General features: G+C 43.6%; 1 protein-coding gene and 1 long non-coding RNA gene across 2 annotated transcripts; both read right to left on the minus strand.

Moving 5' to 3' along the window:
• Nucleotides 1-2,131: 2,131 nt before the first annotated feature.
• On the minus strand, nt 2,132-35,857 carry OSTC (oligosaccharyltransferase complex non-catalytic subunit). The gene is made up of 4 exons (XM_085641381.1): nt 35,624-35,857; nt 10,633-10,726; nt 5,348-5,545; nt 2,132-2,386 (listed from the first exon to the last, which is right to left on the minus strand). The coding sequence occupies exons 1-4, from the start codon at nt 35,760-35,762 to the stop codon at nt 2,368-2,370; spliced, it is 450 nt and encodes a 149-aa protein (XP_085497507.1). The 5' UTR covers nt 35,763-35,857; the 3' UTR covers nt 2,132-2,367.
• Nucleotides 35,858-36,173: 316 nt separating this feature from the next.
• On the minus strand, nt 36,174-99,510 carry LOC146862195 (uncharacterized). Its single transcript, XR_014978109.1, has 3 exons — nt 99,377-99,510; nt 48,648-48,709; nt 36,174-36,309 (listed from the first exon to the last, which is right to left on the minus strand). It is a non-coding gene; the product is annotated as an uncharacterized LOC146862195 (long non-coding RNA).
• Nucleotides 99,511-115,309: the final 15,799 nt, after the last annotated feature.

Genomic DNA, 115,309 nt, shown 5'->3' on the forward strand with positions numbered 1-115,309 from the left:
TTGGGGCATTTCTTGTCTCGAGCCCACGAGACTCCATCATTGGGGGCATATTTGTTTAGTCTAGAGGACTCCCACACAGGGCATATTTGTAGTTTAGAGCCTGCGAGGCTCTAGGGGGCATTCCAGTTGTTTCAGAGCCCTGGGAGGCTCCAACGTTGGCCCCAGCATTTCTCCAGTTGCCCAGCACTTAGTGGGCAACTGCTACGTTTAGGTTGTAGCCTCTGTGTTTTGGCTGGCGCAGCTTGCGCAGCCTTACCCTAACATTTGGACACAGGGTGCCCTTGCCCCTTCACGGCCAGTTGGCCTAGGGACTGCCACAGATAGTGGCTAATGTAAGTTTTTGCGCCATTGTTCCTTTCCTGCACCTCTGAATGTGTTATGCGTCATGTGCTTCGCTTTACACCTCTGAATGTATTTTATGCATCCTGTGTTTATGTGCTTAGACCCCTACAGGTAGAGTGATACTTAGGTGGTTGTTTTTCTCCTAGTACAGGTGATGCTAGTGAGGTCCTGATTCCCTGCGCAGTATTTTCCTAAGGTGGTTAGGGTTGCGTAGGTGGTACTTACCTGTTACCAGTAGTTACTGGTTGTGTGCTATATGTTCTATTTTTAGTGCTACAGTGATTGTATGTGCTATGTTCTCAAATATTATTCCTACGTTCTAAGTGCTATTTCTACAAAGTGCTAATTCCTCACAGTGGTCCATGTGGCCCTGTCCCCTGTACATATAATCCCTTGTAAATTCTGCCCGTGCCTGTTGGCACATTGTAAAGTGTGTGTTTTTATCTAATGTGTTTTGGTAATACAAAGGTTATTTTTATAGAATACCTTGTGTGGAGTTTCCTTTGTGGTGGGCCTTGGGTGTTGTTGCTGGGTGCGTGCGCAAACGCTTTACACATCGCCTCAGAGATAAGCCTGACTGCTCGTGCCAAGCTACCAAGGGGGTGAGCAGGGGTTATCTTTGGCGTGTAACTTCCTTGCCCTGACTAGAGTGGTGGTTTCTGCCTGACTTTGGTGCAAGCCTTAGCCAACCAGAAATCCCATTTCTAACAAATTCCATACTAGTATTTCACAGTTTCAAAGAAAGCAAAATTCAGAACAGTCTGACTATACCTAGACGCTATTGGGTTCATAGTGTTGTGCTCATAGGTTCCATCACAAACTCCCTCTTAACACAATCCACCTACTAAATGGCCAACATACACAAATGCAGCAGCAGGATTAAGGCCTAAGAGCTGATGCTACTTAATAGCATCAACTGCATATATAATGAACAGGTACAGAAGGATGGATTGCGATCTCAGGGAGAAGCAGTGATTTCATCTCGCCACCTTTTAAAAATCTGTTTGAGAAAGTCGACAAATGAGATTAAGAATGGATCTTTCATTGAATGGTAATGGGAAATCCAACAATTTCTGGAGGAAAGTCCTAATTCACCAACAGGAGGTCCTCAACTGTTGTTTTCTACTATAGTTCTAGTCTTTCGTCCATAAACCAAAGGATTTTGCATTACCGACCAACTCAAATCAGGTTAAAAAGTAGAAAACATTGAACATGCATTGTATTCATATTCCCTCTCAGGTAAATGTAGAGATTCATTATTTTATCAAAGTTAAGCCTGCAGTGCTGTTAGTGGGAAAAATAAATCCAGGCTGTGTGACAGATTCCTATTATGCATTCACATTTTGTAACAATCTATGTTCCTGGAAAGACAAAGCCACATTTTGGAAAGACGATTCAATGGAGAGCAATAAAAACAAATACTCAATGTTGGCAGTCACTCAAATGTAGACTTAAGGAGAAACTCACAAAGTAATTCTAATGTACTCTTGGTGGTAATGTTGCTCAAGCTTTTATCCTCTTTTCTGAGCTCCTTGCATATATATTGGGCGAAGCAGCTGAGAATCCAGATCCAGACATGGTCACTGGGAAAGTTGAGCTGCTCTCGTCTGGTTTGCTGTGTGTTTCATCGACCACCAATATCACTTGATTGCCTCTTATTTTCAACAGAGACCAAGTTATGTTGCATCTGGCAATATATTCTCTTTGTCCAAGGCAAAAAGAGGTCTAGCATTCACCATCATGAAATCAACCAAAGCAAAGACATTCTTCATGCAATGATGAAGTCATCTCATTAACAAATTCACTTTATTTCACAGAATACAGAGGTTATAACCAGTCAAAATATTAAGTCTGTTTTAGAGTCACTCATGATCCCGATTTGAGTTTCTTTGAGCAGAAGTGGGGAGCAGTACTTATTTAAATCTTTTCACTGTTGAGTTGTTGTATTCTTTTGTCATTATTCTGTTTCCAGACTGTTGTTCACATGCAGCAAATCCCACTCTGTGAGCTCCATTCAAAAACACACTAGCCCATTAGGTAACCCCTGAAATACACAAACATCTGATCAATAAATATTTACAACACAAAAAGAGACTCAGATCAATAAACAGTAAAAAGTGACATATTAAAGGGCAACATTTTTGCACATTACAAAACATACATTTTATTTACTGAGTTTTCTATTGTCACCCATTAGGATCTACAGTTCCATGCCTGTTTTGGTAAAGTTGCCTCGTCCTGCCTTCTTACTTTTTACTGGACAAACATGAATTGCCGTAATCATGCCAGTACACTGTTGTGTTCCATTTGTTTTCTGTTGTGTTTTTTATCAGAGTTATGCCTATGTTCTGCATGGTCGGCAAGCATTGCTCCCTTTAAACAAGGCAGCACTTCTGGTTGACTCTGGCGTCGCACCTTCATGGCCAGAGTAGCACAAGTACTGATCCCAGCCCACCACCCACTGGCACTACTTTGTTGCCTTGGATCATCTGGAAATGAGATAGATCTGCATACCAGGAACAAGACTTCAGATCATAAGGGAAACATCAGTTGAATTGCTCATCTCCATCCAGACTAGAGTTCAGTACAGGAGAACTTATGAAGAGACGAGTTTACCTGCAGTAAGACCCAGACTGTTCATATCAGTAGAATCTGAACAGCTCCCAGTTGGGACTGGTGGATCACAACCAGGAGATCCTTGGAATTCAGAGCTCTAAAGATGTAAGGCAATAGTTACATTTATACATCACACCCAGTTGTGACCTGAACTGATTGGGAGACTCCTCCATTAACTATCAGATTTTCATGGAAACGGCACTGACTTTATAAGGGATACATATTTTGTGAAGTGACAGCTTTTGTTTTTCTTTGGAGACTGGAATTGCGACTGAGGCTTCAGCCCCCAGATACTAGAGGTTGACTCAGGATGAAAGTTAAGCTACGATTCCTGCATCCACATCCCCTGCAGGAACCCGCACACCCTTTGAGGGAGAAAAGCTCTTGCAAAATGCTAGACACCTAAACGCACTGGCAGATAACAAGGCCAGCCCAAATAGAGCCTCAGAATGCTTAGAGCTTGGGACCTATATGGTAACCTCTGAAATAATACCTCAGCCTCAGAAAGGCCTATCTGCTTTTCTTTATTCAGCTTATCGTCACCTGTTCCCTTGGTTTATATAAAAGATGTTTTCTATTTTAAGACAAAGCACTGAAAGGATACCAATATCAATGAATCTGATTTACTGTGCCACACTGTATGAGATCTTCTAACCCCTTCCAGCTCCTAGATTAACTTTGGATTGCTGAACTTGCTATCATGATAGACTGTATTGCCTTAAGTAATTTTTATTTAGGTTAAGTGCAATAGAACTAGTCCTTTGACACCATTGGTAAACTGCCAATACACAGGGTGCAGTAAGGTAACCGCTGACACTCTCTCTAGCAATTCAAAAAAAAGGCCTCACAACTTGTCCACTGGCCAAATATTTCACTAATGATGGACCAAGGGCATACAAAAAGAAAATCATTGATGAGCTTTACAAAACATTGTGAATTTGTATTTGCAATTAGGTTTCCCAAACAAGGTTTCAACTGTTTTGGAAATAAAAATACCTTTCAGAAAGGATTCCGACGGGAAGTTAATCAAAACCTCCAGTACTTCTAACATCTTATTTAGGGGCCAGGAGCATTATCCACTGCAACAAAAACCCACACTCATGTGTTCACAGGAAATCACCGTTGCTGAATTTATGAATGTTTAGCTGTGGTTACTTATTTCAAAAGCATCAAACACCCAGGGAGGAACAATTACCCCTGTAGCACAGGAATCATTTACACCACACAACAAACATCATCCACACAGACTACAACTCTCAAGGACTAGGGGAAATAACATCCATCATGTTTCTTGGGGCATGAGAATGTCCTGCGCTAGATATAGTATTCGTAAGAACTCATGTGCAACTTAGTCTTTTGATTGGAATTAATGTGCACTGTGACTTACTCTGGCCAAACAACAGTCCTGTGATAGCAGTTTAGTGCATAAATGTGTGACAGACACAAAAGTATCTATATGAATATACATGCACAAAATAGAGCGCCACAGAACACAGGAACGTCCGTTGCTAAGACATGGAATGCCATCCTACCAGTTAGATTGGCGCATAATACATTAACTTCAGCTACGGTCCCATACATGACTGCCCGTTTAGTGCCCAAGGCAAGCTGCTTTGGGTGCTAGGCCATAGAAAGCATACTTTGCTCTTATGCAGGTACATTTCTCTGTGTGTGTATTTTTAGCATCTTGCACTGTGTCCACCCTTTCAATTCCGAAAAGCTGGGGTTCAATAAGAGCTTGTCTAGATCAGCCCTCTCCCAATTCTAGGTCTTTAATGTCCTCTAGACTAGGTTTCCTCAGATCATGGCTCTCTGGCGTCAGTGTTTGCCAAAATTCAACAGTTGAAATTTAAGACTTGACAACCGCTTTCTTTCTTCCTCTGGCACATCTCAAGTGGAAGAAAGCCAAAGGTGGCTTGTCACTTTATCGCGATCCATTGAACGTCAAGGTGCTGGGTGAAACTCCCCCCCCCCACTTTAAGACAATGTACAAAATGCACAAATGTCTACCAGTTCGAGGAACAGTCTAATGATATAGAGAAGATCATAACGTGCATCGGTACATGACAGGAATGCTCCTTCATGGCCATACAATACACAACTTGAATCGCCTCTGTGCAATACAGTAGCATCACATTTCAAAGTATTTAGCAACTCATTGCACATCGGGGAAAACTATGTATTAAACTAAATGCTTCTGTTCTCACTAGAGTCTTGTAAGACATTAAAAGACCTAGATGAGATATAGTTTGCAGTACGGAGCATCACGAAATAAAAATATTTTCTCAATTTCAATGGTACATCGCCTTGCACTACATCCTTGCTCTTTCAACACACCACCTTGGAAAATAAAGTTAAATATGGCAGAATCACAGAACAGGCTACTTACGGTAATTTCATGCGCATAAACACGCGTGCCATGAAAAAGCTCAAAAGGACGCTGACAAATCCAATGAAAAGCAGCAAGAACCGGTTGAGCTTAGGGATGTTTGGTGCATTGGACCGGTCCAAAATGATGAAGCCTAAGCCCCCCATGGTAAACAGGAAACTCGATGCCAGTCCTTCCATGATGTACTGCCCATTCACCCTGCGGGAAAAAAGACAAGTTGTTTCAACCAAAAAAAGGTAATCCTGTGGAGAAGGACGTACTGCACAGTGTGTTCAATTAAAATACATTGTGTAGTCTGATAAGAACAGCACTTAGATTTTTTCGGCTTTATGCCTATTATAGAATATGCAACATGAATTCAGAAACAGTAGCATCAATCAGGTTCTTGGCACTAGACTGTCAGAAAAAAAAAAATTGGAACAGTGTTTGAGATTTCCGATTTGTGGTAGCTTTTTTATTTGTATTTATTTAAAACACAGGGTAGTGCCATGCATATCAAGAAGCCATTATTTTCAAGAGTAATTCTGGGGAACCCTGGCTTAACTAGCATAGCCAATAGGCCTGGCTTACATGTGGCAAAGCATGCTAACACTGGCATGCACAGAGGCTATTGTTTAGGTGATAGTAATGTTTTTGGTAGTGGTGATAGCTCATATTCAAGTCCTGACAAATACATTAAAAAGGTAACTGCTTCGAAGAAATAGATGCATGTCATTAATGTATGCAATGTATGCATGAGATACAGAATCTATGAAGGTTGAGCACTTTGCAAGCAAGATCTCCACTGGCACCACACAACCAACAGTTTAAGTGAGACAGTAATCTGGATGGGCCAAAGCATACTCCATGTATATATTAAAGTATAATTAGCAAGACATCTGCACTGTCAAGAAACACCTAAAAAGCAACCGGGAGGTGGAGAGGAGTGGCTTGGACGTGTGGAAGTAATTCTGCCATCAGTGGGGAGCCCACTCTAGTGTGAGAGACTAGCAGATTGCAAAAAATCTTACAATGCAGAATGGGTACAAGCTCCTCGGCCGACGGCTTCGCTGGTTTAGGGGAGAGTGAGTGCTCAGTACTACAGCTGAGTGGTGTCTGTCTCATAATGCCTGCCGCCCAAGTCAATAACCAAGGTGAAAGGAAAGTCACAGGTTATCATTGCCACTACATGAAAACGCAAACTCGCATTTTGTTAAGTTTCTGCTTTTCTAAACTGAACAGTGACCTGAAGAAGGAAGATATTTAAGCACCTTGCTTATTTTTTGCACATAGCTCTTTAAAGGAAAGAAAGAATCTCTGCATGTTACTACTCGTTCAGAGCAACAGCCTTGATTTATATTAAACTGATTCTAATATGTTTTTGCAACAAATTACTAATTACTTTTGGTGTGTTTAATTTCACACTAGAGATTCCACGTTAGTTCTTCATGTCTGCAACTATCTCTTTCATGTGAAGGAGCAAGGCCCCAAGATATACAGTTTGTGGGAAATGGTGATGGTGTGATCACGTATAATAAGGAATACAATACTTCGGTTGTACGTTGAAAAGGGATCAAAGTCACCTCAGAGTTCCATGAAATATATTGGTACTTGCCGTTCAGAACTCCTTTGTGACTTGCAATCTCTCTATGATAGGGCCAGTACCTTATCCAATTTAAAAGGTGCACATGGGCAGAAATATTCAACGGTTTATGAATAGGTGAGATAATCCAACAATGTATAATCTATTTTCCTGCTGGGAGTCTGCCTACAGCTTGTAATTTACATGTATATATCGCTTACCTAATTACACGTCTAAATGTAAGGTTCTTCTGCAGCACATAGATTAAAACAGGCATTAAACGCCTCTTATGCAACTTTCATAGATATTACATTGGCGAGGAGGACAGAGGAACCATACACATTATTCGCTTGAGTCAATGGTGGGTCTATTAACTTGTCCCTTTTTAATAACTAAAATCATCTTGGATTTTCACGAGATGATGAATGTTCTTACCCAGTGTCTTTCTTAATCCCTCTACTGCAATAGAATAACATATGCACAGTAAGGGCACTTTACATTATCTGAACATTTAGAGTGCCAGACAACTTTTTGTATATTTGCTACCCCAGGTGGAATCAGTGTTTAAACAATCACTATCTAGATGGAGAATTTCCAAATATAGGCTTTTCTTATAAGACTGCTAACCACTCTCTGTCAGTAGTAATTATGTCTATTAGAGCACAGAATATGTGGATTCCAGCCTCCCTATGCAACTTACCAACTGTGAAGATATGCCATACTGCCACTTGGAAATAAGTTCACAAATTTCAGAGGCACTTATTGCTAGCACATTAGGCATTTGTAATATAACAGTGTGAAAAGATAAACATACAGCAAGTTTACCAAAAATTGTGCACATGCAGGCCTCATTATATTGAAATAAGCACAAAAACAAAATATTCTTGAAAGCATGCACTAGGCACAGAGCGCGATTCTAACCTTTCAGCAAACGTTTTATTTTTAAATAAATGAAAAATTATTAAAATTTTAAAATCTAAATTATTTCAACATTTAGTTTTTTTATCAACTTAACGGATAGCTTTGGCCAGTGCCCAATGCCATGCAGCTGTTGACTGAGGATATAGATATCCTTATGCACAATTTGAAAACATGCTACAGAAAAATGCCTTGCAAATCAAAATAAGCAGCAGGCATCCACTCCTATTCTCATATAAGTTTTAAACAGGAGGAGGCTTAGAAGTATAGAAAACCTTTATGATGCAGTGCAACCCTTGTGCAATTGTACATGGGTATGGAAGTGGAAAAACCTTACTGTTAAGTCAGTACATCTTTCCATAACAGAACTGCGACAGTGCCGCTTCCCTGAGGTGTTGGGAATTCTATGTATTTTTTATTTATATTCTTATAAAGCTCAGCAGACCAACAGCATCAGCACTCTGTACAGCTACGAAATCAACGAAAAGCTGTTTACAATAAACAATTTAAAATAGCTAACCATAATCAGTTATGACTGCATGTCGAGGAACTAAGTCTGTGAGCCATAAGGTTGCTTGGCTGAAGAAAAAAAACAACTGTTTGCATTTCTGAAAAATATCTAAAATTCAGTTTCCAAAACAGAGGATTATGCAGGCGGAAAAGCGCGCAGGCAATGATTCAGTGGTACATGCTGCACAAGGCCCTTATGGGAATCGAATGCAGTCCAATAAATATGCCGGCTAAAAATGTTGCATTCAGCTCCTTACCTGAAGAATGGGAGCATCTGGCTAGTGATGTGTCAAAAATCTTTCAGTGAAGCAAGAGCACCCCTTAAGATGGACAGGATAACTGGTTTAAAACAGGAGATGATGACTAATACTGTAGAGTGATGGCAGAGCTATGGCTTTATGCCTGCTCGGGGTGCTGGGCTACCAGTGTAGAGAGGTCCCTCACTCTACGGCCTCTCTGGGACATAAAGTATACAGTGTCCTTACCCTGAAGGTCAGCCTGATATATTCACAGTCATTAACAACAGATAGGAAACATGACTTTTCTTCTTTGCGAGCACATTACACACAGCAACAGAGCTCACATATGGTGAGGGGCCAGCGTCAAAGGAGTTGGAACCCAGGCATCAACAATCCAAAATATTTGTATGTAGGCAAATATTGAGAGGTTCATATGCACTATAAGCACAATAATACAAAAGGGACTCAAAACCCAGATGGTACCCCATTCGAGCACTATCTAAAAAGGAGTCCAATAATTTAAAATACCGCAATTAATATTACTTATGGTATGATTTCCAGATTTAGATAATGGCGGGGGGAAATATTGTGAAAATAGACTACACCAAGTGGGGGGGAGGCTTTGCAAAAACCCTGCGAACTGGAGCTAGCCTCAGATTAGAGCAGTTGAAAGGGCTATCCAGGCTTTGGAAAATGAGAAGAACAAACTTTTATTTATGCCTCAAGAGAGGTGGACAAACAAAGATTCTGCTCCACATGATGGGGGAGTGCCCCAGGCCGAGTGAGTTCTTGGACAGGGTAAGTGTCTGCTCAATAATGTAAGGGGATTTACGCAGATAAAGGGATCGAAGCACCAGCTATTAAGAATTTGGGGAGATGATTAACCATTGAGATATGCAGAAAAGTTGTTTAACAGAGGATTAAGGATTGCACACAGAGATGTTTTAAGCTGTGGGGCAAGCCAGATGTCCCGACATTTGGGAAGTGGTGTGCCAACTAATATCGCCACATGTTGCTGACAAATTTAATTATGAAGGAAGGGGATCTCCAAATAGGCATGAAAAGACTTGGGGCCATGGATGAACTACCGGAACTTAACTTATGGTGAGGGAGCGAAGTGACAAGACCCGGATATATATCTAGAGCTGCCTTATGAGGATGAACATTGTGACCAGTGATAAAAATGTAGCCATACTTTCCAAGCTATGTTTGATTAGTTACTACTGGATGAAAAAAACAAGTATTTATCAAAATTATGTTTATTTAAGGTTACTGTTTACAGACAAAGACACTAGGGAGTGAAGCCAAGCAAGGAACACTTAAGAGGAAACACGATTCTAGGTTTGTCCTTCTGGTCATACTTTCCAGAGTAATCCTTCACTTGCCAAGGACAAAGTAATATTATGTACACTGGTTGCAGCCATGCTGAGGTTTCTAGAAAGATAGGTAGTGGCGAATCCAAAATTACAGATTGGTATTATGGTGAAAATGGAAGCTGCTGGCTATGTAGAAAATCCACCATTCTATTACCTGTGCTCTGGACAAACTCGTGCAAACGTGCACTATTGCTGAATCCTATGTTCTCTGAATTTAGGAGAAATGGGTGCCTCAGGCACTTGAACGTCCTTTGTCTGCTACTTGATGATAAACCTATAAGTACACTGACAAAGCACCTGGAGCTCTACTTAATAAGATCATAGCTTCTGATGAAAAAATGTAACCTGAATCGTACTGCTATAGTTATAAATTCAAGTGATTTCCAACAAGGCTCAGGAAGACTGGGCAGGGACGGGGGTGTCTGGAGGAAAGCTGGGGAGAGCAAATTAAAAAGATGATCCCTTTAGGTTATCAGCTCTCGACTCAAATGCTCCAAGTATGACATACATTTCAAAAAGTTTGTTTTGCTTTATGGATGCAATTTAAATATTTGAAACTAAAAGTGGAGGATAATGTGAACAGAGTGGAAGGAACAGACAGATAAATATTACACAATATCAAAATACCTCTAAAAAGAAATTGGTGCAAACGATCATTTCAGCAAAAACATAAAATCATACCTGTATGCTAAAAAGGCAACTGGCCTCTGATGACCGTTTTCATCTGTCATTGATCCTACACTGGGAGGTTCCACAATTACATCATAGATGATGCCTGCAAATACAAGTATTCCAGTTAGACATACTAATACAGAATTTCAGGATGGCAAGTTTACAACTGTATGCCAGACAAGGTTTTTTTACGAATTAATAAGAACATATATGTACATCATACAAGTAATATTTTATAATTAAATTAATTAAACCTCTGTGCTAAGAATTCAAGACATATCAGTGTTGAGTTGATCCAAAACCAAGGACGCTGATGTTTAGCAACAGGTGAATTATCATAAGTGGAGGTGACATAGCAAACAGTGAAGAAGTGTGTTCATGGAAGAACGAGGCAGACATCATTCACTGTCTCTGTTGGGCTAAAAGGAAGGCATAGACATATCATAATGACTGTAATCCTATTTATGACATTTATTTGTGGCTGTTTTTCTTACAACATTTCACTCCATTACCCTGATACAAAAAGTATAGCGATCTAGAAGAAACAAACAGTTTTTAGTTGTATGCAAAAACTGGAACAAAAATTCTGTTACACAGACGAACTTTATTTATGCACATTTCCTAAAAAATAAAATGGCAGAAGAGCAAAAAATACAATGTTCCATAATGCTTTGACAGGATGACTTCTGGCATGTAAACTCCTAGGGCCTCATGTAGGTAGCCAAATACCGGTCGGTAACGGCCGATTTTCGGTAAATATGCCGTTACCGACCGGTATTCAGACAAGTGAGATGTAGGAGTCCAACAACCACTTTTCGGTAAATATGAGGCGGTAAATACCGATTCATATTTACCGAATTCCAAAATACCGAATCAGAGTTACCGAATATATAATTAACGAATCGGTAAATATGAAGTGGTAAATATGAAGTGGTAAAAATGAAAATGACATGTAGGAGCACTCGGTAACTAAGAAATCCAAGAAAATCGGTAAATAAGAGTCGGTAATTAACACGGATTGAAAGCAGGTGGTAACCATCAACAGTGCAGATAAGCAATCCCAAAATGCAACAGCGTGGACAACATGCCCGCTATGTACGTCATTGCAAGGCGCCCACATCCACAGGCAGCAGGACTGAGGGTTTGGCGACGGGAGGAACGCATCTACAGACAGCGCATCACACTATTCCAGCTGACTGATGCAGAGATACATGAGAGGTACAGGCTACACCCCGAAAACATCATGGCCTCAATCAGGGACCTGCACCCACTCCTGGACCAGCCAATAAGAAGGGCGCACGCCATACCCCCACATGTGCAGGTGCTCTGCAGCCCACATCTGTTGGCATCCGGCAGTCATCAGGTGGTGACAGCTGCGGTGGGTGGTGTATCCCAGAGTTGCCTGTCCCGTTCCGTCAGGAATTTCCTGGATGCCATGATGCAGAGAATGCACCACTACATCAGCTTCCACAACACACAGGCTGCACTGCAGTAAACAAAACCAGACATTTCTCACATGGCACAGTTCCCCCATTTCATTGGCTGCATTGATGGTACACACATCCCAATCTGTCCACCAGCTGACACAGAGCACATCTACAGGATCAGGAAGTCCACCCACTCCATCAATGTGCATACCGAATTGAATGATTTTGTGAATGGTCCTGTGGGTGGCACAACCAAAAGGTGGGCGTATGCTATTTACAACGAAGTCTGCAAGTTGTCGCACAGTGAGGCGGCTTCCAGATTGAGAGCTATTGACCAAGCAAACATGGAGAAGGCTTTAGCCGTTATAGATAATAGCTTCAGCACTCTCTCTTCTAGGATTCATACATGAGACAATAGGCACATGCAAGTACACGGCGCATGCAATGTACAAGCCCCGAATTTGGCGTGCGTCCCACGAGGTATCCCAGTGCCTGTGATTACACCTCCTTTCACTCTGCTTGCAAACGGTATTTATTTAATGTTGAATAATGAAGCTTGCTGCGGGATGTGAGTGGGAATCCCGTACATAACTGTCTCGCATAAAGTTGTCTGCTGCAATACTGTTCTTATTCCACCCCCGCATGTGCGGCTGGATGTTTCCATCTGGCCTTCGATTCCAACCTTGAAAGCAGAGTTCAACAAGTTGAGCAGAATAGAGCGCTATTGTCCCACAAAGAGGTGCCTTTGACTTCCTCCCGTGAAACATTTGTCCTTCACGTTGCTAATACGCGCACTGAGGTACAGGCGCCTCTGAATACTGACCTCCCCCTGCATTTCGGCTCTTTGATACAAACTATTTTCAATGCCTCGTCCACGACCGGCCTGGCTCATTTTTTTACACATGTGGGCTCGGGTCTCGTGACCTCTTTCCAACCTATTTTTGGTGTAATTCCGGCATTTGTTCATTCACTGTTCTCGAGCATCTGTGGAGGTGTCCCGCTGCTCCTGGCGCTAGTGGCAGGTGTGCTGCTTTTCCTTTTCATACTCCGGAATGGCTGCTCCTTCTGTGCCACACGAGCACCTGTCCCGTCTGCATCTTCTTCGTGATAGGATGCTTGACTATTATGGTACTCTGCCATTGGCGACTTTGAGCCTGGCTTATGGATTATCCTTCAGGTATTCCTACTTCACCTGCGTACAACCTGTATTACACTGCCTGGATTGTCCCTTTGAATGGCCTCTGGATTTGTGCTTGACCAACATGGTGTCTCCGGTGCCGGATTTCGATCGACTGATGAGGCCCTTAGTGTCTCACGAGTTGTCCTGTTCTGGTGTCCGGATCATGGCGTGTGGTGCGGCGCATGGTATCCTGGGTAATTGGGACATCTCAGCGGCAGCCTACGACTTCTTGTCCATGAGCTATTTGGAGGAACATTCCGGGTGCCCTCTGATTGTGCTAGAGGCTCCGTTGGTTGGAGAACACGTATGTTCCTTTTCTTTACTAAATTGGATGGCTGAGACTTTTAGTGGCCCTGCAAACGATTTTTTGTTGGAAGCCGTGGCCACATATGCTGCCTATACATTCATGGATTAACTGGATTGTCGTCCATTGCGCCTGTGCTACTGGACAGCACCCTGGCGCAACATTTATTTCTTTTATTTCTCTTTTTTCTCTTCCTGATGGTCGGCCTGAGTTTTTTACTATACTTGCATTGTGTTATTTGGAATTTTATGCTGCAATTAATTGGACTTTAGGACTTTGGCGCTGCATTGGTTACGCCTTGTTCTGCTCTGACGATACTGAACTCTGCGTTCTCTCTTTTCTTGCCTATCAAATATTGCTTCGCTCAAGGGGGCGTGTAGTGAGTTCTCCCTGAATACGTACATACATTGTTCAGTTAGCATGACCACGTTGAATGTTATGTAGCCATCTTTTTGTCTTTGCACACGACACTGCGTTTACATGTTCTTTCTTGAATAAACTGCTGACTCGAGACTTCCTTCAGACGAGTGCATTCTGTTGTTCCCATCCCAAGCTCTGCGCAGCGACCTTGGTCTGTACATGCTGTGACACACAGTCTGGAATTTTACACAATGCATGTTTTCCACTCTAGGTTGTTCGACCCACTATTTAGCCATGACACACGCGCAGCTGCAAATACCTGACAGTTGGTGCTTTTCATATCACAGACATCATGTTTATTATTCAGACCGAAGACGAGCCTTCCTGCGAGACGGCTCCTGATGCTCCTGTGATGTGATTTCACTGAGCTGATTTTTGAGGTATGGGGTCCCCTATTCAAGCCTAAGAGACCTTCTATTATGACATAATTATGATATTAGCTACTTAGTTAAGGGAAGGTGGTAGTATCCTCGGTATTTTCCGAATCGCTAAATACCACCTCGGTATTTACCGATTCGGTAAATACCACCTCGGTATTTACCGATTCGGTGAATTCCGATTCGTGATTACCGAATGTTACCGAATCGGTAACTGTTACCGAATTTTTACCTACATATAACTTACCGATTCTAATATACCGATTCGGTACGGCTCGGTATTTAAGAACCGGTAAAATTTATTTACCTACATGAGGCACCTAATGTCAGGAAAAACAAGCATTTGCAATGCATTAGGTCCCGCATTTGCAAGAGCTTAAGCTATTGGCATTGTAAATGAGAATGCCTTTTATTTATCGCTTTTGATAATTAACACATAAATAAAAGGCATTATTATTTGCAATGCCATTAGCTGAAACTCTTGTATATGCGAGACCTATTTCATTTTAAAGAAGGGGCTGGCATTGTTCCGGGCAACTTGGAAAGTGAAAACGCGCATGGCACGCTGAATGTTGCAGGAAAAGCACGTATGCCTGATATGAGGGGTACTGGAAAGTACAAACTGTAAGGAAGGTTCTAGCAGTCACCGAGACTGAATTAAGGGGTGGGGAAGAAAATTGGGGAAAAAACAAGTATACCTAGAGATGTGGAGAAATCAAGAGACAACATTATGATAGTAACATTATTATGAGAGTGTAGCGGGCCAGTATCATTGACAAAATTTGGAAACCCACCTACTATACTTATGGCTCTGCTGTATGTTGTGCGATACAAACAACCTATACAGTTCCATCGCTATCCTCCCCGTACAGAAATGGCCAAGGCAAAAAGAAACCTCACAATTTGCTGCATAATTTAGTCAACCCTGCATCATAGGCCCAGTGGCCCTGGATTAGGGGTGCCGTAGCACTGCTTTCATATCCGACGACGGAACGGGCACCACTCCCCTGTGTCTGGCTTCTGAACTATCTGCTAGGTCATGGAGTCCATTTGCTATAGCGCCCCGAGGCCACCCTTAGTTGGTCAGCAGCGCGTTACAGAAAACTCAAACTAAAGAAAGCGTTATACTGCTCACTATTGGCACCCCTCTTAGAGCACGGAGAGGGGCACCATGGTCCGTCCTGTGTTTTATGGGCCACCAGCATCCACATTACACGGAAGACCTTCATGTCAACACGCACACTGATGTTCGTTAAAAAGGTAGGACCGGCTGCAGGGCCTCGTGACAAGGTCACTTGACAGCTATGAGTGCACAAGACTGAACCTGGTGCATGCTTCAAATATGCATGTAACATTTCTGAAAAAGATGTCGATTTGGACATGGGCACGTGGAGGGTGGGAGGTAACACAAGCGCAGGGGGCACCAACCCTGCAGGGCCCACAAACCCTTCCAAGGGGCACCATTCCACCCAAGCTCACTAAATATTTGTGGGACATGGGACACTTAGGGCCCTCTTTGCATTCTGCAGGGGGCGAGGGGGCATCAGTGGACCATTGTGCTGCTAGTTACGGGGAATTCCTTCTAAGGAGAGTCCCGCCTGTGCCAGGGAAGAGACCTGTCTTCCTCAGGCGCCGCAGCAGGAAGAGCACAGCATGGTTCATGGAACTTCCTTCGTGCATTCCAGGGAATCCGCAACAAATGCAACCGGTGCTTGTCCGTCAAGGGGATGGGGCAGTGACTCCTTCCAGGAAGCATGTGCGGCGGCTCCCAAATGTCTCCTGTGTGAATGTTCCCATGGTGCGCTGCTGGTCAGGACCGCAGATAGCGATTATTGAGAGACGCTCCCAGGTCCGGCTGCATTGTTACTAGACACCCGCAGAGAGACAGAATGCCAGCTTATTCCGTGTGTCCAGCACAGTACTTTCATTTAGCAAAACAATGCATTGTGGGGCTTGTAGTTTTCGTTCGCTACAAACACACGAAATGGACTAACAGAACAGACATTCATTTGAAAAAGTAACAAGCTGTCGCCATTACGCCAACGAAAGCCGCTTGTTTATATTTGCATCGCCCTTTCACTTCAAGTGAAAGCGCGATGCAAAAATAAAAGCGCGTGTCACTGCCAATCTTCATCTGCTCGGGGTGTATCTTAAGCACCAGCTCCCCACAATCAGCTCCAAAAATCACAGCACAAACCGCCGACATCGATCCTTGAACCACAAGGTAAAATGTAAGCATTGTGCTAAATAATTTTATCGTCAGTTCTTGAGTGAGGAAAAGAAAACACGTGAAAAAAAAAACACGAAGGCTAAATGAAGAAAACGCCCCCCTCGTGGGTTTCTAGATGCATTAAAGTCAATTGCCAGAGAAAACATATTTTGGGTCCGACACGCCTGCTTTTGGCACTATGGGTTATATTCGTTTTGAAGGAGCACATGAAAACGCAGCTGCCTCCATTTGGAAAGAGAGCATGCTCTGGCATCTGACATAGCTAAAAATAGCACGTTCTATCTGCACTGTGCCTTACATGAGCAAATCATCCACTTACATTTCAGCTCTAATTCCACGGCTCACAGTGCAATCTGGTTCTACGTTTGGTTAAAATTCTGCTTCGTAGCACAAGATGATTATAAAAGCATTAAGCTGCATTGTCAGAAAAATGCCCACGCGTTTATCATGCTACTCAAGACACAATCGGACCGAAACAACCACTCCCTTTCCAAATCTAGATGCTGCTTTTGGAATATAACACGAAAAGGCACAAATACTTGCAAATAATACGAGTCGCCGGAAGATTACGGCCAAGCAAATAGAGGACAAGCATCGATCTCCTGTCTTTAGGGGGCCATGTGTTTCTAATTAGAAACACATGGCCCCATAAAGATAAGGAAGTGCTTTGCGACAGACACAAAACAGACGCGCCAGTCCGGATGGGCCGGACCAAAAGGCGACAGGGCGACAAACAAAAAAATACCCCATGTCCAATGGCAGGCCACCGTTTAGCATAAAGAGTGACGCAAGCCAATGGGAATGAGGGGCGGGACTTGAGTCCCTTTCTGAAAGTCCTCGTTAACAATAAATCTCGCCGAGGCGAGCAGCGCTTTGCGCTGCAACGCCATGCAAGACCTAAAAATAGGCATTGAAATATTGCGTGGGTCATATGAACACGTTTGCCTGTTAGCCAGCAGAGCTAGAAACTCAAATTACCAAAAAATCTGTATCTTCTAATAAAATGGAATACCTTTTCTGTGTGACATGCTAACAGCCCAATGAAGGCACAGAAATTGTAAAAAAAAAAGGCGCGAGTTCCTAAGATGGGGGGGGGGGGGGGGGTGGGGAAGAAGTGTCCAAAGGCCATCAGGGACTTCACAAAAAGAAGCAGTTTAGAGTGGTTATTTTGGGTGTCAATTAAATGCACCATACTTAAAGACTGCCCGACTTAAAGTTCAGTTTTAAATTATTCTAAGCAGCTTAGCCATGCAGATCAGCGAAGTGGGCCTTAAGAAAAGTTGGACACAAAACATTTCATTTCAAGGAGTAAACCTGACCCAGTATTTTGGCCTTTCCAACATTCGGGTCTGCAATGTTGCTGGTGAGTTTATCTTACTTTTCCGCTTTTTAGAAAAAAACATAGAATAAGTTCCCAAATTACATCCTACAACTAGTTACATTTTTAAGTTTTCATTATGAATTCCTCAAAGCTTTCATCCGCACAGTACTATTAATGCAATTTCATATGATGATTTCATACAAGCAAACCCTAATAGTACTTCTAATGATCAACATATGTCAGTCACAAATGAAATTATGTCCAGGTTTAAACGAAGGACATACCTTGAACATATGCCTCAGAAAGTAGGAAAAAATTTGATCTCCGTTACAGGCACGAATTGCTAGGATCTAGGGATCAAAATAATGCCCCTTTAAAATAAAATGGAGTAAGAAAAAAAGTCCGATCGGTAATCTATTTTCTCAGATTTTCTAATCAGAGCCAAAAAGTTGGAACTATTATTAGCAGTTCTGGCATATATTGTTGTCTGAACCTAGTTAGAAGTAACACTGCCTCTATTAAATGGAGTACGTCTTTTAAGATGGCCGATTACTTAAGGGTTACATTCACCAGAAGCTTATATCTGTTCAGCTACTTAAAAAAAAAAAAATGCTCCATTGACAATGAGTATTTGAAACGTGTTGATGACTGGTCTGGCTATAGATAAATGCAAATCTATTATCAGCCACAAAATGGTAAAACCTTACTGGTCAAGACCCGCGTGAACTGTAATATAACTCATGCTGTGTATGCCCTATTTTGTGGACTGTATTATACAGGCAGTACTATCGAGCAGCTCTTAGAATTGCTGAACATACAGGGTCAATCAGGAGGGTTGTTATAAAAAGGTGCGAGTATTGAATTTTAAAGACTGACACACATTATAAAATATTTTACATTTGTTGGAAAATGTGTACAAAATAAGCTTCCTAAAGGAAGAAATCCTACGAAATTCTGCAACTTGAATCTCGTATTTGTATTACCCTGTGCACCTTGAAGTCATTGGGTCTTGATCTCAATGGAGTATACATTTCCGTCTTTACTAACAGAAAACCATATCTTGATTGTATTCGGTCAAAAAGATGCATCTTACCTCACAAGCCATATCGGTACTCCAGCCTACAGGGCCTCAAAATGTTCAACAGTCCACTCACAGCAACTGTATTGTTTGGCTTCCTTGTGGTTGCTATGGAGGGGTCTGTGGACTAAGGCAGGCATTCAGAAGCAACAGCAGATATCTTGGGGAAAGCTGCTGGGGCACTGCATTGGCTTGCTTGTGGTGACTATTCCAACAAGTACTGGCAAAGCCAATAGGCCTCGCCTATACAGAAGTTACTAGCTTTGCCAATATTTTTTTAGCCAAGTTGTACATCAGCGTGGCTGCAGGTCAGCGTGGCTAAAAGTTAGTGGGATAAAGTAGAGCAGAGTGGAAGAGTGTAGAGTGGGGTAGACTTTACTGATGTAAAGTGTAAGAGTGGATTAGCATAGAGCGGAGCGGTGTAAACAGGAGTGGCATAGAGGGCATTGCGTAGAGTGGAGTGTTGTAGAGCGGAGTTGATTGTCCTGGAGTGGCATAGAGTAGAGTTGTTTGTAGAGTGGAATGGCATATAGTGAAGTAGAGTGCTGTAGAGGTAGAGTGGCACAAAGTGGAGTAGTATAGAGTGGAGTGGCATAGAGTGGAGCAGTGGAGTAATGTGTCGTACAACAGAGGGGAGTAAAGTGGCATGGAGTGGCATAAAGGGAGTTGCATAGAGCATCGTAGAGTGGAGTACTGTTGCACAGTGGCATAGAGTGGAGTACAGCATTGTAGAGTGGAATGGCATAGAGTGGAGTGGTATAGCATGGAGTGGAGTTGAGCGTCGTAGAATGGAATAGAGAGGCCTAGAGTGAAGTGGCGTAATGTAGAGTGGTTCAGAGTAGATTGAAGTAGAGTGCAGTGGCATACAGTGCACTGGTTTCGAGTAAAATTGTACCAAGGAGATTGGCATAGAGTGCAGTCACGTAGAGTGGTGTAGATGCAGTGGTGTAGAGTAGACTGTTTCACAGTAGAGTGAAGTGGTACCGAGTAGAGTGGAGTAGTGCAGGATAGAGTGCTGTAGTGTACAGGAGAGTGACGTAGAATGCAGTGGTGTAGAGTGCAGTAGCATGGAGTGAAGTGGTGCAGAATAGATTAGAGTGGTGTGGAGTGACGCAGAATGTAGTGGCGTAGGGTTGAGCGGTGCAGAGTAGAGTGCAGTGCCGTAGAGCGGTGCAGAGTACAATAGATTGACGTAGAGTGCAGTGACAGAGTGCAGTGGTGTAGAGTGGCATAGTGTGCAGTGGCGTACAGTGCAGTGATGCACAGTAGTGACTGAGTTCATTGGCAGATAGTGTATTCTAGTAAAGAGTAGCAGATTGCAGTAGCGGAGAGTCAAGTGTCGCAGAGAAGAATAGAGTGGCGTAGTGTGCAGTGGCGTAGAGTTGCAGAATAGAGTGCAGTGGTTTAGAGCAGAATGGCATAGAGGGCAGGACAGAGTAGAGTTGCACAGAGTAGCACAGCGTAGAGTACGGTGGCGTACAGTGCAGAGGCATGGAGTAAAGTGGTGTAGAGTAGAGTGGCAGAGTAGAGTGAAGCGCATAGAGTAGTTGGGTAGAGAGCAGTGGTGCAGAGTACAGTACAAAAACTTGGAGTGGAGAAGAGTGGCATAGAGTACAGTGCTGTAGAGTGACGTGGCGTAGAGTGAAGTGGTGCAGAGTTGAGTGGCCTAGGCTGGCGTGGTGTAGACTGCAGTGGTAAAGAGTGCAGTGGTGCATAGCAGAGTGGGGTAAAGTGCACTGGCATAGAGTAGAGTGGTGCAGGGCAGAGGGGTGAAATGTAAGGAGGCGTAGAGTGCAGTGGTGCACAGTAGATTAGAGTGGCGTAGAGTGTAAGAGTAAATTAGGACAAAAAATGAACATCATAAACTAAATGTGCCATAAAGAGCAAAACTTAACATTAAACTGACATGGATTTGAAATGTGCTAACTTGCAGTAGGCAATCATTGTTACTCATGGAGGCCATACTAAGGCCATGAAGCAAGTTTTTTCCTAGCTAGAAGGGAACTCGATAAGGCTGAAAATGTGTACAACATGATTTAGAAGCTTGACTGTAGAATGACATGTTTAGAGATGTTGTCATAACTGCAGAATTATTTGGTTTAACAAAATGAATTACTTATTAAGCTTGAATGTTATGAACTTCCTACTTTCTTATGTTTCATATATAACTTGAATGGAATAACTTGTGCATTTTAAACAATAATGATTGATTCATAGGGGCCGATTATGATGTGGGTCGTAAGGCATCCGACCTTAGGTCGGAGGCTTTACGATAGACATCATCAGTTTCAATTCCGACCGGCTGATACAATACAGCTGGTCGGAACTGAAACCGACCAGTCAATACCGCTGGCTTCCGACGGGCTCAAGGAGCCTGTCGGCCAGCCGGAAACAGCCTTTAATCCATATGGATGGAGGCTAACACTGTCCAGATTCTGATGCACTGTTTCCGGCAGGATTTTAATGCCGGACTTTCCGAAATGGAAAACCTGTCGGGAAGAGAATTTTGAGGCCCCTAGCGGGGCCCTCTTTCAATTGCAGCCTCCAGTTGGGGGCCAAGGGGGCACCTATGGTGCCCCCGTTAATCCCTGCACACCATGGCATGCACCTTTGGGTGCCTGCCACGGGGTGCAGGGATTAATACAATCTCCCGTGTATCTATGGGAGCCTGTGTTACGGCCGTAACACAAGCTCCCACAGAGAAAAGGGAGCATGCGACCGCACCATGTGCGGTCGCATCATAATTAAGCAGTCGGGACTGCCGACCGGGGGACGGTGGGTCCCGTTTCCGCTACGGTGTCAGTCGCGGACATCGTAATAGGTCCATTAGTGTAAAAGATTGCATTACCCAACAGTGATTTTGCCTTTTAATTAATTTGTTTGTTGTTCTGGCAGTGAAACAAATTTGTATGTGGAAGGTCGAATTGTGTTTGAAGCCTATGGGAATTATGCCTGATGTTTCCAGAATCTCATCACGCAAGTATGGCTGTGGCTAACCATACGATAAAGTTTCATCCACATGTATTTCCATGGGAACGGAGTACCTGAACCTGCTTACCAAAGAACTTTGTATGCTGATTGGTTTGTGGAGGAAGAGGTCTGCTACAATGTTTGCCTTACTTTGCTATTTTTAAATTGACAGTTTGCTACTGCCACTGTATGCTGATCCATTTAGATTTATTGAGACTCGGCTGAGTCTTATGAACTACTCTTCATGGGATGTTCTGCTACTCTAATTTGGCCATGAAGTTTTTGTTCCTTTAATTTCACTCTTTTCTATCAAATTGAACACTTCATGGGTTCTTAAAATCTAAAGCTCTGGTTCTTTATTTTTCGAATACTAAACATATTTCCTTTAGGGAACACGCTTAATAAAATGTATCATTAGGATGCTTTGTTCTAACTATTTATTTTTTAAGAGATTTCTGTAAACTTATTTGATTGGTGGACTGGACTAACTAAATAAAGACCAAAGAAACAACTTTACTAATCTCTTAATGAAAAATGACCGACGCCAGGAGAACGCTGTTGCCGCAGGAGGGGACTACCAGTCCCAGACACCTTTGCCAAGTGAGGGCAGAGCCACTGCTGCACGAGCGCTACATAAGCGCCAGGGAGACACCGCAGCGCGGGACGCGCTGACCGACGCCAGGAGAACGCTGTTGCCGCAGGAGGGGACTACCAGTCCCAGACACCTTTGCCAAGTGAGGGCGGAGCCACTGCTGCACGAGCGCTACATAAGCGCCAGGGAGACACCGCAGCGCTGGACGCGCGCGGGCGGCGCCCGGGCCAAGCCCGGGCCAAGGGCGGGCCCGTCCTTGCCCGTCATCGCCTGGAGGAGACTGGACTGGGCCACCCCTCTTTCGTCTTGGTTAATCCTGCGATTACAATCAGGTGAGCAAAAGACATTGACTCAATGCTTCATACCTGTGCAGCTGTTTTCCAAGTTTCAACAGTCTAATAATGGGGAAACGTATTACTCCACCTGTTATGAAATCTGCCACAACAAGCATCGAGAACATGCTGGAAAGAGCTGTTAGTATCGTAAGCAATGAGATCGAACTCACAGAGAGGCGTTTATCCCTTGGTTTAGGGCAATCCTTGCTATCCTCAGGTTTGACTACCGACACTACTGATATTACTGCACGCAATGCTAATGCCCCTGTTTCGGCTTGCGAAGAGGAACGTGATACTATTATATCAGATCCGCCGGAACTAAATCCTGCAACATCTAATGTTCCGCCTCCAGGGGCAAAACGCAAGAGGAAACTTGGGAAGCCTACTTGCGCGAAAAGAAAACAACCAACTCGCCCAACTCTAAACTCGTGGATTCGTTCATCCGCCAATCAAACGTCCGTAGAGGCTCTAGTGCATGCCCCATTGACTACGCACGCCCCGTTGACTAAAATATGTCTACACTCAATTGGAACTCAGACTGACACTGATTTTCTGTTCCCAATTGTCACGGACAGTGAAAACCACTTTAGAGCTATTGATATGAATAATTTGCTTGGATTGATAACTGATTGTATCAAACCCTTACTCAATAATCTCCTATCTGTGGTGAAAGATTGTATTTCTGATGCTCAGTTTATTCCAAACCCACGGTTGATAGCCCAGATTACTGATATTGTTCCCCCAGTTGCCCCTAAGTCGCCTACCCTGATAAATGCTATAGAGCTGGTTCAAAATGAAGCCACCATCAATATCCCTACCAATTGTCAAAATACTGTTGCCCCTTCTATCTCAAATCTGAAAATTAGTGACTGCACGACATGTAACAAAATCCGTTCATGTCTAGACAAGAAGGGAATTATGGAGGTAAAAAGCCCTTCGAAAAACATTACTGGGACTAATTTTGCTAACCAACCAAACAATTTGCAAATCCCCTCTAATGCGTCTATTCCCCCATATAGCGGTGATGGCGTAGCTAATATCCAAGATAATATTGAGCATAATGCAGCCACTGATTCAATTCCTAAGATCCTTACTGAGGGAAATAATGTGCTACTTGATCTACCCCCGCAGGCCTGCCCATACGTCGTGGTTTTAGCTGGTGTTCCCTTTTTAAGGAAGGAACAGAAAGAATCTTGGGAGCAACTACGATGTAAATGCGTTGATTGGCTATCCAAGCACAAGCGATTTAGGCCATCCTTGATTGAAAACATCATCATGGTACGACGTGTGGGCTGGCTTGGAACATCTCCCAAATCTATCAAAGGGGATTGTATAGTCATTAATTTCCGCAGACACTCAGTGGCGAAAGCTATTCTAACACCGCAGAGGGAAGTGGTTAATCATAGCACTAGTATATGGGCACTACCTTTAGGCTATTTTTACAAACCAACATTTGAAACATTCTCTCCTAACCCTCACAATTTCACCTCAACTCATAATAGATTCACATTGTTGTCAAGTCTGGATTGCCAAGATTGACTGTCATCCTCGTTAACAAGTGAAACATTGAGTGATGCACCAGTACCAGGACTGACTGATACATGCATTCAGGTTAATAGACAGGATGCACCGGCCACAACGAAAGTTGACTCGACACTTAAAATTCTGAGCTGGAATGTCGCTGGTCTGGCATCTAAGTTAAATTCATCAGATTGGAGGGAGCTAATAAGTGGCCAGGATATTGTAATGTTTCAAGAGACCTGGGCAACCCAGGAACTGTCTATGGAGGGTTTTGAATGTTTTAACATTTTGTCCCCAATCCCCACATTAGGTAGGCCCGTTGGTGGCCTTTCCACCTGGATAAACATCAAGGCAGGTGGTCGTACCAGGATTGTGCCCACAAACAGCGATGTATTTCAAGCGTCCCATCTCCTGAGGCGGAAAGCCGGGAGACGCTCTTTTTAGATTGTGTATTTTGTGTATTTTAAACTTTACCTGCTGCTATTTGCTTGGTTGCACCTCGAGGGCTCCGTGTAGCGGATCAAGCGCTCACGTGACGCCCTCCTGCCGGCTGGCCACGCCCACCTTCAGGCCACGCCCCCTTCCCGCCCTTCTTGGGCGCCAGTTCTCGAGCGCTCACTGGGTTCACATCTCCTGGGGCGGAAAGCCGGGAGACGCTCTTTTTAGATTGTGTATTTTGTGTATTTTAAACTTTACCTGCTGCTATTTGCTTGGTTGCACCTCGAGGGCTCCGTGTAGCGGATCAAGCGCTCACGTGACGCCCTCCTGCCGGCTGGCCACGCCCACCTTCAGGCCACGCCCCCTTCCCGCCCTTCTTAAGCGCCAGTTCTCGAGCGCTCACTGGGTTCACATCTCCTGAGGCGGAAAGCCGGGAGACGCTCTTTTTAGATTGTGTATTTTGTGTATTTTAAACTTTACCTGCTGCTATTTGCTTGGTTGCACCTCGAGGGCTCCGTGTAGCGGATCAAGCGCTCACGTGACGCCCTCCTGCCGGCTGGCCACGCCCACCTTCAGGCCACGCCCCCTTCCCGCCCTTCTTAAGGGCCAGTTCTCGAGCGCTCACTGGGTTCACATCTCCTGAGGCGGAAAGCCGGGAGACGCTCTTTTTAGATTGTGTATTTTGTGTATTTTAAACTTTACCTGCTGCTATTTGCTTGGTTGCACCTCGAGGGCTCCGTGTAGCGGATCAAGCGCTCACGTGACGCCCTCCTGCCGGCTGGCCACGCCCACCTTCAGGCCACGCCCCCTTCCTGCCCTTCTTGGGCGCCAGTTCTCGAGCGCTCACTGGGTTCACATCTCCTGGGGCGGAAAGCCGGGAGACGCTCTTTTTAGATTGTGTATTTTGTGTATTTTAAACTTTACCTGCTGCTATTTGCTTGGTTGCACCTCGAGGGCTCCGTGTAGCGGATCAAGCGCTCACGTGACGCCCTCCTGCCGGCTGGCCACGCCCACCTTCAGGCCACGCCCCCTTCCCGCCCTTCTTAAGCGCCAGTTCTCGAGCGCTCACTGGGTTCACATCTCCTGAGGCGGAAAGCCGGGAGACGCTCTTTTTAGATTGTGTATTTTGTGTATTTTAAACTTTACCTGCTGCTATTTGCTTGGTTGCACCTCGAGGGCTCCGTGTAGCGGATCAAGCGCTCACGTGACGCCCTCCTGCCGGCTGGCCACGCCCACCTTCAGGCCACGCCCCCTTCCCGCCCTTACGGCCACCTATAACAATGTGCCATTTTAGAACGCGCAGCGGACGAGCGCAGCGGGAGCGCCGACTTCGCGCCGAAGTCGCGCATAAGTCAAGCCCGTCTGCGCCCGTCCGCGGCCGATCGGGGCCAGGGGCACGACACCATGCCAAAATCCTGTCCTATTCGCCCAAGGACCTCATCGCCCTTCAAGGCCCTTGGCCACTCCCGGATTCCGTCCATAGACTCGTCTCTTCACTAGGCCTTGCCCCTACCCTCCCCACACCTCCGCTACCCCCGCTATGCACCCCCCTGTTACCCTGCCCCCCCCTCGCCGATCCCTGTCCCACGACCCCAGCACTGTCTGTCATCCTACTTAATACCAGGTCAGCGGTCAAGCACCACCACGAGTTGTACGCCCTACTCGACACCGAGAAACCGGACTTACTGCTCCTGACCGAAACCTGGTACTGTGACTCCTCCCTCCCCGCCCTCCTGGCTACCCTTCCGCCTTCCTACGTGGCCCTACGTGCCGATCGTTCGGCGGGCAGGGCTGGCGGAGGGGTCGCCTTAATCGCCAGGTCAGATTTGCATTTTCTATCACTTCCTTTTCCCCCTATGCTCCCTGCTGACTTCTTAGTAGTCCGCTCCCTCTTATCCTCCCCTCCCATGACTTGCCTTCTCGTGTACCGCCCTCCTCAGCCCTCACCTTCATTTTTACCTGCTTTTCAAGACCTACTGGCCAATCTGGTGGTCAATTATGCCTCGGTTCTGGTGCTGGGGGATTTTAATTACTGGCCCTCAGACCCACACGAGTGCCCTGCCTCAAAGGAATTTACAGAATCCTTACTATCTTTCAACTTCGTGTCACATATAACTGTCCCCACTCACTCTCACGGGCACACACTCGACCAGGTCTGGTCTCTCAACCTTCCATTGGCCTCGGTGGCTGTCTCTCCATGCCCCTGGTCTGATCATGCCCTCATCTCCTTCTCCATCCTCCACAACCCACTTTCCAAAACCCCGCGTGCCAAAAACACCTGGGCGCGGAACTGGAACAGGCTGGATCTCCCCTCCTTGACCTCCCTGCTCCGCAATTCCATTCCCTCCTTCTCTGGCCTATCATCTGCCTCTCAAGCCAAGGCCATTAACACCTGGCTGGCTGGAGGTTGCGACTTAGTGGCTCCCCTACGTCGCATTTCCATTCGCCGACTCAAGGACTCCAATAGATGGTTTAACGACCACCTAAAAGAACTCAAACTGAGCGCCCGACGGGCGGAGAGGCAGTGGAGGAAAGATTATAGCCTTTCATCTAAAACCCACTTCCTGGCATCACTGGCTAAATATAAATCAGCAATCCTGGCTGCAAAAACCGACTACTTCTCCACGAAAATAACGTCTGCCGACAACAAACCCAGGGTAATCTTTGGCATTGTGAATGACCTGGCATTCTCTGACCGAACTTCGTCCCAAATCCCTCCCTCCCAGCCCCTCTGTGATCAACTCAATCACTACTTCTCGGACAAAATCACAACTATCAAGGCTAATATCCCATTACCCTCGTCTGCTTTTGTTGATCCCTCCCCCCCCACCGTCCAGAACCCTCTCACCCTCATCCCTCCCCTCACTCAGGAATCTTTTCTGGCAATACTTCCCAAAGTAAAGTCGGGGTCTCCGGCGGACGTCTGCCCCGCACGCATCTTACAGCAAATCTACTCTAGCTGCCCTGATCCCCCTATCGCCTTTCTTAACAGCTCCTTGGCTCAGGGTGTTGTGACCCCTGCACTAAAGGCCGCCACCATAGTGCCTCTGCTGAAGAAACCCGGCGCGGACCCTTCCATCTCGGCTAACTTTCGCCCCATCTCCCTGCTGCCCTTCCTGGGCAAGGTGATGGAACGCCATGTCACCGCGGTACTGAGCGCTCACATCGAGGCGAATGGGGGGCTGGCCTCTCGCCAGGCAGGATTCCGCCCCAGGCATTCGACCGAATCGGTCGTAGTCTCAGTCCTAGACAACCTCAGAAAGGGTATGGATGACAACAACCACCAGGCACTGGTCCTCCTTGATCTCTCCGCCGCCTTTGACACGGTGGACCATACCATCTTACTTGCCCGTGTCAAGGCGGCCGGCATCGGGGGGATCAGCTCTGGTCTGGCTCTCCTCCTTTCTGAGGGACCGCACTCAGGCGGTCCGACTAGGCGATTTCACCTCCACCCCTCTCTCTGTCACCTGCGGTGTTCCCCAGGGCTCCTCTCTCTCTCCCTTACTCTTTAATCTCTATATCTTTCCTCTTATCTATGCACTCCAGCAGCTGGAGGTCACTGTTTACAACTACGCGGATGACCTCCAGCTCATCTTTGATCTGTCCCTCTCTCCTCTCTCGGTCTCTAATTTCCAGTCAACTATGACATTCATCAGGGACTGGATGAACCACAACCATCTTAAACTGAACCCTGACAAGACCGAGCTGGTTCTCACTGGTGGTTCATCCAGCCCCTGGAACTCTCTTTTCTGGCCCCCCTCTCTTGGCCCGGCACCATCCCCCTCCACCGTGGTCAAAACACTGGGTGTTAAAATGAATAATCAGCTCACTCTTCACTCACAAATCAGTTCCGTGGTTTCCTCCTGTTTCCTCACTCTCCGAACTATCCGCTCTGTCTCCCGCTTCTTCTCTCCCCAGGCACTTAAGATCATCATAGCCGCCCTGGTAATCTCACGATTGGACTACGCCAACGCCCTCTATCATGGCATTCCAGCGTACAGCCTGCGTAGACTCCAAACCATCCAGAACCAGGCGGCCAGGCTGATATACAGCCTTCCACGCTACCACCACTCCACCCCCCTTCTAAAAAAGCTTCACTGGCTCCCCGTGAAACAACGCTCCCTTTTCAAGATCGGATGCATGGTTTTTCAGGCCCGCCAGGGCACTGCCCCCGCTTTCATCGCCTCACTAATTAAACCCTATGTCCCCGCTAGAAATCTCCGGTCTTCCTCCAAGTCCCTTCTCCAGACCCCCCGCTTCTCACGCAAAAAGTGGGGCGGTTCTAACTTCTCAACTCTGGCCCCTACTTTCTGGAACTCACTTCCAGACAATCTCCGTTCTGCAACTCAGTATCTCTCCTTCCGTAGAGACCTGAAAACTTTCCTTTTCAGCCAGGCTTTCCCCGCCTAATACTTACTCCACCCTTCCATGGTCCTTTTTCCTCAGTTACTGAACCTCCAGCGCCAAGAAACCGCAAGGTGTACGCCGCGCTCTACAAGTGTTTTAAATTAGAAATTAGTCCCTTTATACTCGGGGGGCTTCACTTTATATAATTAATTTTTATAATAACGATTTTAAAAATATTCCCAATATGAACTTTTTAAAGTTGTTTGATTTTATTTCAAAATTGGAAAAAGAATATGGCGCCCTAAATAAAGGTATATGTCTAGGTGGCGACTTTAATGTTAGGCTCCCCAGAGTCATTAATCCTGACATTCGACCCAATACTATTGGCTCGCTATGTAAGAGAGGTGAGCAGCTAATGAACCATCTAAATTCGCAAATTTTTTTAAACATCATGGAAATCGCAGCTACTGACGGATGTATTATCCCCACTTATAGAAGTCGGGGCTCAACCTCCACTATCGATTACATTTTTGTGACTGCTCCCCTCACAAATTACGTGTTAAAGGCAGAAGTAATTCCAACAATATATGGTGACCACAATCCCATTACCACTACCCTAAGTTTCACACGCCGCCCAACGTACAAATGTACGCCGGGAGCAAGTGACTTAATGATATCAACTGATAACCTCCGACTGGTGTGGTGCGGTATTGATAATAATGCACTATTCCAAACCATGATCAAATTGCATCAGAACCTGATCAATGCCTGCCTGAAATATAGAGAAAGTAACACAGAGGTAGTTGATGCCTTTTCTGAACTCTGTCTTGGCATAAAAAAAATACTGTCCAAGCCAACTAAGAATATAAATCCAGATCCGAGGTGGTTTGACGCAGACTGTTCTGCGGCCAACAGAGCACTAAGAAAGGCACTTGTAACTAAACCGAGAGATAGCCTCCTTGTGCCAATATTGAGAAATAATTACAAGAAGGCTATTATACGCAGGAAGGAGGCGATCACTAATGATCACTGGACTAAACTTGTGCGTGCAAATGAACTAAAAAATGGTAAGAACTTCTGGAAAGCAGTTAAAGATATCAAACTCGTCGGAAACATATCCATACCGACTAGCTGTAACATCTCTAGCGAGTCTTGGGAGGCTCATTTTAGTAAAATTTATGCTGCCCCCATTATTTGGGATCCTAGGGAGTTTACATATACTGCAAACATTTCATTTGATTTATCTGAAGTCGAAGAAGCCATTAGCCAAAGTCTGGGAGGCAAAGCCCCCGGCCCAGACGGCCTTCCGATCGACCTCATTAAGAGCCACCCTGAATTTTGGGCACAATTACTTACGAATGTTTTCAACAATTTGACTAATTCATCCATCCCTGAAACTTGGTCCTGTAGCACCATAGTTCCAATTTTTAAGAAGGGCGATCGTTCTAACCCGAGTTGCTACAGGCCAATATCGTTGATTGACAACACCCTTAAAATTTTGGGAAGGGTGTTGTTCAACAAGATCAGGTCTTGGGCCGAGGATTCTAAAGTACTACACCCTTGCCAGCTGGGATTTAGGAGCAAGGTTGGCACTGTGGAACAGTGCCTCAACCTTAATCTAATTATTGGTAAATATACCGTAGCCAAAAAAGTCCCCATGTATCTGGCATTTATGGATCTTACGTCGGCCTTTGATTTTGTAAACAGATCACGATTGTGGCAAATCTTGTTGGATCTTGGGCTGGATGATTCCTTAGTTTCTTTTTTGGCTTATTTGCACAGAGACTTAAAAGCTAGGGTGCGCATTAGTATGAATGGTGAGATCTCAAAAGCTATTGAAGTAGGTAGAGGGGTCAGACAAGGCTGTGTACTGGCCCCCCTCCTATTCATTTTATACATCAATGATTTAACTAAATCTCTGTTGATCTCAACTGAAGACGTCCCATTGATTGGTGGCCATAAAATCCCTGCATTGTTATATGCTGACGACCCAGTTTTAATGGGGCGTACTCCTAAAGCTTTACGCACCCTGGTCCATGACTTTGTTAAGTTTATGGCAACTTTGGATCTGTGCACAAATTTTAAAAAATCCTTTTTAATGTCGTGTGGGTCTAAGAAATACTCCAACTTCACAATAGTCATAAACTCTAACCAGTTACTGAGCACATGCACTTTCCCGTATCTTGGCCTGCTCTTTGCATCAAATGGATTATGGAATGATGATATAGTTTATTGTAAACGAAAATTTATTAACTCTATTAATACCATACTTAGGTTACCGTAGCCAAAGAATATAGAGGTTGTGTCATCCATCATCAAAATGTATAGATTGCAATGCACACCAACTGTAACATATGGGGCGGAGGTTTGGGGGCATACAGCTAGCACGCCTATACAGCGTGAAGAGAATAGATTCTGCCGTAAGATTTTGGGCGCACCTTTCTTTTCCTCAACGTTTGCTGCCCATAGAGAACTTCATTTACCATACGTTGAGGATTTTATTAAGGCTCGCCCCATCTTGTTTTGGCTAAGAATCTGGAAGAACCCAGCTGCACACTTGACAAGGGAAATAATCAATGACTGCCTAAAATGTGATAAAGGGATGGATATACCGTGGTTAGCAGGGGTCTGGAAAAGTTTAAGTGCCTGAACATGGAACATCTCTTCTTAAACCCATTGCAACACAATTCTGTTAACATCAAAAAATTGGAAAAGACTCTGTATACCTTCTATAATGAAGCACGAGTATCAACTGAGTGTTCTAAAACCTCAGTTGCTAGATATATGCAGATAGAAATGTCCCCTGCTATGCCCAGATATCTTGTTAAACCTATTAGTTGCTGGGAAAGAGGTCTATTTTTCAGGCTAAGGACAGACACTATGAAATATCTGTTGTCATTTCCCATTGGGTTCACACATAATTTTAATTCAGTACTGTGCCCCTGTGATAACATTCAAAAGCAGTCAATGTTACATTTCTTGTTCTTTTGTAGTTATTACTCAGCCCCCACTAAAAAATTCCTGATCCCATATTTTAAATCTCGACACATTACCGATTATAAGGTGGCTTACGAGAAGGTGCTAGCTATTACCGATGACGAATTATGTTTAAGAGTTGGATCATTTTTAAAAACAGTGATGCGTATACGTAACTCTATGCACCCTGATTAATTGACCCTTTAAATTGCGTAACAGTTTTATGTCTCTAGTAACTTTTGTATATTATTTTATGCTGTACTTTTATGGATATGTTGTTTTTATCCGAATAAAGTTCATATTGATTGATTGATTGAACACTTTGAAAGAGCAATACAACTCTCATCATTGACTGAACTGTTAATGAAATTAAGTTTGAGATGTCTAACTTGCTCCTTGGCTCCTAATACAACTCACCAACCAAGATCCATCACTGAGGAGAAGAAGGATTTGGCACGACAAAAAGAACTTAACCCCGACTGAGTTAATTTTGGGTACAATCCATGCCATCAAGTGCATTGGCATAGAGTGGTGCAGAGTAGAGTGCAGTGGCATAGAGTGCACTGGAGCAGAGTAAAGGGACATAGAGTTCAGTGGCAGACAGTGCAGTGTTGTAGGGTGCAGTGGTGTAGAGTGGAGTACATTGGAGTTCAGTTGCATAGAGTAGTGCAGAGAAAAGTGATGTACAGTGAAATAGGGTAGAGTAGATTGGCATAGAGTAGTGTGTTACAGAGTACACTGGCGTAGAGTGCAGTGGCATAGAGTAGATTGTTTCGGAGTAGAGTGCAGAGGTGTAGGGTGCAGAGTAGCTTAGAGTGGATTGGTGGAGATTGAAATGGCATATAGTGGAGTGATGCAGATTAGAATGGCGTAGGGTGTAGTGGCATACAGTGCATTGAGGTACAGTGCAGTAGAGTGGCGCAGAAAAGAGTGACAAAGTTCAGTGGCAGCGGGCAGCATTGGCGAGTAGAGTGAAGTGGCAGAGTGGAGCGGTGTAACACTGCAAAGAAGACTGAAAACATCATCAACTCTTCCTCCTCTGCAACGCGACACTTTTACTCTTGAAATCAGACTCCAGAATTGTGATCCAATCATTAATCTAGTTACATCTCGACTGAGGCAGTACCTTCCTCGCCTAAGTCCCACAGTCCAACCTGAATAAACTAAGATATTCTTAATGCTGTGGCCCACCTGGTCAAAGGACTATAGAGTTTCAATAGGATCACCTTGTACTTCAAAGAGCTGTATTCCACCCCAAAACGCCAGCATCACTTTCAGAGTGTATTGCATCAATTTTCAGGAGGTAAGATTAAGCACCACACCATAACTGAAAAGATCAGGGTGTCCAGCTTCATATCACCGGCAGTAGCATTGCCAAGATGCAGACAAGAAAGCTCAAGAAGGATAAGAAAAGATTACAGGTGTTCTGCTGTGCACCGAGTATCTGGTACTACATTCCAATTTAGGTCCAGCTACCTCTGTTCTTCCTCCTCTTCCAAAGAGAAATAAAGAACCAACACCCCGTGCTTCTGTAACTTCTCCTGTTATCTCACATCTACTTAAGATTTGTGCTCCCTCTACGGCTCGCTTTTCTCTTTGCCAATTCACCCCCTGTACACCTGAATTGTTTTCTGTTATCCCTTACTTAATGCAGTACCCTTCTCTCCAGTACCTTATGAATCCCTACTCTGTACCCCTTAAATGCTCACTGCTCCTTTGCATCGATTTGCATTCTATAAATAGCCTAGTTACACATGTGTATTGCAGGACTGTAGAATCAGTGCTTCAGTTCGAACAGTTGTTCTCGATAAAACATACAATGGGTTGCTCGATAGCTCATTGTAAACTGTGTTGCCGTATTTTGTAGTGTGTGCAAAAACAGAGTTTTGAAGCACTCTTCTGGTTGAGTGTGTATTAAGAAAGTGCGGTTTACAGGTTTGCTTGCCGGTTGGATTCAAGATGATGATAGATATTTGTTAAATGTTATTCTGCTAGGAGGATGATAGGGGTGAGATGTGCATTTGGGGCCAGCAAGACAGAATATCCTTTCCTCAATGGTTACGGATAAAGCAACCATGTGGTATGAATGGAATTTAGTATTAGGGATTCTTGCAGGCCAAGATTCATTGTGTCCTCGTGTAACGAAACTGGTGCTCATGTAAAGCACTCGGATTAGTCTCGGGTCTAATTTGCGCTATATAAAACTCTAAAAAAAATAATTAAACAAATTTTGAAAGCGTGCATTTTGCTATGCATAAGGTTACGAGGTAGCCCATATCATTGGGAGAGCAAGTTCTAGTCCAGTATTTTAATCAAAAAAACAATGTTAACTAGAACGTTATTCCATTGACTCAAAAGAGGCGAATTCTGACCATAACGCCAAGAATTCATTGGATTACTGAACAAAATCCTGGGGCTGGGACGTGGAGTGCCTTTTTACATGTAACCATTAGATAGCCTTAGCTATGCAAGCAATCAATCAATCACCCGTATGTTTACTGTACGCGCTCTCTGCGTGCATAGTGTTAATGTTGTCGCTCTATGCCTGTCTTTTTGGTTAACACCCAAACTGAGAGTGCTGGAATGATTACTATCGGTTGTGTCTCCAGTCGAGTGTTCACTGCGGGAGCACACATTAGAGCACATTTGAGTATGAGGCAACATGATATTTGTTGGTAACGGAATGCTGAAACAAAAGTTATTTCTTTTAATACTGATTCACTTGGGCAGCATCTAAGGATTATCTTACAAACCCCCAAAACAAGTCAAGTAATATACAATTGCTTGAATAATATGTAGCATTTAAAGACTCGGTTGCTTTGATGAACACTTAAAGAGTTACAGATTAGCAAATGAGAATCTGAGGCACAAAAAATCTAATATTCAGATCGGCTGTGCAGTGAAAAGGGTGGATTTTCCGGTGAAAAATAACCTTGATTCTGAGATTAGACACAAGGTCCCTAGCATTCCGAGCTACATCATAAGGAATAGGGTATAAGATTACCCCTTGTTGCCAGATATACCTTTGTCGGAAGTGCCCAAATATTCATGTCCTGGGCCTGCATTTCAAAAATTGTGTGTTATGAGAATTGTAGTCATTTGCTCAAATCCAAATGTTAGGATAAATGTACATAATAACAATGATTTGTAAGAGAAAATTAGGGGCTGATACGTGCAGGTGGTGTGATTTGGTAGTTCTGTCCACGTAGCTTCGAGGTTCGAGTCCCAGTTTCGGATTAAACCCTTGGGCTTCCGGACAAATCACGTAATCTACCTATGCCAGTTCGCGCTAAATAAAACATGCAAAAAGTTACCCAATGTATAGAATGTAGCCCTCTGTGCTGTGGCTTACAGTTCGTTCATATATGCCCCGTGAGATTCATGCAAAGAGATAGTCTATGATTCCCCTGTATAGCATTCTCCTGACAAGTCGTAGGTGTTTTACGTCTTGGGTAAACAGAACAGTGTTTCGCGCTGCACTCACCCCCAGTGATGAGGAAGTAGGACACGACCACAAGAGCGTATACTGTCATGGCAGATGGCATATGTAACCAGGACGGCTTTTTGAGCTTGATGTTGGGGCATTCTAGCACCGCAAACGGGATTCTGTAAAGCGACTCCATACCACTCAATTCCAGAGACTCAGAACCGGGAACACGAAAGAAGCGTCGGTGCCACCTACACAGCACACACACCCCTGTCTCTGATAGAGAGAGAAAAGAGACTACATTTCGCTCTGCGAGCAACACGACCCTCTTAAAACTAGAAGATTTCTCCTTCGCGGACATACGTTTATCAATATAAGGAGAAACACATTTGTTTTTCTAAGAGAAAAAAACCGCTAATATTACGTATAACTATTACAAGTTTATTGATTAAAACATCTACCATATTGTCTGCCAGCAAATCAGTATTCAAAATTCTACAACGCAGTCTAGAACGTGTTGAACGTAGTAACAACAAACAGTTTATAAAAACGACCACAACGAGAGATCGTTCTCTGACCTTCAATAGGTGACGTACGAACACTGGTTATTCTAAGATGGCCGGTGCACTCGCTTCATGCTAATGGCCGCCTACGAGCAAATCGGCGTTGTTGACTGCTTCTGTTGGAAGTTGCAGCTACGTGTCCTTCGAGATTCATTGGACATGTTCATCCTTTTCTAACCTCTGTATACCAAAATATAAAAAAACACAAACTGTATAATTATATCAGTTCAGGTGTTTCGAAGAATTGCTTTTTTAGTTCAAATGTGATTTCTGTTTTTTCTAATCGCTTCTCTTTTTTTTCACTCTTTCAGGATCCAAACAACCACTGACCTGACGTGGCACTCCAAATGTCCATGCGTACCTATGAATTTAGAAAAGGGACGTGTTCTCCGGGGAACGTTATACGAGACCCAGTGGAGGCTATCTTTAAAACAAGCATTGGCATAGCCAATAGGTCTCGCTTTTGGGACCTTATAAGTGTTTACCCATGCAACAGATGATGTTGTTGCACCAAGGATATTGTGCTGCATAACTAAATACTTATGAGGTCCCAAAAGCGAGACCTAATGGCTATGCCAATGCTTGTTTTATAAGGTGATAAAATGTGCAATATATACAAACATGGGGTATGCGCATTGCACAGTCACATTTCCTTTTTTACCTCCAAAACTCCTGAAGGAAAAGTCACCCATCCAAGCAGAGGCACCGAATAGCGGAAAGGAAAATCGGAGCAGTTTACTTCATCATGTTATTGGTTGAGGAAGAAAACTGTAGTGAAACGCACATTACTTAAACAAAATCGTACCTTTTGGGCATCTCTTTGTAACTTCAGAGCTCTTCAACCAATATTTACCTTATCAGACAGCTCTAAAATATATATTTTACTGCTGTTAACTCCCGATTTGGTGAAAAATGGTCAAAGAGACCAAAGTTATTGGTGGGATAAAATTGGCATTTCCTTAATGGCAAAGGTGCAAATGCCCTTATGTAATATTTCCCAAACAAAATCGTACATTTTGGGCATCTCTTTGTAATTTCAGAGCTCTTCAACCAATATTTACCTTATCAGACAGCTCTAAAATATATATTTTACTGCTGTTAACTCACGATTTGGTGAAAAATGGTCAAAGAGACCAAAGTTATTGGTGGGATAAAATTGGCATTTCCTTAATGGCAAAGGTGCAAATGCCCTTATGTAATATTTCCCAACCAAATGTAAATGTCCTATTGGGGGCCAGGAGGGCTTCAGTGTAGACTGCCTCCAATGCACAGCCTTTTTGGTGTCCCACCTCACTACAGCTTCCACTGTCGAGTAATTATGAGCCACAATGTGATAGTATCAAGCAGATCACACAAACGAGGAGCCATAATTGTATTAAAAAGTAAACAACAGCTAGTCTAAACGTTCTCTCAGTAGAAGGATAACAAGGACATTAGCTGTGTGTGGGTTTCACCGCAGCCTGTACGTGCAGGAGAGAGTTCTTGAATTTATTCTTTTTTCTTTCTCTTTTATTGTTTCTTTTTCATTTCACGTTGCTGAGATACAGCGTTCAACACGCACAACAGCCGACACGTTTCGTTCCCTTGAGGGACTTCTTCAGGGCTGTTAAATACAAACAGATAAAATATACAAATATAAAAACATGACTTACAACAAATATACAGGACAATTTTTACATAGAAATGGGCTGATTTAATGCCCACATGCACAACAGACGACAGACCAACAGATTAACCAGCAACAATAAAAGCTCCTATTTACAACGTACATACGATACATTAATACTTGGTAAATACCAAAAAAGAGGAGAATTGGTCAAATAGGTCCCAGCCGGCACCGAATACGACAAAAAAGAGGTCCTCATTTTTATCTTCTTCTTCTTCATTACTTACAGTATCGTCACATCTATATACCAAGATATATTGATAAATTACAGTCCATTATCCATTAGTGCAAAAAAAAGAGAAGGAACGAAGTAAGATTAACACTTAGGGGCTTCAAGATGAGAAGGAACAAAAGAAGAGAAGTCAGGAGAGGAGTGGAGAAGGAAACCAGGCAACCAGAAATTATGGAAACATGAAGATGTAAAAAATATATCATGATCAAAGCCAGTATCAAGTCACAAGTACCGTGCCCTCATATCTGGGACGCAACAAAGGAGATGACAGACAGATGTGTTATATCACCCGGAGATCTGATGCAAACAACTTACAATAAAATACCCACCAAGAGATATAGGTGGAATCAGACTCTCTCCATGAAGTATATTTTAGTTCTGGGATTCCCTTGAAGGAAGCTTATCCCCATCTAATAAAAACTCCAACGTAAAGAAAGAAAGTCAGAAGTGGTTTCGTAAATATGGTGTAAGCTGAAGTTAAGCTAAAATTTAGATAGCAGAACCCATATGCTGTACACTTACATTATATTAGGTTGTGGCGCCGTTTGATTAGAAATAGCAATCACTCAATAATGAAAAGAAATTTTAGTCCCACTTTGAGAGTATCCAGATCTGCCACTGTATATGTTATACAGATTAAAAGTAAATCCCTCGCAGAGTATTCTGCAATTATAAAAGAAAAGATATGCTGAATAGAAATGAAGCCAACATAGCCTTTCCATGAGAGCATAACAAGTAATCTTTCTCAAAAGCTCCTGATTGATATAATAGGAGTCTAATTGGGTTGTGCATAATGTAAGAACTGCATTGAGAGATAAAATATCTTTCACTTATGTCACATTAAAACGTGATGGGAAAACAAATGACACCCCCTTAAGTAGGAATAACCTACTGAGCTAATCAGAACCATAGCACCTTCAAAGAGATCTGGTGTTCTTATTTCCCATCACAAGCGACCAGTGCTGAATTGTACCAAAAAAATGGGATGGGAAATAAGAACACCAGATCTCTTTGAAGGTGCTATGTTTCTGATTAGCTGTTTTATTGACATAAGTGAAAGATATTTTATCTCTCACTGCAGTTCTTACATTATGCACAACCCAATTAGACTCCTATTATATCAATCAGGAGCTTTTAAGAAAGATTACTGTTATTCCCTCATGGAAACGCTATGTTGGCTTCATTTCTATTCAGCATATCTTTTCTTTTATAATTGCAGAATACTCTGCAAGGGATTTACTTTTAATCTGTATAACATATACAGTGGCAGATCTGGATACTATCAAAGTGGGACTAAAATTTCTTTTCATTATTGAGTGATTGCTATTTCTAATCAAACGGCGCCACAACCTAATATAATGTAAGTGTACAGCATATGGGGGTCTGCTATCTCAATTTTAGCTTAACTTCAGCTTACGCCATATTTACGAAACCACTTCTGACTTTCTTTCTTTACGTTGTAGTTTTTATTAGATGGGGATAAGCTTCCTTCAAGGGAATCCCAGAACTAAAATATACTTCATGGAGAGAGTCTGATTCCACCTATATCTATTGGTGGGTATTTTATTGTAAGTTGTTTGCATCAGATCTCCGGGTGATATAACACATCTGTCTGTCATCTCCTTTGTTGCGTCCCAGATATGAGGGCACGGTACTTGTGACTTGATACTGGCTTTGATCATGATATATTTTTGACATCTTCATGTTTCCATAATTTCTGGTTGCCTGGTTTTCTTCTCCACTCCACTCCTCTCCTGACTTCTCTTCTTTTGTTCCTTCTCATCTTGAAGCCCCTAAGTGTTAATTTTACTTCGTTCCTTCTCTTTTTATTGCACTCATGGATAATGGACTATAATGTATCAATATATCTTGGTATATAGATGTGACGATACTGTAAGTAATGAAGAATAAGAAGATAAAAATGAGGACCTCTTTTTGGTCGTATTCGGTGCCGGCTGGGACCTATTTGACCAATTCTCCTCTTTTTTGGTATTTACCAAGTATTAATGTATCGTATGTACGTTGTAAATAGGAGCTTTTATTGTTGCTGGTTAATCTGTTGGTCTGTCGTCTGTTGTGCATGTGGGCATTAAATCAGCCCACATATTTCTATGTAAAAATTGTCCTGTATATTTGTTTTAAGTCATGTTTTTATATTTGTATATTTTATCTGTTTGTATTTAACAGCCCTGAAGAAGTCCCTCAAGGGGACGAAACGCGTCGGCTGTTTTGTGTGTTGAACGCTGTATCTCAGCAACGTGAAATGAAAAAGAAACAATAAAAGAGAAAGAAAAAAAGAATAAATTCAAGAACTCTCTCCTGCACGTACAGGCTGCGGAGAAACCCACACACATATAATGTCCTTGTTATCCTTCTACTGAGAGAACGTTTAGACTAGCTGTTGTTTACTTTTTAATACAACTCTCTTTCTTTGATATGGACGTTAAAATGATCTTCCCTGATAAAAGTTATTTTTGAGTGGTGCACCTGCTCTTTGGCTTTTGAATTGTTAAGTTCCTTTTGGAATAAGTACTGTGATGGTGGGTACTATACAGTGTGCACACAGATCCCACTGAATATAAAAGGGACATTACGTAAGGAGTATAAAAACAGGTTAGGTGCTGTTAATTGGAAGGTTCCACTGTCAGGTTTTCCTTTTTTTTACGTGCAGGAGAGAGCTTGCATGAAATAAGCATCTCCAAGAAAGGCACAGGAAATGGCTTTAATAAATCGGAAATCAATGCTATAATTCATGGTTTGCTAAAAGGTCGGCCATCGCTGCTCACCGTGCCTTGTCCAACACAGTCTGGATCCTCGGCAAAGAGGTTGGCGGGATGCACTGGCACAGAGGTAGACCTCAAAATCACGGCAAATTAAGAAACACACCTGCCCCCACGCTGCTGCGAAGGTGCGAGTCAACCACAGCGCCTTGAACCCGGAGCACAGCACTCTGACTGGAACTGGCTGTAAAGCCCACGAACCACAATCACTTACAGAGCTATGAGCAAATGTCAGGAGCTCAATTTTATAAAATAGCCTATTTGTATTTGACATAAATAGCTCAGTTGAGTAAAAAAATAATAAAACACAACAAAAAAAAGCCTTCCCGCCAGTGGTGGGAGGAGGGGCCATCGTACGCTAGAGTTAATAAAAATGCTACCGTCGGCCACAGCTTGCAGTGCATGTTCGCGAGTGGTGCGCGCGCAGCAGTAATCACGCCATATGGCGCCTCTGCTCAAGCGCACGCCCGCGCACATGCACTGCAAGCTGTGGCCGGCGGAAGCATTTTTTGAAGCCCTTACTTATAGTCTCACCAGACCAGCGCAAGCCCTGGGTCAGGCGAGGCGAGACCTAAAAAGGGGGTGGGGGGAGGGAGCAGAATAGTATGGTTGGCTATCATATTTGATTGCATTTTTAAAACTGTAACCAAACTTCATTGCAATGTTTAACTGAGTCTAAGACATATTAAACAGTGCCAATTAAAAGGAATTGGTTTTTTTTCGGGGGGGGGGGTACAAAGTTTGAAGACCACTTCCCTAGAGCCTATGCAAAAGAGTTCAGTGCTACCTCATTCCACCACCTTACTCCCAAGAAGGGGCAAGAGGCTGTTATCACCCCTCATTTAAACTTATTAATTCGAACCAACGAAAGTAAAGCATGAGAGGTGGCAAGTCTTTGCAGCTCTTATCTAGGACTATGCTAGGCCACATGCCTGAATCCGGTCATTTTTAGCTCCGTCTCTCAGATTTGCGAGATCTGTGCATTCACCATACATTACTTTGGGTACCAGTAACACATTCATCTGAGCGCCCTGAAACGACAACATTGCAGCACAGCGGGCAGCTTTAACACACTAAACAAGATGAAAACTGATTTATCCCGAAATACAACCGCAGTGCTTCTATTATGGGTGCATGCTAGTCAGCAAGGGTCTCCTTAAATGTTTGCAAGTCCTACAACAGGACCTTCTAGACAGGACAGGACCTAGATCGAACTCCTGAGGCGGAAGCCGGGAGGTTTTAAACAAAACTATTTTGAACTCGCATTGTTTTGCATATATATTTTATTGGCGTCCCTTCCCCCTGCCACTGATTGTGACTCACCTCGCTAGCAAACCGCTGCCACCGTTGGTGTCCAGAGCCGCATCGCTTTCCCTTGCGGTGCAGGAGGACCCAGGCAGGTTTCACTTGGCAGACATCTTGGGTGGGGGTCTTGGACAGCGCTCTAGTCGCTAGCAGGTCGGGGCCATAAAACCGATGATAGCGCGAGCGCGTAGCACCTAGATCGAACTCCTGAGGCGGAAGCCGGGAGGTTCTAAACAAAACTATTTTGAACTCGCATTGTTTTGCATATATATTTTATTGGCTTCCCTTCCCCCTGCCACTGATTGTGACTCACCTCGCTAGCAAACCGCTGCCACCGCTGGTGTCCGGAGCCGCATCGCTTTCCCTTGCGGTGCAGGAGGACCCAGGCAGGTTTCACTTGGCAGACATCTTGGGCAGGGGTCTTGGACAGCGCTCTAGTCGCTAGCAGGTCGGGGCCATAAAACCGGTGATAGCTCGGGAGCGCAGCGGACAAGCGCAGCGGGCGCGCTAAAGGCAAGCCCGTCTGCGCCCGTCCGCGCCCGTTCGGGATCGGAGGCCATAACCCATGTATCTTTTCATCGACCGATAAGGTATTACAGCTCTGAGTCCCTCCTTAGTATGAAGACTACTGGGGAAGGAGACTGTCTGCACTCATTCCAAGCGCTGTATCTGCCTGCGGTCTGTCCTACGTGCAAACATAAGCTGAATACTATCCAGCGTCATGATAATAAGCAGGACCATAACATGCTACTTTTAAACTGCAGGTCCCTACCTAAACATAGGACGGAAATTGCTCTTATGCTGGAGGAGCGCAGGCCAGACGTAGTTTTCTTAACAGAAACCTGGCTGACTCCAGACTCCGATCCAGATATTGTATCAGCCATGCCCCCGGGCTTCCAAATTATGCGGAAGGACCGGGCTGTAGGGAGAGGAGGTGGCCTGGCAATAATATACAAAGAACAGTTTTCTTGTCGATGTACATCTGAATCAATTCCTGACTGCGAAAGCCTCGCTTTCAGCATTGAATTCTCCCCCAATAACTGTTTCTCAGGCACCCTTATATACCAACCACCGGGCCCCCCAAAGCAGTTTCACAAGACCCTCCCATCGACCCTGGCCGAGGCGGTCACAACTTGTTCTAATTACACATTGCTAGGCGATCTTAATCTCCATTTTGATGTCGCTCATGATCATACCGCCACGGAGTTGGCGGATGACTTGGCGGCTTTACAATTGGAGCAGCTTGTCGATTCAGCCACCCACATCAAGGGCCATCTTTTGGACCCAGTATTCAGCAATTGTATCGAGCTCAAGGTTGGGAAACCTGTTTGTCTTCCGTGGACTGACCATTTACTTGTCCCCCTTACTTGGTCCATTCGCAAGCCACCTCACCTAACCCCTATTGTGAAGAACGCTAGAAACTGGGCTAGACTCCCAGTGGAGTCCTGGTCCAACAGTCTTATTATTTCCCGTCCCCCCTGTAACGTGGATCCCTGCACAGCCAATCAGGACTATGAGGAGTGGATCTTGAAATCTCTTGAGACCACACTCCCCCTCCGCAAAATCATTACGAAGCGTTCACAAAAAACTGCCCTCTGGTTTTCTCAGGAACTCAGGGGAAAAAAACGGCACTGTAGGAAACTAGAAAGATGGTGGCGTCTGGATTACTCCTTGGACGATAAAACCCAATACAGAGAGGCGATTAGAGCCTACAAAGACGAGGTAAAAACTGCCCAATTAACTTATTTTTCTACTCAAATCATGCGGGCAAAATTTAAACCTAAGGAAATCTTTCAGATAGTAAAGAGCCTCACTAAACCCCGCCCCCCCCCTCAACGCATCCATGTAAAACGTTAGCTCACTGTAATGACCTGGCAGTTTTTTTTCATCAAAAAGTCCTCCAAATTTACTCCTCATTTCCTGCCATGGTTCTTCACCCCGCTGCTCATACATGGCCAAGTCCGGTGGAGGCTCCCCTTCAACCCCCGGCAACCTTGGAACACTTTCCCTTGTTAGAACAGGATTCCCTGGAATCCCTAGCTCGGCAAGTAAAATCGGGGTTACCATGTGATCCAGCTCCACCAGAGGCAATGATGTCGGTAATTCAGGTTGTTCTCCCTACTATCAGGAATCTCCTCAATGCCTCTATTACCTCTGGCATAGTTCCACTCCCCTGGAAGCAGGCTATGGTGCGTGCACTGCTGAAGAAACCGAACCTTGATCCTGGCGACTTTAGCAGCTATCGCCCCATCTCCCTGCTTCCCTGGGTGAGCAAAATTCTAGAGAAGCACATCAATATACATCTAATGGACTTTCTCGAGAATAACCAGCTGCTGGATGTCACTCAAACGGGCTTTCGGCCTAGACATGGGACGGAGACTGCCTTACTAGCCGTCACCGAGGAAACCAGAAGGATCTTAGATCGAGGGGGATCAGTGGCAGTGGTCCTCCTCGATCTGAGCGCAGCATTTGACACGGTCAGTCACGATGTGCTGTTGCGCCGCCTTTCTGATGTTGGAATCTCAGGCAGGGCAATACTCTGGCTCAAATCGTTTCTGAGCAATAGGTCTTTTCAGATCTTCGAGGGAAATACGGTCTCCTCCAGCAAACCCCTGAGCTGTGGGGTTCCGCAGGGCTCTTCTTTAAGCCCTGCGTTATTTAACATCTATATGAGACCACTGGCTGAGGTTGTTCGTCCGTTTGGCATTAAGATCATTTCATACGCGGACGACACTCAGCTAGTGGTATCCCTGGCACAGGAGGACGGCCAATCTGCACAAATGGGGCTAACGAAATGTTTGGAGGAAGTAAAAAGCTGGATGACGAGCTCCTCCCTTAAGCTTAACGGGGATAAAACTGAGCTGATGCTCATGGGCCCCGCTGTTCCAACGCATTTTGACTCCCTCTGGCCTCCATGCCTAGGCACCCCCCCTGTACCCAAGGACAACATAAAAAGTCTGGGGGTATGGCTGGATAAAGCCTTAGCCTTTGACACCCAGGCCATCAAACTTTCTGCAACATGCTTTGGCCTCCTCAGGATGTTGAAAAGAGTGCTTCCACTTCTACCTGTGGAGGCCAAGCAGGTTGCTGTCCAAGGCCTGATCCAGTCTCGACTGGACTTTAACAACGTCCTGTATCTCGGTGCCCCCGATTATACACTGCGTAAGCTGCAGATTGTTCAAAACTGCGCGGTTCGCACATTGCTCCAATTGCCACGGAGACTGTCAGCCAAACCTGGGCTGAGTAGCCTGCATTGGCTCCCGGTTCGGCAAAGAATTGCCTTTAAGGCAATGTGCATATCCCATCAAGCCTTCTGGCACAAAGGACCGGCAATTAGCCGGGAACTAATCACACAGTACAACCCCAGGAAACACCTTCGCTCAAGCCACGCCTTTTTAGCAACAGTTCCCAGAATTAAGAGAACGAGAGCTGGTGGCAGGATGTTTTCCTATAAGGCCGCCAAACTGTGGAACCTCCTTCCCCTGCAACTCAGGTCTAACCCTATTCGGCTCTCCTTCCGTAAGCAATTAAAGACCTTTCTCTTTAACGCCCATAACTAACCTCCAGCTGATCGCCTCTGACAAATGACCTCACTCTCTAGGTAGTGCTTGGACGCCTCAGGGCAGCAATTCGCGCTTTATAAGTCTACGTTTCATTTCATTTCATTTCATTCTATGATGCTGCTATGGAGATCCTGCACAAGCCTTGCACCTCCTCCCGTCTAAATGCCAATGCTTCAGCCTTGCTATATTTAAGTGATGCAGTGCATAAATGTTGCAATCCCGGACTTTTATCTGCTTTCCAATGTGTTGCAATGGACTGATGGGAAATGAATAGCGCCAGGTCTATGAAATGGTTAGTTACTCTTCGAGCCGTCTTCCCCTTGAACTATCCTAGCAGCGCTACTTCTATTGTGAGCAGGTCTTTGCGACTCGTCACTTACGGTGATGCATCTATAACCTCACTCCATAGGGTTTCAACAGAAGGGCAATTCCAGAACATGCGAGCCATGTTGGTGCTCGGCATCTAGGAAAGAGACAGTTGGATCCAAACATTTTATGAAAGCATGCTGGTGTGAGATATGCTCTATGGGGGAAGTTATGTTGTATGTATTGCAAGTTAGCGTTAATGTGATGAGTCTACAACCGCTGCCCATGATGCAAAGCATGTGCACTAAAGAATGTTGCTGTGGCTCCGTGTAGGTGGACTTATACCACATGCTTAAAGCTTCTTATTGTGTGAGTCTAGGTGGTGGCTTAATCTCACATAGCTTTTCCCTTTATTTGTCATTAATTCTTAGCTCAAAACTTCTATATTTCAGAAATCTCAATTGACTCTCTTTCTGAGTCATCTTGCACCATTAATGAAGCCATAAACATGCATTTAATCCCACTTTGGTTAACATAAAATGTGCCGGCGTACCCTCAGGAAGTGCCTCTTCACCTTCCCATATCAGAACTGTACAATTCCCTCTCACAAAACTCTTCAATCCTTTAGTAAATGTCAAGTTTTCACAAGATTTGCAAATTAAACAATACACAATTTAATGTTTTGATTCTGTTCTGTAAACATCAAAGTTCTCCTCTACAATCCTATCAGTTGTTATTTATCAAAAACCTGCTAACAAATCTCAATGCGATACTCACACATTCACTGACATATCAGAGTGCAGTACCTTGACGTTAACAACCAATCGCAGCACGAAGGCACACCAACCGTCCAATCTCAGTGTGAAACACTATGACGTATGATCTCACTCCTTGCAGCAGTTCACCCTCCTTTACAATTTCTCTCATACTTACACAAACCAACTACAGAACTTCTCAATAGGTAAAACAAAACATATGTCAAATTGTTTGCTTTTTTTAACCCCTTGAGTGCCCCGCCCTTTCCCCCTCCTGTGCCGGCCCTTTCATTAGCGGGCGGGGTCCATGACGAGATAGTCTCGTCATGGGCACAGCGCAACCGCGCTCCATGACGAGACTATCTCGTCATGGGCACAGAAGGGGTTAAAAGGAAAACAATAACAATTCAACAACTGGAATATTAAGGGTTTTACACCTTCAGACTTTTATCATACACACACACAAAAATGTCATTCACAAGCAAATTCCCCACCAGCGTGAAATCCTCCTGATCAACACAGCTTCCCCTTTTTTGCGCAATTAGGTTCTGATAACATCAATCAATATTGGACAACCACAACAGAGTATTAGTATTTCTATCTCAATTGTGTAGGTGATGGTGCCTCACACCTTATACCACAAAATCTCTGCAAACATAAAATACTGTTCACCGATGGTTTATTCAAGTGCCTTCTACACTTGTCTCAATATGTTTTATTGTTCTAGGATTTTAGACTACGCCGAGTCTGAACTCTTTAATCTCTTCACATAGAAACAATAAACATCTCCATTCATCATACCATTTACTCTCAACTTAATAATACAATGGTAAACATAATTACAATTATAATAGATGTCGTATCACCCTATTAATACTCACACCTCCAAAAGAGCAACCGCCTTCGAAAATCGCACCTTGTCAGCTCCTCAAGTTCCGGTCATTAGATGTCAGGATTTGGGTATTTTATTCTAACTTGTGTAATTATTTATAGCTCCTTGCTCCAAATATTAAACTGTACTCTGCTACCAGAAAACTTATAGCGCGAACTGGGCCATAACTTTTCTTAATCGTTTACATAATACAAGTACGATTGAGTTAAATTACCAATTTACCACATAATACCAGTTTCCATGCTAGGATTTTCTTTCTTCCTGTGATGGATCTTTGAATATTGTATTAAAAATCAAGGAGCAAAATTTAACACGAGAACAAAAGTGACACAACAGCACGTTCAAACATGAAAAAGTCCTCATAAAGAGGGCCAAGTCCCATCACCCACCGAAGTGGCATGGTTCATCATCTGGGACCTCCCATAACCACACCTGGTGTGGTTATAGAGCTACAACTCCTTAGGTTACTGTAACAAGGAGGAGCTCAGGGATGTTTTCATTCCTATAATCGGGAGGATAAATTATCTCAGGGTGAGAAAGACTGCCATAAGTGTGGTGAGTCTAAATGCAGTGTGTGAGTTAGAAAAGTGATTTAAAATCGATTAACATTGGAAAATTATTTTATTATCCAATGGCATCAAGCTAAAAACAGCAGGAATCATAAAGGGAAACGTGTCCACAAATGTTATAGGAACACGTCCTCATGGGTCAACATGTTTCAGCCAACCTGTGTCTACCAAATGACAGTGGCTTTCGTCAGGACCATATGGTAACACTACTGCAAAATGTGAATAAGTGATAAGTGAAGAAAGGAACAATACAAATTACCAAAGTACCTACTTATCTGTAGATATGTGGCACTGTAGGAATGTAACTTAATCACCTGAAAACAGAAACACAATTATAGTACAAGGAAATGAATGATATGTGCTGGAAAATGTCATCTAAGTTTTTTGACATAATACAAATGTGTCATACATAAACATTTGTCATGCGTGCAAACTGCATTATCTTCTTACCCGCAATAAATCGGGGATGCGACCTACACTCCTGGTTACAGCTCAGGGCGTGAGGCAACGCTCTAGAAGACAAAAAAGAACTAACTAATGCCAAAGAAAACAGAAGATTGTTTGTTCATCTGTTTAAGCATAAAGTTGTTTAACCATAAAAACAGTATACAAATACAAATACAGGTGTGTCGAATGACTCCAGATCGCAAAGAACATGCTGCCATTCTTCTGGATAACGAATATTGGAATACACAGATTAACCAGGTCAGTATGCGAGCATGTCAATCCCGTAAATGCCAATAAAATGACAGAAAACAAGCGATAATCACAACGCGCATGTTTATTCAGCCAACAGTGATTGAAAGCCGAATATCTAGCATGTGGTTAAACTAAAAGTCCATTTGATCGTATATCACCACGCAGAGAGCAGGCTTACCTGTCCGTCGTTACCCCGGACCTTCTTCCCGGTTGTACCGAGTAGTAACCGGAACAGTGTGAGCCTGCCCCTCTTAAAGGTTATCTGTGTAACTCAAAGGGCATTGGACAGATCGTCACGTGATAGCGCGATGACACGTACTGAGCGTCAAAAGACGTGTAACACGCAAGGGATGCTGGGGAGTGTAGTCCTGGCGGTCACGTTTCAAGCATTCAATCGGAACTACGTGTTTATTTATGTAAAGATGAATCTTGTCAATAAAGCATTCATACAATGCACCCATATAGTGTATAAAAAAGGTTATTTTGACAGGTCGTGTGTCAAACAAGAAATGCCGAGTAAAGTGATGTTTTGAGAAACGTTACTGGGATTAGGTTGAATCTTCGCGTTTAGGTGAACGCGTCTTTAAGTGGAGGTATTTTAGCGGCGAGCCCACACCCTACATTGAACAACTATTTGGAACACAAGACGGGGGGGGTTTATAGCGCTCTGATTAGCTACCATGCCAGCATACTGGACGTACGTCCTACTATGCACGTCCTGGTTAGCAGTCGTGTATCGAACAAGCCTCACTGAGGATGTGAAGGTATATCTCAGGCTACCAGGTAAAATCAGAATGTTGGATAAGCCATATGGATATTGTGTACATAGAAATCCTGTATGGGACATAATGGCAGGAAACTTCACAGCTCTATAGTTGTTAACTCTGGGAGAAATAAACCAGATGTTAATGTGCAACAATCGTAGCACAGCAGCTAATGAGTACACTGCTTAACGCATCAGTTAAAGTGCCCCAGAGGCCGGATGTATGACGTTACAACGCATGCTATTACAACGCCTACGTTTACAACGCATTTTTTACAACGCAAACACTACTACAATGCAATACTTTACAACAAATGCTTTTACAACGCCAAACTTATTAAAATAATTAAAAGTGCTTTTACAACGAAAACCATTACAACGCATACCATTACAACACAAAATAAATATATTTTTTATTAAAAAGTTCAATAAAATCTGGCACGGGATGCAGGGAAATTAGGGGTTTTAGGGTGGGGAAGTGTATTAAAATGTGGAGCAAAACTGAACGTAAATCTACTGAAATGCATTACAAAATGTATGCGCGAGTATTAAAATTAATACTCGAGTATTAAAATTAATACTCCTATTTCCCCAAAAAATCTGTTTTCACACATTTTAAAGTTTTACACAAATAACGAAAAATTTAACAACAGTTCATATACATTTAAATCATGATTATATCAGAAAAAAACTGATGAAAACAGAAGACACATACACATAGTCGCCATTTTATCCATCTCACTTTGAAAACTTGTCCTACAACACTTTCTATGAAAACAATAGCAAAAGACATGCTCCAAAATGGATGCCAAAACGGAGCAAACAAATGAAAACTATACATCTGTTAATGATTTTTTAAATTATCATTTTACACAGCAAAATAAAATATACTAAAAAACACAACGAACGCTGTTTTTAAAAAAATTAATAGTGACACTGACTAAAACTTATAAATATCAGGAAGACACCATTTTGCAATCAGTTGATTATCAACTACCAGAGAGACCAGACGTAAAAACCTGACCCTCTGACACCTAGACTGTGACCTCGACTGACAGAACACTGCAATCCTTTGGAGAAGCATTGTTACTTTGCAACTACTAGTAAGTCACTAATATATTTTAACACCTTGTTTTTTCTAAAATCATGTTTTATTTCCTTACAAAATATGCTTGAAAAATATTTTTAATAATTTATAAAATGTACTGTTTTAAATTTTTTTTCAACAAAGAAACTTTAAGATATACCAACTTAAAAACATCTACTTGTTTTTCCTAAAACAGAAAGTTGTTTTTCTATCAAAAGCGAGATATCGTTTCCCTATTTTTCCATCACCTCAACGTAATCGACTCACCTTTGCTATTGTGAAGGTAAATGATTTAATTTTTTTTTTAATTCTTTAAATTTAAAAATATATTTTTATCATTAGCAAAAGTGTTGTATGGTATAGAGGTTAATATTATTTTTGAACAATCACGCTGCATCATAAACGAAATTGTGCGATGGTGCAGGAGTAACAATAACTAAAATGACTGCACTTAGGTACAGCAGTAGAGAAAGCGTTTGATGGTAAAGGGGTAACTATTACTATTCTAAGTCCCGGAAGGTGCAGCAGTAGGGAAATTGAGTGATGGTGTAGGGGTATCCATTACTACTCTAAGTTCATAATGTATTGAAAGTGTAGTATGTTTTGGTGTACCAATTATTATTCAATCTCAAGTGTGATGCAGCACCATGGAAAATATGATATGTGATGTAGTTACAGTGAAATAAAATATCAGATTTACAAACAATTTGTCTCTTTTTTTTTTTTTAAAACCAACGTTGTCAAAGTTGTTTTAACTTTTAACTTTTTTTTCATTTTCACAGACAATCGGTTGCAACTTTGTGTATAAAATCAGTAAAACAAATAACTTAAACTTCCAGCCAGCAGTCCAATTCCACAGCAGCAGCCAAACCAAGAAAAGAATCAACTAAAGAAATAGGTATTTTAAATTTTCACTGTTATAAATCCAACAATGTAATAGTCATACCTATTACTATTGTAACTCCAGGAAGGTGTAGAAGTAGGGTAAGTGTTGGATAGTGTAGGGGTACAATTTACTATTCTAACCAGGAAGGTGCAGCAGTAGGGAAAGTGTTGGATGGTGTAGGGGTACAATTTACTATTCTAACTCCAGGAAGGTGCAGCAGTAGGGAAAGTGTTGGATGGTGTAGGGGTATAATTTACTATTCTAACTCCAGGAAGGTGCAGCAGTAGGGAAAGTGTTGGATGGTGTAGGGGTAACAATTTACTATTCTAACTCCAGGAAGGTGCAGCAGTAGGGAAAGTGTTGGATGGTGTAGGGGTAACAATTTACTATTCTAACTCCAGGAAGGTGCAGCAGTAGGGAAAGTGTTGGATGGTGTAGGGGTAACAATTTACTATTCTAACTCCTGGAAGGTGCAGCAGTAGGGAAAGTGTTGGATGGTGTAGGGGTACAATTTACTATTCTAACTCCAGGAAGGTGCAGCAGTATGAAAATTGTTATGTAGTAAAATTTAAATACAATGTCATAATTTATAAAATGTAATCAAAATTTGCATTTGTCACCAACGTTGTGAAAGTGTTTAGTTTTTTCAATTTTTTTTTTCATTTTTCCAGACAATTGTTTGCAACTTTGTTGTAAAAATCTGATCAACACATAACTGAAAACTCCAGCCAGCAGGCCAATACCACAGCAGAAGCCTCACCAAGGAAACAAATCCAAAAAAAACAAGGTATTTTTAAACAACACTGTTATAAAACCATCAATATGTTAGTCAAACCATTTACTTATTATTTTTAATAAGATCCCAAAATGCATAAAAAAAGGGTTGTAGTTGAAATAACTTATTTTTCTAACTACAGGAAGGTGCAGCGGTAGGGAAAGTGTTGGATGGTGTAGGGGTAAAATGTACTATTCTAACTCCAGGAAGGTGCAGCAGTAGGGAAAGTGTTGGATGGTGTAGGGGTAACAATTACTATTCTAACTCCAGGAAGGTGCAGCAGTAGGGAAAGTGTTGGATGGTGTAGGGGTACAATTTACTATTCTAACTCCAGGAAGGTGCAGCAGTAGGGAAAGTGTTGGATGGTGTAGGGGTAACAATTACTATTCTAACTCCAGGATGGTGCAGCACTAGGGAAAGTGTTGGATGGTGTAGGGGTAACAATTACTATTCTAACTCCAGGAAGGTGCAGCAGTAGGGAAAGTGTTGGATGTTGTAGGGGTATAATTTACTATTCTAACTCCAGGAAGGTGCAGCAGTAGGGAAAGTGTTGGATGGTGTAGGGGTAACAATTTCTATTCTAACTCCAGGAAGGTGCAGCAGTAGGGAAAGTGTTGGATGTGTAGGGGTAACAATTTACTATTCTAACTCCTGGAAGGTGCAGCAGTAGGGAAAGTGTTGGATGGTGTAGGGGTAACAATTTACTATTCTAACTCCTGGAAGGTGCAGCAGTAGGGAAAGTGTTGGATGGTGTAGGGGTACAATTTACTATTCTAACTCCAGGAAGGTGCAGCAGTAGGGAAAGTGTTGGATGGTGTAGGGGTAACAATTACTATTCTAACTCCAGGAAGGTGCAGCACTAGGGAAAGTGTTGGATGGTGTAGGGGTAACAATTACTATTCTAACTCCAGGAAGGTGCAGCAGTAGGGAAAGTGTTGGATGTTGTAGGGGTATAATTTACTATTCTAACTCCAGGAAGGTGCAGCACTAGGGAAAGTGTTGGATGGTGTAGGGGTAACAATTTCTATTCTAACTCCAGGAAGGTGCAGCAGTAGGGAAAGTGTTGGATGGTGTAGGGGTACAATTTACTATTCTAACTCCAGGAAGGTGCAGCAGTAGGGAAAGTGTTGGATGGTGTAGGGGTACAATTTACTATTCTAACTCCAGGAAGGTGCAGCAGTAGGGAAAGTGTTGGATGGTGTAGGGTTAACAATTTACTATTCTAACTCCAGGAAGGTGCAGCAGTAGGGAAAGTGTTAGATGGTGTAGGGGTAACATTAGAGGTATTGTATTTACTTTTACATCCTAATTTCTTTTTCTTTTCTTCTCTTTTCAGATAATGTCAAGTTTTGAAGCAGCTAAATACATTAAATCGAGGAAAGGAAAAAATTTATTAAACCATGGAGGATACATATATAGTAAGGAAAGAATAAGTTTTCCTAGAAATCATTGGAGGTGTGTGCAATACTACACTACCCATTGCAGTGGCAGAGCGGTTACTCTTGATAATTTAGTTGTGAAAACAACAGAACATAACCACTCTGCCTCTGCAATGGAGGTAGAAATAAGAGAAACTGTTAATGAAATGAAAGCTATTGCAAGCACCTCCAATGATTCTACAGGATCCATTTTAAGAGAGGTTGCACAGCATGTCCCCAGTCATGTTGCTAGTAACATGCCTATAATTCCTAATTTGAGACGAATTATTCAAAGACAAAAGCAGGCAAGTAACATCCAATTATCTACACCACATACTTTTTCAGATATTAGAATTCCACATGATCTTTCTATTTCTTTTTCTGATGAACCTTTCCTTTTGCATGACAACGAAAACCCTCAGAAACGAATTCTTATTTTTAGTACCCCACGTAACCTTGCAAAGTTAGAAAATAGTGAAATTTGGATGATGGATGGGACGTTTAAAAGTACACCCCATCCTTTCACTCAAATTTACACTATACATGCCAAAATTAACAATAATGTAATTCCCTTAGTATATAGTTTGCTACCTGATAAGACTTCTGCAACATACTCTGAACTTTTATCAGTTATTAAAAGTAAAACATCTCAAAGTCCTAGGAAAATAATAATTGATTTTGAATTGAGCATGATCAATTTGATCAATAAAACGTACACGGATACCCAAATTCAGGGATGTTTTTTCCATTTTTCCCAGGCTTTTTGGCGTAAATTACAAAAACATCCCTAGTTGCAGAATATTCTCGTGATAGCAAACTACAGTTTGAACCAAAAAAATTAACAGCACTTTGTTTTGTTCCTCCCGATAGTGTGGACGAGTACTACACTGCTATTATAGAATCTGTTTATTATACAAGTAATGAAGAGAAATTGGCACCCATCCTAAATTATTTCGAGGACACATGGATTGGGCACCTAAGCAGATCGGGTTGCAGGAGGAAGCCACGATTCCATGTGGAGTGGTGGAACTGCTACACGAGCTGTTTAGAGGGAGAAGCAAAAACAAACAATGCCATTGAGGGATGGCATAACTCCTTCAACCATACAATTGGCAAACCTCATCCAAATTTCTACTCTTTTTTGGAAACTTTGAAGAAGGAGCAAAGTTTTCAAGAAATGAGACTAGCCCAAACACTTGCAGGTAGTCTAAACCCACGAGTAACTGTCAAAACTAAGGAAATGTCAGAGAGACTATTGGCTATATTACAACAATTTACGTTGTGTGTGGCTCTAGACTACCTGGAAAATCTTTCTAACATTCTTTCTTTCTAAAATTAGTTTTGTTCTTACTTTCCTGCTTTGCTTCAAATTTAAATATCCTTTAATTACAATTGGCATACAATTATTTATCAAACATTTTTTCAAATTTAAAAGTCGGGTCTCCTAATAATTGTATTTTTTTTTCAATCTTCATTTTTTTCTAAACAACCAATGTTACCAAATCAACTTTTCCATGATATTCGACCAACTTTTCCAAAACCAAAGGGCAGTAAAAAATTATTGGCAAACTTCATAAGTAACTACGACCCTTAAAATCCTCAAAAAAAACAACTATTCAAAAATTCATAAGTCAATCCATTTTCAAAAATGCACATTGCTGCATAAACACCAAATTAATAACAATCTTTTTTATCAAAAATTAAGAATACGCAATTTTTTTTTTTTTAAATGAAGATATAAATCATTATTATTGGTTCCAAAGTTATGAAATAAACATTGTTAACAGTAACTTAAATTACTTTTACAGTTACTTACATTTTTTAATGAACCAATACATTTTCGCGACCCGACATAGGCATACATTAATGACATAATTGTGGACATGTTTTAAAACATTTTAAACATCAATTAGTTATTCCACAACCTCTCCTTATTCTTTTTTTACTATACATGTTTCTTTTTTAAAGGTTTTATCTATAAATAAAAGTGAAAAAGTTTCCTACCTGGACGCAGATCAGCTTCCTGCTGCTTCCTCCTCCGATGCTCTTCAAAATGGCGCCTTACGTCTACGTTCACGTCATGACGTCATCGCGTGCATCAATGTTAATAATGGACTATTTAATTTACTTTTTCTGTAAATAAATGTTTATAAATATAAATAAATTATGTATATGTTTTGTAATAAATGTACATTATGTTATAAAAAAGTATAAAACATAAAAGTTTTTTCTATGTTTTTTATAATAAAGAAATATTTAATAAACCTTATTTGTTTACTGTTATTTATTTATCAAATTGTTATTTAAACATGTAAAATGTTAATTATAATTTGTAAATTTACTAAATGTGTTCCTTACCTCGACTCTATTTTCTTTTTCCTTTCAAACTTGCTTTTTCTTCTCTTTTCGCTCCTTCTTTTCTTGTTCCGCGGGTTGTATATTCTTAAGCTGCCAAAATAAATGAAGGACAATTTAGCACATAGACTTCAATGCAAAAGCGTGGGAATTTTTTTAAAGTAAGTTCTATATTATTATTTCTTATTTTTTTCGTATTAATATTATGTTTAATTAATTTTTAATAACTCTATGATTATTTTAGATATAATATAAAAAAAAATCTCCATTTTTTATATTTCATATTTAAATACTCCAAAAGTATTTTTTTTTTAAATGACTTGTTATCATTTTTTTATTTTAAATTTTATTTAAAAATAATCAAGTATTAATTATTCATAATACTCAAATTACTCAAGTATTAATCATTTTTATTACTAATCATATATTTTATTATTTCAAAAGAAATTAAAAAAATTATACACAATAATTATTTTTAGAATATAGTATTTAATATTATTAATAAAATATTAATTAATTATTTTTAACATACTCCAAAGTTACTTTTTTTTTCTTTTTATATTTTATTATATAATTTTCATTTTTATTAAGAAAGATAAAAATACTCAAGTATTAAACTCTCATAATACTACTCATTTTTAATTTCTTTTTTAAAATACTCTTTCATATTTTAAAAGTACTCCAGTATTAATCGTTTAAAGTACTACTCATATTTTTAAATGTTTCTTGAATATTAAATAATTAATACTCAATAATTACTCTTTCATATTTTTCTATTATAGTATTTAATATAAATAATAAAATATATTTTTTTTAATAAATACTCAATAATTACTCTTTCATATTTATCTATTATAGTATTTAATATAAATAATAAAATATTAATTAATTATTTTGCAAACATCCTAAATTAAAAAATTTATAAAAAATGCGTTGTAATGGTATATGCGTTGTAAAAGTACTTACCATATAACAGCATGCGTTGTAAATGCATGCGTTGTAAAAGTTTTTGCGTTGTAAAAAATGCGTTGTAATATCATTACGTTGTAAAAGTTGCGTTGTAAAGGTTGTTTCCCCTAGAGGCCCCTTCCTCAGATAGACCGGAAAGAGATTACCAATTCGTGCAGCAGGGGCTCCATGTATATGGGGATGTAGTTCATTGCAGTAATACAGGACGTTGGAGCGGGGGACAGGACAAAAGCCATGAGTCAAAAAGAACCCCCTCTATCAAATGGAAAAACAGAGACCCAACAGTATCACAACGAGGTCCAAGGAATTGCCTCATTGAGCCCCACTATATAGCTTTTGAGTTTAAAAACCCAGCGTTGTTCCTTTCTGAACAAAAATGTGGAAATGTCAGTGACATGGGACGGAATAAAAGGTTGTTCAAGAATCGTCCACTTGATATCATCAGGTCTGTGTTTCAGTTCCAAGAAGTGTCTAGTCAGGCGGGTTGCCTACTTTGGCATCTAATGGTACTTTTATGTTCCATTATCCTCAGTTTGACCTTTCTGGTGGTCATCCCCACGTATCTCATATCACAGGGGCAAGTAATCAGATAAATTACCCTCTCACTGTTGCAGTTAGTATGTTTTACCTGCCTCCAGGGTTTGTTTGTCCCATTGTCAACTTCTGTAGTATGTCGTGTGTTTGTACATACCACACAATTACCACAGGCATGATGCCCTTGAACAGGTGGCAGATTCCATAAGGTGTTAGTCTTGGAGACAACTGTAGTTTTTGGGCGCGTATGTACCAATGTATCTCGCAGGTTAGCACTTCTCTTGAACGAAAATAAAGGAGGACTAAGATGTACCTGTCCCACATTTAGAATGCGCCAATGTTTGTGTATTATTTTCTGTAGTTGGTTAGAGTGAGTGCTGAACGTTTGAACACAGGTCAGTCTGTCCAAAGGGGCCTTAAGTACAGGCGGTTCTAGTAGGGCTTCTCGGTTATTATTGCTAGCCCGCTTGTATGATTGTCTAATCAATTTCAAGGGGTACTGCCTAGCCTTCAAATTCTGGGAGAGGACGTCAGCATGCTCTTTGAACTTGTCTGTACTGGAACAGTTACGCCTCAATCGGAGAAATTGCCCAAATGGTAGGCCTGATCTTAGTGACTTGGGATGGAAACTGTCATATGACAAAAGGGAATTTCTTGCCATAGGTTTAGTGTATAACTCACTCCCTAGTCCATTGGCAGTGGGGAAGATAAGAAGGTCCAAAAATGGCAAGCTAAGCTTGCTCGCTTCCATGGTGAAATTGAGGAAGACATTCTGGTCATTAAGCCACAGATGGAAGGTCTCTAGAGTGGCATAGTCACCTCGCCATATGACGAAAACATCGTCGATATAACGTTTCCATATGACTATGTAGTCACGAAAGGGGTTGCTGGTACACAAAACGCATTGTTGTTCGAACAGGTGTACATACAGATTGGCCAGGCTGGGGGCAAAAACGCTGCCCATAGATGTACCTGATATTTGTAAATAGTACTGGTTTTCAAACTGGAAAAAGTTCTCAGTCATGGCCAGCCTGGCACACTCCATGATGAATCCCACTGGCGAGCTCAACCCAATTGTATTAGCTTCTAGGAGCCCTCTGATGGCTTCGAGTGTCTCTGTCTGGGGGATGCAAGTATACAGAGATTCCACATCGAAACTGACGAGGAAATCCGTATTTGTGTTGTAATCCAAACCTGAGAGCAACTGTAAGACCTCCTTAGTGTCCTGCAAGTATGTTGGCATGGTTTTAACCAAAGGCCTGAGAAATACATCAACAAATGTGGAGAGTGGTTCCAGTAACGAGCCCAACCCAGAGATAATGGGCCTACCGGGGGGAGGACGTTGTACCTTGTGGATTTTGGGCAGTACGTAGAAGTATGGGGTGACCGGGTGTTCAGTCACCAAAAATTCTGCTTCACGTGCTGAAATCCAACCCTCTAGTTTGGCCTCATTGACGAGCTCCAAAATTTCTTTTTTGATGCGGGATGTAGGATCTGACTCAAGGGTTTTGTAAAATCTCTCGTCACTAAGTTGTCTTAAACACTCAGTACTGTAGTCTAGAGCGTCAAGAATCACAATAGCCCCACCCTTATCGGCGGGCTTAATGATGAGCGTGGAATTTTTGGAGAGAGAGGTCAGAGCCTGCTTCTCTAGATTAGGTAAATTATGATACTGTCGGGTAGGTTTAGTCATGAGTTCAGAGATCTCTTTAGTTACGGCTGTCTCGTAAGCAAGAACATGAGGAGGCAAAGACTGTGCAGGTGGATTGAATGTGGATTTGTTCCTAAGACCGCTATCAGTCACACCGTCTTCCAGTGTAGTGTCCTCATGACTTTTATCTCTAAAGAAAAAATGCAGTCTGATTTTCCGAAAAAACTTGGCTATCTCACACTGGAGAGTGAACGGATCCCCCGTATTGGTCGGTACAAAGCCCAGGCCTCTATTAAGGACTTTCTCTTCCATATCAGTTAAAGTGTAAGAGCTCAAATTAACCACTAACTGCTGCTGGGTCCTGCCCCTGTTGGGCCCTTCGCTGAACTGCGGAGATTCCGTGGTGATGTTGGTGCTGGTGGGCTCCAATGGACCCTCGTTTGGTTTGGGGTTTGTTGACCTCTTCTTCGTCCCCTTGAACGTCCCCGGCCCTGGCCTAAAAAAGGCTGGTTGTGGAAAAACTGCGGGGGGGGATTGAAAGGCATCATGTTTGGAAGAAAGGGAGGGTTGGGATATTGCCATGGTGGAGGCTGCCACCATTGTGGTTGTTGGTTACCTCGCCAGTTCCGCCTAGAGTTGTTACCCCTTCCTCTATTCCGTGTTGGCTCGTGAGTGGTAGAGTCAGAATCACTTGACCAACCTTCTGATCCAGAAGAGGAATAGTTGGAGCCATATCGTCTGCCTTTCCTATTGAACTCAGGTGGTACATAGTTCTCTTGTGTGTAGGGATAGACTCTTTCAAAGGAAAATTTGGCTAGATCTTTTGACGCTCAGTACGTGTCATCGCGCTATCACGTGACGATCTGTCCAATGCCCTTTGAGTTACACAGATAACCTTTAAGAGGGGCAGGCTCACACTGTTCCGGTTACTACTCGGTACAACCGGGAAGAAGGTCCGGGGTAACGACGGACAGGTAAGCCTGCTCTCTGCGTGGTGATATACGATCAAATGGACTTTTAGTTTAACCACATGCTAGATATTCGGCTTTCAATCACTGTTGGCTGAATAAACATGCGCGTTGTGATTATCGCTTGTTTTCTGTCATTTTATTGGCATTTACGGGATTGACATGCTCGCATACTGACCTGGTTAATCTGTGTATTCCAATATTCGTTATCCAGAAGAATGGCAGCATGTTCTTTGCGATCTGGAGTCATTCGACACACCTGTATTTGTATACTGTTTTTATGGTTAAACAACTTTATGCTTAAACAGATGAACAAACAATCTTCTGTTTTCTTTGGCATTAGTTAGTTCTTTTTTGTCTTCTAGAGCGTTGCCTCACGCCCTGAGTTGTAACCAGGAGTGTAGGTCGCATCCCCGATTTATTGCGGGTAAGAACATAATGCAGTTTGCACGCATGACAAATGTTTATGTATGACACATTTGTATTATGTCAAAAAACTTAGATGACATTTTCCAGCACATATCATTCATTTCCTTGTACTATAATTGTGTTTCTGTTTTCAGGTGATTAAGTTACATTCCTACGGTGCCACATATCTACAGATAAGTAGGTACTTTGGTAGGTTGTATTGTTCCTTTCTTCACTTATCACTTATTCACATTTTGCAGTAGTGTTACCATATGGTCCTGACGAAAGCCACTGTCATTTGGTAGACACAGGTTGGCTGAAACATGTTGACACATGAGGACGTGTTCCTATAACATTTGTGGACACGTTTCCCTTTATGATTCCTGCTGTTTTTAGCTTGATGCCATTGGATACTGAATAAAATAATTTTCCAATGTTAATCAATTTTAAATCACTTTTCTAACTCACACACTGCATTTAGACTCACCACACTTATGGCAGTCTTTCTCACCCTGAGATAATTTATCCTCCCGATTATAGGAATTAAAACATCCCTGAGCTCCTCCTTGTTACAGTAACCTAAGGAGTTGTAGCTCTATAACCACACCAGGTGTGGTTATGGGAGGTCCCAGATGATGAAGCATGCCACTTCGGTGGGTGATGGGACTTGGCCCTCTTTATGAGGACTTTTTCATGTTTGAACGTGCTGTTGTGTCACTTTTGTTCTTTTGACAGACTGGTTTAGACCCGTGGACTCTATCTGTTGTTTCAGTTCGAGTGATTTGTCTGCGCAGGTCTTTAAAATTCCCTGAGACCCCATAACCAATTGTTTTTCTCTGGCAAAATTTAACACTTCAAATATAAATCGTATCAACAGTTTAAGTTCAGCCAATGATGACAGTTGGGATACGTTTTCAAAACCTTTATTCTCATTAAGAGATTAGTAAAAAAGCATTACGTTTATTTCATCTTTATTTCAGTAAGCCCATAAATCAAACAAATTTATAGAAATCTCAGCAAAAATAATAGTTAGAATAAACAATCAAATATTTCATGAAGTGCGTTTCATAAAGCTTTAAGTCCCTATTCTAAAGCTCAAAATCAGAGTTTTAGATTTGTAGAACCCATGAAGAGCTCAGAATCAAACTGAAAAGAATGAGATCAGAGGAGCATAAAGCTTCAAAGTCAAATTAGAACAGAAGTACTTCCCATAAAGAGTAGTTCATAAGACTGAGCTGAGCTTCAATAAATCCAAATAGATCAGCATACAGTTGTGGTAGCAATCTGACAAAAATCAAATAACAAAGTGAGGCAAAAGGGAAACAGTGGCAGCAAAAGCCACAACCGCCAGGGGTCTGGGTCTAGGATGGAGTGTGTAGGGAAGCATAAAAGTGTCTGTCTCTACCTAGGAACGCACACTAAAATAAAAGTCAGGAGAAAATGTTAAAAAACAAGCTTCTTCCTCCATGGACCAATAGGATGGCAGCACTCTTCGGTAAGCAGGTTCAGCTCCTCCGTTTCCATGAAAATACATGCGGCTGGCAAAACTTTAATTGCAAGGGTAGCTACAGACAGCCTTGCATAGTTAGATTCTGGAAACCTAAGGCTTAGTTCCCATAGATGTTTTAAGATAGGTCGACTTTCTACATCTCAACTTAATTACAAGACCGGAGGCTCATATTATGCCATCTTTTCTTGCTGTTTATTTACTCGCAGCCAATCAAAAAATAGAGCTACATTTCTTAGAATATCTAGTTAAAGAAACTACAGAAAATGACATTATAATAGAAGCACCAATAAGACATCGAGTTCCCCTAATAATTATCTTGACTGAGAGCAACAAACCAAACCCTCTTTTCTTGCTGCTCGCATTCAAGATAAGTACCATTTTTCAATTACAAATTTACTTTATTGTGGTTGTGCGTATTTAAGTATTTACTTTGTTTTAATTTACAATACTTCTTTCTTTTACCTTTCACTTGTACTCGTGCTTCATTAGCGGACGTCTTTCCCTCACGATGCTTGTTCCTTTTTAGTGCGGCTTCGGTTATTTATTTCAAACGCTCCTTACCTGCCACCCGTGATGCTTGTGTCTTTCCCGGCTTTCTCCTTAAGGCGGTAACACTGTGCCCAACTGCTTTCCTCTGGCAGCCACTCCTTCTCACACAGGCGACATCTCTCACACGCCCACTTCTGGCTAACCGCTCCCCTAGCTTTATGACTGTATTAACCCTTTTTTACCCTTCTAATTTCAGTTTGTTGTTGTTTTGAGCAGTTTTAACAGTTTTTCTTGGCATTACCTTTGTTTTATGGTTATTTTAATAACTTTCCTTTATCATGTCTGAGGAAGAGGGTACTCAGGGGTTTAAAAGATACTTCAAAATACTTCATTAAGAATTCTGTGCTGTTGCTGTGTCTATGTTGGCTATATCAAAAAATCTTTAAGAGTTCCTGTCTAAAATGTTTTCTTCCTCTGAGGGCCTTCAAAAAAAGAGTAAGAAAAGTGCATCCACTATTGGTGTCGCTCTAAAGGCGTTTCTCTCCCTGCTTGTCCTCCTACAAAGGTTTCTTTTTCAGGGCTCCCTTCATCCCCCCTTATTTTTACCCATCTCAAAGACACAGATGATGATGATGATGATGGCAATGATGTCATGAATGATAATTTGGATGGATTTTCAGATCTTACAACTTATAAGCCTCCAGAGAAAAGGCAGAAAATGTCTCCTGATAGAGGGTGGTGTCTCTCACCCAGTGTCTGTTGATTTAGTGTACCATTTTGGAGAGCCCATGTCAGACCCCTCCCTCATTCACCACCCCAACTCTACAGAGTGGTTTTCCTCTGAGCATGTGGCTGGCTATGTTTCCTTTTATCTTCACCATGCTCTTGATAAGACATCACGCAACAAATTAAAATCTGAATGTCTCCGCCCTTCCCTCCTAAATAATATAACTCCTATTCCTGTTATTTATCCCAATATACTAATGTTTTTCACTAAGTACAGAAAAGACCCTAAAAAAGGTGAAAAGCTGTTGACAGGGCCTAGTACAGTTGTCAGGATTGCATTTTAGATCTGGTTGGCCCTCTCACCAAGATTTTGGATGGAATGGCACTGAGGTGGATCCAGATACTTAATCCAACTGGGCTCAATGGGCTATATGGATTTTGGGCAACGCTAATGCCCATATTTTGCAGGAAAGGAGAAAAAGCCCTCTACTTAAAATTGATCCCAAACTAAGTAGTCTGGCCACCAAGGAAGAAGATCCACTGGCAAATGGCTTTTTATTTGAAATTTCTTTTTTAAAGAACTTAGAACTTGGACAATATGTCTCCACGTTTGCTACTATGGACAAAGCCCAGCTTCTCTCAAGGAAATTGTCTCTCCTCTGCTTTTTGCCAGGGCCGGCAAAGGCAGGAGCCAATTTGCTGGCCACTACCACACAAGAGGTAAATCCCTTTTCAAAGGCTCCTTCGATCACCAATCCCAAGTGAATGTTTATACTGGGTACAAACCCCAGTTCTATCCCCGTCATTCCATTGGATTCCATTTCAGGGCATACAGGAACAAAGAAGACCAATATTCAGGCAAGACTTTTCACTTCTGGCCTACCTTCCGTAGGAGGCAGATTAGCAATTTAAAAGCATGGTTACCTCTAACCTGAGATCCTTGGCTGATTCCGACTGTGCAAGGTTATCAAATAGAACGTTATCAAGACCCAGTCCAAACCCATCTTCCCCGTCCTCTTCTTTTTTCTTAACAGCAACCTCTTTTAATTCAAGACGAGATCGCTTCTCTTCTAACCAAGGAAGCCATAGAACAGACAGATCTCTTTTTCTAGCTTTTCAAGATTCTTATTATAATCCCTATTCATGGCGGCTCTAATTTTAATAATCTCTCCTCTGATAGTACTCTTCAAAGCCTCCCACTGGTTGAGGTCTGATGTGTCATTCTGTTTGTTATCCATGAGGTAATTCTGTATTGCATTTTCAAAGCGTTGTCTGTGGGACTCTTTTTCTAAAACTTCATTGTTGAGCCTCCAAAGAGATTGTTTTTTGGGCGGCTTTGGGTCAGATATAGATAGGGTGGTACATGAGTGGTCTGAGATCACTCTTGGCTCAATCGAAGTTTCTTCGATTCTGGGAGTGGCATTGCCGGAAATAAGTAGGTAGTCAATGCGTGAGTAGGAGTTATGTGGGGCTGAGTAGAATGTATATTCCCTTCCTGTGGGGTTTTGTAACCTCCAAGTGTCTAATAGATTGAAACGTGTGCAGAGATTAATAAGGGCTTTATGAGAGTTATTGCTGCGAAACGGGCATCGTGAGTCTTTGTCTAAGGCCGGGTCCATGGGTAGATTAAAATCGCCCGCTAGTATATGCATAGCAGTGTCTGGGATAGTGTCAATTTGTTTGTTTAAATCTTCCCAGAATTCCAAGTCGTCCTTGTTAGGGGCATATATATTAGTAATGTAGAATTCCATATTGTCCTTTGCCAATTTTGTCATAACCCATCTCCCTTTAGTATCGGATGAGTGTGCTACCATGTCGATGTTTGATTTTTTTGCTACTAGAGTCAGAACACCATTCTTCTTCCCTATTGCATCAGAGCTAGCAACTTCACTATATAACCTATTTCTAAGTGAATTAAATTGCTTTGAGTGGTCGATCTCAGCACCGTCTTTCTGGTGAAAAAGAAGAACAAAAAGTCCACCTGGTATTAAATCTACAGCTTTTCAACAATTTTGTTGTCTAGCATCATTTTAAGATGGAAACAATTCTCCATCTTCAAGATATCCTTCTTCAAGATGATTGACTGGTCAGATTAGATCCTCAGGATGCTTATTTCGCATTCCGATTCATCCTTCTCACAGAAAGTTTCCTCAGGTCCAATGGGAAACTTCTTTCTTTTATTTCAAGGATCTTCCCTTCAGACTTCCCTAAGCCCCTTGGTGTTTCACCAAGGTTCTTTAACCTGTTGTAGACTTCCTCAGAGCGCAAGGTATCAGACTCATTGTCTACCTCGACGATTTTTTGATAATGGCACAAGACAAGAATGTTCTAATAACTTATTTGCAATTTTGCCAAGACTTGCTTCTTCGCCTCAGCTTTCTTATCAACATTCCCAGATCTGCACTGATTCCATCTCGTCAGCTTGAGTTCCTGAGTTTCCTGATAGATACTTCTCGATATATTCTCTAACTGCCTCTTCAAAAAGTCACCCTCATCAAAAAGGAGATTGGTGACACTTTCTCTCAAGCATTTTTCTCTGACATCATTAGCCTGCTTGGTGGGGCTCCTAGATTTTGCCCTACAAGCAATTTTTCAAGGCCCTCTTCATTCGAACAGCCAGGTCGGGTCATTCCTGAATTAGTGGAGCCAGCTCAAGTCAAGGAAGCAAGTATTTTTGGGGGCATTTGAATAGTCACACAGTGGCTCCATCCTGGCCCAACAGCTTCTGGAATTGATCCATAACCTCAGCTCAAAGGTGTTAATATAGGCTAGGTACAGAGCATGTATTGTATATCAGTTTCCAGCAGTTGAAAATGAGGACCACAGGAGTCAGTACTCTGGAAGAATTCATTGATCTTCCCAGGGGTCAGGTGCAGACCTGTATGAGCTTCAGTCAAGCATTCCACGCTGGCCTCCTCATTTGACTAAATTGTGTTTTCTTGTGCAATCAAACTTTTAACCTATTCCATAGTCCATATTTTTATCTAATGGTTGGAAAAAGTTAGAATCAACCTAAAAGAGGTCAAAAAGTTTGTGGTTTAAAAGAAACTTGCTAGATATTGCTGGATATATTGCTAGATATTGCTATCAGTAGATATTGCATGATTAAGGGATACTGTACCCATGAATAGTACGCTATGTGTTGCAATGAGCCGTATCATAAACCCGGCTGCATTCAGTTATCAGTTCTTAGTTCTGAGTTTTTGGTCCTCAGCTCTTAGTTCCTAAATGCTGAAATTTACTATTCTCAAGCCACGCAATGGTCTCGTGCGACCAACACATCTTGTCTGGCTCACATGGGAGGGAAGTTCTCTTCCCCAGTCAACATGTCTGTTTTCTACCTTGAGGGGTTGGTAGGGTCAAGGTTTTGGATCTTGTGTTCTTTATAATATCATCATTTTTCATTGTTTTCTGCCTTTTCAATGATGCTCACAATTGATTTCCTTGCTCAAGTGCCTTGCCTATTTCTTTAAGTATTGGTCTCCGCAGTGATTCCCGCAACAACACCTCAACGCAAGCAGGTGCGATCAATTTGTATGTGATCCCCTATAGACATGATGCGTGTTGTCATGCAGGTACAAAGTTTTTCTACTCAAAGGTATTGTCTTACAGTAATAACTTCATATATACATCGTACACCTCGTCGGTTGATATGCGCCAAAGATATGTCATGTTTCTCTACCTGCTCATCATGCTTTTTCTCCTAGGTACCAGATCTTGCTATGATGCCTCTATTCACAAGGGTGGAACTGCACTGATATGTATTTTCTATCAAGGTGACATACCTCTACACCCAACTCTCGGGCCTTATGTCTCTAGTCCATTATTTCACACACCCTATCACCACACAGTGAGTAAAGTGTACAGAAGTCGCTGGAGAACTAGGAACGCATCTACAATGTTGATAACACACTTATGATGTTGCAAATCTCCCCAAGGGTCTCAGCACATGATAACCTCAAGATACTCTCACTGAACGTTAAGGGCTTAAACCACCCGGTCAAACGGAGGAAAATTCTTGATTACCTTCAAAATCAAAAAGGTGACGTCTTCCTACTACAGGAGACAAAGATCCACTCAAAGCAATTTAATTCACTTAGAAATAGGTTATATAGTGAAGTTGCTGGCTCTGATGCAATAGGGAAGAAGAATGGTGTCCTGACTCTAGTAGCAAAAAAATCAAACATCGACATGGTAGCACACTCATCCGATACTAAAGGGAGATGGGTTATGACAAAATTGGCAAAGGACAATATGGAATTCTACATTACTAATATATATGCCCCTAACAAGGACGACTTGGAATTCTGGGAAGATTTAAACAAACAAATTGACACTATCCCAGACACTGCTATGCATATACTAGCGGGCGATTTTAATCTACCCATGGACCCGGCCTTAGACAAAGACTCACGATGCCCGTTTCGCAGCAATAACTCTCATAAAGCCCTTATTAATCTCTGCACACGTTTCAATCTATTAGACACTTGGAGGTTACAAAACCCCACAGGAAGGGAATATACATTCTACTCAGCCCCACATAACTCCTACTCACGCATTGACTACCTACTTATTTCCGGCAATGCCACTACCAGAATCGAAGAAACTTCGATTGAGCCAAGAGTGATCTCAGACCACTCATGTACCACCCTATCTATATCTGACCCAAAGCCGCCCAAAAAACAATCTCTTTGGAGGCTCAACAATGAAGTTTTAGAAAAAGAGTCCCACAGACAACGCTTTGAAAATGCAATACAGAATTACCTCATGGATAACAAACAGAATGACACATCAGACCTCAACCAGTGGGAGGCTTTGAAGAGTACTATCAGAGGAGAGATTATTAAAATTAGAGCCGCCATGAATAGGGATTATAATAAGAATCTTGAAAAGCTAGAAAAAGAGATTGCTATACTAGAGGGGAAACACGTAATATCACAGGATGCTTCAGTCATGAAGGAAATAGTGAATAAGAAATATGAGTATAATAAAATTCTCAGTGACAGAGCAGGAATATGGATACGTAAACAAAAAAGCACAAAGCTTTGTGAGTCCAATAAGGCTGGGAAGAGCTTAGCTGCGTACTTAAAGTTTAAAATACAGAAGAACATGATTAAAAACCTAATAGATCATAAAGGTTTAGCTCACTCTGACCCGGATAAAATTACAGAAACTTTTAAGGACTTCTACAGTACTCTGTATAGCAAAAACCAGTAGTTGGACAGCACAAAGTCGCAAGACTATCTAAATGAATGCAAACTTCCTACCCTTTCAGATCAAGAACAGCTAGAAATCAATAGCTCTATTACCGCCTCAGAGGTCGAAAGCTCAATTAAGTCCCTCAAAACTGGGAAGGCTCCGGGGCCTGATGGGTTTAGTGCCAAATTTTACAAATGCTTATCCTCACTACTAACTCTTCCACTTTTATACCTGTTCCATGAATTCAATAGCTCTGGCAAAATTAATGGGACACTAGCAGAAGCCATTATAGCAGTAATCCCAAAAGAAAGGAAGGACCCAACACTCCCCAAAAACTATAGACCGATATCCCTAATTAACTTAATTTATGCAATGATTCTCGCTAAGCGTCTTCAAAAATTCTAACCCAAACATAACCACCGCTCGCAAGTTGTTTTAAAAAAAAAACCAGACTATCTAGTGACAATACCAGAATCCTAGCTCATGTACTGGAGAAAGCGAAAATTAATGACTCACCAACAGTGGCTATCACTTTGTATGCTGAAAAGGCTTTCGACAAAGTAGATAGGGCATACCTGAAAGCAACGCTGTATAAATTTAACGTGGGCGAGAATTTTACACGCTTGGTAATGTCACTCTGTTTTAACCCCTCGGCCAGGATAAGAGCGGGAGGCTCCCTCTCATCCACCTTCAAATTAGAACAAGGAACAAGACAAGGCTGCCCCATTTCTCCCTCCCTATTTCTGCTTGCAATTGAACCCTTCCTATGCCATTTTAGGAATAAAAGCCAGATGTCAGGGATACGTTTCAATGACTACACGGTAAAGATTACTGCGTATGCTGACGACGTACTAGTTGTCTCCGAGAATGCCGAAGCTGCTATCCCTGCTCTCATGTCCTCAATAGAAGACTTTGCTGCAGTATCTGGGTACAAATTAAATAAAGATAAGACTGAAGTTAAACTCCTGAATAAACTTGGTGGTAGAGAAATTATGGGCGACTCGGGTCTCCTGTGGCAACCTAAGTGCTTCAAGTACCTGGGCTTGGACTTCACCGGAGACTTGATCACCACCCTTCAAGCCAATGAGAACGCACTCCACAAGAAAATCTCTTCATTGCTAGATGGGTGGTCTCCTAAATATCTATTGTGGTGGGGTAGGGCTGAGACATTAAAAATGATGGTTACTCCTCTTGTTAACTATCTAGCTAGCATGCTACCAATGGCTTTTTCAAATGACTTCCTGAATAGAATCTATAAACTTTTTAATACGTTCCTTTGGCAAGGCAAGAAACCCAGAATATCAATGACAAAACTCCAATTACCGAAAGAAAAAGGTGGTCTGGGCCTCCCGAACTTTAGGAACTATCAAACAGCATATTTTTGCAAGCAAGGTGCCAACTGGCCTATCAATCAGACTGACTATACCCCAGACATAGAGAGGTCAATCATCAATGATATGCCTCTACCTGCCCTCCTTACCATGGATGTATCCCACCTCCCCCACTCAAAGTACATTCTGCTTAACACTAAAAGCGCCCTTTTATGGCTGGACCACCTCTCCAAACTAAAAATCAATAAGTCCACTATGTCCGCTCTCTGGCACAACCCGAGCCTGAAGATCGATGGTGAGATGCTCCACTGGGAACAATGGTCTCAAAACAGCATAAATCTAGTCAAAAACTTCTTTATAGGGGCCCTCCCATTACCTTTTTCTACCCTCCAAGACCGACACAGACTAAAACCGATGGACTTTTATAACTTCCTAAAACTAAAATCTCTCCTCTCGATGCGCTCTATTAAACCCTTCGACCCGTCGATAGTCTCCAAGATGTCACAACTACTAGAGTCAGGACACACCGTCTCTAAAATATATAAACTTCTTTCTCCCAAGCCTCGTAAATCTCACAGAAAATGTGAAATTAAGTGGGAATCTGAACCCAACTCCAACAACATCCCATATGACTGGGATAAAATACATATCACACCATTTTCAAATAAAATATCTCCGTGGACCCTAAAGTCGAAAATGTAAATGACCAATACCTGCTAGACCTCATGCTCACCTTAGCCTGTAAAATTGTATTGTGTAAGTGGAAAAACATCAACGATGTGTCTTTTAGAATGTGGCAAGAGTGGCTAGCTTTCCTCAGAGGAGCGGACAATACCGCGCTCCATACCTCTCCATGGCGTAAAACCCACAGGAAACACTGGAAGTCCCTTGATGCCTCATCATTCTTATACGATCCACTGTGAAAATCTCCTGTACTGTATTGTAGCTCTTTCCTGTATAATTGCGTTGAATGTAACTACTTGACACGCTTGTGCTATATTCTGTACTGTATACTCCCTTGAACTCCCGTGGAGAACCGTGCTGGTTCACTTACCTCTACGTCTTTGCGAACTCACTGCGAATACCTTGGCTGGGCACTTGAGCAATTTATAGTATCTATTTATTTACTTACTTTGTCTTTGTATTTGTTTTCTCCTGATTGCTTGATTTAATTATTACTATTATTACTGTTCTTATTATTTGTTATTTCTTGTAACTCAATAAAAACGATTTGAAATAAAAAAAAAAAAAAGAAAGAAACTGGATATTTCCAGGGAAGGGTGGGTAGACAGTGCCCACTCTCATGATAATTAATCGCCTTTGGAACAGACACTACTAAATTACAATCTTAGGTCTCTATCTTTATCAAATTGTTTGATCTTGGGCAAATCATACTCTCAGTGCCTGTGTTCTCTGATCTGACAATATGTGCGCAGTAGAAGTGCGCAAAAAGGAAACCTTCAATGTTTACGGAATTTTCTAAAAGTTCTATATGATCCAGAGATGCAGAATGAATGTAGCCAAAATTGGGCCAATGCTGTGCATGCACATGTGTGTGAGAGGATCAAAGTTGAATTGTTTTACTTCAAGGAATAGGTATGTGCAGTAGGAACAAAAGTGACCAATCTATAATAATAAAAGAAAAACAACGCTAAATTATAATGCATTCATGTTATTCACCTGTGATGAGTCGACAACATTATTTGCAGGTTTCTGGAAGTCCCAAGCAGGAGGCCCCATGCTATAAATATGAAGTTTCACATAGATGGGGAGGATTTGGCAGAACATAAAGTAGTTTACCTACTTATAGTGCACAGACATACATACAACAATCCAGCGCACATAGCCGACTCAAAGTGAGTACTAAACGTGCAATTTCTCAGCTTCTTACAAGCTGCCTACCACGTACCCCCAACATACCAACTCGCAAGTGTAAACATTTCCACCAATTTTAAGTGCTAAGACAACTGCCATAAAAATGTTTCCTTAAAAAAATCTCTCTGAAGTGGCATGGAAGCTCGCTTCCTGCTTCTTCCAGCACCTGTCCTACAATAAAACTGGCAACATAAACATAACTTAAGAAAATCAAACGGCCTTCCCTTGAGCCTCTTGATTAATGTGGCCAGGTGGACTGAACCTAGCTATAGGAACTCTGGCATGTATTTTCTCTGTACAGTTTCTACATCTGCATCTAACATTGATGATTCAAAAATAAAAAGACCAGTTTACAAATGTCTGCATTCCAAATCAATCACATGAATGGATGCCCTTGCTCCAATCCCCGACTGATCACAAAAAGTAATGCTGGCTCCTTGTGTGTGCATGTATGAAAGTTCGAGTGTGTGTCTGCTTGTGAAAACGTGTTGTACAGTTGAGAGGTGAAAAGCCAGACCAGGGTGGTGTTCAGGAGTGGCTGGTGACCTATCAAAGTGGTTGGGTGAGCCAAGTGACCCCCATCACATCCAAAAACACATTTTACCTGCCTACAAACGCCCATAGTAAAAGAAAAACACCCTCAAAAGCCCAAATAACAAGCATTGGCATAGCCAATAGGTCTCAACTTTGGGACCTTATAAGTGTATAACCATGCAGCACATTGTCAGCCAGTGTCAGCGCAGGGTGAGCTATGGTGCACTACCACAGGTAGTCATTCGAGGTTCCTGGATAGAAATGTACAGCGCTGGGTGCACTATGTTGTACTACCACATGTCGTTACTATAGGTCCCGAGAGAGCCTGACTTCAGCTCTTGGGGCTGCACTACTACAGACTGAAGGAGAAAATGAAGCCCAGAGTGCTTGCTGCAAGATTGACAGAACCCAGTGTGTTCCAAGGCTGTTCCCACGATTGTCTTACACCTCCGTACACCCCCAGCCATGTAAGTTGTATAACAGCAATTTAAATATTTCACATCAAGGCAAAATCTGTTCTCTTACAAAAGTTATATAGTTGGCCTTGTTATCAATTGAAACTTAAAAACATATTCAATCAAATTTGCGACACTCAGCACTAGTAACTTGATCTACATTACATATAGGTAAGGAGCAATTAGAAAAATATTTTTTGAAAGCCATCCAACATATAACAGACGGTGAGTAAGCAGTGGCCATTCAATAGGTTTAAAATTGTTCATCCCATTTCATAAGTCAATTTTATAGAACAACGCATGTCATAATATTAGAAGCACAGCTTGAAGCGACAGGATACCCGAATTAGTGATAAAGAATGGATGTGACGAGGATTTGCAAATTATAAGATTCCTCTGAAATTACCAATCCTCGTTAATTTGTCAATTTCGAAGAATGGAAGTATCTGTTTCATAGCAAGTTTCAGCTTAAGAGACTATTCTCCAAACCCCTTTGCATATCTCTGCTGAGCATGAAAAACAAGATATTACCTCTTATTTATTTATACGTGAATGCAAGAAACCTTCCACTCATGACTATCCCCTAAACTGATTTTTTTTTATTTGAGAATAATCCTGATGTATCTGTGCAACAAATTATAAACATAGGTTGTCTAAACATCACTATTGGTATGAAAGTAAAAGGCAGGAAATTGAACACCACACACAGGACCTATCTTCAATAATGTCATTGTGGCTCAACATTTGTAGGGGACGCTGTTCGCAAGTTTATTTATTCACAAATATTTGTAACGCGGCAGAGTCTAAAAGTTAAACATTCCTCCAATACCTTGCAGACAATGGCCGGTAGATGAATCTCAAGTACAGTACATGAACATGACCGTGAGCAGGAGCATGCAAACAGCTCTTTTCAAGCACTCGTGCTTGTGCTGGCATCGGTGTGCGCACTCCTGCAAGGCAGATGCCAGCACGAGTGCTTGAAAAGAGCTGACAAATTTCTAAAGGTCATCTCCTAGAGCAGCGCAAGCGCTGCCTAGGCGAGACCTAAAACCAACCCCACCCTCCAAAATAAAACAAACAGTACAGCAGTATACATTATATTAATTAAATTAAAATAAAGAGTCCTTACCACGGGCTCAAATAGTCTGTGGAATGAAGAAACCCCTAACCAATCCAGATGCTGCTCTCATGCTGCATGAGAGCAGTGCCAGGATTGGATGAAGCGGGATGTCCTAACGCTTCCTCAGGCCTTAGAGGCCTGTGCTTGGCCTCCACTCAGCTGTCTTAGAGCTTCAAAGTGCGCATGTCATCAGGGCCGGACTGCGAACCAAAACCGGCCCTGGCAAAGAGCTCGGCTGGCCCCCCTGGGTGCGGCGGAACTGTTTGCCAGGGCCGGCTTCGGCCGATTTTGTTACAGGGGCCGATTTTGCAGCTATGCTGCAAAAAACGGCCCTGTAACAAAAACGGACCCCAGCCTGGCGGCCCACCGGGGAAACGCCCGGTGCCCGCTAGGGCCAGTCCGGCCCAGCATGTCACTCTGGCCGGCGCAAGACCCCCGGCCAAAGTGACATGCACACTTTGAAGTGCGTGGCCACCACTACTCTAGTCCTCCTGCTGCCAATTGGCAGCAGAGGAGAGTCAGGATACACCCTCCTGGCTTAGAGGCCGGCTCGGAGTTGCAGCGCGCCTTGGTTAAAAATAAAATGCCAATGAAACCATTTAATTGTCATTTTATTTTTAACGCAGCGCGGCTTGCAGAGGGGGAGACACTTCCCGCCCTCATAAAGAAACCGTTGCTGGTGGTGTTGCTTTACAAACGCCTGTAATGAGAGTCAGGGAAGAGACAAGGAGGAGTCTAACATGCTATTTACGTGTAGCCTCGGAAACCAGCAGAGGAAATAGCATGGAGGTCCAGTTTAAAGGAAGCGGAAAGGTTAAAGCCCGAAGATGAAAAGCTTCACCAAGGTACAACAAAAGCAAGAAACGACAACAAACGAAAAAGCCAGCAGGATGTAGTAAAAGGCAACCATGACAACAGGAACAGTGAATACAAGACTTCCAAGAAGTAGCTTTCAGAGGTGCATCCCTTCAGAGATACAGAACACAGGCATTTCCTGCTATCTATGCTGCAGATTCTCAAATTGGAGGATGCCACACAATTACTGGCTGCTTTGGTTACCTCCAATTAGAGTCCCAGGAAATGGCAATCATTTTGAAACGCAAATGAAGCAAACGTACTGTTAGAATAAAAGACAGCATAAGGAGAGATTTTGCTGTGGAAGGCACACCTCTTTTTCCCATGACAGAGTGCCCCCCTAGTTTGAGACATCGGCTCTATAGGTTTTGTGTTGTAATATATACCACTGAGACTCTTAAAATACATTTTTAAATCACCCTTTCACAAACAAATGTTGTTTAGGGCGAGCATGCTAGAAGGCGCATGTGTAGGAAATAGGGTTTCTGGTTGCAGTAACTCCCCAACTTTTTACCAGATTTCTGATGCACTTTGACTTGATGCACCCTGGGTCCCTGCCAATCAGGTTTCAAGGGCCTGTGTTAATTCCCAAACTGTACCTTTGTACCCACAATTGACACCTCTCTGGCCATATATAAGTCCCTTGTAAAAGGTTCCATGGGTACCAAGGGCACTGTAACCAGAGAAGGCCTCTAAGGGCTGCATGACATATTGTGCCACCCTTAGAGGTCCTGTACCTACCTACCTATTCATTCATTCATTCTCTCTCTCTCCCTCTCTCTCTCCCCTGCATGTTTTGGTGTAGAGAAATGTGAAGAGTCAACATGGCAACTGCAACCCACCGCCTATGGTATAGGTAAGATACTCCTCTAACTGGGTGCACTATACCACTGGTAAGGGTACAGTTGCATGAGCACATTACCCCTACAGTGTCTGAGTCCATTCTTAGACATTGTAAGTGCAGTAAAGCCATAAAGAGTATATGGGCTGAGATTTTGTCATTACAAACTCCACTCTGAACGTGGACAGTGGTTCTTGTAACGAGTAATGGAAGTTAAATAAATATAGTATGCAATCAAATCTATAGTTCAACTATCCAGCCGGATAGGGAATTAATCCAATTTATTCCAAATTAACAAAGCGCAAATTAAACAAAGTGGGATACAGTCCTGTACCGACAAACGTAAGGGTGAGGTAATATGTGACATTAGGACACAAGAAACAAAGACATTTTAGGCAAACCAAAACAAAACAGCTTGTTGTAATTATAAGGCATGAAATAAGCGTGATAGTGGGCACAAACGTGGCACTAGTATGAGCAGATTTAGTAAGTGTACACGTTGTTTACAAATGTCAACGACGTTTCGATCCCGTTTACGAAAATAGAGGGATCATCATCAGGACTGACAATATTTGCCTAAACAGTTTACATGTAATGGAACAAATTATTGTGACAACAAAGGAAGGAAGGAAGCGAGAAAAACAATAGAGAATTAGGGATTGTTCAACATAACAACAACGCTTAATTCAAGTGGCGCACAGCCATCTTGGCTAAGGCCAAGGGGTCAAAATCAATATGCTACAACTTAAGTACAATCGAAGAACGATATTAGAGAGACTAAGATGAATAACGGTTGAAGGTTGAATTACACGTGAAGGAAGCCAGTTAGCGGTGCCACTAAGGAGCAAGCATTATAAAGAGCTACAAGAATGGTTGCCTGAAAGGTGGTAAGGCAAAGTGATGCAACCGGAATTGCAGTGTGAACAGGAAGCCAGCATAATACAATTGGCCTTGTCTAGTTCCTATGGAATGATTCATAAGGTCAAAAATCAAACAATGAAGGTGAAGGTCAATAGAGGAGGGTGAAGGAAGGAGGAGGGTAGCCTAATTAAGCGCAATAGGTGAATTGACGATGCATACCTTGGGCCCAGATTAAATCGTTAGAGGAGGAGAGGGGTCCGTGGTTGCAAAACCCAGTAAGGAAATGAGGATCGCCGAGTAAGCGCCGGGGCCTGTAAGTTGTACTTCCTAACCTAAGTCAGAGACTTAGGTTAGGAAGTAATTGGACAAGGGACGCGCGTGTAGGAAGAATGCCTACCTTCGATATTACCCTCAAACCAAGGATTGTGTGTTGGTAGGTTCGGCAAAAGAGGTTCTAGCCAATTATTCAGGCAGTACAGGTTCTCACCATTAGTGGTGAACCGGACCTGAAAAATGAGAGGTATTAATGAAATAATTAGCAAAAAGAACCGGGCAACAACGGAAGAGCTACCGCTTACCTCAAGGACGGTGATTGCGTCGGGATACATCCGGTAATTACCGTTGGATGGAGGAGCTCAATGACTCTGGTCCTGAGCCGGTGTGGGGCGAGAGCCTTAAAACCAGGAAGTGTAGGAATCGCGCGGGAACCGCTAGCGTGTGTGCAGAAATTAGACTAGTGTGCGAACCAAGGTGGCCATCTTGGTTGAATTAAGGTGCACCCGTGGTGCTGCAAGGTGTAAGTGAGCTTGGGCTGGAATTCGAATTGGTGAACAATTACTTCCAATTTAAATGAATTAACAAATAATAGTGTGTGTAGAATAATTGCTAATCGTAATTCCCTGGAGGCAGAGGCAATTAGTTGTTAAGAAGAAAAGTAGTAATAGAGAAGAAAGACTCAGTGAGTGGCACAGTGGTCGAACTTCGCACATTAGAACATTTACAGAATTTGGAGAGACAGAGGATGACAATTAGTTAAAAAACAATGCAAGGAATTGTCCAAACAACACATGAGTAGCACATGAGTAAGATCAATGAATTCGAATTGGTGAACAATTACTTCCAATTTAAATGATTTAACACAAATTAGTGTGTGTAGAATAATTGCTAAGCGTAATTCCCTGGAAGCAGAGGCAATTAGTAGTTGAGAAGAAAAGTAGTAATACAGAAGAAAAACTCAGTGAGTGGCACAGTGGTCGAACTTCGCATATTAGAAAATTTACAGAATTTGGAGGGACAGAGGATGACAATTAGTTAAAAAACAATGCAAGGAATTTGTCCAAACAACACATGAGTAGCACATGAGTAAGATCAATGTGAAGTCAATGTGGGGTCAACCATCGTAATTTAAAATCAAGGTAGAACCATGATTTATTTAATACAGAAGGGTGAAAAACCAAAAGGTGAAGCCCGAATTAGCAATTACTGATTGGTGGATGACCTGGAATGGATTGGCACTTAGGGTTAAAATAAAGGCATCGGACAATTTGCATGTGACAAGCTATGGAGTGAAGGATCATAATAGCGATGTCCAATCTTCATTTCGGTTTAATCCATTTCTTATGCTTTGAGTCCGCAAAATCCATTTCAACTCTTCTTTATTTAGCAGGATGCCAATGTCGCCACCTCTTGGGGGTGGTTTAATCTGACTGATTATTGTCCATTTTAGGTCATCTTCGCTGTGTCCAGTGTTAAGAAAGTGTTTAACCAACGGTGCGTGGGTAGGTTGACAATGAATCCTGCTACGATGTTGGTTAATCCTTAGACGAGCTTTTTGTGTAGTTTGTCCGATGTAGATTTTAGGGCATGGGCATTGGATCACATAGATGACATTACAAGAGTTACAGTTGGTAAGGCATTTCTATGTGATTTTGACATTATTAAATACTAAATCTTTCCCCTCGATAGTGTAATCACACACACTACACATACCACATTTGACATGTCCAAGAATGGGGTCAAGGCCCCACAGTTCAGTGAGAGTAGCCGGAGGTTTTGGGATAGGAAGTGCTGCTCTGACTAGATGGTCTTTTATGTTGTGGCTTTTTCAGAATGCGAAAAGGGGACGTTCAATGTTAAGCATGCCTGCATTCAAAACAGACCAATGTTTAAGGACAGACTTACGAACAGTGTTAGACACAGGGGAAAATGTGGTTACGCATACCATGCGGTTGCAGTCAGTCTTAGGTTTGGGAGTAAGGAGGACTTCCCTGGGGCAGTACCAAGCTCTTTTAAGTGCGTTGCGTATGAATCGTTTAGGATATCCACGAATGTGGAGTTTGGAGGATGGGGTACCTGCTTCACGGAAGTAGTCTTCCCTACGGAAACAATTCCTTCTGATACGTAAAAACTGGGAATATGGGAGTGAATCACGCAAGGCTCGGGGTGATTGCTGTTGTATTTGAGCAATGTATTACGTTCAGTTGGTTTCCTATAAAGACTGGTAATCAACTCACCGTTGAGATGGTGGATTGTAAGGTCCAAAAAGGGAATGGATGTTTTACTGTGTGTAAGGGTAAAGGTCAGACCATGACAATTGTTGTTTAGTCAATGAAGAAAATGATTGAGATTGTTTTCGTCGTTATGCCAAATTAAGAAAATATCATCGATGTAGCGCTTCCATAGGGTGATGCCTGTATTGAAAGGGTTGTAGGGTGTGAGAATAGTGGACATTTCTAGGTCATCCATGTATAGTATGGCTAGATTAGGGGCAAAAATGGCCCCCATCGAAGTACCCTTTACTTGTTGATAAAAATCATTATCGAACATGAAAAAATTCCTAGTAAGACAGAGTTCCAACAATTGAAGTATAAATGTTGTTGGGACATTGTGAGGACTGGGTCTTATGTTCAAAGTCTTTTCTATGACTAACATTGCCTCTATCTGGGGTATGTTTGTATAGAGCGATTCCACATCCAGGGTGCATAAAATGTCTGAACTAGTGTCAAATGGGTAGTGCTCTACTAGGTTGATCATGCCCATGCTGTCTCTTACGTAACACTCTGTATTGGGTACAAAGTCCTTAATAAAGTAATTTACATACTGACCTAAGGGTTCAAGGATGGACCCACAGCCAGAGACTATGGTACGTCCGGGTGGTGCTTGTAACAAGTAATGCAAGTTAAATAAATATAGAATGCAATCAAATCTATATTTCAACTATCCAGCCGGATAGGGAATTAATCCAATTTATTCCAAATTAACAAAGCACAAATTAAACAAAGTGGGGTACAGTCCTGTACCGACAAACGTAAGGGTGAGGTAATATGTGACATTAGGACACAAGAAACAAAGACATTTTAGGCAAACCAAAACAAAACAGTTTGTTGTAATTATAAGGCATGAAACAAGCGTGATAGTGGGCACAAACGTGGCACTGGTATGAGCAGATTTAGTAAGTGTACACGTTGTTTACAAAGGTCGACGACGTTTCGATCCCGTTTACGAAAATAGAGGGATCATCATCAGGACTGACAATATTTGCCTAAACAGTTTACATGTAATGGAACAAATTATTGTGACAATAAAGGAAGGAAGGAAGCGAGAAAAACAATGGAGAATCAGGGATTGTTCAACATAACAAAAACGCTTAATTCAAGTGGCGCACAGCGATCTTGGCTAAGGCCAAGGGGTCAAAATCAATATGCTACAACTTAAGTACAATCGAAGATCGATATTAGAGAGACTAAGATGAATAACGGTTGAAGGTTGCATTCCACGTGAAGGAAGCCAGTTAGCGGTGCCACTAAGGAGCAAGCATTATAAAGAGCTACAAGAATGGTTGCCTGAAAGGTGGTAAGGCAACGTGATGCAACCGGAATTGCAGTGTGAACAGGAAGCCAGCATAATACAATTGGCCTTGTCTAGTTCCTATGGAATGATTTATAAGGTCAAAAATCAAACAATGAAGGTGAAGGTCGTGAGAGGAGGGTGAAGGAAGGAGGAGGGTAGCCTAATTAAGCGCAATAGTTGAATTGACGATGCATACCTTGGGCCCAGATTAAATCGTTAGAGGAGGAGAGGGGTCCGTGGTTGCAAAACCCAGTAATGAAATGAGGATCGCCGAGTAAGCGCCGGGGCCTGTAAGGGAGAGGTAACGAGGTTGTCAGGGACTTAGGTTAGGAAGTATTGGACAAGGGACGCGCGTGTAGGAAGAAGGCCTACCTTGGATATTACCCACAAACCAAGGATTGCGTGTTGGTAGGTTCGGCAAAAGAGGTTCAAGCCAATTATTCAGGCAGTACAGGTTCTCACCATTAGTGGTGAACCGGACCTGAAAAATGAGAGGTATTAATGAAATAAGGGGGGGGAGGGTAGCAAAAAGAACCGGGCAACAACGGAAGAGCTACCGCTTACCTCAAGGACGGTGATCGTGTCGGGATACATCCGGTAATTACCGTTGCATGGAGGAGCTCAATGACTCTGGTCCTGAGCCGGTGTAGGGCGAGAGCCATAAAACCAGGAAGTGTAGGAATCGCGCGGGAACCGCTAGCGTGTATGCAGAAATTAGACTAGTGCGCAAACCAAGGTGGCCATCTTGGTTGAGTTAAGGTGCACCCGTGGTGCTACTGGTAAACACCAGCCTGCCACCACAAGACAAGTTTATGGACCCGTGGGGTGGGAACCTTCGCTCCCTGAGCCCAGAAACAAAGCCTTTCCTGAGCTCCCCCAGGTCAGGAAGAGCCATCGGTGGCAGGGGAGCTTCAAAGGCCTTGCCGTCTTTGTAACGCCACCTTCAGCCTCTCCTGCCACCAGGAGCAGGCCCCCTTTTCGGCGGGAAGACAGGCGGGCTAATATTAGAGCAGCCCTGAAGGTGTGCCCACCTCTGCCAACCCCACTCCTCAGGTGGGGGAGGCGAGTTGAAGCCCACTCTTCAGTGCCCACCATCTTGCAGATGGCACTCTCCAATCAGAGTTAGGAATTGTGCCAACTCCCCCACGTGGGGTGAGCACACCAAGGGTGTAGTCACCCTAAGGTCAATAGCCAATGGGCTCGAGACTTCTAAAACACCACCTAAATACAGTATTTAAGGGGCAGCCCTGAACCCAGAAGGCAGATTTCCGCAACCTACGAAGAAGGACGAAAGAAGATGCACAGCAGAGGAGACTGCAGAGAAGAACTGAATTGGCCCCAGCCCTTTCGCCCCGTCTGCAGTTTCCAGAGACCCTGCGCCAAGAGTTGCCTTGTCCTGCAGCCAGGGACCTCCAGAACCCCTGGGAGGACTGACTGCCTTCAACAAAGACAGAATCTCCGGTGAACAGCAGCTCTGTTCAAAAGAATCTCCAAAGAAAGACTCTGACCCTGCTGAAGAGAAAGAAATCCGCCGCCTGGAACCACCACTGCACCCGTCGCCCGTGGCCCACCGGTCCCAGCGAGGTCCCACCGTGCTCCAGAGTCCGAGTCCACTGTGGGTTGACTCCTCCAGGACTCTCCAACACCACCTGCAGCCTCTGCACAGAGACCCCCCAATTAGAGTGGCCCAGTGAGGTGAAATCCGACCTCATCAGGCACTACTGCATCCAGCCGGCCTACGCCATGGAGAAGAGGACCTGAGGTGCACCTATGTCCCCAAGCTCTCCAACTTACCTGCCCAGCTGTTGTTTCCTCCTGGAAGACTTCCTGGACCGAGCCTGCAGCCAAAATCCAAAACCGGCAACTCCCATTGAAAACAACAGGGCACCTGACGCCAAAACTGCACCCTGAATCCGGCCGCCCCTGTGCCGCTGTGGGTCCACTTTGTGTGCTAACTTGGATCCCTCATCGCCTTGAGCTTAACCCTAGGAGCTTTTCTCCCTCAACCTTGTGGCCTGCCCGAGAGCAGCAACCAACCGACGGCCTCCCTAGCCCTATAGGCTATCATTGGGCCTCAACACTCTGCACCCAGCTGCCCAAGTGCTGCTGAGGGTGCTTTTTGAGTGCATCCTTGACCCTGGGAGAACCCTTTTTCTATTCCCAGAAACTCACCCCTCAAGACAGTGTACTTACCTGCAAACCGATAACCTCATTTTCTCTCCATAGGATTACATTGACTGTTTTCCTCTGAAAAACCTTCTTCGTGTTGAGGGTGTTTGTATGAAAACATAGGGAACTGTGTTTTGACAAAAACTGTTTTACTTACCTTTAATCTAGGAAATGTCCCAGTGTGATATCTAGGCATATCACACTAAGTAGAAAAAGTAAGCCAAAAAGTACTCTAAAAAGTCATCTAAAAGTAATTACAACTTTATTTGCATATTTTCCAAACCTGTAAGAAAAGTAATTATTCATCCAGCCTGCTTGTTGAACAATCTGTCTGGGAAAGTACAATTCTATTTACCTGTACTAAGACCTGCCTGGTTCTAAAAATTAACTACAACAAAGAAATATTTTTGATACAATTGGTCTGAGTTCAGTCCTTTGAGTGTGTGATATAATTTGTTGCCTGAGTGTGTACAAGAAATGCTTAACACAACCCTCTGATAAAGCTGTATTGCTTGCCCACACCACCACAAATAGAGAGAAAGAGGTATTACCTACTTTTACCTCTGTACTTTGGGAAACCATTGGAATCTGTGCACACTATGGCTTACTTTGGTATAGTATATACGGCGCCAGCTTTCTACAGCATGTGCTTTCTGTTTGCAAGCCATAATGTGGCTTACCAAGAACCTACAGGGGGCTGGATCCCCATTCATTGCTTACCATTTGGTTAGCTTTCCTGTTACTCTCCTTTGGCCGTGTCCTATTAGAGTCCCAGTTTACCAATCTTGTGCTTGTCCCCTACCATGCACCACTGCCTATTTACCATCTCTTGACTGCCTGGCATCTATGCATCTACTGCTTGCTTTTCAAACACTACTTTTTTGGTTGGAGCATACACAAGGCATGCTCAGTCTGTAAGACATGCTGAGTTCCTTTCCCTGGAGTGTTGGCCTATTACGTGTATCCTTTCTCCAGAGGGTTTTTCGTTTTGTGTTCGTGCACTTGTTTTGTGTTTTGTTGCACAGTACATGTGTTTTCATGGATGAGCACGGCTCTCGATGAATGGACACCACGCTTTATGTTTTACACACGTGCAGAGTACATTTGTTTTAATCGTTGAGCATGGCGCCCGCTTCATCGGCGCCACACTACCCTTGATGTTTCACTGATACTTGCTCTCCTCCCCCTGTAAGCATTTACCTGGCTCAGCGTGGTGCTCGCTTCATGGAAGCCACAATTTGACTTTTTTTGTATCCGACATGTTTGAGTGCGTCATCAACATTTTCATTTTTTATACTGCGAAATTGAGGATACCAACAGCAGATCGATGCACAAACGTTTACAGATACCACGCTTCAGCTTTAAGCACGGGCCCTCGTGGGAAGGCCATGCCTTTTTTTCCATAAATTATGCACGGCATAGCGGCCACAGCTTCGGCGTGAACATTCCACGGGTGGCCACTCCACTTTATTTATACACGCACCGAAAGGCATTCCCTGACAAGGTGGCAGCGGGAATTGCATCTGTTCCAGGAGGAGCGGGCAGCAGCAGGCATTCCGAGCTGCAGCTCACCATGGCGGCCACTAAGATAGACAAGTTCTCGGTGAGTACTGCATGGCACTCGCTTCACAGACCCCACGCTTCATATTTCGGATAGCATTTGACAGCATTTGCATTTTTAACCATGAGCTTCCTTTGTTCAGTTCATCCTGCCCAAAATGGCTTACACAAGCTGCAGGGAAGCACTTTAAATCTATGAACCGTTACACGCCAAGGTACACGAGTTTCCTCAGCGTCTCCTGTTGCATGTGTGCGCCTCTTGCAGCACTGCACGGCTGCTGTAACCAAATTCTTTTCTTTACCTAGTTCGAGTGAAGGGGGCAGGGGGGGAGGCATCACTGCTTACCCTGGCTCCCAGCAGCCTTCATTCCGCATGCGCACTCAGTTCACATCAAACCTTGTACTCCACCGTATGTGATCACCCCTTAGGGCAGTCTGGGATTTGCGACTGCACATCACTCACTCCTTGACCTTTTCCTCAACTTGAAAGGGGGGGGGGGTTGTGTTTACCATCTCCCGATGCCCTCTAAAGTCCTACTGCCGTGCCTCTCCATGCCAACTATTTGGGTACCTCAATGGAGATTATGGCTCCCCCAGTAGGGCACTAAGGCATTTCTCCTTGCTGTTCGCTTGTGGTCCTTATCCTCGCCCCTCTCCTTAGAGCTTAGCAAAAGCATGTGAATTGAAGGATCAATGTTTCGCTTGGTGGTGCCAGTCCACAGAGGCATGTCATGGTAGGGACAGAGTCGGTCGGGAAACCGGGACGTATCTAGTTTTCTCTTCTCCTCTTCCTAACCCCTACCTCTTCTCATGTCAGCACACATGAGCAAGCTTAGCATTCTGAAGGGCTACCTCTGCTTTCAGTCTCTGCACAATTCAGCAAAAAACAAAGGAGAAGAAAGCACAGGAAAAGGGAATAATGCCCATGGGCTGTGCTTTTGTTTTTTCCATGGCCCTCTGTGAGACTTCTGTGTCAGAACTGCTGGCTTCGCACCTCCAGTAATTTCCAATTCAGGGTAGATCAGCAGCTGCACTGAAGGCCAGACCAGTCCTAGAAGTGCACATTACCCTCTCTTCTTGCACCTCCTTGCTCTCTGGTGTAACTAAGCACCCACCAGACTCTGAATGTCCAGGGGTGTTGTGGGAGAGAGAGAGGGTAGAGCAGAGCTTGGGGCAACCGGTTCATGTTCCGATGCTTATATTGTATTGTAGTTTTTGTATATTGCTTACCAACCTGAGGTGGGTCCAGCGCACTTCGGCAGATACTGTCACTTTTTTGATGCGTCACTTAAGTCGGTATTCGGGTTAGAACTTGCCCATTTTATGTAGAGATTGTGGTGCTGTGGTAATAACCCTTACTGGCGCTTGCCCAATCATAAGCAGGGCCGCAGCCACCATTGGTGCAGGGTTTCCAGACTTTAACGCCACGCGAGGGACGTTTAGCCCTAACGTTTGAATGAAGCACATAGGAGATTTGTTCTCCCAACACCTGGCTAGCTCTGCTATATATATGAGCCACTGTGGAGATGCCTTTTTAAGTTGTGTATGCCACAACTCAGCATCATTGTATCTAGAATCCTAATTCCCTTTTAGCCATTGGCGAGGTGCATTCTAATAACACAAGTTGTGCATGCCACAACTTTTTATCTTGTATCTAAAATTCTGTTTTCCGTTGTTTTGTAAACTTTTCTATACCACTCAAACCTGCGAAATCATCTGGCGTTGCAGTATCCTGTCGAAATAGATTCCTTTGGATGCTCAGGTAAAAATTCTTGTACCGATGATGACCATGTAATTATACAAAGGTCAAAACGCCATCGACACATATGTGGTCCTAACTAACAAAGGACGCATTGTCTTGCTTGTTGTTGTTTCAGTTTTGTCCTGAACCTCCCCTGCTATGTACTTCCTTCTGTTTGCCACTTGTCTGGTTCATGTACCAGTGTATGTTTCTGAGCGTATGGTCTTGTATTGTTTTTACTATTTATATATTGAATAAATTTGGTATACTTTTCTAATATCTCTCATACGGGTTCTTCTTCCTCTTCTATTTTTGTCACATAGTTTTGTCTTTTTCTAACAGTTTAATTCGTTGTTAGTGACTGTTTGTAAAGTTGGTAAGCTCATGATTTCTTGAACCGCTGTTAGGACTACATAACACCATTGGTGGAGTGGCACCCTATCCCAGAGCCCTAATAGATCCATTGAACCCTAACACATTTTGTATTTTACTATATCAACAGCACTCAAAGGGACCATTTTTCTTGCATGCACCATGGCCTCAGCATTCTGTTATGCACCCGATCATAAGCTGGACTTTCTTGGCAAGAGGTAACCAGTTCTTAAGTTACGACATTGACCAATATACACATTGGAAGGCCCCCCACAGGAGAAACATGCACTGACCAACAGAAATAGTTGTATTTATGAAGGATTGTGTGATGTTCCCTTCTGTCTATATTGTAAAGCAAAAAAAAATATTCAAACGTATTGTGAAACTTTGGCTAGGCTCCTGAATCTTAATGTAATAAACACATTTGCATAGATGACCAAACCAAGACTCCCAGTAACATTCTGCCATAAAGAACAATTGTATGAAGTGTGAATGCGCTATCAGATACATACTTTAAGGCACTTCTGGTGATGCTCATCATTGGTAGGGATGAGCTGGGCTAATTATGTGATTGATAGTTGTAATGTGCAAGTGCCTGCCAACTGCTCCTATGCCATGCATGACAACTTCCAGACACTCCTGTTTTTTTATATTAATATCATCACTTTTCATACTGGGCTGTTTGTGCCAACGTGTTTCTTTGTGAAAGGAAAAACTACAAATTCCCAAATTCCACAATACGAAAATGCTGTTGCCTGAAAGTCCAGGACTAACAGGAGTTGTCACAAAAAGCATGTGTTCATTTGGTAGCTGTGTGAATAACAGCACAGGAAACTTGAGAGATGGCTCCCAAGGTGATACTTTTTCCTATAACACTACATTTTGTTCCTCACAATCAATGTATCAACTTCTACCAGATTCATCCATTAAATATTCTTCTCAGCTAAATTATTTGTACATTTTGGAGGGTAGGAGTTTCCTTGCCTCGTGCTTATTCCCTTTCGTGAAAAGCAAAAGGAACAAATGATGGACAGAATGCGAAGCAATGCAAACCTTCACCCCCAGTCAAAAAGATCAGGGTTGTACATCAAACTTATTCCATTACGTTAATCACCTATAACTAGTAAAACAGGAAGTGACATCAGAGCAGAACAACACATGCAATGTTAAGCCCATTTAGGGCATGCTCATGTGGTTTTTAAGTGAAAGCCTACCAGACAGCTGTATGGTCTGGTTTGCTAAAGACATTTTGGGGACATTCGGAAAACGTCCCTGGGAATGCATTCCACTCATTGCTTACCATTAGCTTTGTGATTTGTAACGCACATTTGCTTGCTTTCTATTTGCTGCCTTTGTTTTAGGCAGTCCAGCATGTGTTTGTCCCGCCTCTTGCCCAAACCGTATTTATTGTATTCTTCATCATCATCACAAGCTTTATTTCGACGTAAAAGTCATAAAAGCATCATAAAACAAGGGTAACACAGCCATAAGATTAAGTATAGATAAAAAGAAATACAATGATAAATATACACTTAATCATCCTAAAATCAAGATAAAAATAGATAGTAGATCATCGCTTTATAATGCATGGAAAGACTTTCGATTTACTTGGGCTAATTACCAGAATTTAAAAAATAAAGTCCTTGTGCATGATAGTATTTGCGGCAGTGCTATTGTGACTTTGCAGACCTGGCTACTGTCTGTGCAATAAAAACTACACCTTCTTTAGAAGTGCTTTCCATCGTATCAGCCAAGCTTGACCCAAGAACTTTGCTACACAACAAGATTTAAAAAAAGGTCTAGAGTCTGTTTTGAGAATACGTAGTGCAACATGATGGTCCCGTGTTCCAAGCTGCTGGCAAAGCGTACTCAGCCAGTTTTTCCACTGTGTTTTATACGCCGGGCAGACAAACAACAAATGAGCAATGCTTTCCACAGGGGCCTTGCAGCTGGGACAATCTTTTCCATTATTGGTGGACCATTTTACTGTCACTTCCCCCACTGAAAGAGAGCCATACCTGAAATGCATATAGAGTATTCTATCTCTAGGCACTTTTATTAGGTCCAGGTAAGGCTCATAATATCTACTTTGCTTGTGGGAGTAGAACTCAGTTGTCAAATTGCCCACATTGGGTCTGCTAAACTCACGTTGGTCCGCCTATTCCCAGTACAGGCGTTTAAGTTCCTCCCTCCTTGGGGGTTCCTGACTAGCCCAGCATCCACAAAGCCCGATTGCGGATAGCATCTTTTTGGTGTCACGTATCCAGCCTATTTTCCCCCCAGTGTCAAGCCTAATAACCTCAGTAAGTGCCTCTGCGTAGGGGGAAAGCTCAGGGGTCCTCCTAATGCAGGCCCAGAATAGTAAGGGGCGCATCCTAGCTATATCACTTATCGATTGCCTGCCCATATCCATTAATAGCGGGGTGAGGTGAGTGTATTTTGGTGCTGTTACTTGATCTCTTAAACATTTATGTTCTGCTCTACAAAGTTCATCCAATTTGTCGTATCCCCAAACTTCAGCACCATAAAGGGCAGCTGTTAGAACTGGGGGTCTCTAGTTGGCAGAGGTAGGTACCTTTGACCAAATAGGGACCCTTGCTTCTAAGTCAGGGAAAGGGTATTACACTACTGGATTACCCCTGCTCACCCCCTTGGTAGCTTGGCACGAGCAGACAGGCTTATCTCAGAGACAGTGTGTTAAGCATTTGTGAACACATACAGTAATACAGTGAAAACACTACAGATGGACACCACACCAGTTTTATGAAAATAAGTATTCTTTATATAGACTTAACAAGACCGCAAACGAACAAAATCCACAATACTGTATTTAAAATTGGCTTCAAGATGGTAGAATTAACTTAGTTCAAGTTGTCGGTAAATGCGACATAGTTCTCACAAAAGGACCTGGATGCGTAACACAAAATAAACAAAAGGCTTGCAGCGTTGGAGATGTGTTGGTTCCTTGCTTCGGGGGAGACAATATGTCGCACCTCAATTCTTGCGCAAAGTAGGCGATGCGTCTTGATCCTTACCGGAGAGGAGGTGATGCGTAGATTCTCGTGCTGCAGCCCGGTTGCGATGTGGCAAGATGGCACCTCGATGCAATGCGACAATCTGGTGCGATGCGATAAGATGGCGCCCTTAATGCGACGAGGTTGAGACAATGCAACACGCCCTGGCAGCCTTGCGGCGACTCTGTACTTTGAAGCCGCGACAGGCCCTGCGACACGCTTCTCCGATGATGCGACGGCGACCCTCACGGTTGCGATGCGCTTCTCCGGTGATGCGACAGCAGACAGCTGCGACAAAGGCACGCTTCTGGGAGATGCGGCGGCACGCTTCTTCGGCAATGCGATGACTACAGCTGCGCCGGTGACACGCTTCTCGGTGCGTCGCACTTCCAGCTCCCAGCTACACGCAGGCTTCTGCAGATAGAATTCCCAGCAAGGAAATTCAGAGGGGAGCTGGTGGTAAAGTCTGTTGTCCCTGAGACTTCAGCAGGAGGCAAGCACAAGTTCAAGCCCTAGGAGAAATATTCTGCAAGATGATGAAGTACACACAAAGTTCCTTCTCCTCTCCTTGGCAATGAAGACACCACTGCAGGCCAACACAGCACACTGGCAGGGGGGCAGTCCACTCCTACAGCTTCATTTGGTTCTTTTCCTTGGCAGAGGTTTCTTCTTGTTGTTACAGAAGTGATCTAAAGTCTTGGGGTTTGGGTCCCATATTTATACTACTTTTCCCTTTGTTCTCTGAAGGCAGAGAGGCCTTTGCCTAGTCCAAACCAGTTCTGGTCAGTCCTGGAGCACTTTGTTTACCTGACTCCTTCTTTCCTTTCAGAGTACAGGGCAGAGACATCAGACACACCACAGGAGGTGGAGCCAGCATTGTGGAGGGAAGGCACAGCCCTATTCGGGTCCCAGGTGCAACTCCTCCCACCCATCTACATGCAGATTTTCCTATTCAGCCCTGTGCTGACTCACCCTCTCCCCTGGAATCCCCAGCCCCTGCCACTCACAGACCCAGACACACAATACACAACCTAGCAGAGGCAGGCTTGGACAGTTAAGCAAGAAAATACCTACTTTCTAAAAGTGGTATTTTCAAACACAGAATGTTAAAACCAACTTCACTAAAAGATGTATTTTATCATTCTGAGTTCAGGCATACCAAACTCGAATTTCTACCATGTTCCCTGAGTCAGTTAGGATTATAAAATGTAATAATCTAACTGCCCATTCTGGCCTATGGGGAGCAGGTGGCCTTGCAATAGTGAAACACGAAAATGGCTGTAATTCACTATTAGGACATGCCACACACACCAGGGCATGTCCTACCTTATATTTACAATGCACCCTGCCCTTGGGCCTACCATATGGGTGTCTGATATGAAGAAAAGGGAAGGTTTAGGGACTGGCAAGTGGGTGCACTTGGCCAGTCAGCATGGCAGTACCAGACTTTACATAGGCTTTGCAATGGCAGACCTGAGACACACTTTACAAGCTGCTTATGTGGGTGGCACAACCAGTGCTGCAAGCCCACCAGCAGCATTTGATTTACAAGCCCTGGGCACACATGGTGCACTGTACTAGGGTCTGACAAGTAAATCAAATAACCCAATCATGGAGTCACTAATCAATACATCAATTTAACATAGGGAGCACTTGCACTGTGGTACTGAATGGCAGTGGCACAGTGCCCAAAGCATCTAAACCAGCAAACATATCAAAAACAGAGAAGGTAATCAGAAAAAATGGAAGGGAGATTCACGCCAATGGTACCAGATCTAACAGCAGCGCTGACCACCTTAGTGTTATATATCTGGAGAGCTGGGGCTACAGGCCTTGTGTGGGAAAGGCGATGTTCTTTTACAATTGCACCTGCCGTGCGCTTGTGAGCCATCAACATCTTACCCAGGTGGGGTCTCCATTACATTTTATCGGAGAATCTTACACCTAGGTAGTCAAAGGTGTCAACCTTTTCAAGGAGAGTCCCACCTAAGAGTGGGCCTTTCCTGCATGCCCTATGGGGATTAAAGGCCATAAATTTGGTTTTACTGGCATTTATCATCAGGCCTCGATTTTCACAGAAAAGGTGGAATCTGTCAATTAGGCGCTGTGACCCTGTTGGAGTCTTAGATATCAACAAAGTGTCGTCCGCAAACAACAAGGTTGGTATCTTTCTCCCCTCCAAGGTGGGTGAGTCTGCCGGCTCCTCTAAGAGGAAGTCCACTATCCCGTTCACATATAGGGAGAACAGAGTTGGTGCCAGAACTCAACCCTGCCTTACTCCTCTCTTGACAGGGATGCGCTCGGTAACTTGGCCCTGGTCTCCCCACCTAACCTGAGCAAAGTTCCCCTCGTGCAGCCGAACTGGTAAGTTGAGGACAAAGTGAGGCATACCCATTTCTCCGAGGGTGTCCCATAACCTGGATCTGGGAACCAGGTCAAAGGCAGTCTTCAGTTCAATGAATGCTAAGTAAAGACTGCCTTTGTCTAGTACCACGACCTTCCAATAAATTAGAAGGAATCTAAATACCTGATCCATTGTCCCAGTCTTTGTTCTGACACCCACCTGAAACTGGGAAAGACCTCGGACCATGTCTGGATCCTATGCAGAAGCATCCGACCAAATACCTTCCGCATAGCATCGATCAAACTTATTGGTCTGTAATTGGCGGGGTCATCTCTAGCTCCCTTTTTAGGTCTCGCGAGCCAAAGGCTCGAAGAGACATTTTATATCTGGGCTTTTCAAAGTGCTGCCGTGGCCTAAAGCTACAGTGCACGTGAACGTGCACGCGCGCAGCGCCATGTGTCTTTCCTCCGTAGCGATCGTAATCACGATCACTTTCACGGGCTCCTCTGTTGCTGGCATTCCCCCCTCCCTTCTCGCCCAGCCCTTCTTGTTTCTTCTTCTCATTTTCACGGACGCATGGGAAGACTCTCCTTACAGCACAGCTGCTCTCCCTGCTTTTCCATGTTGAGTGTGAGTGAAAACAGGGCTGTAAATTTTGCCACAGTGCCCACTGTCATGATTTATTAATCGTGCACCTTTTATCTGCTCAGCACCGTGCCCCACAGCTGGTCATCGGCACTCAATGAGAAGCCTCAAGCACAGCTCTTGATGGTGCCTCCTCCAGGTCTGGCCTTCGCAGCCTACTTGTGGAATTCACATCCCGCCGAAGCCCCGCCTCCCGGCTCTTCCAGCGGGCTGCTTCATGTAAACAACCCTCTGCTCTATTTACAATCACTTGACTGGATGGGACTCGTGCCAGGATCCGTCGTGAAAATAACAGTGCACAACACAGTAAAACCAACAGTCAGGGATTGGCAATTCAAAGAAACGCACAATGTCACAGATGGCACTTACGGCACTGCAAGGACTCCTCGAGCACACCTGGCCCGTCCACCCGATCTGGGCATAGCAGCGTAGTAATGGAATTTGCGATCTGCTGAAGTATCGCCTACCGGCTCCTCATGCTGGCTGCTTCACTGAAACAACCCTTTGCTATATTTACAATCACTTGTTTATTTAAATGGCTGCCAAGGGTAACTGAAGATGCCGATCTTTGGGGGTGATGGAGAGGACCCTGTACCATTTACTGCTTGTGCTAAAGGCCAGCCTTCAGTCCCTTTCTCGTGGGGCCTCCGTCTGTGTTCTTTCTTTCCTGTCTGAGCCAACACTTTTTATGTTCACGCTCACATCGATATGTCCTGTCATGATTAATACCCGCAGCTCATCTTTCCGGCAAATTGAGGCAACAGTAGCTGCTTCCAATTGGATGTAGGATTGTGGTTTTATTCTCCAGAGAGCAACACCACGTCGGGTTTGAGCTCGTAGGATGCGCAGGTTGCTGCTGTTTGTACTTATAAGTAACAGGTTCAAGGTTCTCTTTGCCTTTTGGTTCTTTTTTTACTACATTTTCGGTGTGTGTTATTTACATGAGTAGACGCCCTAGATGGCTGTTAGAGACAGCGATCTGACATGTGGCTGACTCTGCTGCAGTTTTTGAACATTCAAGGGCACCGACCTCCCACGATGGAGTCTTCCATAGCTCTCGTGGCTTTCAGAGACACCAGCAGCAGCAAGGCCAGTCTGCTTCACCCTGGGAGAAAATAAAAGCCACGTCCAAATAAAGCAGGGACAACACCAGAATGTGTTGCCTATTTTTCATAGTTCTACTTAAATCGACTAACCAACCTACAGTTATGGCCGAACTGAGAACACAAATTACCCTAGCCCATTTGGGCCCTTGGGGGTAGGGGTCAGGCAAGGATGCAGGTGTGAAGAATATTGCTTAACTAAACCGGCCCCTAACACTACTGCTTTTGTTACAGGGGCCGATATAGCAGCACTGCCGCAAAACCGGCACCCGGTAACAAAACAGGGCCCTGTGGCTTCAAACCACCATTCCAGCCTCCCGGGAAACCCCCGATGCCCGCTACGGCCTGTCTGGTCCTGCCGAGATATTTTAGCTGTCCGCTCATCCCCATCTCCAGAGGGTCTGACACTGCGAAAGTCTCTTCCTGGGTATGGCAAAAGGGGCATTGCTGGCCCGGAAATGGGACACAGCACTGTGGCAGTAGATTGGAGGTTAGTGCCCCTTCTTCTTCTGTCTGTTGGAAACGCGCTGGCACTAGTACCTGCACTGCAGGCTGAGGCCTCAAACTTAAGCTTTCTGTCCCTTGAGCGTGCCTTAAAGCAACAGTGATGACTTGCTTCGAGGGAAGTCCCCTTTGCACACACTGAAACATGCCTGCTCTCTTTTAATATTTATATATCGAAAATTAACCAAGTGGACTAATGTATCTGTTCGATCCCCGGCGCCGGCAGCAGATTAGCCCAGCACCATGTGACTCTGGGCAATAGCTTGCTTAATCTTCCCGACGGCCCACAGCGCCTACAGACCCTTAAGGGTGAGTGTTTGCGCTTTACAAATGTGGATATTATTATATTATCTGGTGCCAAAATAGATTTAACATCAGCAGTATAGAATGTACAAAGATAAGTGGCAGTAGCCCCTCCAATTTAGAGCTGACAGACTTTTTCAAAGTGTAATGTTACAAATGAGTGTTAAATGTAGTTTTCATTCAAGGGGTAATAATAAAAGTTGAGTAAGTTCAGGTTTTCTAGTACTTTCATTATGTTGGCTGGCATGCCTGTGCACTCACATTTGCTTCCTTTCTTGGAAGACTGTTAGAAGCTTCTCAACAAACGAGCTTTATTGCATCATTAATACAACCGGTGTCCAACCACTCTTATCTAAACGGAACGCAAACCCTCCCCTGCTGTGTTCAGAGAAAGAAGGCACAGAAACACTTTTATAGAGATTGCAATGTGTGCCAGAGCAGGAACTCAGGAGCAGTTCAGTGGGTTTATGTGAAAATGATTGTGTGAATGCTGATCAGAATTAAACAATGTAAGGCCTATCCTGGTGAACATTGCTGAATGCATCAACATAAAATTATAATATCTGCATACTCTCTAGTGCTTAATTCTGCTATAGCTCACCGCGCTCATAAGAAGTGTGCTCCTTTGTGATTAACGTTTTTTTACTCAAGCTATTTCAATTTTTGGATAAAATTACACTTCAAAAATATAACAGGAGGTCTAGTATGATTTATTTTTTCCTCTGCTCGCCTGGATACCATATGGCATACTTGGATGTGGATAACATCCAATACCACACAATTTAACACCACACAATTCACCAAAACATAAATTAACACCACCCTATATATTTACACTCCACATAATACCACTCAGCACAACACAATTAAACTCCACATAATAACACTCTACTCACTCCCACATATTTACACACCACAGACAAACTATACCACATAACAATCCACATAAAACCCTCCACAGCATGCCACATAATTTCATCAGCATAATTTCACCCCACACCACACAATTCAACTCAACACATTTCCACTACAAACCACATAATTTGACAACAAACCACACTAGTCTAATCAACAATACAATTACATAACACGCCACATACATCCAATACACACCACATAATCACACAACAAACTAAAGAATTCTGCAGAACACCACATAATTAAAATCCACTACATAACACAACACAAAATACCATTCTACATAATTACACTCCATAACACACAATCCCACTAAACACACTTCAAATACACTATACAGTATGTGTGCCCATAGTGCCAAGCAACCCCTATTTTGAAAGCTAAAAATGATTCAGATTTTGTTCCGTTTTTTTCTAATAAACAATTTCAGCTAGAAATCATTCTAGAGGAGATATTTAATCCTGTATCTCGTTTCTGCTGTTCATCTAACTAATGTCACCTTTAATTACTACTGCCCACTGTTTTATTTCTGTTGCCCTATAAATTCTGTACTTGATAGAGACACACTTTTTAGATCTAGCTTTGAAATTTTGCTAAACTTGTGTGTGAATGTACTGATATATAGAGGATTTCAGCAGCCCTATAATCAGTAGGTCTGTTATTGTCATTCACATCACTCCACATAATTCCAATACACTTAATACCACATAATTACCATCCAGATAATTCCACTGCACACCATACCACATTATTCCACTACACACCACATAGATCCACTCCACTCCAAAGTCCATAAGTAAAAAACATTCACCTTTACAACGGCAATAGCTATTACTCTCGAAAAGCGAGACCTATTGCATTGCCAATGCTTGTTGTATATTGGTACTATTTCAGCGGATTTCCATGACGTTGGACAGATGCAACTTCGGCTATGGTGCTAGTTAGTAATAGAATATAGCGTGCCAATTGAGCACGATCATCCAGAAATAGGTCGCCTGGAAGGCCATCCGGACCTGCAGCCTTTGCGGGAACTATTTTATTTATAGCAGCTTCTACCTCCATAAGCGTGAAGTATTCCTCCTCTGCCGGGTGCCCGGTTTGCCCTGCTGGTTCCCCCTTTTGGGTATCTCCTTCAATGGAATAAAGCCCTTTAAAATGATTGAACCAAACTTGGCTAGTGATGTGGTTCGAGGAAGACGTGGACCTGTCCTGCTGCCCCAAGTGACCAATTTCCCAAAAAGATTATTATCCTTGGATGAACATGCATCATTCAATTGCTCCCATCGAGAAACATCCCAAGATATCTTTGCCTTACTTTGAGCCACTTTGTAGGAATTTCTGGCCGCTTTTATTTGGGTTTATTCTTCCCCTTGATTGCCTTGATTAAAGCCGACCTATTTTCCCTGCAGTCCCTGTTAAAGCAGGAATAAGGGTCCTTAGTGAAATGACTTGCTTTCTCCTTTTTTATTGTAATAAAAAAAATATGCATTGATTTGAGTGATTGTATGCTCATGGACTCTAGGTACGTCTAGAGATCTTGTTGTGCTATGTACCGCGGTTTGGCGCTTGGCCATGCCGATTGCTAGCTCTTGTCTGAAACCGGCAATCTTGCTCTCGCTAAATGCTACCTTTTCCCACTTCAAGGTCTTTTTGCAATTTGATGGGTCTACAGTTCTGGTGACTGCCAGAGATTGGGTGTTCTGCCGATGAGAATTTACACCCCAGAGGGGTTACAAGGTTAGGCACAGAGGATTATGGTCACTGTCTGTAGTTGAGCCCACTAGCATGTCAATCAAGTACCCCCATAATCTAATGTCTAGGATGGTATAGTCAATCCGTGATGGGCCGCTAGTTCTATTGTAGGTGTTGGCACCTTGCTTGTCAGAGTGTGACCTACCATTAGTAGCCCTTAGGCCGTGTTCCATTGTGATGGAATTCAATTGGAGAACCTGTTGGGTCCATCTTTTGATTGGATGAAGATCAAGTTGGGGTACAGCCCACTTAGCGTCTTGGGGTTCAGTTTCCGATAGTTCCTCTACGGCCAGAGGTTCGTAGGTGCAGTTAAAATCACCTGCAACCATTGATCTTGCATGTGGTGGGCATTTGTCCAAACATTCCTCTAATGTAGAGATGGTATTCAAGGGCCTACCACACTTGGTCCCTCTTGCATAAATGTTAAAAAGCTCAATTTGGCTGTCACCCCAAGATTCCCTAATGCTCAACCATAGAATATCTGGGCTTGGGATTGCACTGAAGGTAATTCGACAATCGAGAGCTATGCTCGTCCAAACAATCAGGCCCCCTGAAGGACGGCCTCTCCCGGCAGATATTGCAGGGATAATGGCAAGTATAGCCAGGTTTATGTAAAGGTTCCAAACTCCACGTTTCCTGGAAGATAAAAATGTTGAAATTCCCAACTAAATCATTCCAGTGAGGGAGAGGGAGTTTGCTATTCAATCCTGCCACGTTCCAAGATACAATCTTTAGTTGCTGGTTTGGTGTGGATACCACACTTTGTGGGAAGGTGGAAATATTTCCTGGCAAAGGGACTGGAGATGGTAAATCTGCGTGCAGAGGTGAGTCAGTGTCTAATACCTCGTCTGGGTGTATTGTTGCCCCATTTGTGCCCACTGAGCAATGAGAGGTTTGTGCATGATGATTTGAGCAAATAGGGGGGATCAGAGGAGGTTGTTTTTGCAGTCAATCGTTAGACTCCAGGGAAGAGGTACCGGCTAGGTGAATTAATGCTTGTGTATGTTGTATCTTGTCTAGCTTGTGCAAGGGTTGGTGTCTAAACTGGATAGATGAGCCATTCGGGGGGCAGGTGCGAAACTCCAGTGCTAAGAGAATCTCAGAATCCTTTAAGGTGATCTCAATATCATCCAATTGAGTAAGGGGTGCGGGACATCGTCGAGTTCTGAGGATATCATCTCTGATCACCGATTGGCAGCCCCTAGTGTGACACATCAAGTGAATTACTTTGTTGATTAAAGATTCTTCACTCTCAGAGGTGTTCTTGGTAGTAATATTAATTCTTGGGACATTGGTCATAAAAGATTTTGGGATTGTGATCCATTGCTGATGGTTGTAGCCGTTGCGGGGATCAGGGGTGCTTGAGTATGATAAGTTAGAGGTTGGCTGTGGGGTTGAGCCTGTCGTGGTTGGGCAGTGTGCTTTATTGCAGAGGCCTGTGAAGCCTGTGGGGTGGCCAACCTCTTAAGCCTATCCTGTATAGAGCTATTGGGCCTATTCATACTCTGGTTCAGGGAATCTTAGAGGGATTTTTCGGAGTCGATGGAGCAGGGATGGCTAATTGATGTGCGTTGGAATCATAAGAGGAGCTTTTTAAACTAGAGGTTGATGGAGCTGACTGTTTGTGGCTATGATTGTTGAGCTGTGGGTAGTGACGTTGCACAAGAGAAGCATTTTCCTTACTGGGCGTGACCTTCTTCGCTATAGTTGTAACTAAAGTTGTGAGATCCTCAATCATTCTTTTCAGTGCATCAATCTCTGATCTTAATACATTTATGGCAAGAGTAGCATCTGAGGGCTCGATTTGGTTTGCTGTGCTACATGCCCCAACGGTGTCAGCCAAGCCATGAGGCAGTGGCTTTGGAGGGTTGTCATTACATTCATCCCCAATTGCCTGGAGGGGTAGAAATCTATTTGAGCATGGAATGGTAGATTCTTGTGCATCATGAGATGCATTAATACTGGTGTTAATGGGGGAAGTGACGGGAGCAAGAGACATGCTCTGGACGGGGGGAACTGGCTTGTTTAAATTAGTGGCTGACCTTTTAAAGGGTAACTTTTGAAACATCGTTGGAATGGCAACGGAGCGGGCTGTTCTCAAGCTCAGAGATGGTCCATCATCCATGCTTCCAGGGATCTGGGGTGCTGATTGATTACCCTCCAAGATTTCTTTGCACTCGTTTATTAGGGTATCTATCCTATCGAGTACGTAGTTACTGCCTGGATGTTTAAAAGACTTCCTAGCCCTTTTACCTTTAGTAGGTCTGCCAGCCCCACTTCCCCCTATGCCTTCCATAGTATTCTGCTTCCCCATGTTAAATATTCAAGTGTCACCGATGATAATGTTGATTAATGTCCACAGTTCTGCTGGGTCAAACAATAGGTAATACAATATTCCCCCACAAAGAATGGCAAAAAGCAGGGAATACAAAGAATACAGGCCAACAGATCAAAAATAGGGCAAAATACAAAAAGTGCTATATAGTCCCTTGTAATGCCAGGGAATGAAACACCATTAAAGTCAACAGACCAGGATTGAACTTTGGTCAAATGTCTGCCGTCCACGTCATATAAAAGGAGCCAAAGTGCACAGTACCTTGCTTAACTTGTCCACAGCAAATTCAAGGGAGGTGGCCCTGCCCTGCCTCTTCCTGCCAATGACGGGTCCGCCCTGGACATGGGCGCGGCCCACGCGCATCCCACACTGCGGGAGGCTGGGGGTGAAGATATAGCACCTCCTGGCACGCTGCACAACGTCAAAGCGAGGCTATGAGGCAGGTGATTCTGGAAACTGTAGTTTCCGGTGAGCCGTTACCCTCACAGCTGATGGAACCGGATTCCTACGGCGCTGGCCGTTATCCTCACGGAGGCAGTGATGCGATGTTGCAGTAACAGTGACTGCCTTCACTGCTCTGCTGCCCAGGGAAAGATCTACTGTTGTGGGCGGGAGGCTGGGGGGTGAAGATATAGCACCTCCTGGCGTGCTGCACAGCGTCAAAGCGAGGCTATGAGGCAGGGGATGCTGGAAACTGTAGTTTCCAGTGAGCCGTTCCCCTCACGACTGATGGAACTGGATTCCTACAGCACTGGCCGTTACCCTCACGGCGGCAGTGATGAGATGTTGCAGTAAGAGTGACCCCCTTCACTGCTCTGCTGCCCAGGGAAAGATCTACTGTTGTATTCTTCCACCAGTACTGAATTTCTGTATCTCAGTTTACTTTACGAGCCGATTAGTTCCCTATGTGTGCGCTCAACTGAATCGCTGTGTGTCACCTGGGAGTCTATTTTTGGAGAGGTTTCTGTTCAAATGTTGCAGTGTCAGAGGGTGCCCCTACTCTTCTGTGCCCAAACCCTGCTACTTTTCCCATAATTGACCCTCCATAGCTGGGTAATCAAGCTCCAAATTCAAATCCACCCCCCCAAACTTTCTTCCATTCTGCTAGTCTCTTCCTCACAAAGTTCACAATCGCCCTGTTTCCCACTCCAACTCATATTCCTTCTCCCCTGCCTCATTCTTATCCAACCATCCCTTTCTCCCAGTCACTCATGCATACTCATCTCTTAACCCTCTTTCACCGTCTCACACACATATCCTGCTCCAGTATCTCCGACCCTTTACAGCAACTCCATCCCTATTTTTGTAATTCCTTTTTCCATTGGTATCATTTTATGTTCCACCTCGCCTTACTTTTAACCTATTTCCTATGTGTCCAGCGCCACAAAATCATACAAATGGCAACAGCGCTGTGCAGATATGATCACTCCACTGCGAACAGAAAAATAAAAAAGTAAAAAACTGTTGTTTACGCCAATAGCTCTAGCTTCACAAATACGAGACAGATTGCATTGCAAATGCTTGTTTCTTTATTCTTAAGCAATCCACAAGTGTGCATGATCGGCCTCTTTCGTTATTTCTCTCCCCCTGCACTCCATGTTTTTTGGCTGAAGTGCTTCTTCTATCCCCCCAGTAGTGTAGTGCTGGTCTATGCTTCTCCCCATTGCTGCACTCCATCTGCTCCCTCAATGTTGCTTACCACCCAACATACTGTTCCTTGTGTCCCTCCTAACATCCTCTGTGTTGCTCACCCCCATGTTGTTTCTGTGCCTTGTGTTGTGCCCACCCTATTTAACGTCCCTCACCCACTTTTTAAAATAACAAAAAAACGCATTTGCACAAAACACCTGCATGCATGGTGCACGCAACAACAAACTGACTCAGGCAGCCGGGTTTTAAAACTTTTTGTTCGATCTTTAGCCATGCTGTTCCAAATCAAAGATACTGTGAAGAGGCTCGAATTCAGCACACATTAGAAGAGCAATTACCAGGTTTAGGTCCGCTCTTACATGACAATATGAGAGGGAGGAAACAAGTAGTGTAAACCTTTTAAAATACACATAACTGGAGGCTTAAACAACAAGCATTTACAATGCAATGGTCTCGGAATTGGTAAAGTTAGAGCTATTGGCATTGCTCATGACATTATTTTTGTTTATGTTTTTGTTTTTAAAACATTTAAAGAAACGGAATTGTCATGAGCAATGCCAATAGCTCTAACTTTAACAATGCCGAGAGGTGCCCAGGTCCTGAGTAATGCTGTGGTGGTGCTGAGTAATGCTGAGTAATGTTGCGGTGGTACTGAGTAATGCAGAAGTGGTGCTGAGTAATGCTGAGGTGGTGGTGGGTGGTGCTGAGAAATGCTGAGGTGGTGCTGAGTAATGCTGCGGTGGTGCTGAGTAATGCTGAGGTGGTGCTGAGTAATGCTGCGGTGGTGCTGAGTAATGCTGAAGTGCTGCTGAGTAATGCTGAGGTGGTGCTGAGTAATGCTGAGTAAGGTTGAGGTGGTACTGAGTAATGCTGAGGTGGTGCTGAGTAATGCTGAGGTGGTGCTGAGTAATGCTGAAGTGGTGGTGGGTGGTGCTGAGAAATGCTGAGGTGGTGCTGAGTAATGCTGCGGTGGTGCTGAGTAATACTGCGGTGGTGCTGAGTAATGCTGCGGTGGTGCTGAGTAGTGCTGAGGTGGTGCTGAGTAGTGCTGAGGTGGTGCTGAGTAGTGCTGAGGTGGTGCTGAGTAGTGCTGAGGTGGTGCTGAGTAGTGCTGAGGTGGTGCTGAGTAATGCTGAGGTGGTGCTGAGTAATGATGAGGTGGTGCTGAGTAATGATGAGGTGGTGCTGAGTAATGATGAGGTGGTGCTGAGTAATGGTGAGGTGGTGGTGGGTGGTGCTGAGAAATGCTGAGGTGGTGCTGAGTAGTGCTGCGGTGGTGTTGAGTAATGCTGAGGTGGTGCTGAGTAATGCTGAGGTGGTGCTGAGTAATGCTGCGGCGGTGGTGCTGAGTAATGCTGAGGTGGTGCTGAGTAATGCTGAGGTGGTGCTGAGTAATGCTGAGGTGGTGCTGAGTAATGCTGAGGTGGTGCTGAGTAATGCTGAGGTGGTGGTGCTGAGTAATGCTGGGGTGGTGCTGAGTAATGCTGGGGTGGTGCTGAGTAATGCTGAGGTGGTGGTGCTGAGGTGGTTCTTAGTGGTGTTGAATTGGTGATGTGCTTTTGTAGTGCTGTGTTGATGCTGAGGTGCTGCTTTTGGTGAGCGCCTCTAACAATCTTTAAAAAGCCGGATTGCTCCTAACTGGCAAGGGTTATTATTTTTTTCAAGTGAGTAATTTCGGTCACATTTACAAATGTTTACTTTGCATTGAATGAAACATGTAAGATGGGCTGGGAAAGGCCACTTTGCAGCTGTGCTGTAACCCTGTAACCACCGTTTTTTGTATGCTTGTATGTAGCTCGGGGAGAAGGCATGGGGAGGAAGTGTGAAGTATGTTGCAGATTGCAACTTCTTAAGACTTCAGAGCGGTTAGATGGGCTGGGGAGAGGTCACCCTTCAACAACACGTATTGTGTATGTTTGTAACTATCTGAAGCAGAGGGCCAGGGGAGGAAGGGTAAACTCCTTTGCAGATTCAACTTATTTAGTCTTCAGATCGGTTAGATGGGCTGGGGAGAGGTCACCTTGCTTTGGAACTATGCAGTAGTAGGGAGGCTTGTGGTGTGCGCCTCTAACCATCTGCAGGCGAAGGTGAGGGAAGGAAGCTTGCAGTACGAAGCCACTGGAACCCAGAGACGGCATTGAAATACTGCGTTTTGTCACAGTAGGTTAGTCTCCACTTGGTCGCACCCTCCGAAAACATACAAAGCAGTGTGAACACTCGATAGTAAACTGTGTTTAACACTCCTAAGGGGCTGGGTGCCTTAGAATGCTTTACTGCAACCTTGTACCCCACCCCGAATGGCCCTTTACCGATTCGAAAACTATGGTTTTCCAACAAAACCGTTCCCACCTGTGTGGCTGTTGGTGCATAAAGCGCTGTTGCGGATTTTAATGAAAAGATCATAGAGGCTTTTTTAAAAGCCAGAGTGCCCCTAACGGGCAAGGGGTCTTATTGTAAAAAAAGGAGTCATTTAGGTCAATTCAATTCTTTTATTAACATTTCGCTCTCTAACGAGGCCCTCTGAAAGACAGAGCAGAATACACAAAATGATGTTCACAATTATGTCAAAATAATAAGATTACACATATATATTTAAATCCCTTAGCGTCATCGGATCAATCAAGTTAAATGCATACGTAATTTATTATAAAACTTCCATATATGGGCAATTCATAAAAGGTTACACTTTTGTGCAAATAGACCAAACCACCAAGCAGCAAAAATGCAAAAATGCACGTGCAAATGATTCCGAAGGAAGGAGAATCAATAACAGTTGTGGAAAATCTTCCTCCAGCCTCAAAGTTTACAGTCTTTCTGTTACTCTGGGTCGTGATAGTAAAGGGCATTCTTGCGCAATTGCATTAGTAAAACCAATCCTTAAAACGACATCATTTGACCATAAAAAATCAACTCCCTCAGAGCAGCAGAAGGTATGTGCAAAATGTTTCTAAAAACGATAAAAGCACTGGCAGCCGCAGCAGGAGTCTGCAAGTAACAGTCCTGTAGTCTCGTCCTCTCGAGTAGCAATGTAGCAATATACTAAGTGAGTAAAACAGATTCAAAGGATTCCTTAAAAAAATACATATTTGTGTCCATATTAAGAGTGATTTAGGTCGCATATACAAATAGTAACTTTACATTAAATTATACATGTAAGACGGGCTGGGGAGGGTCAGTTTGCAGCCGGGTTGTAACCCTGAAGCAACGGTTTTTATGTATGCCTGTAAGTAGCTGGGGGGGGGGGCGCCAGGGGGCGAAGCTTGAACTCCTTCGCACATTGCTGCATGCGAAGTGTTTGGAAAGGGTAGAGGGGATGGGGAGAGGTCGCCATACCTTAGACCTGCCTGCCTTTCATGTCTGATATCACACACCGCGCCCTTCTCCGGCGTGGCGCTGGCACCTCAGTGCCACGGTCTGCGCTGGCTCGGGGTGTTTGATGTTTGCTGCGTGATCCCTGAAAGGGCACCTGGAACACTGGTGCGGTGTTTACAGCGGAGTAGGTGCCTGCCTGCCAAGCTCACAGCCCTGATATAGCGCACGTCACCTACGCACTCCCCTGCGACTCACGTGCGAGGACAATGCCACCTCCGGGGGAGGGGGGGGCGACTCGGGCACCGGGGAAGGAGTGAGGCGATACAGCGGCGGAGAGCACAACTTGGCGCGCGGGGGGGAGAAGGCGGTTTAGAATGGCCTGAGACTGGCACAAGGCCCGCCCCCGACAAATTAAAGACACAGAAACGTAACAAATCGTAATAAAAACAAACTACACAACACAACACCACCGCCAAACGCAGCGTCCTTTTCGGATTCGGGGGCGTGTTTTGTTTTTGTCTCCTCCCTGAGACTTTTCGCAAAAAACACGCCCCCCGATCCGAAAAGGACGGGGCATGATTGGAGTGACGGGACCTCTTCTCCAATGGCTGGCCAGCATTTACGAGGCCAGCCAATGGAGAACAGGGCAGAAGAGGGGCGGGTTCAAGCCCCTCTTCTCCCAAGTCATTAAATCTCCGGACTTCCGGTCTGCCGACCGGATGGTCCCGAGACCTAATAAAGACAGGCACCAAAACAAAATAATCCGAAAGGTTTCCCTTTAACTGTACCCAGAACAAAGCCTTGCCAGGCATAAAACACAGAGCGAAAGGTCAGATAAACGGGGGTTGTGCAGACTGGGAGGGTCTATCTTCCGACTACCGCACCAAGCCACATATTTACAGATTGCCCCAATGACCGGCACATGGTTTTAGTCAAGGGATATGTGGCTGTCAAGAGGACATAAACCACCTCAGGAGATAAGCTGAATGTGATCAGCTGTCACCACTTAATCGTGGAGATTTTGAAGGCCTGGATGCTGCTGTGACATCACATCCTCCTGGAGGGGCAGCCTGTTTGAAGGACAGATGCTCAAGCAAGGAGTTCTGGACACCATACCTTCCGTGACTAATCCAAAGTCATTAGGATGAATTTAGCCCTGTCTGTCGTGATCTTTTTGAGAACTTAGGGCAGGCATATCGACAGAAAGGCATGCAAAAGTCCAGAGTTCCGTGAGGTGGAATGACTGAGCAAGAAATGCCTTGGAAACAAACAGGCAGAAGTATTTACAGCATGCGTTCTCTGCAGTGATGTAGTCATAGAGCCAAGATTCTCTGCATTCATAAAAAGAGACCAACCGGCACCACCTCCAGGTGTAACTGTCACTCGGCATTTGCTGGGCGTCAACGCCAGAGATTGTCTGCTCTGGCATTCAGAGGGTGCGAGGTGGTTAATCACCAGAAAAAAACCCATGTTGCTTCAGCTAGTTCCAGAGAATGGCTTCCAGGCACAGGGTCCATGATCCCACCCAGTTTGTTACAGTACCATATGGCATCCTGCAGGCCTAGGCACCACCATCCACTCTCCAGGGCAAACAAGACATGAGTCAGAATTAGCATTTTGAATTTCTCCTTCTGGAGGGTGTCAAGAAGGTGCAGATCTAATCTAAGACAAAGGCCTCCATCCTTCCTGGACACTAGAAAGTAGCAGGAATATCAACCATGTACTACTTCTGGCACTGGCAACCTCTTGACAGCCCCATTGGCCAAAAGGGAATGCATTTCATGCAGTAAAATGGAGAGATGGTCCTCCATCAGTCACTGAGGGGGGAATGTGCAGCAACAAAAAGAGTAGGGTATATCCCCTGTGAAAGAATCTTCAGGATCCACATGTACACATTGCTGGCTTTTTATGCAGTGTACCAAAATGAGGTACACTATGTAGAAAGTCTAGGCGACCCATATTGGCTTACGTGGCTTAAATTAATAATCCCAAATGCTCTTTGTGGTAATGTGGGCGAGCAGCTCAGTCTTATCAGAGGGTAGAATTAAACAGTCAATAAATGAGACAAGGACACACAAGACAAATTTAGAAAAATAAGATGTTTTTATATAATTATAGACACCAAGATAAGGGAATCAGTTGAATACTTTAGACAACATGGATTTTTGAAGGAAAACCAGTAAGAAATCGCAGCTGTCAGATTTGAGGCATGAGCCTTGAATACAGTTATGTTATCCTGTGGGAGAAACATTCACTGCATAGGTGCACTTACAAACAATTCTCAGGGTTACTCTTCTGGGCTTAAGGTGCTTTGGGGACAAGGTCCAAAGAACTAGCAATTCCGATTTACATACGCTGGTGTGTCCAGGTGCAGAAGTGCTGGTCGTGATGGTTGCCTCAAACGCTGCTAGTTAAGTCAATGGAGAAACCTGTAACAAGAAAAATGCTGCCAAGCTTGGCAGAACCCGGGGGGGGGGGGGGGGGGCCCAATCGAGGTTCTCTGGAGCAAGGGGGCTCAGTCAGTTGGCTAGGATGCGGAGGTTTTATACAGCAGGTCGCTTGCGTTTGAGGCTCTCACTTCAGTATCAACCAAGTGATGATGGGGGAGGGGCAAACAGAACAGCAGGGCCACTCTAGGTGCTGGCCTCTGATAAGGACGTCCGTAGATCGGTCTTGGCAGGGCTTTTGTCTGGACACTAAACAAGCCTTGGTTGTTGCAAGGGCTCCAGTACTCTGGGTATTGGTGCTGGAGGGTCTATTAGCTCAGTACTTGCTGGGGCTGACCTCTGGGAGCCATAAAGTCCTTGTGGGGCACCGCTTCCTCAATGGGGTCAACAGAACACTGTTCCGGGCAGAGGCGGTAGGTGCCTGCAGGAAAGTGGCTCCTCCACTTTAAGGGAGATGCTGGTTGGTAAAGTGCTGGCAGCCCTCCAAGTATTTAGGAGGGTGCAGAGCTGCCAGCAGGTAGGGATTGGTGCCAAGCCCAGAGCTGGTCCACAGTTCCTGTGCTTTTTGGCTCTTCTTGGTCCCTCTGTTCCCAGTTGACCAATCTGAGTTCCTGGTGTCCGGGGCCACCTAAATACTGAATTTAGAAGCGTTAAAGGTATTGGCCAATAGGCTACCTACTCAGACTACGCCTAGAATATACCCACTTCATGGGGAGAGTTCCACTAAAAGCAAGATGGCAGAACCCTCCTTTCATTGTTCACTTCAGGGAGTCCACCTTAGGGGTGTAACTAGTCTGAGCATGAACATCCCTTCTGACTAGCTTATTTCCCCACCTGTCCTGGTGCCATATGGGCCTCAGGGCAGGGGTGGCATCTCCCAGGTCGGGGGGAAGCCCAGGTAGCATATCAAAGGCAGTAGAGGCTTTGAAGCATCTGGCCTGGATATGCTGAAACACTAGGTATCCTGCTGGAGGAGGTGAACACCCTCCGGAGCAGACATTGTTGCTGGCCTCAGAGCGTGTAGTCTACCCTGCAGGGGATCAGAATCCCATCTATGGTGAAAGCCCGCACACTAGATACTGGTAGGTTTTCAGGGGGCACCTCTATGGTGCATGTCAAATATATATATATATAGTACTGGCAACAGAAATTGAATTATAAAGACAAAATGTTGGATACCAAACATAATGGGTTTCAGTAAAGCCATCAAGCAGCTGGGGAACTCCTGACCAGTGCCTAGTACATATACTTAATATGGCTTCCTGAACACGTGCAATGTTGTGGCAATAAAACCAGACATCACAGGGGCATTTCCGCTCATGCGGATATTTTCTCACATATAATATAATGCACCCTGTCCTAAAGCTCTAAGGCCTGTTGTAGGGGTGACTTACATATAGTATATGTAGTGTATGGGCATGACACACGGAGTGTGCCATGTATTTTCAAAATACTATGCACCATTTCTCGCAGCTTGCAATGGCATTCTGCATGGACTTGGGTGTGGGTCCCTCAGGGTGGCACAATACATGCTGCAGCCCTTGGGGGCCATCTTTAGTACCCAAGCCCTAGGTACCAAGGGCACCCTTTACTAAGGCCTTACAGAAATGCTAGCAGCCTTGCAGATTGGGGTACATTTGTACATGTTTATTATAGGGAAAGCACTGGCATAGAAGCCTAATTATAGCATGGACCCAGTGCACACCAGTCTAAACAAGCATTGGCAAAGCCAATAGGTCTCACCTGTGGGACTTATTTGCTTTGTCAATGTTTTTAGCCATGCTGGCACACCATCTCCGATGCGGATGCTTCTTTTCTTTGTCGTTACCGATTAATGTTGGATCAATAACTAAAACCGGAATTAAATGAAAAAGATGATTTTTTTTTTTTTAAGAGGATGAGGGAAAAGCAACAAGGAGTCAGGGCAGGAAGCAACACGGTTGCAGGTGGGGGAAGCAGACGATAGAGCAGGAAAGAGCAAAGTGGAGCACAGAAAGGGGAGCACACTGGAAAAAAAAAAGTAACGTGGAGCAGGTGGGATAGTGCAATGGGGGAAGCACACGAGGCAGAGAGCAACACTGAGGGGAACAGGGAGAAGCACAAAGGCGACAGAGCAATACACAGTGGAAGGGAGAGAAGTACACTAGGAAGAGATCTGGAAACACAAGCACTCAAGTAGAGTGCTTAACCCAAAAGAAAAAAGATGTTCTTGTAAAGCAAGCAATAGAAGCATAGAACACAGTCGGTCAAAAAACTGTAAAATAAACTATGCTCCATGGGCGAGAGAAGCACAAGACTGACAGGCTGGGACAAGGATATGATGCAGGCAAGTGAGTGTGACAGGAAAGCCATCCAATGGTGAGCATTTGGCGGGCTTTAAGTGCTGTATGTTCTTGAAGAGGCCAGTATAAGTCTTCAACAGACAGCTCTTGCACTCTCGTAGGCGACACGGGATGAATATCTGCAAGCGCAGCACTGTGTCAACAGCAGGTCTCTGTTGAGGGAACAAATCAAACAAGGGCAGGATCCTGGATTCCCAATAATGGTGACCTTCAAGCGGCCGAACAGAAAGGTTTACTTGCCTGATAACGTAGGGTATGTGCATATGTTCATTTACGATGGTATCCTCTTTTAAGCACTATGCATGTCAAAGATTACACAGAGTGCCAGCTGGGGCTTATGACATGAACAGATTACAAATGGGAAGGAAAATATCACAAATGGTGCACATGAGGGGGGTGGTGCTGAGAACCTTTCTGATGTCTGCGGTTGTCAGCCTGCACACAAGCATTTTTAAAGTGACCAAACCCTACAAAGTAATGCAACTAGCCCAATATCACATGGTACATACAGCAGAGGCTGCGGGATTACATTTATATTGCAACACGCATGGTGCACAGGAAGGAGGGTTTGCACAGCTACTGAAAGAGAAAAAAAAGTTTAATAAAATCTAAGTGACGCCTTCCATTATCTGTCAGCTTGACTTATTCCTCCGGCCTTGTTCAGAGCAGCGGTGCTGAAACTTTCCCGGCCTCCTTTAAAGTTGGAGCATTTTCGTGGCACGGAGCCACCTCAACTTCCAAGAATCGCATGACAGGGCACACCGTGCAATATGGAGCTGACTCAGGGCCACTGTTAACTCGGGGACGGCATAGGTTGGTGTTAATCGCAACTCTAGATGACACAGTTTACGATTTATTTGGTATTTTTCAGGCGTAGTATGCCGCTAGCAGGCTGCCATATAGCACACCAAGTTATAAAATAGAGAAGAGGGAAATGGAGGTAATGAAAGGCAGGAGTGTGTGACGCATCGGCTGTGGTTAAGTTTATCTCCAGTCACGTTGCATTAAAGTTCCAGATCCGGAAAAAGCCCACGCGTCTCTCCTGAAGTAAACAGCCCTGCGTAGGACCTCTAGACAGATCGAAGCACTTCATTGAGACTTTGCATGGCTGCGGCATAGGCGCGAAAGTGACTGCGCTGGGCTAATTAATAACCTGATCCAGGATGGAATGCAGCTGGCACACTGCGCGCCGCTGCTCACTCCAGAGACCCATAGGCCATGGGAGTGAACGTTCACAGAAAAAACGGGACATACCCCCGCCTTTGGCCATTTGCGTGCTTTTATTTTTGAAAGCCACATGCAAAGGTCAATGGAATATGTGGGAGGCGTCCGACCCACGAGGAGAGGTCTATCAATCAATCAATGACACTTATAAAGCGCGCTACATACCCGTAGGGTCTCAAGGCGCTGGGGGGGGGGGGGGGGGTGCCGCTACTGCTCGAATAGCCAGGTCTTCAGCTTCTTCCTGAAGGAGAGGTGGTCTTGGGTCAGGCGCAGGTCGGTCGGGAGGGAGTTCCAGTTCTTGGCGGCCAGGTAGGAGAAGGACCTTCCTCCTGTAGTCGCTCTTCGGATGCGGGGGACGGCGGCGAGGGCGTGGTTGGCTGATCGGAGGTGGCGCGTGGGAGCGTAGAAGTTGACTAGGCTGTTGAGGTAGCTCGGGCCTTGGTCGTGTAGGGCTTTGTGTGCGTGGGTGAGGAGGCGGAAGGTGATTCTCTTGTTGACGGGGAGCCAGTGAAGGTCTCTCAGATGTCCGGAGATGTGGCTGGATCGTGGGATGTCGAGGATGAGTCTGGCTGAGGCGTTCTGGATCCGCTGGAGTCTCTTCTGGAGCTTGGCGGTGGTACCGGCGTAGAGGGCGTTACCGTAGTCCAGTCGGCTGGTGACGAGGGCCTGGGTGACGGTCCTCCTGGTCTCGGTGGGGATCCACCAGAAGATTTTCCGAAGTATGCGTAGGATGTTGAAGCACGCCGAGGAGACGTTGTTGACCTGCCTGGTCATGGAGAGGGAGGAGTCCAGGATGAAGCCCAGGTTGCGTGCATGGTCTGTCGAAAGATAATTAAACCAAGCAGGCACAGATTCACGTCGAGGCAGGGGCACAAACAACTGCAGTGGCGGCAGCCGGCGGACGAAGCAGCAGCGAGGCAGAGGGCAGGCAAGGGGCACACGCAGCAGCTGGTGGCCGTGCGGCGCGGGGGTGTCCCACAAGTGGGTCACACTCACCTGCGTCGCATGGTCGCCATTTAAGGCCAAGTGCGCGGGTGGGCGGAGCAGCTGGGAGGCGGGAGCGGGGAGGGTTACAGAAGGCAAAGGGGGCGGGGACAGGCGGCGGTCTATTGTAAGTCTGGAGTGATTCCAAGAGGCCCTCTCCTAGAGCAGCGCATGCGCGCTGCACTAGGCTCGACCTAAAAAAAAAAAATCAGTACCAGTGTCAAAAAGTGGGGGTGACCATGACAAAAAAGGGGCACATTCCCACAAAGTGCCTAATGTTATTGCTTGCCAATTTGGGAAGAACCTTTGCGCCTCCTGTGAGGCTGTGTCCCCCTAGAGGAGACTAGACTGCAGTACATGGACCTTCGCCTCGGGGGCACCCTGACCTAAACTGTAGGGTTTCTTGGAGGCTAGACAGGCTGGCGTTATGGGACAGCTCTACCAAATCTGCGAAATGAGTATTAAGGGTAATGCAGTTGGCAAGGCAGGTAAGCCCAGAGAGTGTGCAGTAGCTCTGCTCTCCTTTAATCACATTAGTAGAACCAGCTTGTCCTCTAGCAGGCAAGCCCCATCAAAGGGAGGACTGGACACTGCCGGAGAACCCAGTTGATTGAAGCAACCCTTGGTCGAAAATGGTGACACTGGTGCCAAATGACTTTCCCCATGGAATCTATGGTGGCAAATGCACCACTAAATTAACTTGTTAGCGGGGCGGCGCAGAATAGGACTGTCAAAGTTGCAACTGGCCAGTAAACGTGGGGGTATGGGCGCTCCAGATTTTAGGGCATATTGGTATGCAGGTCAACTACAGTGGTTGTCATATTAGATTGCCGCGCATAACCCCCAGGAAATAGAAATGTCGCAGGGAGAATGGAACAGGGGCACCCTGCATGTGCTGCTGTTGCCTGGTGGTGCGACTGCACCATCCACCTCCCCATTACTGAAAGTGGCAATAATATACTGGAAGAGGGCCCTAGCTTATACGAAGAAACGTACCTCATATGCACCTAATATACCATTACTTGGCACAACTACTCCACTGGGAACAGTATCGCAAAGACAAATTTCTGTATGGGCAGAGACGGGAGTAGATACTATTGGAATGTTTGTAGACAACACGCTGATGAACCATGATACCTTTGTTGAAGAGAGAGGAGTGCCGAACACCCAGTTTCTCTTACATACAACCATAACACGCTTTATCAGGAACACATGGGCTCCTACTGTTAATGAACCCCAAAACACACAATGGTACATTTACAATACTTAATGGGGAATGGCAGCCACTTGACTATGGTTATACCAGGGTATTCGGTCACACGCTGAAGTACCACTACAGGCGCTCCGAGATAAGTTGTCTGTGGACTTCAAAAGGGTATTTACTGATAAGGAATGGGATACTATTTTAGAATATCCGAGGAAGGCGTGCGCAATGCGAAGTTTAAATTTATCCAACTTATGATTGTGCACCGAGCGTACTTGACCGCACACAGGCTGCATGCAATGTTCCCGAACAAGTCGGATGTATGCCCAAGATGAAAGAGTCCTAATGCTGACCTGCTGCATATGCTATGGATATGTCCACGCTTACAACACTACTGGGTGAAAGTGCACAAAGTTCTACAGGAGGTGGCCCCGGGGAGGCGGGGTGTATTAGCGGAACATTCCCTACTGGGATTGGGTATAAAACACAAAAGTGGCAATCCCACAAACAGATCGTCAACCTAGCGCTAATTCTAGCTAAACATACAATAACTAAACGCTGGAAAGCCACTACGGCACCGCTAGTGGTATAGTGAGGTGGTGAGCTGGAGCAAAGCAGAGAGCACTGAGCTTACAAGGGAAGAAAGTAGAGGATTACGCAAAAAGCCTATCTCCCTAGAATGGAACACAATACTGGAAGAGTTTATTGCAAAAGAATTGTAAAGGAGATATAGCAGACGCATTGATGCTACAAGGCCCTGTCATTATATACTGAGAATATGCAGTTGTCCAAGACGTGATAATTGTACATGTAAGGGATATTTCCTGTAAGAGGATGTTGCTGCTAGACCAAATTGTGCTTGAATATGTTTTTTTTGTAAAAGTAATTTACAATTCCATAAGGGTTCATGTGGAGGGGGGGTTATTTCAGTTGCTGTGTTGAAAGTGTCACGGTACATACTTTGGATTATAGAATGTTAGCAATATGTGCAATGATAACTACAAATGTACAAACAGTTATGTGATTGCGGAATCATTCATACAATATACAGTTATGTGATTGCGGAAACATTCATACAATGTTATGTTATAGAGGACTTTACAGCGAGCTCAATTACTCAAGAGTAACCTGGCGCGAGCAGTTATCGGAAAACCTTAGAGGGAGGAATGCATGGATCAGCTAATTAAAAAGAAAAGTTTTAAGTAGTTTCTTGAAGGGTCCAAGCTCCTGAATACTTCGAATTTCTAAAGGAAGAGAACTCCAGGCCAGTGCAGTTTTGACAGAAATGGACTGACCTCCCAGCCGGGACCTGCGAAAGCGGGGGATTGGCCATCAAGTGATGTGTATGTATAAAATGACACCCAAAAATGTATATACATTTTTTTAAAAAATAACTTGTTAGCATCACGGGCATGGTCAAGTTGGAGATCTTTCAGGACACCGGGGAAGACTGAAAAATGTATTTTTTTTTAAAAAAGGAAATGTGTGGGAATAGCATCTCAAAGCCCATCTTCCACCAATTCCCAGCAACCCCCCCACAATGCTGAGAGGGCTGGACCCCATTAACAGGTCCACAATGTAGAAACACTTGCTGATCTAGACAAACCCTCACCCGAGACACTGTCTCCCTGTGCGATCCATTAAGAAGTAGCCAGCGACCACCCCTGTCCAAAACGAATACTACAGCAAGAATCCTGTGTGCAAGAATGGAAGAGTATCTTTCTCACTGATGCGAAATATCTTCCTACGGTCCAAGCAGAACACGAGACCCCCACATTCCACCAACAACTAAAACAAACCAAATACAAGGGGAAAAAAAGTGTGATTTATGAGTAAAGCTCTCAAAAATAGGCACTATACGTGCTCATTATCTTCTAAAGACAACCCGAATAAAAAAAAAGTTTATGCCTTCAGAGCAGATGGAGCTCATTTTTCTGGATGGCTGGTTAGTACGGCTTATTCCTTTCCCCTTATTCCAAAAACTGGTCTCCATTCCTACCAAAGTTTGGTGCAGGATCAGGAAGAGTTTCATCCAGCTCGTTGTCGAAGTGGTAAATCTCCTTCATTTCAGCCGCAGAGCTTCATCACTGTCCTAATTGAAGGAAAGGCCAGTGGGTCATTTTTTTTTTTTTTTAGCAGCGGGCAATCCACGAGGAGTGTTCAAGCACTGATTTAAGTTATGATTGGCAGGTGGGGAACACATCAAAAGAGAATGTCCAAAGCTACAGCCGTGGCGCTCCAACCAACAGGACGCTGAGCTCTTCTGTATAATTGTGCTTCAACTGACAGCACTAAACTGTGGTGCTATAGTACCTCTGTATATAGCTACTGGAGCTCAGATGAGGTGCACAAAGAAATAATCCTCTGTCTTTAATAATTAATTGTGTGTACAACTACAAACTGCCATGGCAGGCAACTTCCTTATACACTGGCAATTCTTTTAACAGCTTATGGCATGACCGTGTGTTTAGGATTTATTTTAGTTTTAACTAGTGGCACCCTTGCTGGGATACAGGTGAAAGGAGAAGGCCACAGTATTCTAGAGGTTTTGTAAAGCATAGATAAAAACGTGTGTCTTCAGAAAGTGAAAATGAAAACAGATCAAAAAATGTCAGTATTATGGCAGGTACAGCCAAAGCACTAAAATCAGTATTCATCACTGAATCTATAGATCTGTTTACAGCCCTGCCCAACAAAGGGAAAAAAGCAATCCCCCTGCAGAGCTTACACAAAACTAGAAGCAGTAGGCAGACTGCGCATATGGGAGTCAGTAACTTAAAAAAACAGCACTATGTATGCTGGCATAATAAAACTTTGAAGACATTTTTCTTTTCTGGCATTCCCTCCTCCCTTTCAGACGTATTTTTATTTAAATAACTTAAGACAGACCATAATGCATTTCGTCCCTAGCCATAAATATTTCATGTATAGTCTACTACTGGTGCCACGATTTCAACTCCCTCAAAGTAATGGTGTCGAAAATCCATTGAGCAAACATTCACACATCACAGTAAACCAAGACCAGAAAATG

This window comes from Triturus cristatus, chromosome 2_2, assembly GCF_964204655.1.
Source record: "Triturus cristatus chromosome 2_2, aTriCri1.1, whole genome shotgun sequence".
In the NCBI taxonomy this organism is placed as follows: domain Eukaryota; kingdom Metazoa; phylum Chordata; class Amphibia; order Caudata; family Salamandridae; genus Triturus; species Triturus cristatus.

What these genes read in the sequence shown, in the direction of transcription:
- OSTC (XM_085641381.1), bottom strand. Translation starts at nt 35,762, where the DNA reads ATGGAGTCGCTTTACAGAATCCCGTTTGCGGTGCTAGAATGCCCCAAC. An exon ending in CTACTTCCTCATCACTGGGG is followed by an intron (nt 10,727 to 35,623) that starts GTGAGTGCAGCG and finishes TTGTATTTGCAG; the next exon opens with GCATCATCTATGATGTAATT. An exon ending in GTTGCCTTTTTAGCATACAG is followed by an intron (nt 5,546 to 10,632) that starts GTATGATTTTAT and finishes TTTTTCCCGCAG; the next exon opens with GGTGAATGGGCAGTACATCA.